The following is a 115,585-nucleotide window of genomic DNA, read 5'->3' as shown; positions in this document are numbered from 1 at the left end:
TTATATATACATATGGTATTTATTTAATTAGGTTTTGTCTTCATTGTTTTATCTAAGTTATAAAATAAGGGAGCAGATGGGTGCTATATGGGGAAGTACCGCATAATATCCTAAGGTAGGATTAGTTATCCCCACTCGCTGGCATATCTCCGTGCAATTAGCTTTAGTGTTATTTTGTAATGGGCTTGGGCTATTGCCCAAGCCTTATATAGTGTGGCTAGGTAATTTAAGGGAGCTTGGATTATTACGTACCTTTTGGCGCAAATGGTTGCTGCTTTGCAGCTTATGGGAGAAAGCGCTAGCCAGCCTGCAGCCCCTTAGGGGCCGAGCCCATAACAAATAATCCAAGCTCTAGGGTCAAGGGTTCGAGTCACATCTGCCGCAACTACGCGGGCACCCCTTTCATAAAGAAGATCCCTAGCTTAAAAAGATAATGTCGCGGGTAAGCCTTGGGGGTAATTGTACCACTATATTAAGGGGGTCCTGGGGGAAGGGGCTATGTGATGGGCTTGGGCTATTGCCTAAGCCTTATATAGTATGGCTAGGTAATCCAAGGGAGCTTAGATTATTACATACCTTTTAGCGCAAATGGTTGCTGCTTTGCAGCTTATGGGAAAAGGCGCTAGCCAGCCTGCAGCCCCTCAGGGGCCGAGCCCATAATATATTTCAACATTTACTTTTATATATTAATTATTATTTAAAAGTACGTTATTTAAATTTATAATAAAAAGTAAATTAATCCTTTTAATTACTTTTTTTAATTTATAAATTTATATTATATTAAGGCCTTATATATTAAAATATTATATATATAAGTAATATATATTTACTTAATATAATAATAATAATATTTTTATTTCTTTATTATAATTTTAATTAATATATAAACTTAAGTTATTATTTTTTTAACTTTTATAATATAAATTATTTATTTAAGCTTTTAATTTAATAATATTTTTAAGAATTTAATAAACTTCTTAAAAAAGAATTTTTTTAAAATAATATTATAAGGTAAGTAAAAAGTTATTATTATTTTATAAGGTATATAAGCTTGCTTTTTCTTATATTAAATATTATTCCCTTTTTTTATATTCATGCTTTATATATTTCTTAAATACTTTTTAAAGTTATATTATTTTATTTAAATATTTTTCTTATAAGTTAATAAATTTATATTATTTATAAACTATTAGCTGGGTTAACATATGTTGGTTGATAGCAGACTGGTTATATTTAAATCGGCTATATAAAAGAAAGGAGGGTTGCGGCCATAGGCTGCAAAACCTCCTTCTGGCTATAAACTATCTAGGGGTGGTCACGTGCGGCAGCACGTAACCCTTGCCTGCCGGTGCTCTAGTGCCAATTGCCCATAGTGCCTATCGCCCATAGTGCCTATCGTGCCCAGTGCTGCTGTCCCCCTATGGCACGTTTATAACCATATAAACCTTATTATTATTATTTTTTAATATTATATAAATATTAATAAAGCATTAAAATATATATAAAAAATAAAATTAAAAAAATAAATAATTTTTAAAATATTTTTAACTTTATTTAAAAAAATTTAAATAATTAATTATTAAAATAAAGTTATAATAACTTTTATATAAAAGAAAATTAAATAAAGTAAGTTATTTATTTAAAATATTTATTTTTTTTATATTATTTAAGAAAATATTATAATATATTTAATATAATTTATTAATAAATAATTTTTTAAAATAAATAATTTTTTTTAATAAAGTTTATAAACTTTTATTAACTTTAATACTTATTTAAAATAAAGGACTTAATAAAAGTTAATATTAATTAATATTAATTATATTAAACTCCTTATTTTTAATTAAGTTTATTAATTTAAAAGTATTAATATAAATATAATATTAATTTAAATTAATTATATTATTAAAAATATAATTTATTATAAATTATAAATATATATATATTAATATTAATTAATAATAATAATATTAAAAAGTTATAATTTATTTAATATTTAATTAATAAAAATATTTTATATTTTTTATAAGTTTTTTTATATAAAAACTTAAAATTCTTTAATAATAAATACTTTTTAAGCTACATTTAAGTTATTTTAACCCTTTAATACTTAATAAATATTATATTAATATTTTATAATATATAAATTTATTTATTTATAAATATAATTAAATATATTATAATTTATATTCTTTTTATTATTTTAATAATAATCTTTATAATTAATATAAAAACTTATTTTAATAAATAAAAATCTTATTTTTAATATAACTTAATTATTTAATACTTTATTAAATACTAAATAATATTTAAAACTTTAAAGATTAAAAAGAAATAAAAAGAAATTATATTAAAGTTTATAAATAAATATTAAGTTAAGAAATAATAAAATTTAACTTTTAAAGTAAAATTTTAATTCTTTTAAATATAAATTTAATAATATAATTAATAAAAACTTAAATAAAAAACTTAAATTTAATAATATAATTAATAAAAGCTTAAATAAAAAATTTAATTTAATTATCATATATATATTTTAAAGATAAATATAATATAATATTTAATAATTAAAAAAAATATAATAATATATTAATAAAAATAATTTTATTATTTTTATAATACTAATTAAATTTCATTAATATATAGCTTTTATAATTATTTAATATTAATATTTAATATATATTTTTTATTTATTATTTAATTTATTTATTAAAATATTAAATTTATTTTAAATTAATTTTATTATTTATTTATTTATTTAAAATAAGTTTAATAATTAAATTTTTTATAAACTTTAACTTTATAACTTTATTTATAAAATAATAAATATTTTAAATAATTTTAAATAATAAAATATAATAATTTATTATATTTATATATTTAATAATTATAATTTATTTTTAATTATTAAGTTAAATTAATTTAACTTTTTTTATTTATTAATATATATAATAATTATTAATATAATAATTATATTTATTATAAAGTTAATTTTATTAAAGTTATATAAATTATTAATTATAATATTATAAGATTAATACATATAAGCATTACATATAACGTGCCCATGCAGTGGGTGCGCTGCAAGCAATATATAAATTTAAAGGTGCAAGGTTTAAATTAGTCTTATTAATAGCAGCTGCCAGCCGGCGGTTACATGCCCTATATATAAACCATTATAGCTAGCTTATAATTAAATAAGGAAAGGCTGCAGCTTTATTATAACTTATTCTTTATATTATAATTAATTTAAATATAATTAGTTTATTATTAATTAATATATATTAACCTAGCTAATATTAATTAATGCTTACTTAATAAGTATAAATAATTAAGTTTTTAAAAGTTATTTATAAGTATTTATAAATAATGAAAACTTATAATACCCTTATAAAAAGTTATTTATAAGCATTTATAAGTATAAAACCCTTATAAAAAAGCTATTTATAAGCATTTATAAGTATAAAAAAATAACTTTTAATCCCTTTAATGAGTATGCTTGAAAATAATATATTAAAAAAGCCCTCCTTATAATACTCTTAAAAGCTTTTTATAAGGTACTCTTAATTGTTAATGCCCTTACTTATAACTATCTTAAGAAGCCCTTGCTTAACACCCTTAAGAAGCCCTTGCTTAGCACCCTTAAGAAGCCCTTGCTTAGCATTTTTAAGAAGCTCTTGCTTAATACCCTTAAGAAGCCCTTGCTTAGCACCCTTAAAAAGCCCTTATTTAGCACCTTTAAGAAGCCCTTACTTAGCACCCTTAAGAAGCCCTTATTTAATACTCTTAAAAAGCCCTTGCTTGGCACCCTTAAGAAGCCCTTGCTTAACATCCTTAAAAAGCCCTTGCTTAGCACTCTTAAGAAGCCCTTATTTGCAATTAATGTTTCTTAAGGTATTTATATAATACTTTTAAGGCTTATAACCTTTTAAAAACCCCTTAAATACTTAATAAAGCATAAAATACTTAAATACTTTAAAGTATTAATAAATAATATTTCTTTTAAGTAATTTATATATTTAATTAATATATTTAATTTAATATTTTAAAATATTAATAAAAGAAGTTATTTTTTTAGCTAGTTTAAAATTATTAAGAGAATTAATTAAGATTTATTATTAATTTAGCTATATAAATAACTTAATTAAATCTTTAAAATATTTACTTTTTAATAAAAGCTAATTTATTTAATTAATAAGTAATAATTATTTTCTTTTTAATAACTTTTTTTTCTTAATAACTTTCTTTTTCTTAATGCTTTTTTTATTAATGCCTTTTAATAAAATCTTAAGCATAAATTGCCTTAAAATTAATATAAGTTAATTTATTAAATAATAATAGCATTTAAATATTATTATTTATAAATAAATAATTTAAGAGCTAATTATTAGCTTATAAGCATAATAAAAAAATATTGTTTTTCCTTTTTTCCTTTTGCTTTATAATTAATTATTTTAAAATTTACCTTAATAATAATAATAAATACTTATTATTAGCTATAAGAAAGCCCTTGCCTCTTAACTATTTAATTTTTCCTTAAAAACCCTTTAAAAGTAATTATTTTTTTTAAGTATTATTTATAAGTATTTATAAATTCTTAAGTTATAATAATAAAGTTATTTATAAAAGCTATAAATATATAATATAAAAACATTATTTATTAATAAGATAACTTAATATTTACGTTAAAACATAAGTTAAAGATATATATCTTTAATATTTATTGCAATAAATTAATAAATAATATTAATAATGCTAATAATTTTAATACTTTTTTTTAATTAATTCCTTTTTAATAGCTTTAAAGATAATTATAGCCTTTTTTATAATTAGTTTATTCTTAATAAGTTACTTTTTATTAACTTTCTTTTTAATTAATTCTTTCTCAACAGCTTTTTCCTTTATAAGGTTATTAAATATATTAATAAAAAACCCCTTTATATTATTTAATTAATTATATTATATATATAAAATATTAAAATTATTAAAACTTTAATAATATTAATAATTATTATTATTACTATAGCTTTAATTCATTCCTTAAGCACTTTAATTAATTTAATAATAAAATGAAAAAAGTTATTAAAGTAATAATTAATTAATTAAAGTATAATATTTAAATACTTTAAAGCTTTAAAGTATTAATAATTAAATAATTTAATTAAGCAATTTAAGCAATTTAAACACTTAAAACATTTAAATATACTTGCACTTAAATATTTATATTTAAATATTTATACTTAAATACTTATACTTAACTTATTAAAGCAATAATTATAAGGTACTTAGCCTTTTATAGCTCTTTAAAGGATAAGATATTTATATTAATTAAGCAATTTAATTAGCTAAGTAATAATTTAAAGGAAAAGCATGATTTTAAAGCATTTATATATATATATATAAAAGATTATTAATATGGGAATAATATATATGGGCATTATATGCAATGTACTTATATAATAAGTGCGTTATAAGCAATGTATAAATTTAAAGGTGCAAGGTTTAGATTAATCTTATTAATAGCAGCTGCCAGCCGGTGCCAGCCAGCTGCCAGCTGGCGGTCACATACCCCGTGCACGGACCACCATAGCTAGCCTATAGCCAAACGGGGGAAGGCTGCAGCTTTACTGCAACTTACCCTTTACATTATAGCCGATTTAAATACAACCAGTTTACTATCAACCAACGTATATTAACCCAGCCAATAAATATTATATTTAATTATTATATTTTAAAGTAACTTAAATTAAGTTTTAATAACTTTTAAATTTTAATAAAAAGCTTTTTAATAATTATAAAGATAATTAAACTTAATTTTTAAATTAAGTTATAAATTTATAAAATATTAAACTTAATATTTATTAATAAGTTTAATATTTTATAATATTAATAATAAGTTAATTATATTTTTTATATTAAAAAGTTATAATAAAAATCCTTAAATATTTAATTTAATAATATATTAAATAAATATTTACTTTTTCATTTAATTGAATTTATATTTATTAATATATAATTCTTTATAAAAGTATTATTAATTTATTTTATAATATAATATAATTATAAAAATATTAAAGATTTATATAATTTTAATTATTTTTAAGGGTTTTATATAATTTTTTTTTAAGGTTTTTAAATTACTTAAATAATTAAAGGAATTTTATTTTTTTTAATAAAAAATATATAATATAATATTAATTTTTTATATAATAAATATTTAAGTAAATAAAATAAAATAAAATTAATATTAAAAATTAAAATATAATTAATATTAAAAAAAATATTTTATATAAACTTTAATAAATTTTAATTATATTATCCTTATAATAATTATTTTAAATTAATTAAATTACTTAAAAATAAAAAATTTAATATAATTAATATTAATTAATATTAACTTTAATTAAATCTTTTTATATTAAATAAATATTAAAATTAATAAAAGTTTATAAACCTTATTAAAAAGATTATTTATTAATAAAACTTATTTATTAATAAATTATATTAATTAAATATAATTAATATATTTAATTAAAATAAAAAGATTATTTTATAATATTTTTATATTTTATTATAAGGTTTATAATACCTTAAATTATTAGCTTTATATTTTTTATAATATAAGTTTTTATTTAACTTATAAATAAAATATTTAATTTTTTTATAAAGTTAATAAAGTATTTTATTAAAATTGCTTTAATTATTTTTCTTATATTATTAAATAATATAATAAGTTTTTAATTCTTTATTTAATATATTTTATTTATTATTTTTCTTAATTTATAAAGAATAATTATAATTTTATAATAAAATTACTTTAAATAATATTATATATTAAAGTTATTTTAAATAAAAATTATTAAAGCCTTTTAAATAAGCAGCTTATAAACCTTTAAAAATCTTATATTAATAAGGTTTTCTTTTAAAGCTTTATTATTCCTTATATAATTAAGGGTTTTCTTTATATTATCTTTTATAACTTTTATATTAAAATTTCTTCTTCCTTTTAACAACCCTTAATATATATCTTAATAATTTACTTTTATTATTACATTTAAAAAAAATTATATTATTAATATTACTACCTTATTATAATATATTTTAATTAATTTCCCATTCCTTACCTTTAATAAAAATATTTTTATTAGCTTTAAAGCAATATAGCTATAAACTTTTACTTACCTCTTTAAAAATCATAAAAAATATTACTTTATTAAAGCTTTTCTTATTATATTATGCTAAGCTTATACCTTTATAAAATTAATTATTTATTGCTTTTAATTAAATATATCTTTAAGTTTTATTTAATATAAATATAACTTTTATGCTTTTCATTTCTGCTTTACTTACCATGCTTTTTATATTACTTTTTATATCTTTATTACTTATTATTAAGCTTGTTATTTTATAGCTTATATAAGTTTTAAGGTTATATTTTCCGCAGCATGACATAAAAATATTATAAATTTATTTTATTTTACTTAATATTATGCATTATTAAAAATTCTTTTTAATTATTAAAAGCGCTTTATTATAAAGTAAAAAAGTTTTTTATTTATTTATTATATAATTATAATATAATAAATTAAATAAAAAGAATATTTAAATATATTATTAATTAATAAGGTTTAAAAAATATTTATAATTATTATATAAATATATATTTAATCTTATAACGTAATTAATTTATGCATTAAGTTATTAATTTATAAAAATATAAAAGATATAAGGTTAACTCTTATTAAATCCTTTAAATTATAATTATATTTCTTTATTAATTATATTTTATATATTCCTTAAAAAAGGCAGCTTTTATTAAAAAGTTAATATAATAATAAATTATTAATTTTATTTAAAGTTATATATTTAATTACCTTAATTATTATATTTATAAAATATTAATTAAATATTTTATATAATTAAAAATATTCTTTTAAAATTATTTTCTTTTTTATTATAACTTAAAATTATAAGTTTAACTTTAAAATTAATACCTTTATATTAAGTAATTTAATAAAGCTTATAAATATAATATATTTTTAAAAATAATTTATAAATATATATTTAAATATTAATAAGAATTAAATAATATAAAATAAATATAATTAAAATATATTTTATATAATTTATTTATAATTTATAAAAAATAATATTTTTTTTATAAATTAAATTAATAATTATAAAAAGTTATAAATATTATAAAGAATTAAAAACATAATTGTAAAAGTATTTATTTCTTAAAAGTAATATAAAAAAAGGAAATAAAAGAAATCTAGCTATTTAAGCACTTTAAAAGGTGGTTGCGAACCAGGGTTAGGGATGTGCGTGCAACAACTTTCGCCGCTGGAGCCGCCACCCCACGCGAACGCCAGAAGCAGATGGCATTTGCCTACGAGCCCTGACGACACGAGACTCTGGATCCTGTCGCATCCTTCATTTCAAAAGCATAAATCCGATGTGGCAGAATTCATGTCTAGGATGGAAATCGAACAGAAAGAAGCTCAAAACTCGAATCAAGAGGGACAAGCCTTTTCATCATTTCGGAAACCTCGAACGTGGCTGTGTCATGACCTATACTATCCGGCGCTTGGGACGAATTTGTTTCCATATAAATTGCGGCTTCCAACCAACCGGCGAATTTTCTCGTGGTTCCTTCGGGCCATCTTGCGGCTCGCTTGCATCGTCGACTTCATTATCCGACATTTACCTGCTAATTCCCTACATACGGTGAAACTTTCGACACAACAAACCCCACGATGGCTCAGCTTTACGCTAAAGGTATTTGTCTGGAGCGCGACTCTTCGATTCTCGTTGATGATGCCTCACTACGCCGTGAACGTACCAAGGCCAAAGTACCTTCGAGTAGCGGCCACAAGAGATGGAGACGTCTTCCAGAGGAGTACGATAACCCGAAGCAAAAGAAGGCTATGGAAAGATTTGCCCAATTCATGATGGATTCTCGGATGACGAATGTGATCTTGCTCTTCGGCGTGTCTAACCATAACCGATTCCTCGATAATAGCAATCGAGACGCTTCGCTGTTTCAAATCGAATCATGTGGAAATCTCGACCCTACAGCAGAAATTTCCGAGACGGTCGGGCGATTTTTTTTGCTCTTCCACAGAACAACCAATCGACTGGAACGTATTGTCCTAATGGCCCAGCATCCGGAGTGCACGACGCCGCCGGGCCAAAGATCCACTACGTATCGCAGAGTCGTAGTCCAGGACTTGCTTCTCAATCTCGCCCTAGCACTCTCATTCACGCCAATCTTGCCCAATGCCTCTTTTTGGGCTGCTTCTATAGAGGAAGCTCGCTGCAAAAATATCTCAGACACTCGTACGGGTTCCATTGTCGCCGCCGCAATGGACAAGATCCAGCAAGATATCCGTAACTTCACCATTACGGAAGCCACAGATCCGGACTGCCCTCAAGTGCTGCGAGAATTTGCTAGCTCCGAATGCTCCGGAATGAGATGGATAGATACTGTCCTGGGGCAGTATGCCGGTGGGCATACCGTCGAGACTGTGGCGGCGCGAGGTTTCGCAAAGCTCAAAGCTGCGCGCAGAAATTACGTCTTGCTAAACCGTCCGAAGGGTTTTCCTTCTCTTAGGGCAGCAGCGGAGGTTGCCATGAAAGTGAATCGCGCCAGAGGGTTTCCAGGTTTGCAGGTTGCGCAGAAGGTTTCCCTCGCAATGCGCCGTGCTGCCGGATTTCCGGGTCTCGAGACTGCACGCAAGATCGCTCTTGAAGTGAACCGTGCGAACGGATTCCCGAATCTCAAGGCCGCACTCGAAGTTAATCGCGCAAGGGAGTTTCAAAATACCAAAGAACCCTTGAAAAAGGCCTGGGAGGCAAGCCGGCTTTCTGGATATAAGGGTTCCAAGGAGGTTTTGAAACGAGCCCGGGAAGTGTGCCGAGAAAGAGGGTATCCTGGTCTCCAGACGGTGGCAAGAAACAAAATCCAGAAGCGATTGAAGCGAGCTGTCGAAGAATTCGACCTTGTCCGTCCAGCCGATGGCCAAGCCGGCAGTCGCGTTGCCCGCAAGTGTGCGCTATGTCTTTCTGATGTCAGAGATGACGAATCGCCACTCTACACACGCGAAGGGCTTTATGTTGTGTTGTCAAAAGAAGATTAAGAATGAAATTTGTGGCTGCTCTCTCAATCCATTAAGGCACAGAGCGTTGGTACCAAAATGTGACGGGGTCAAGACAATCAGGTGGGACACAATTCGTCATCGAGTACGGAAAAAGGATACAACGGCACACTGACATCTTGCACCGAGGATTGCCGGTTGAAGTTTAAATTCGAGAAGTCCTCTTTTGGTTTAAGTTATAGAAATCAAGCTTCATCTTTGGATTTTCCCTTCACCACGCGCATGCTGTCTGTCGAACACTATGATCGTTTCGTGCCACTGAACCCTGCCTTCCTCTGGCCTTCATTCTCGTTGCTGACCTCGCCGCCAGCTTCTGTGTCAGCTAGCCGCCACACCGCAGCACGCTCCCGCTTCCTCTCTAGCAGCTTCTCGAGCCTCTTGGCCGAGTTGAAGACCCCGTTCGTGCCCGCGCCACAGGCCGCGCAGGCCGGGTCTTTTCGATATCGCTTTAGCGCACACGGCTCGCAGAAGTAATGCCCGCATCTGGTGACGATAGGCTCTTTGTAAGACTCCTTGCAGATGATGCAAACAAAGGGTATACTCTCCAAGAAGGCTTCCTCGTCGCTTTCTTGCTCCTCTTCGGCCTTTTTGCCGTCGATGCTTGCGACGACTGTGCCGGATGCCTTCTTTCTTCCCCGGGTGACGTCCTCCCATTCACGATCAAGCTGCCAGCCCTGCTTGTAGTCTTCCCTGCTGTGGAGGAATTTGCAGTTGTCTCCAAAGCCGCAGAAACCGGTTTGTTTGTACTGAAGATAGTCAGCATGCATAATCTTGAAGGTTAGATGATCAAGTACTCACGTCTTTGCAAACGTCTGGGGAGAAATCCGTTATCACCGTGGTGCGGACGTTGGCCGGCCTCTTTTCCGGCCCCACGGCTCTTGCTGAGCGGGCCGCGTCGTTTTTGCTTGCTAAGGGAACAGCGCGATCTGCTGCAAAAGGAGCCGGGAAAAGATCCTGTGAGGATGTCTCTGGCGCGCTAGGCTTCGTTTTCGATCGCTTGACACGCGTTCTTCGCGGCTTGGTGTCGTCTTGGGATGAGGCGCCATCGTCGGAATCGTCGGACGATGTGGGTGATGACGTGAGCGCTCTTTTCCTCAAGCTGGCCTTGCCACTTCTCTTTTTGAACTTGATCGTAGATTCCATGATGCTTGCTAGGATGAGCTGTCGATGGTTTTCGGTGGCGAGAGGAGCCGAGATCTGTTAAAGGCGGCCGCTGACACATGCACTGTGATGCGAGGGAACGGAGCTCACTGCTCACTGGGGCCGGCTGAGTAAAGGATTTGGCCAAGAGCCAGTCACGTGGCTCGATGCCCATGCGGGTCCCACTTTTCTCCGCCCCAAACAAAATCAGAGCATCGACCCGCCACCCACTCAGATCCACCCAAGTTCCCCCCTTTCTGCTTACTACTTTTTAGGAACGAAGCACTACGAAGTAAGGAAGAAAGGATGGTTGGGGTTGCAGCGTGGTGTATGCAGGAGCTTTATGGTATCGGGGGTGTGGGGATGCTTCCCAGCAGTTGCTCATTGCTAGTGCTGAAACTGTTGGGTTTGAGCTATTCGCTTTTAACTTCCCGCGGGCTGCACCTCAGCAGAGGGGGGGGGGGTTCAGTCCAGCATTGCAGGGGCTCCGGCTGGACCGACTGTGCTGTGGGGGTGTGGATGCGTACCAGAGCTGCCTCACTTACAAGCCTCTATATTTGCAGGCCCAACGGAAGTCAAACGGATCACCACCGCTGCCATTCAATTCACGCAGTTACTCTCAACGAACGTGCTATCATCTCTTCTACACGGAAACCTTTCATACAACGAGATTGCATACTAACCACTACACTACGAAAGAAGTTGTCTTTGTCTCGGAGTAGGCCGAGGTAGCTGGTGGGCTGTTGTTGGGAATCGATGCTTAACCTTGATATGTATACCTTCTATTTTTGAACCGACCATCAGCTACCGCCTCAAGTCATTGGGGTTATGTTACATATCTTTCGCATTTTTGCTGCTCGTTCATGTGTTGCTGCTGGCCCGGCTGGTAGGTGAAGGTTTCACTGTTTGTATTCATTTGGTGCGTACTAACTAACCAGATACGAGTAAAACTCAATGGGCTTTCGAAGATGCCGTGTCCGTTTTCTCCGTTTTCATGGTTACTACGGACGTGTACTTTGGTCCGTGGCCGTTTTGGCCATGTCTGAGCTCAACGAGATGCCTGGCGAGATGATAGGCTAATCCGATTTTCACATGACAGCGGGAGGGAGATTGATTAACCGTCAGGTACTACGTCTTCCCTGCCCAGCGGGCGCCTGTCTCGTAACAAGGCCGAGAAGCACTGCCCCCAAGCGCGAGTCTGACAATAGACTTGGGCAAGTCTCTGAAACTGCCACCAATTCCCAATCGCATTCGACACATGTTGCCTAAATTCATAGCTTGGCACCTCCCACCTTTGAAGATCCGTTTCAATGATCTTCATGTTCCCGGAGAACCCAGGCCAAGCTTTTGATCGACGTTTCCGTAACATTGCCTCGCGTTTTACTTCTCTACTTGGTATTTGCTACGAACCGGCCATCTGCATGCGATGCAGCAATCGCAAGCTTCTAAACATGCGCTTCCTCATCCAACTTCATATAAAGGTGAGCTTGGGTTCACCTGATCCAGAGTAAAGTGCATCATCAGACGCTCAGTCCTAATCGTCCCAACTTTGTCATTCCAACCCACACGTGCCGTCCTATCTCGAGACCTCTAGTTCAGCACAAATACACTTCACAGTTCAGCACCATGTACTTCACCAAGATCATCCTTGCTCTCGTCCTCGCGGCTGGCGCCTCTGCAGCGGCAATCACGCCCCGCCAGGACCAAGCTGCCTGTGATCAGGGGCGCGCCGGGGTAGTCAACGGCCTGAAAGAAATCAACACGTCTTCGGCACAGATCCAGGACGCAACGGTGAAGCAGGCAGTGCAGGCCGGCTTGCAGCAATCCGCTGGCGGTGTGCAGCAGATCGGACAGGCCATCAAAGCCGGCCAGGCGCCCCCTGCGGCTGGCCGTGATCAGGTCCAGGCTGGCTTCGAGGCCATGAACGCGGCTATAATTGGTGCTAATGCGTGAGTAAATGACTCCCCCCCCCCCAACGACAGTTGAAATGTCTGAAGAAATTCGTTCAGGGCGGATCCTGCCGTGGCTAGCACCCAGGCATCTCTGAACGCTGCCATCGCCGCTGGAGTTCAGGTTGTCCAAAACTGTGCGGCTTGAAAGCTCGGGTCAATGAGACACTGTAAATAGTTATGTGGTGGCAGAATTTATGATTAGAGCCGATCTAGTCAATCTTTATTCCGTGTCTCGTGATCACATATAAACCGAGCGACTAAGCAGTTGCTCACACGAGACAACCTCTGAGATATTTTGCCCCCTGAGGCTGAAAACTCGACATCTCTATAATGATGTAATAGGATGTCCATTGAGCTTATGATCGCACCTGTAACATGTAAACTGTTTGGGTATGGGTCTGTCTCCTCTTTATTGTAGGCATCCAACTTCAACTCATATTAATCAAGCCTAATTTCACACCATTTTACTGACATGAGGCTTCAAACACCACTATCCGATGCTGTATAGAATGGCAAGCTCATATCTTACAAAAGTGTGGTGTAGATGTTTTCTAGCAATATTAACGGAAGGAATAGGTCGCGGTAAATTCCTAATAACCCGTTAAGATGAACCAGGTTTAGGATACCCTAATGTAACAGCAAGCCGAATCAACGGACACTGTTCCTCTTCCTCATCTCTTGACCGTATCCTCCCCAAACGAGTCACACAGAAAACTTTCTACAACAGTGATGCTTGCACGAGGTGATCAAGAATCAACGACGCCTGCTGTGATGCCGAGGGGTCGGACAGCAGTGACGGTGGTGCCCGCATAGTGAAGCGCATAGGAAGCGGATGGTTCTGCAGGGACATGGTCGTATTTACTGGCTGGGCTTGCGAAATCGTCAGGTGGAATATCCAGACGAAGAGCACTATCTGCATAGTGGTTAAATGGGCGTGTATCTCAGTCAGTTGATATGATTTGTACGACCCGAACAGATGTTACCTCGGCTGAGGTTCACGGTGGTGAACCCTGGCCATTACGCCTTGATCTGCAATAGAAAGTAATGCTGTTCCTACAACGCCACAGGAGAGAGCCCCAGTTGCCCACCATCGCCCGTAACAGCAATTCCCGCCCTTTTGGACCATCAACCCGAAGTCTCAGAAGACAGTGAGGCCCATCACGCCTGTCCGACCAACGCCATTCATCAATCAAAAATAAATAGTAACATACACCATAATTTTCGAGACCACGCCCCGGATGGCCTGCTGCAGTAGTAAGAACAGTAAATGGGATGACTCTAGTCGCCGCCAGTCCTTCTTCAGAACCATCGTCGACCCGGGAATTATTTCAGGCATCAATACCGTCTGGGGCTGTGACTGGATGAGGCACGGGCTTAAGCGGACCGTGGAGCTGTCGGCGCCGCTGAATCGAGGCTTACTCGTCATCCTCATCCCACCTCTGGTTCTCCCTCTTGATGAACTCGGCGATCTCGGGCTGTTTGAAGATGGAGCTGCCGGGCTCGCTCGCCCGCGGCACCTTGCCTAGGTTCTCGCCATCAAAGACGGTGCCAATGCTCTCGATCCATCTCCGCCGGCGTTCCATCAGCGTCTTGGTGAGATCACCGATGCCCGGCCTGGCCACCCCTGAGGCGGCCTGCACAGCGGCGCCCGGCCTTGACTTCTTCTTGGTCTTGCCCATGGTGCGCGTCCGCTTCAGGTATGCTGCCTGCACCTGGCTGTCGAGGTCCTCGAGGATGGTCTGGTACTCCTGATGAGCCATACGCTCACGAACAAGGTCCGAGAGTTTCGCCTTGCGGGCACCGTTGATGAGCATCTGCTCGCGGAGACGGCTCTGCAGGAGCCGCAGCCGGCCAGCGACTTCGTCGTCGTAGGCGCCATCGTAATCAGCCCGGGCATCTTCAGGTTGTGGTTGTTCCGATTCATCTGCGGGCGCGGGCAGAAAGCCAATATGTCGAAGCTCCTGCTTGATGCGCTCGTCAACCTGGTTATAGTCCAGTTTGGGGTGGGTGGCCTTCTTCCAGTGCTCGGAGTTGGATTCGGGCATGTGAGCCGCGGGCGAGAGCTCCCGCTCAGATGGCTGGCCGTTGGGTTGCAAGACGGGCGGGGCCGCGGTATCGACGCTGTCGATGCCATTCATGGACAGGTCCATACTACTGCCGGCCTCGCCGTTGACGCCGTTGGTGATGAGTTTGCCATCTTCACTGGCGACGGCCCGCCGTTCGGGCCTCATGGCCTGCATCAGGCGCGAGAGCAACGGCCCGACTGATAGCTTGTCGGACTCAGCAATATCATCCGTCATGTGCTCGATACTCCCGCGGGGTGCGTTTGGCTGAGGTTTCTCGGGCAGGTCAATGGCCATGTGGTCGTCCTCCTCTGCCCAGATCTGCGTGTAGTGTTTTTTCCCCCGCTTGGGGATCACAAAGGGGGTCACGCGGTCGCCGCGCTCGCGCAGGAATGCGAGGTCTTCCTCGGTGAAAGGCCTGAAGTATGGCTCAACGTAGGTTGAGAATGTGGAGAAGGATATCTGGTTGGTGGGTTTGGCGACACTGTAGTCCTTGTCTGGTGGGACGCCGGCAATCTGATCGGCCAGATCGGTTCTGGGGTAGGTCGCGACAGATGTTGCCTCCCTGATTTCCTCGTCCACCATGTTCTTCCAGTCAACCTTGGTGACCTCGTACACGGTGGGGTCTGGGAAGGTCGAGGGGTCGTCTCCAAACATGTTGCTCTGTGGTATTGCCTTGGGGGGCGGGGCACCCTCGTCGTCAGAGCTGGAATCGGAATCATCAGACGACTCTTGCTCCTTCTTGGCCTTGGCCTTGACCTTCTTCTTGGACTTTTCCTTGTCGTCGACATCCATGGCGCCGCCGCCGGGGGTAGCAGGAGCAACGGGGGACAGGGAAGAGGAGGTGGAGTCGTTGTCGCGTGACAGTTTCCTGGGTTTGTTGGAATCGCGCAGTGGGGATGACCGTTCTGTTACTGGGAGATCAGTGGTGGGTTCAGGTGGCGGGGAACAAAAAGATAAGGCTACGTAGAGCTGCAGGAAAGTGAGGTCAAGTCGACGGCAGACGGGCAAGTGCAATTCAAATCACATGGGTGAGTACAGAGACAAGAACAGGTTACAAGTGAGGAGGTTTGACAGGGCGCACGAATAATGAATTGAGGACGGTGGGCAAAGCGCAAACAAAAACTGCATTCCATGTCTCTGCGTGATACCGAGATAGCAAGCAATGCGAAGGAGCGAGTGAGTACAGGTTGGGGGAAATGCAGTATAGATGGTGGACTGACCCAGGTTGGTATCGTGGGGCGCAAGCGAGTCGGCGGCCTTCCTCTTCTTCTTGTTTGCCTTGTTTGCCTTGTTGGCCTTGCGGGCGCGCTCGTCGTCCTCTGCGGCCTCCCTGCGCAGGCGCTCCTCCTCCCTGGACCGCTCGTCGTCCAGCCTGGCCCTGAGGAGAGGCACGAGCAGCCTCATGCCACGGTCGCAGAAGTTATGACGTCGCTCGAGGGTCTCCTGGAGGCGCTGCAGGCGGGTCATCATGCCATCGAGATTCTTGGACTCGGGCATGCCCGACGAGATGGCATTCTGGTCGACGACATCCTCGTAGGTGAGGTTGCGGAAGGAGTCGTAGTTGAGGTCGAGGTACTCGGTCTGCTTGACGTCAATCGGGGGGAGGGAGGCGGGCGGCGGGACGGAGCTGGGCGTGGTGTTACGGCTCCTCTGGCGGGCGATGGCACCGGCGCCCTTCTTGCCGGTGCCCTTCTGGCTTGATGCAGGAGGCATGGTGGGATGTGGACGGGCAGCCGGGTGCGATGGAGGAGGACGGCGAGAAGGAGGAGGTCATCGAGGCAAGGCGCAGGACGACATAGGCCGCGCCAGAGAGCCAGGGCGGGCCGGAGCCGAGCCGAGTAGCGCGCTGTGATCAAACAGGCGCCACAGGCCCGTCGCAGCACAACACTGTAACAGCACAGCCGCAGCACAGGTGCCTACCTCTACCTACCTAGGTAGGTATTCTTCTCACCCAGATGCTACAGAACACGATAGGAAACAGGCTGACCCTTTCAACGTCCGGCGACCTTGTCCCAAGTGCAACACTACGCGACACGACACGGCAGGAAAGGGAGCCCAACATGTGCCTGTAGGACGGACGCTGATTGGCACCATGACATGACCAATTCTGCAGCACCGTCTACGGTAGATCTTATCCCTCTACCTGTGTGGGCAGGTAGTCCAATATACAAGTAAACTGTTGTTATGTTCATCACGATACTGCATGCTCTGTCTCGTTCTTCCAGTATCACTGTACTCTGACGGGCACATCTCGTCGCTCCCTCCAGCCGCCCGCCTCATCCTCAGCCTCGTGCGCGGTTCATCTCGGTCGTCATTACACATTTCAGGCGTGCTGCCTGACTGCTCATCCCTTGTGCGCAGAGAAGGAAGGGGGAGCTGCCGTGATCGACTGTGACTAACCACCATGTGTCTAGTCCATGTATGCATGCACGTCCTCATTTCTGCTCGGGGCGACGGCGCCAGTGTGGGTATCCTGCTCCGTCCCTCTCAGCCTACGGCTGGTCAAACGTGCCGCGCGAGTCCGGGGCCGCAAGGCGGGACGCTCAAGTGTTGACGATCCTGGGTGAGCAAATGGCTCCAACACATGTGTTGAGAGCTTGAGGCTGATTGGCTGTCGGGGCCACCACACCTTCCCGGACCCTGTTACCTGAGCAGTGCCACGGATGCATGTTCAATTCTTCTTTCCTTCCCGTCGACCACACTCTGACTTCACGCACGCATACACATGCGCACCACGCCACAGAATGTCGTGGTCATCTCATCAACAGCCATGGTCACCTGCGGCAATTAGGTACGTAGCATAGCGGGTAGCTTTCTCAGGTAGGATGTGCCCTCCATTACTTATACTCTGCCCAGGCCACCCCCCACCCGCTCCCCAGGCCCTTCCTCTGGTGGTTGGCCACAGTCCTCTCTTCAACACACCCTTTCTGCTCAACCAGTCCCCTTCCCTGCCTCGCCCCGCGAGCCTGCGATGAGAGAGTACCATGGCTTCTCCTGGTGGTAACATCTTACCCCCAGAGCTGGATAACAAGATCGTCTACGCTGGCATCGCCGGCGTCTTTTGCTTCGCCCTCGGCCTCTCCAGGGTCTTTGCAAGCACACACTCAGAGGGCACCGCGGCCAACGAGACTCCCGGCCTCGTCAGGTCCCTGCTCCTCTTCGCCTATGGTTGTTTCCTCAAGCCCCACGAGGGTGATGGCAAGGGAACCCAACAGGACGCCCTGGAGTCCTTCTACAAGGCTCAGGCGGGCATCTATGACACCACCAGGTCGGCCCTCCTCAAGGGCCGCGAGGACATGCTGGCACTCGTGGCCGCCCAGCTCGAAGCCAGGTCAGCCAAGGACGGGCTGCACAGGCCCAAGAGGGTCTGGGTTGACGTAAGACCTGTCTCCTACTCCTTGTGGAATACCGTGCGCCGTCTGACTGATTGCATTCATCCAGGTGGGTGGAGGCACGGGTTGGAACATCGAGGCGATGGCCTCATTCGTAGACGTGCCCCGGTTCTTCTCCGCCGTCTACCTGGTCGACTTTTCTCCTTCGCTGTGCGAGGTTGCCCGCACGCGGTTTGCCAGGCTTGGCTGGAACAACGTCAAGGTCGTCTGCGAAGACGCGAGAAAGTTCAACCTGGACCGATATGAAAATGATGCGCCTGGCGCTCGGGCTCCCACCCGGGCTCCCAGCAGCTACTTCTCCCAGAAACGCCCCGAGCACGGCGGCGCTGACCTGGTCACAATGTCGTACAGCCTGTCCATGATTGTACGTGATTGACTCCGCTATAACCTTCTCCCCAACGGGCGGCTGGGGGCTCGTGTGGCTGATCCGCAGAACTAGCCGGATTACTACTCCGTCATAGACTCCCTGGCATCACTCCTCTCGCCAGATGGCTTGATGGGGGTGGTTGACTTCTATGTTCAGTCGAAGGTCGACGTCAGCTTCCGGAACTACACCGGAGGCCTGGTCGGTCGCCATGTCAATTTCTTTGGACGCACCTTCTGGCGTGCCTGGTTTGACATCGACAGGGTTGGTCTGGAACCCAGCCGTCGTGACTACCTCGAGTACAGGTTTGGAACAGTGCTCAGTGCCAACGCCCGCAACAACATGCTTGGTGCCATCCCTTATTACGTGTGGCTGGGCTGTCACAAGAAGCCGTTCGCGTCCTCGAGCTTGCCACACGAGATTGTCGAATACGTTGACGCACTTGTGACTGAGTCGCCCTATCTTCTGCCAGCCAACGCCCCCAACGCTCTCACTCGAGCAGTTCAAAGAGCCGCCCCTGAGATCCGCTCCAAGGCTTTCGATGCCGCCGTTGCCAACCTGTCATCAAACCTGCCCCTACCTGCCTTCTTCTACCAGCATCACCACTGGCGCATCTACTACGACGAGAGGCTGAGGAAGCACACCCAGTTCAACGATGAGTATATCTATGCCTTCACCTGGGAAGACTCCCGCGTCGATGCTCGCATCCTCAACCTCGGGTCCGAGGATGTCGTCTTGGCAATCTGCAGCGCAGGCGACAACATCCTATCATATGTGATGCAAAGCCCCGCCCGCGTTCACGCAGTTGACCTGAACCCGACTCAGTGCCATCTCCTCGAGCTCAAGATCGCCTCGTACAGTGCCCTTCTGTACGAGGACTTCTGGAAGCTCTTCGGCGAGGGCAAACATCCGGATTTCCGCCAGCTCCTGATCTCCAAGCTGTCCCCCCACCTATCCAGCCGCGCGTTCCAGTACTGGTTGAGCAACGCGCACATCTTCACCAACAAGCGTGGCCGCGGGCTCTACGACACGGGCGGCTCAAAGCATGCGATCCGCTTGATGCGGTGGATTGCTCGCATCTTTGGCCTCCAGCGCTCCGTCGACGCCGTCCTGAAAGCAAAGACTCTCAACGAGCAGCGGGAAATCTGGCGCAGTAAAATCCGGCCGATCGTGCTATCTACGCTCGTCAACCGACTTGTCGTCAGCCAGGAATCCTTTCTCTGGGCTGCTCTGGGTGTGCCCAAGAACCAGCTCGCCATGATCGAGGCAGATCACGCCTGCCTGTGTCGGGAGCACAAAGGTGCCCAGAACACCCGCTCCCAGGCTGTCTGGAACTACATGGTCAACACGCTAGATCCGATGGTCGAGAACACTCACATAGCCGCTGATAATCCCTACTACCTCGTCTGTCTGGCGGGCCAGTTCAGCCGCAAGTGCCACCCCGAGTACCTCGCCCCACAAGCCCACGCTCGCCTGTCCCGCCCTGGCGCGTTTGATGGCCTCCGCATTCATACAGACGAGATCGACGAGGTTATCGCCCGAATCACACCCGGCACGCTCACGGTTGCGGTGGTCATGGACTCTATGGACTGGTTCGACCCCGACTCTAATGCCGCGACGAGCCAGATCCGCAAGCTCAACCGTGCCTTGAAGATGGGCGGCCGTGTCATGCTGAGAAGCTCTGGCTTGACGCCGTGGTATCTCAAGGAGTTCGAGCGCCAGGGTTTCACCGCAAAATATCACGGCAAGAGAGCACCAGGCGTGTGTATCGATCGTGTCAATATGTATGCCAGTTGCTGGATTCTGACCAAGAGTTTCAACCTCCCACCGCCAACACCAGACTTGGACGGTGCGGTGGGTGCTGAAATGGAGAGCTTGACTATCTGAGCGACAACGATCCGATGATCAGAGCCCATGTCTTATGAGATCTTGAGACGGCCGATGAGCTCGCTGTATTGTGCGTTGTCTTTAGGAGGCATCTGATCCAACATCAGAGCCCACAATAAAGAGGCAAGATCCAACACTTTTGTCTAGAATGTAGTGCATGGTCAGTGGTGCCCCTGAATCTGAGCCAGAAGAATATTAGGCTTCCGATGCTTTCAGACTCACCAAGCAACCTTCGTACACATTATTAGCGTGAAGACGTACCATTGCATTGTTCTATGCACCACCTGAACTACACTCATCATAGCCAACAATTGACATCTGACACCTCACCGGGCAGATGCCATTCATGCACAACAATAGCGATACATTGAAGGTGTTCAGACTGCCCTGTTTCTCAAGTTTTGAGTTGAAGTCGGCAATTCAGCCTCTAGATATTTCCTGGGGTCCGTCCATGCGATAGGTTGGTATGCATCGAGAGCAATAAGGAGCCAGGCAGTTCGTGGGGGGCCTAGCACTTTAGTGTAGTGACGCTGCGCATGGGTCGTGATACTTCCTCGTCCAGCCTAGGTGTGCTATACCTTCGGGCTACTAGGCAAGTGTGTGAGACAGGATCCTTAATGGTCATCTGCGCCGGCCCGTGGGGAAGAGGGTTATTGCTCCCCGTGACCCAAAATTCTGCGGTGTCGTGAGCGAACACTGGACCGGCGAATCGTCAACAGAGAGCCCAGGGCTTTTATCACCCCATCGGGAAAGCATGATTAAGCACACTGGGGCAATCGGCCCGGAAACGAATCACTCTGTAATCTTTTCTATCGGGGGTCAGCCGGCTGGCTCTCACTTGTTAAGTGGCCCTGGGACTTCACGGCCAGCTTCTTTCTCGACCTGCCCGAAATTTATCCATTACAATGAATGCCCCAGCAAGGTTGGCGGAAGCGGGGCCGCTCGCTGTTACTTGGACTAGAGGCATATCGAGTAGTTAGTTCGCCCGATGTTGCGGAAGCTTCAACCATTCATCTGCACCCCAGACGCCAAGCCCCTGCGACCCCGTGGGGCGCGTGCGCGGGGAATCCGCGCCCACGAACTTGTGGGATATCACTGCCCATGTGCTCGGCAATCCTACATGGCAATTTGGGGGGGCGTAATATGGATTCATGATCAGCAAAGGCCCGGAGTTTCCGGAACGTGGAGTGGGTCTGGCCCCCAAAGCGCGTCTGTTCCGGGAAGTGGTCATGACGAAGATATTCTAGAAGGCGGTGTCCATGAGGCTTACTGTTCCAGAAAAGCTGGCAGGAGAGTTTGAGAAGGCGAAGTGGTGCTCTATATAAGAACGCGCCTTCATGGCAACCCAATTTGAACAGTCCTCACTCAACTATTGCGCTCGTCACTATCCGCTCTGTGCCGTCCCTCGCTAAGCACCTCTGGCACAGCACAATGTCTTCCTGGTCCAGACCACTTCTGGTTCTCTCGCTGTTGCTAGCTCCAGCATCGCTCGTGAGGGGAGACGCGTTCGGAGTCACATTACAACTTCCCACCCGTATGCCAGCATGGGCTGAGCCCCTCTCGCCTCACCTGGCCAGTCTTAGCATAGAGATGGATCGTTGGACAGACTGGGCGGGAGCAGAGATTGGGCGTCCTAACGAGTATGTGAACTAGATCCTGCGCAATTTGGGAGAAAGGACAGGGAGCATGCCATTTCTGAGGGTGGGAGGTGAGTCGACTGTTCCAAAATACGCCGCGCCTCACATTTTGTCCTGCGCAGTCTCACGCTCTCAAACCTCGCCCTTCTCTGGCATGACCCAGACGCGCTGCTCATCGTCAATGAAGCCATCGGAAAGGGTAACAACTCGTACGTTGCCGAACTCTCGGCAAGCAACGATACACTCGCAGCGTATGGAATCTGGGAGGGTAACACGCTTCGCCGCGTGGTTGCTTTGAATAGCAACGTCCACCTTGGTGACAGTACGGCATCGTCTTTCAATATAACCTTGAACGAAGAAGGGGCAAAACGAGTGTCTTGGATCAAGCGGCTTGCGGCACCAGCAACAACCGCAAGCTCTGGTGTGTAAGTACCGGTCCCATGGTCTATATGCTCTGCCTTGTGATTGCATGCTGAACGATAGCTAGCACCTGGGCTGGGCAAAGCTTTGAGACGCTTTCAGGGTTGCCGGAGGGCCAAGTGACACTCGAAGAGGTTGACAATGGAATGTTCGAGATCCAACCTTCGACGGCGATTCTTTTGGAATTCGAGTGATCTCATGGACAGGATCCGGTAGCGAACGACGGCCTGCCCAGGAAAGGGGGTGCAGGCCGTGCTGGAGGTTGTTGGGATGGGATTGATCAAGTCATCTTACCACCTTCTTCAGCGATGACTCCCTGGTCGTTTGAGGATGGGGAATTATGCTCCAACACGTGATTTTGGTGAGATGTCCCTGCTTGTGGCATTTGAAATGATGTTTACGGCGCGATGGCAAAATGACAAATCCAATTCGAGATGATTGAGTCACTCACTGAAGTGCCTCGACGCATTACCGACCGTGATGATCTGTCAGAGACTGCAGCCACAAGCTTTGAGCATAAATACCCAGCAACAGGGATGTGTGTGTGTGACGGGGCGAACAAAAGGGAAACACAGAGGCACTTGTGCTCAACTGTCCCTTGGACAAGAATAGAGTCAAACACCGCGGCTGAGCCACAAGATGGCGCGTTGCCACAGTGAAAAGGAACACCCAGCGCGCTTTTCCGCCATTGCTGCCGTCGACGTCCCAGGTTTCGCAGTAAGCAGAATGCCCAGAAGGCACACGAAACGTGAGAAACCTCCAATTAGACCTCAGGAGGTGGAAGACGCAGGTCAAGGTGAAACGCACTGCAAAATCCAAGTCAGCAAACAAATGCCGAAGCTGTCGTGGAACTATAGCATCGTGCGGCCTTCCCATGCGCGGGGGGCTTCGATCAGTCGACGGTTGATGCAACGCAACCACACTACGGCAAGGTGCAATGTGGAATCCCGAAATATCGATGGCGGCGCGTCATTGGATCAAAGGCGATTAAGGCAAGCAGCTGGCTGCATATCCGGAACATAAGGGCCTGCATCCATGCACTGCATATCCATCCTCCATGGTAAGACTGCGGCCTTCAGACATCTGGACCTCGAGCTTGAGCTTGAGCTTCACACCATCTGCAGCCCACCGGCACGGCCTTATGCTTTTCCGTCTGCCTGGGCCGGTGCAGGACAATGGTGTACGGGGTGGCGCCCCAGGCGGTGAGATTGGACAGAGCTGTGGGAAACAGAATCACAAGATGGACTGAGGGAACGGGAGAACAAGGGCGGACGCGGGTACCGGTGCAAGAACCCCACAGCAGTCTCGAAGCAACGCCAACTTGTGCTCACCGTTGCCTTGGGATAAGCCGTTCGGCAATAAACAAGCACGGGTGGCCCTGGGTGCCAAATGTTGAAGCCTAGGGGAGACCAGACCTTGTGGGGTGCTGATCTGATGAAGAAGCTGACGTGAGATTCAGTCGTGGGCAGTTTAATGATCTTGTTGGATGACGGTTATGCCCAGGCGCGTGATGACCTGCTTATTTCCATCCCAGTCCCCACCTCCGATGCGGAGTTTTGAGGTAACCCAAGGTCAGACACAGAGGTCTTGCGTGGCTGTGATACCTGGGGGAAGAGAAGGTCTTGTGTGTCGCCTGCAAAGGCGAGCACAGCAGCTCAGCTGGCGTTTCGGGAGCCAAAGAAGCGCGATGGTGGCGCTGCTCGCGGCTAAGCGGCCACTGAATGACACCTGCGCTTGAATGAGCCCTGTAGGGCCGTGAGGGGACCAACCCAAGAGCCGGCACCGCGGCGATCCTTGTGACCCGAGTCTCTGGGCCCAAGTGTGTGCTGGGCTTCCGAGACACCAGGATTGCGCACCACGCCGCACAGCGATTGGCCGTACACATGCTCTATTAACAGCAGCCACGGGCACTGTCATAGCAGCTGCAGAACGCATGTAGGGTACCACGTCCCCAGGGTCAGCAGCTTCTGCTCAACGACGCAGAGCTCGCAGGAGTCAGGTGTTGTAGAATATCAGCATTCACCCTCCGCAGGTCGAGCGATGCCGGGGTGGAGGGCGGTCAAGAAAACCCCAAGATATCGCTCGCTCCTTGGCGAATCACACTCCTGAGTCTCGAAACAGGCGCGCTTGGAAATGTACTGCATCTGGGGCTTTTCCAAATGAAGCGCTCCCCCGGTGGGACGCCGACCGCGAGATGACGATGCTGCGCTAGCAAGGTAGCCCTCAGCCCTGCCACAGCAGCCAGGGAGGTGCGAGCAAAACAACCTAGCGCACTTACGCATCAGATTTTGGAGCCTCCTGGTTTGTGGCGCCTGTACCAAGCATAGGACATGTCCGTAGAGACCCAAAATAGTCCGCGCTCCTATTCGTCACGTTTCCAGTCTCCTCTCGACCATCAGAGACCGCGGGAAGTGTGGGAAATGTGCTGTGAGCTTCCGCGGCTTGTGCAAATGAGAGAGCGACCATCCATGATTCCTGGTGGTTGACTTGATCCGGCGGGCTGAGCAGCGCGGCCCTTTAAGTTCTGCATCAGCATGCAAGTCGAGGCGTTGGGCATGGTCCACGTGTGTGACGGCATTCGCAGCAAGCGGATGACAGGGGTGGGCCGAGTAGAGGACTACTTATATCAGCTGCTGATGTCTTCCTCGAGGTCGCCATACTCAAATAGAACACACCAGCCAACGTCTGGACGCTTCGATGTGCGATGCCGTCGAACCTCGATCCCTCGTCATTCGGCATGTCTCTTCGAGCGCTGTCGCCCACCGCAAACATGCAAGCACCGAATTCGAGCTCGCTGAAACCACCGGTTTCTGACCCCCCATCCCCATCATCCGACGGCGGGGCAAAGTCGTCGAGAGTATGTTTGAATTGTCGTCGGAAAAAGAAGAAGTGTGACAAGAAGTTGCCGTCGTGTGGTAGATGCACTTAGTAGGTCGGCCCCCCTTCCCCCCCCCCCCGGCGGCGGCGGCGAGGCGAACGAAGCCTTGTATTAGAGCTCACCGGCCCAAAACAGTTCCCTCGAATTTTGTCAACACGAAGACGACGCAGCGGCTTCCCGCCCGACCGAAGCCTCCGCGCAGACTAGCTTCGAGACTTTTGCCAGCCTGAGTGCCCAGGGCGCGTTCTCTCTGAACCCGTTCCTGGGCAGCCAGCTTGGTCCCGCGATTGGCCCGTCCCTCTTTGCCTCGCTGGGCACAACAGAGGACATACATCATTTCGTGTTCCGAAGCGTGACGCAGATGATGGGGGACCAGCTGACGGCCGAAAGCATTGTGCGATACTACTTCGGGACGGTTAACACGTGGTTCACCATCGTCGAGAGGTCCGGGTTCGAGCCGCGGTTCGGGCAAATGTGGACAGAACCATCAGCAGAAACTGGACTGCTGGCATTGTCAATGCTCCTGATCGTCCGGGCACCGGAGGACACGCCGGGGGTGTCGATGCAAAACAGCCTTTACCATTCCATAAAGACACTCTGCGGTCTCGTCGCCGCCAAGGAGCCCATGTCCATACCCCTCCTCCAGGCGAACCTCCTGGTGTGCCTGTACGAACTCTGCCACTTCATGCCACAGCAAGCCTACATGACATTGGGATCATGTGTCACCATCAGCCGCGCATTCGGCTGGCTCAGTGAATCCTTCTGGAGACAAGATCAGTGGATCGTTCGGCCAAGGGTGCTGAAGGCCTATTCTATCATCTGGTGGTCTATGATGTTTTTGGAGAGGTCAGTCTGTCGTTTGGCATCTGCCAAGTAGTTTGGTCCCAGGCTGACACCAAGAAGTGGCATCCAGGCCGAGGAGCTCGGGTTCCCGCGCAGCGTCCCGGTACTTGACTTCCAAGTCCCGTTCCCGGAACACCTCGACCCATTCCTTCCCCTGTCGCAGAACCAGCAGTACGGCGGCTCCACACAGCGGCAAGTGTTCAGGTTCGCGGACGACGGGGATGACAAGATTGACACCATTGTCTTCCCCGAGGCCAAGTCGACCTCGATGCTCCTCCAAGTACTGCAAAGAACATCGGGCCAAGCCGGTATGACGGGGGCCTCCCGCGAGAGTTTGACAAATGCGATGATGGACCATGCCCGTCACATCGGTAAGAGGCTCTGTCGAGAAAGACCGTCTTGAGCCGGGCAATCTGGCTGACGTTGTCCCCAAGTCTCCACACCCTGGAAGGACTCCAGCCGATTTGCCGCTCTGAGTCTCACATATACGTAAGAGTCTGTGTCGGTAACTTGAGGGGCGCTGTGCTGAAGAGATGGTAGCGCGATCCTCAAGCTCAATCACCCGTATGTCGGGATTGCAAGCCCTGGAACCACACACGACGCCATGGACAGAGCCGCGATCCAGACCACACTCCCTGTCATCGAGTCAATCTGCCATAGTGCAAGGCTCATGAGCTCATCGGGCAGCCTGTCGTTCTTGGGTCCTTTGGTGCCCCCAATGGCGTACAGCGTGTTCCTAGGTGCCATGATCCTCATCAGGCTGGGCGATGTAGTCATGCACGACCCGGAGTGGCCAAGCAAGGTCCAGTTGCTTCGAGGCTGCCTCGAAGTATTCGCGAAACGATGGAAGATTGCCGGTGAGTTGACTGATTGAGGAGGCCGAGCAGTCCGGACTGGGGCTGACACACTGGGTGCAGAGAAGCATTTGCAGGCCTTGAACGCGGCTTTCCAAACTCACCTCAACCAGCTGCACCCTCGATGAACACCAGACCGTGGCAGCTGCAGCATAATCTGGTGTTGCAAGACAAATGCACCCGGTGCAGGACAGGCCGTCGACAGGGCTAAGAAAAGCCTGCCTTCAAGTCAAAGGCTGCGATATGGTATGGCGGATGAGGACTCGACCACGGGGAGGCATAGGGCATGGGTGGGCATGGAGCCATCTGGGCGTTGGCAACGCTTGCGGGCAGGCGTGGATTGAGGGGCGGGCCAAGGGGGACAGGTCTGTCGAGGAAATCTCGAAGAGTCCTGGTCTTGCTTTCTTGTTGATTTTTACTTTACTCGTCTTTACATTTCCAAGGTGATAGAGCGATACCCAATAGAAATTTGAACGAATCTGGATGGTTAAGGTCAACGATCAAGGGAGCAGGATGGCAAATGGCACAGGTCTGTTAGCTTCCTCGATCCACTGCAATTGACGCAGTCTGCCACAGCCTCCCGATATTGCCTGGGCTTCTGCTGTCTGGGGCCGTCTCTGTTACGTAAGCTGCTCGTGGACGACGACGACGACGACGACGACGACGACGACGACGACGACGACGACGACGACGACGACATTGCCTCCTCAGTTTCCCAGGCAGGCCAGTCTACTGTCTATGTGGACTAGTCTGCGACCCGAGCACGGCTCGCTATTCCTTGCCATGACTTCTTTTTTGATAATGCTTTGCAGATTGCACCACAACCCCAACCACCGTCTGTTTCACCTACGCTCGAGCCTGGCTCTGTCTACCTATCCACTTCTGTCATGGCCTGAAAACGTCTGAAGCTGCCCACTCGTGGTACTGGTACCCTTGACGATCACTAAACAAGGCACGGCACTATGGAGTCCTATAGCTATACACGCCTCTCCACCACACCAAAGGCTTGGGACCAATTGCAGTAGACAAACCTCTGTAAAGCCTTTGAGATGGTTCAGCCCTAACACCCGTGGGGAAGTCAATACCACAGCCACCTGCTGGCCATGGTACCGAGGCATCTACCCAACGGTAGTCTATTTGGGGCAGCGTGAATCGTCCGAATCGCGCAAGCACACACGGTCGTCCGGGTCACTTGGGCCACCCCGGCCTGCCAGCTCCAGCCCCAAAGTCTGCCAAGAGGGCACAATCGTCATTGCACATCTGGTGATCGGGGCCGGGCCGCATCAAGGGTGGAACGTCTGAACTCAACGTCACGCTGTGGCTCCAGGCCCATTATCACTCACTTCCAAGATTCGGTCCTTTGCCGTCCACACCTGCCCGTCAAACCTGCCAGCCCAAGCCATCGACCTCGTCAAAAGCAAGCCGAGGGGAACAGCCACAACCGGTTCGCCCATACTTGTCCATGTCCGCATCCCGAATGACCTGCCCCGAGTCAGCACAGGGCTTGCCGGCGCCCGTTTGAGCTTCCACTCGCCCACGAGAGAGGAAAGTCGGTGGGAACGGCATCATTGACCCAGCGACGATCACCGGCGGAGAAATCTCTTCTACCGGCCCCAACACGGCATCGGCATCCATGGGTCCTTCCAAGGCTCGGGCAGAGTTGCGTGCAGGCAACAACGCCATTCTGGCCAGCCCGTCCAATGGTCAAGCATAGCATGGTGCGACCAAGGCCAGTTGAAAAGGAAAACTCACCGCTTGTCCGTCTGTTCCGCCCTGTCGCGACGACATTGCCGTGCCCTGGATCCTAGATACCGGTTGTCACGGTCGTCTACTTGTACGCTTCGTAGCAGAGTCGTCCAGCTCAGCAACAGGCATTGCCTAGACTGGGGCCTATCTACCTACCTAGGTAGTAGAGTACATGGTACACGGTACAGTACTATGAACATGCATTGTTGCTGTGCGGTTCGCCGAGGTGTTCCTGAGCCAGGCCGCTAGGGTGCTTGCTCTCGAGGCATAATCCCAGGACGGGCCCGGCTGCTAGGGTGATTATGGAACGCTGGACGGCCTGTCACTTTGCTCTCCTCCTCCGCCCTGCCGCTACCCGGACTAGATAGAACCATGCTCCAGGCCAAGGAACGGCTCGCTACTTGAAGCACGGGACCGTCAGCGCTTGACATATCGCTCGAAGGCTTCGTAGTTGTATCTCGTTGATCATCAGAGGTCTCGGCGACTTGACAGTCCCATCAAGGTCCACGCCCCGGATCGCATCTGTCAGAGAAACGATGCGCTCGCTGGCGGCTGGGCGTGCCCATTCGGCGTTCCGCAAGCACACGGCAGAGCAGCACAGCAGCGCGAGCTACGCACAATCATGGGGATTTGGGGTGACCGATGGCCCTCCATCCAGTCATACTCCGTGAGTGAAGATCTCAACAACATGCCGCGTAGACGAACTTACAGAATTTGCGTATATAGGAGGCCCTCGACTTATTTTTGAGAGCGGCACACGATCTCGGCATGTACATCAAGAGTCTCAAACCGAGGGAGAATCCCATCACGGCGCTGTTGCCCAGCGCCTTCGGTCCTGCCTTTTGCCTAATCCGTTTCGGCGACAATCCGTCCACCAAGGTCCGGCAGATCTCCGGAGATCGTCGGTATCATAGCGGAATGCTCAAGTCGTGCAAGTGGAAAGCTGATCCAGCAATCAGTGCGCAATCATGGCCGTGTTTCAGTCCAGTCTCGATATGAGGCGGCTCGCAGCTTTCGCATCTGCTCCCCCGCTTCACCTGCCTCCTTGCTGTTGCTGTCTGCTGCTCTTGTGCTCTTGCAGAGAGCCCAGGGCTGTCGTACCCGGAGAACTCGAAACGAGTGCAATCATGTCATTGCAGAAGCCTGCATGTGGCCGGCCAGGAGGGCCCTACTGCAGAAACCAGGGCTTGCGTCCCTCTTGACAACCCGCTTCTTGTCCCCACTGCGACCACAGCTCACCGTTTCGACGCCTTCTTTTTTCCCGCTTGCTCGGATTTGCTGTGTCTACAAATGTGCGACTGGTCCTGTTTGTGGCCGTACCTAGCGTCTCCTTGCTACCTGATGCACACACAACACGTCCTCTGGACAACACGCGGCGCCGGCAAGCGCGACTCAGTCGGTGACCCCCTCAAGATATATGTTCTTCACTCCTCTCCACGTTGCACGAGTCCGATGAACCACAGCACTCCCAATGGGCCACTCGGACCCTGTCCTCATCTGACTTGTCTCCCCGCCGGTCGAGGCCGTGATCTCCTTTTAACAGAGGAAGCGCAACAAATGACTGTGCAGGCTGCTGTACACCGATGATGAGTGCCTCGTCTTCATCGCGCAAGTCGCGCAAGGCGATCAGCTCATCACAGGTATTTTACAAAAATGCCGTCTACTTCCCCAACTACAGGCTCTACGGCGGCGATACCCCTGGCTCCTTGAACTACAGCTGTATCAGCACTGTGTATTACTGCTTTGCGAGCATCAGTGCAGATGGTGGCGTCTTCGTGAGTGAAAGCAATCCAATCGCGAGCCGTGGGGAAGAAGACTGACGCCGCGTTACAGCTGAGTGACGAGTATGCTGATGTGCGAGCCCCATGCGATGGAGTGTCAGGAGGGCTGGGATCCCTAATGCATCTCAAGCAGAAGCACCCTCATCTACAGGTTATCCTGTCTATTGGTGGAGGCGGCTCGGGTCAGATGTTCGCAAATATCGCGGCGAGTCCCATACTTCGTGATAACCTCGCCCGTTCTGCCAGAGGGCTGGTGGAGGCTTCCGGCCTGGACGGCCTGGATATCATGTGGCAGGATCCGCAGCAAGGCAGCGGCTTTCTTGCCCTCATCGCAGCGATTCGTCTGTACCTACCCGAAGAGCATTACCTGCTCACCGCGGCACTGCCTTGCTCCAGCTCCGTCCTCGCAAACATCGATGTTCGTCGCGCCGCGGACTATTTGGACCTACTCAACCTCTTCTACGGTGCCTGGGCAAGTATCTCTGGGCACCATGCCCAACTGTACTCCTCGGGCAAAGACAGTGACACCTCCGGCTCAAGTTCGGTATCATATCTCATAGCCCAGGGCTTCCCAGCGAAGAAGATCTTGCTCGGTATACCAGTGTTTGGACGGAGTTTTCTCGGAGTGGCAGGCCCTGGACACAGGTTCAAAGGTGTGGGCGGCAACAATGGCGAGTTTGAGTACAACGAGCTCCCGCGCAAGGGTACCAAGGAGCAGGTAGATAAGAAGGCATGCGCAGCATATTGTGTGGGCGGCGACGGTGGTTTTGTGTCATATGATAACCCTGAAACGGTGAAGCAAAAGGCGGCGTTTTGCCGACAGAAGGGCTTGGGTGCAAGTCTTTGTTCATTCACCCCCTTTCCCGCCTCTGACGGCGCTCCCCCCCCCCCCCAAACGCCCTTCAAAGGCCCGAAAATTAGAAGATAGGCTGACCTTTACACAGGGATTGTTTTACTGGACAGCACCAGCGGACTCCAAGGACGCGGCGCGGAGCCTGGTTGCTGCTGGGTTTCGTGCCCTGCACAGCTCTCGATGAATCGCTCTTCACCTGTGATGGTCAGCAAAATAATAGCTCACGATGCACGGCTCAGCATTCCAGGACGGGAGCAAAACGGCGCACTGCAAAGCGACAGGACACATGTTCGAACTGCAGGCTCGTCGGAGAAGGCCCATCGTTATTCTGTGATGTTGGGCGGACTGGACAATTGGGGCTGTTGTCAGGTTTGGAGCGGTGGCAGATGGGAGGAAGATGGAAATAAAGCGATATCAAGATACCCTACGTACCACAAAATTCCAGAGTAAACTACACGGATAAGACTCGGACGAGGGCGCCGGAGAGAAGACGGGGCACAGCGAGGGTGAGAGGCTCTTGATCGAATCCGACTTTTGACGAGTGAGTGAGTGAGTGCATTTCGGCGGCCCTCAACAGTGCGTACTTGACAGATGTGCTGCCTATATCACACCTACGTCGAGCGGCCAACTCGACCGTAAACTCAGCGCCCAGCAAATGTCTGGCTGCGATTGATGACTCTTGTAGTTGGCTATGCGTCAATGTGACATCTAATGTCTGATGCTGGGAAGAAGTAGAAGAAGAAGAAGCGCTGATTCCTATTCACTGCGACAGTGACGGCGTCCAATCTGTGGTGGACGAGAAACGGCACTCAGTACCGTGCTTCTCAACATGGACAGGGCAATGCAAAGAGCCCAGCAGCGCTCCCCGTGGATGCTTCATGCGATGCATCCACCCTTTTTCGAAAGCCACAAAAGTAAACAGTAGCAGGGGAGCGGAACGAGTGAGCCGATACTGTAGATACAACACGTCTCCAGGGTGCACGCGCAAAAGGGGGGGCTCGGCAGGGAGTTGAACTGGAACGGCGCCCAAGCTGTAGCTGCCCGCGTCGCTCCTGGGGCCCCCCTGCCCACCCCCCTGCCGGGTTACGGAGCTCCAAGAGCTTGTGTCAGTCCGCTCACATGCAACGTCGCCGGACCTGCTGCTTCACCCTGGACACACTACCAACCATGAATATCTTCAACGAGAACAACCTACTCGACCCGTCCTCCCTTGATTCTGGTGAGTTCTTCCACGCCCCACCTGGCAGAGCTTGCAACAGATCGAGCATTCTAGAGCAGGTACCAGCAACTGTGCTAGGTGATACTAACACTGACTTGTCTACAGTCGACTACGACCCGGTAGACCATCTCAACGCCCTTTTCTCCCGGCCTTCAGCCGCCGTCTCCTCGATCGACCGCGTCTCTACCACTCTGCGGTCTCACAAGGATGACCTGTCCTCCTCCATCGGCGCCCTCGAGGCCTCCCAGGCCTGGGGCCCCGACTCGAGCCTCGAGCGCATGCAGTCCGCCCAGGCCGAGCTCGCCAGCCTGTTCCAGCGGATAGAAGGCGTGCGCAGCCGCGCACTACAAACCGAACGTGACATAACCACAATGACCGCCGAGATCAAGCGTATTGACGGCACCAAGCGCAACCTGACCCTCAGCATGACTGCCCTGAAGCGCCTGCAGATGCTGACTACCGCCTACGATCAGCTGCGCGGTCTGGCAAGGACCAGGCAGTACCGCGAGTGTGCCGGCCTCCTTCTGGCCGTCCTCCAGCTCATGAAGCACTTCAACAGCTACCGGAGCATCGAGCAGATCGCCGTGCTAAGCAGGAACGTCGCAGACCTGCAGAGGGAGCTGCTGGAGCAGGTGTGCGAGGATTTCGAGATTGCCTTTGCCAAGGCAGAGATCCCCCAGCGGAAGGGCACGCTCATCGAGGCCTGTATGGTCATGGATGCTCTGGGCGAGAACGCAAAGAGCAGGCTGATCACATGGTACGTCAACACGGAGTTGAGAGAGTATCGCCAGGTGTTCCGCGGCAACGACGAGGCGGGCAATCTGGACAATATCGGCCGGCGGTATGCTTGGTTCAAGCGGATGCTCAAGACACACGAAGACGAGCATGCGGCCATATTCCCGCCACACTGGAGAGTCAACGAAATGTTGGCCATGTCGTTTTGCGATGGCACCAGGGAGGACTTCAAGGGCATCTTGGAGAAGAGCATGCGACGGGCCGACGGTCAAAAAATAGACGTCAACCTGTTGTTGAGCTGTCTGCAGGAAACCATGGATTTTGAACAAGGCCTCGAGAAGCGCTTCTCAAACGAGCTGCCCCGTGCAAGTATCGACACACTGAGCTCGTCAGACGACCGAACGAATAACTTCAACGGCTCCATATCCGTGGCCTTTGAGCCATATCTGAGCTTGTGGGTGGAGTCGCAGGACAAGGCCCTGGCGACCATGGTACCCAAGTACAAGAATGGCCCTCTGATAGACGAAGACGAGGAATTCTCCCCCAACGCCGTCATACCATCGGCCATTGAGCTCTTCCATTTCTACAAGATCACCTTGTCGCAGTGTGCGAAACTGTCTACCGGTGAAAGGCTGTTCGATCTAACTAAGACCCTCGCCAAGTACCTCGAGGAGTATGCACAGCAGGTGCTGCTCGGATTCCTGCAACGGGGCGGGCCCCAAGGCCCACCTGTTCAGGACACCGTGCTGGTTCTCAATACTGCAGACTTCTGGCACCAGAACACCGTACAGCTTGAAGACAACATCAAGAAGCGGGTCGACCCTGAGTTCACGGCCAAGATCGACCTGTCCTCGCAAGCGGACACCTTCCTCGGCGTCGTCAGTGCCGCTATCCAAGCCTTGGTCCACAAGGTAGAGGCTAGTTGTGAGGGGGCGTGGAGGGAGATGAAGAACACCAACTGGAGAGAGATGGAAAGCGTCGGCGACCATAGCTCGTACGTTGGGGAGCTGCTTCAGCATGTGAACGCCAAGACCGAAGAGATTCTGTCCATTGTCGCCAAACAACAATATGCGAGGGCGTTTTGTGACAATCTCGTCGAGCGCCTGGCAACGGCGTATATCAACAACATTGTGCTTTGCCGCCCCATCTCTGAAGGCGGCGCTGAACAGGTAAGATGCATCCACCTTGTGTGTCGCGCTAAGAAGGCAGAGGAAGGACACTGACTGTTGCAGATGCTTCTCGACAAGTATACGCTTGCGAAAAACTTCGAGAAGCTCCTGGGCTACCACAATGCATCGTCATCCCGTGACTCGTACCAGCCTCCAGCCACATACATCAAGCGTGTCAACCAAGTTATGACACGTATAGACCCTTTGCTCAAGACTCTCCAAGTACGGCCCTCGCCGCCTGAGGGCCTCGTTCAGGCCTATCTCATCCACATTGGTGATCGATCAGATACCAATTTCAAGAAAATCCTTGAGCTCAAGGGTGTCCGCAAGCAGGACCAGGCTCACCTTTTGGAACTGTTTTCTCTTCACCGTGACGTCGCGAGAACAGACAAGCAGCTGGTAGAAAGCTCGCCTCTTGTGGGGCCCTTGCTGAATGCCTCCGGACTTGGCAGCACTGGTCTCGGGAGCATCGGAAACTCCGCCCTGAGCGGTGCCGCAGGCCCTGGCGGCCGCTTCGACGCAGCTTCGTTGGGTGAGAAGCTGCTCAGCGCTGCGCGGGACGCATCCGACCGAATCGGGACACCTACCGCCGCTGGAGCCCCTGGTGAGAAGGCAACCATCAATGAGAATCTGAAGAATATTGGGAAGTTCTTCAGGAGGGACATTGGTGTGCGGTTTGGGAAGAGAGACGTCACCCCTACGGGTGGCCACGATGAGTTGCAGAGAGGTTAGTTGGCGTGGTCCCAGGCAGATTTCAATCTCACGCGCATAGAAGCCAGCCGCTCCTAGGCATATGCATGAGATGTGATTTTTGAGGTCTTTGTACAAGATGGCTCGAGGCACTTTGGTCGGCAGACTTGGCCTTGAGTGCTTTGGAGGTTGAACGTTGACAGCCGTGTCTGGTTCTCGACTGCACTTCCTGTGCGCCCTGTCGTCCCGTCAAGTCGTCGATTCTGTCTCTCAACCCAGAATTTTTGCGTGCCACTGTTTCCTGTCAAGCCAACCCTCTGGCCGGCTTAATAAGCAAGGCTGCGTATATACCTTGCTAGCACGTTCCCGCATGCTTCTAGCCGAGCTGCTCCGAATGCACGAGCTTCAGGACCGTTGGGCAAGCAGCGGTAGGCACGTCTGTACTGTGCGCAGGGCGGCTGGCGGAACAAGATCCCGGCCACGTCAAGCGAGAGGCAACCGCCTAACATAGGCTGCTAGACGCGGGAGACGCCAGGGTTGTGCCGATCCACTCCCTCAAACCCACTACTGTCGGCTCAGATGTGAGGACGTGGACTACTGTACAGCAGCAGATCCAGTCTTGCCTTTGGACGATCAGTTGCCGGGCCCCAAGCTGCGCTTGACCGGCATAACGGTGCGCCGGGTATTAATAGCCTCTCAAGAGGCGAAATGGACGTCTGCCTGAGACGGACGAGTATTACAAGGCGCCCACCACGGCCGAAAGAGGAAAAGAGGATTGTTTGTGGTGGGGACCACGCCCAGGTTAAGCGCCGTGCCTTCGCTCATGCCGTGATGCGCCATTGGCCAGCTGCGAATCCCGCTGTCAGGGGCCAAGCTGCCTGGCTGCTGTGTCCGGTGGTGGGAGATGAGGCCAAGACTCGACACAGTCCCCCATTGGACTTCCTCGCCGCCCTTCGCAACGGTCCAGATTGGTGCCAGAGTGCTGCACCTCACGATGGTGCATAGTAATGTGAGATTGGTGGTGTCTCTTGCGCGCCTTGCGCGCCTGCAACTAGTCGTTGCCGCGGCTCTCCCGCCGTTTAGCTTCGTTGGTTACTTGTGGCGGTCCAGAGCGATAAATGTCCAAAAAGTCAGATTCCCACTACCTGCACCCCACCATTTATTCGCCACACCTAATAACCCTACTTACATAATACTTTTATTACAACTCCTTATAACTATTTATAATTAATACTTTATTTTATAATAAATTTATAACTACCCTTATTCTTAATTATATATAATTTAACTTAATTATATCTTTTTATATATTATAATAATTATAAGCTTATAATTATTATTATATTTTCTTAACTTTTAAAAAATTTTACTTAGCTTAATTAATTCCTTATAAATAGCTTTATTATTTAAAATAATTACTTAAATAATCTTAAATATATTATTTAAATTATTAATAAACTTTATATTTATAATTATAATAATATATATATACTTTTTAATAATATTTAAGTAAATAAAAATATATTTCTTAATATTTTATTTTTACTTTTTTTTACTTATTATATTTTATTATTACTTATAATATTTTAACCTTATTTATAATATTTTAATTTTATTTATAATATTTTAACTTTATTTATTATATTTTAACTTTATTTATTATATTTTATTATTATTTATAATATTTTAACTTTTTTTTATTATATTTTATTATTATTTATAATATTTTAACTTTATTTATTATATTTTACTTTTATTTATAATATTTTAGCTTTATTAATTATTAATTATTATTATTTATTATAAAATATTAATATTATTTATAAAAAATTATTTATTTATTTTTAGTTAAGTAATATTAAAAGAATTATATTAATTAATTTAATATTTATAAGCTTAATATTACTTAATAAAATTATTAAATTATATAAGGTTTATTAATATCTTAAGAATATAAAACTTAAAATAAAATATATAAATAATATTAAAAAACGCATTAATAAAGCTTATATAAATTATTATTACTTTAATTAAAGAAGTAAGTATTTCTTTATAATTAATAAGCATTAAATTAAAGTATATTAAAATATAAAGAATTAATAATAATAAAGCTTAAAAAGAATAAATAAATTAAGTATTATAAAATAATAAAGTTATTTTTAAGCTTTAAATAAAAATATATTAATAATATAATAAATAAAGAATTGCATAATTAACTTTAAATTATTAATAAAATGCTTAAAAAGAAAATTAAAAATAAGCTTTTATTTACTTTATATAAAAAAATATTATTATAAAAATATAAAGCTTAAAAAAATAATATAAAAGTTTAAAAAATTAATTATTAGCATTTATAAAAATAAAAATATTAAATAAGTTTTATAATAACTTATATATTTATAAAAGAAGTTTAAGATATTTATAAAAAGAAATAAAATTTATATTAATAAAATAAAATATAAAAACTTAAAAAGATATTAATAATAATAAAAATAAGATAAAGAATTATTAATATAAATATAAGTATAAATATAATATATAATAAATAAAGAAATAATAAATTATAAAGTTATAATATTTAAGTAATAATATTAAAATATAAATATTTAAAAGTAAATATATAAATTTAAATATAAATATAAAACTTTTATTTATAATTTAAATTTTTAAGTTTTAACATCTTTATATATATAATAATACTTATATTTATTTATAAAGCATAATAATATAATTAATTTTTATTTATTTTATTTATTTATTTTATAAATTTTATTTATAAAATTCATTTAAGTTTACTTTATATTATATTAAATATTTAAAAATTATAATTTAATTAATAATAATTATATTAATATTAAATTTATTTAATAATTTTTATTATAAAATATAATATATATATAATATAATTTATTAATAAATAAGTTATATTAATAAGTAAGTTATTTTTATAACTTTTATTAACTTTTATTAATTATAATATTTATTTAATATAAAGAAATTAATTAAATTTAATATTAATTAATATTAATTATATTTAATTTCTTAATTTTAATTAATTTTATTTATTTAAAGATATTATTATAAATATAATATTAATTTAAATTAATTAACTTTTAATAAAAAATATATATTTAATATTAATTAAATTTAAATAAATTTTATAAATAAAGTTTATAAAATAAATAAATAAAGAAATATAATATATTATTTAATAAAATAAATTACTTAATAATATATTTTTTATTAATTTATTAATTTTTATTAACCTTAATATTTATTTAATATAATTAATTTAATAAAATTTAATATTAATTAATATTAATTATTTTAAATTCTTTATTTTTAATTAATTTAATTAATTTAAAAAAATTAATATAAATATAATATAAGTTTAAATTAAATAATTTTTAATAAAAAATAAATACTTAATATTAATTAATATTAATTATATTATTAAAAATATAATTTATTATAAATTAATAAAATAAATTTATTTATATTAATTAATATTAATTAAGTTAAATTTATTATAATATAATTAAAATTTAATTTATTAAATTTTTTTATATATATTTTTTATTATATTTAATATAATATATTATTTAATTAAATAAATTATTTAATTAAATACTTTTAATTAATTTATTAATTTTAATTAATTTTAATATTTAGTTAATATAAAAAATTTAATAAAAGTTAATATTAATTAATATTAATTATTTTAAACTCTTTATTTTTAATTAATTTTATTAATTTAAAAAAATTAATATAAATATAATATAAATTTAAATTAAATAATTTTTAATAAAAAATATAAATATTATATTAAATAATATTAATTATATTATTAAAAATATAATTTATTATATATTATTAAAATAAATATATTTATATTAATTAATATTAATTAACTTAAATTTATTATAATATAATTAAAATTAAATTTATTAAATTTTTCTTTTTTTTTATATATTTTTATATTATATTTAATTTTATTATAATTTTTATAATATTATTTATTTAATTTATTATAAATTATATTTTTAATATTATTATTTATTTTATTAATTAATTACTTTTTTTATTTTTTTTTAATTATTACTTAAAAATCTTTAATATTAAATACTTTTTTAAGTTATATTTAATTCTTTTTAATCCTTTAATACTTTATAAATATTATATTTATATCTTTAAATATATAAATTTAATTCTTTAAAATAATAATTTTATATATTATTATTTATAAATTCTTTAATAATTAATTAATAATTAAAATAATTAATATAAAAAAGCTTTTTTAATATATTAAGATTTTATTTTTAATAAAACTTAATTATTAAATAATTTATTAAATATTAAATAATATTTATAACTTTTATTTTTTAAAAAAAATAAGAAAAAAATTATTTTAATATATATAAGTAAATATTAAATTTAAAAATAATAAAATTTAAATTTTTAAAACATTTTCTAATTTTCTTAAAAATTAATTTAATTATTATATATATATTTTAAAAATAAATATAATATAATATTTAATAATTAAAATAAATAAAATAAATGTAATAATATATTAATAATAATAATATTATTTATTTTATAATAATTTTTAAAATTTATTAATATATAATTTTTATATTTATTAAAAATAAATATTTAATATTTATTTTTTATTTAATATTTTATATATTTTTTAAAATATTAAATTTATTTTAAATTAATTTAATTATTTATTTATTTATTTAAAATAAGCTTAATAATTTAATTTTTTAAAAAACTTAATTTTATAACTTAATTTATAAAATAATAAGCTTTTTAAATAATTATAAATAATAAAATATATTAATTCTTTATATTAATATATTTAATAATTATTATTTATTTTTAATTTTTAAATTATATTAATTTAATTTTTTTATATTTATTAATATATATAATAATTATTAATATAATTAATATATTTATTATAAAATTAATTTTATTAAAATTATATAAATTATTATTTATAATTTTATATTTAATTATTATATTATAAAAAATTTTAAATAAATATTTAATAATTTTTAAATTTTTATAAAATGCTTTTTAATAATTATAAAAATAATTAAATTAAGTTTTTAAATTAAATTATATATTTATAAAATATTAAACTTAATATTTATTAATAAGCTTATTATTATATAATAATAATATAAAATTAATTATATTTTTTATATTAAAAAATTATATTAAAAAACTTTATATATTTTAATTAATAATATATATTAAATAAATATTTATTTCTTAATTAATTTAAATTTATAATTATTAATATATATTTTTCTTATAATAAGATTAATTATTTATTATTTTATTTAATAATATATATAAAAAATAAAAAAGATTTATATAATTTTATATATATTTATAAATTTTTTATAATTTATTTTAAATCTTTTAATTATTTAAAAAATTAAAATAATTTTTTTTTAAATAAATTAATATAATAAATATTAATTTTTAATATATTAAATAATTAAATAAATAAAATAATATAAAATTAATATAAAAAATAAAGATATAATTTATATTAAATATAAACTTATTTATTAAAATTTTAAATTTTTAAATTTATATTATAACTTTATTATTATTTTAAATTAATAAAATTAATTAAAAATAAAAAATTTAAAATATTTAATATTAATTAACATTAATTTTTATTAAATCTTTTATATTAAATAAATATTAAATTTAATTAAATTAATAAATTAATTAAAAGTATTTAATTAAATAATATATTATATTATTATTATTTTAAATTAATAAAATTAATTAAAAATAAATAATTTAAAATAATTAATATTAATTAATATTAATTTTTATTAAATTAATTATATTAAATAAATATTAAAATTAATAAAAATTAATAAATTAATAAAAAATATTTTATTAAATAATTTATTTTATTAAATAATATATTATATTATATATATATATATAAAATTATTTTTTTTTTAATTTATTATATTTTTAAAATATTTCTTTTTATATATATATTTTTTAAAAATATAATATTAATTATTAATTTTTTTTTTTATTTATTATATTTAATTTTATTAAATAATTATAAAAAAATTAAAAATTTATATATAATATAATTAAAAATATATATATTTTTAAATATATTATAATTTAATTTAAAATTATATAAAATATTATATTAATATTAAAACTTAATATTATATTATATAATTATTAATTAATATATTTCTTATTATTTTTTTATATTTTATAAATTTTAAATTTAAACTTTATATAATTTATTTTTATTATTAATATAATAATAAATTTAAATTATAAGTTTAAATATTTATTATTTATAAATAATTTATTTATAAATATAAAAAGCTTTATATATTTAAAATTTAATAATATAAATATTATTTTTTTTTTTTAAATATATATATTTATTTAATAAAAATTATTAATTTAAAAATAAATATATATATATAAATAAATATATATATAAATAATTTATATTAATTAATTATATATTTTTATTTAATAATTTATAATTAAATAAAAATAAATTATAATAATTATTATAATTTATTATTTTATAATAAATTTAAATTTATATTATATATATATATTAATATAAATTATTATTAAATTAATTATTTTATTAAATTAATTACTTTTTTATATTATTAATATAATAATTAAAATTATAATATTATAATAAAAAAAATTAATTAAATTAAATAAATTAAAATTTATAAATAATTTTATATTTTTTTATATATTTATATATTATATTTAATTTTATTATAATTATTATATTATTATTTTTATTTAATTTATTATAAATTAATTTTTTAATAATCTTATTTATTTTATTAATTAATCATTTTTTTTTTTTAATTAATTAATTAACTTTTTATATATTAAATATTTCTTTATTTTATAAATATTTTTTTTTAATTAATTAATATTTAAAAAGTATTAAATTTATTTTTTAAAGAATTTTATTTTTTTTAAATTTAATAAAATTATTATATAAGTTAATAATTATATATTTTTTAAAAATTAATTAATAATAAATAAAATTAATATTAAAAAGCTTTTTTAATAATAAGAAATTTATTTCTTAATTAAAATTAATTAAAAAATTATTTATATTAAATTATATAATATTTAAGAAATTTAAAATATAAATAATATTAAAAAGCTTAATAATATTATTAATATTTAAATTTTAATATTTAATTTAAAAAATATAACTTTTTAATTAAAAGATATTAAATTTACTTTTTAAAAACCCTTTTTAATAATTTTTATTTAAGAATCTTATTACATATAATATAAAAAATAAAAAAGAATTTTATTTTATTAATATATATAATTTAAATTTAATTAAATTAATAAATTTTTATATTATATATTTATTTTAATAAATTAAAATACTTAATATTAAATAATTAAAATATTTAAAATAAATAAAATAAATAAAGAAATATATAAAAAATAATAATATTCTTAAATTTATAATATTATTTAAAATTTATAAAATAATAACTTTTATATTTATTTAAAATTAATAATTAATAAATATTCTTTATATATAATATAATATATTTTTTAAAATATTTAATTTATTTTATAATAATTTAATTAATTATTTATTTATTTAAGCTTATATTAATAGCTTAATTAAATAAAAGATTATTATTAATATATTAATTTATAAAATATATTTTAATTTTAATAATTAAGAATAATAAATTATATTATTTATTTTTATTAATAAATTTAATATTTATTATTTATTATTAATTTTTAAGTTATATTAATATTATTTACTTTTATTAATTTAAATATATAATTATTATTTTAAAAAAACTTATATTTATTATAAAGCTTATTTTATTAAAATTATAAATATTATAATTAATAATTTTATATTTATTATATATATTAAATATAAAATTAAATTATATATTTATTATATTTAAATCTTTATATAAAGTTTTTTTATAATTATATATATAATTAATATATATTTTAAAATATAATTTTAATATAATAAGTTTTATTATTTAATTAATTTTAATATTATTATTATTATAATTATAAAGTAAAAAATTTATTATATTTTTAATATTCTTAAAAATAAATAAATATCTTTATAAATCTTAATTAAATATATATTAAATAAATATTTCTTTTTTTATTTTTATTAATTTTTTATAATTAAAATAAATATTATATTATATAATTTAATTAATTATTTTATTTTAAATAATAAAATAAAGAATATAATATTTTTTAATTATATATTAAATACTTAATTTTAAATTAAATTTAATAACTTAAATAATAAATTAAATATTACTTTCTTTTATTTTATTTATTATAAGATATATTAAGAAAAAATATATAAAAAAAATAAATAAAAGTAATAAGTAAAAAAATAATTAGCTTAATAAAATAATTAGCTTAATAATAATTTATATTATATCCTTTTTATATTTAAATTTATAATTAACTTAATTAATATATTTAATATTAAAATAAACTATTTATAAAACTTTTATTATATAAAACTTTAAACTTAATAATAATAATTATAATTTAATAAATATAATAATAAAGTTTAAATTATTTTAATATTTTAAAATATATTATAATATAATATAAAATATTTAATAAATATATAATTATATAAATTAATTTTTAAGATATAATATATTATATATAAATAAAATTATTATAATTTAAATTATAATATATATATTTTAATATTAATCTTTAGCTTTTCTTATATTAATGTATATATCTTTATACCCTTCCTCTTTTTTCCTTTAATACTAACTTTTAAATATTCCTTAATATTTTTTTTATTTATCTTATTATTTTCTCTTTTTTACATTCCTCCTTATAAAACCATTTTAATTAATATCTTATTTCTTTAATATTTATATTTATTTACTTATCTTACCTTATTTTTAAATACTTAAAATATCTTTAAAAAGTTATTTTTAATATATTATTTAAAATAATTAAAAGCTAATTACTTAACTTTATTAAAAAGGTTTTAACATTATTTAAATTTATATTATTTTTAAAAATAATTATAAATATAATATATTATAATAAACTTTTTATATATATATATTTAAATAAAGTCTTTTATTTTAATATAAATATATATATAATACTTTATAGCTTTGCTATTAAATTTAAATATATTTCTTTTATTAATAACTCTTTAATAAATATATATATGCCTTTTTTATATAAAATAGCTATAAAATATTAAAAAAAACTCTTATTAAAATTTATACAAAACTTAAGCTTTATTATTATAAAACGCTTATATAAAAAGAAAATAAAGCTATAAATACCCTTACCTTTTTTAATAAATAAACTTATTTATTAATCCTTTTTCTTCGCCTTACTTAATATTAACTCTTTATATATCTTTCTTAATAAGCTAATATTTACCTTTCTATATATCTTATATTTAATATATTAAAAGAAAGTTATCTTAATTAAGTAAACCTATATTATTAAGCATTATAAAAATAATAATTAAAATTTATAAATTTTAATTTATATTATATATAAAGTATTAATAAGTATTGCAAGTTAAGAAATTTTAAATTTAAAGTTTATAAGGTAATTAATGCTTATTTAAGAAAAATATAATAGCTTTATATTAAATATAATAATTTTACTATATAAACTATATTAATATAATATATTAAAATAATTAAAATTAAAGGCTTTATATTTATAGCTATTAAATTTAATAAAGATATTAAAACCTTTTTAATTATTATAGCTTATTAATAGCTATTAATAATTAATATTAATAAATATAAAGTAAGGCCGCAATATAATAAAGAGGTAGGAATTATTTAAAATACTTTAAAAATAAATAAAGTTAAATGCAAAGATATTAGCTTAAATAAAAAAAATAAAAAGTTAAATTATAATCTTTAATTTAAATATAAATATTAAAAATAATGCTTATTAATTAAAAAACCCTTAATTATACATACTTTTAATAAGATTTATAAATTTAATATAAGTATTAAAAATTAATAAATTAAATTATAATAAATATAATTAAGTAAAAGAAAATATTACTTTTAATAAGTAAGTTTATATTTAAAGTTATAAATTAAAGTTTTAATATATATATTTAAGCGTAAATTTATATATTTCTTAAAAATTATTAATCTTTTTTCTTAAAATTATTTTACTTAATTAAAATATAAAAGCTTATAAAATTATAATTATTTTATAAATAAATTAATATTATTTTATATTTTTATATCTTAAATTTAATTTAAAATTATATCTTTTATTAAAAAGTAAAATATTTACTTTATTTATTATTAAGATAATTATAAGCATATTTATTTAAAGAAATCTATTATATTATTATAAATACTTAAAGAACTTTATATAATTAATTATATAATTAAGTATAACTTAAATGCATTTTAAAAGCTTTTATATATTATTAAGGTAAATAAAGTTAACTTAAATATATATTTAACCTTAGAAATAAAAAAGTTTTATAATAAAATAATAAAGGATTTTAAAAGATTAATTAAACTTAAGAATATATTTAACTCTTTATTATATAATTATTTCTTTCTTTAATAAAAGCTTAAAGCTTATAAAGTAATATAAGCATTATTAAAGCTAATTAAAATTACTTATATAAATAAAGAATGGCTAAAATTTAAGAAAATAATACGCAAAGCAAATATTAATATTATAAGGATTATTATTAATATAATAATTATTAATATATTAAATGTATTTAATAATATATATATAAAATAAAAATAAAGAAATAAAATAAATAAAGAAATATAATATGAAATAATTAATTATTTATTACTTTTTTATAAATTAATTAGCCTTTCTTTTATAAAAAGCGGCTTTATAAATTTTAAAAAGTAATAAAAGAAAATATATATTTATATTAAAAATAATATAATTATCTTTAATTATAAGTATTTCGCTAAATAAACTTAATATATTAAGAATTCCCTTCTCTTTCTTTATAAGGAAAGGTATTATTATATTATTCTTAATAGCTTCCTTCTTTTTTAAAGCCTTTCCACCTTTTATAAAATCTTTCTTTTTAATTATAACCTTTTTTAATACCTTTTAAATCTTTTATTTCTTAAAAGGTTTAAGTATTATAATAAAGTTCTTTACTTATAATAAATATATATTATTTATAATCTTTATTTTTTTTATTAAACTTATAAAAATTAAAAATATATAAGGTTAATATATAAATATAATAAATATATTTAAATATAAGCTTAAAAATTATTATTTTACTTTTTATATAAAAAACTTTAAAGTATATTAAATATTAAATTATTTATAAATAATATTAATATTTTATAATAAATAATAATAATTAATAATTAATAAAATTAAAATATTATAAATAAAAGTAAGATATAATAAATAAAATTATAATATTATAAATAAAAATAAAATATAATAAATAAAGTTATAATATTATAAATAAAGATAAAATATAATAAATAAAGTTAAAATATTATAAGTAATAATAAAATATAAAAAATAAAGTTAAAATATTATAAATAATAATAAAATATAATAAATAAAGTTAAAATATTATAAATAATAATAAAATATAATAAATAAAATTAAAATATTATAAATAATAATAAAATATAATAAATAAAGAAAAGTTATAATAAATAAAAATAAAATATTAAAGAATATATTTTTATTTATTTAAGTATTATTAAAGAATATATATATATTATTAAAATTATAAATATAAAATTAATTAATAACTTAAATAATAAGTTTTTTTTTATTTTTATAATTTCTTTAAGTATTTTTATTATTTAAAAACATTAAAAAATAACTTTATTTATAAATAAAGATACTTAATTATTAAAAAAATATATTAATAATTATAAGCTTATAATTATTATAAAATATAAAAAGATATAATTAAATTAAATTATATATATTTAAAAATAAAATTAATTAAAAATTTAATTATAAATAGGTAAATAATTATAAAGAGCTGCGATAAAAATAACGCGTAGGTAGGGTTGTTAAGTATGGCGGATAGATGGTAAGGTGCAGGTAGTGGGAATCTAACTTTTTAGACATTCATCGCTCCAAACCCCCGTAGTTACTCCTCTTTCTGTAGGAAAAGGAACCGGAGGCTCTGAGCTGCGGAGCAATATCCACAGCTTGCCGCCATGTTGGCCACCCACAGCTTGCTGCGCCCCTGACGAGCATTTGCTTCCCCACGAGGGATCGATGATAATCCAATAATTCGATCCTACCATCGCGAAACCAGAGCTCCCCCCCCCCCCCCCCCGGCTCTGCTCCCAGAGCCATCACCCTGCCACGCCACCAACATGATGGCTTTCGATTCGGCTCAAAGCGCCGTACAACCAACAGGACAAGGCTCTGCCTCATGCAGCCCGATCGCCTTGCAATAGCAATCGACAGCCATCATTGGCGCGAAGGCTGCGTGCCAAATCTAGCCGGGCTCGCTTGGGCATTTCTGATCCGCAACTTGCGGGTTAGCTGTTGGGGCGGAAAGTCCTAGTCAGCTGTCAATATGTAGTGACGCGGTGTAACCACCTTCCCACGCCACATCCTTCCTGCTCGTCTTTGCTTACCTTCCTCGACCTGCAAGGGACGTCAATCCCTCGCTTTCTCTTCATCACTACGCAGCGTGACAGAGCCTTGACGTCCGCAACACACAATGCCGTTTTGAGGACTCGGCGAAGAGGACCGGTTGTACTGCCATGATGTCGAACGCCGGCCCTTTGACGACCACCTTCACAGCGCCATCAAGCTGTACGACAGCCACAGGCCTCTACCAGATATGGTCAGAAACGGATAGGTACTATTACGAGCAGGGCCCGCTTGGCAGCAGGACAGAGTGCTTTCCCAGTGGCTACGATGCGTCGCCATCTCAGTACTATTCACCAGGTCTATGTCCCAGCGGCTATACGCCTGCCTGCTCCAGCACCGATATAGTCTCAAGCACGGCGACAGAGACAGCTTACACATGTTGCCCCACGGCTGCTGCTTATACATGCGCGGGTACTGTAAATGGCCTCGGCGCGTCTGAAACATATCTAGGATGCACCACGACATTCGAAGGGGATATCGTCATCGCGCAAATCACAGCTATCTCTGAAGGGAGCACAAGCCTGATACAGTCGACGACGGAGAGTTCAGGCGTGGGCATAGGAGCGAACAGCGTAGCAGTGCGGTTCAGGTCGGGGGATTTCAACAGCCATGTTGCCACGACAGTTAGTGCACGACAAGGCGTAGACATGGAGTCATTCAGACATGGGCCACTTGCTAACATGCCTCAATAGACCTTGCCTTCTACTTCTGTGACACTGGCAGCTTCAGACACAGCCACGTTGTCGATCACATTTCCCACCAGCACGTCAGGTTCAGGATCGACCACACACAGGGCCCTTAGCACCAATCAAGCAATCGGGATAGGTGTCGGCTCGGCAGCTGCAGCTTTGATTATCGCCATCTCGGCGTGGCTGTTTCTCTACCTTCGGCGGAGGAAGCAGAGGATAAGAGCGCAGATCGAGACGCCGATCCCACCGCCCGCACCACCACCAAAAGACCGGAGATTCCGGTCGCCACCGCCGAACCTCGACCTCAGTGGCAGTGGCGATGGAAGCATTGCGTCCATGGCCCGGAGCGTGAATGGGAAGATGATACGAGGTCCGTTCGAGCTGCAGTCGGACGGGAAGGAGAAGAAGCACCTGTATGGGATGTTTGGAGAATACTATAACAGCCAGAGCCGTGCTAGCACACCAAAATCCAGCGACCCGCTGCGCTCGACCCCGATGACGCCCTCGTTTTGGTCACCGCCATCGAGCTTTGGGTTCCAACCAGCGGAGTTGGAATCACCGCAGAGGAGTGTGACGTCTGCAGCATCTGGTTATATCCACGGCCGTGCGGAACTCGCGTCTCCCTGAGAGAGTGGGTGTTTTATCGATTGTATCATCACCATATCTGGCTCGAAAATTGCAACAATGTCGGCGGCCCGGAGGGGCGGGCAGGGGTCTTTTTCCGTTTATTATAGGAGGAGCACGGGCTGTTCTGGAGTTTGGGTAAAGGCGGCCTGGGTAGCCTCACATGTTTGAAATGCATCCCACGGAGTCATCGGCGTGCTATTTGGGTCAGGGATCTTTGAGAATGGGCGAGCTTCAAGTGGTGGTTGTATCATGTGGTGCCGGGTTGACTTGGGGAGAGTACCTTTTTGAACCATTTGAAGTGGTCAAAGGGGTGGGCCGTTTCTCCATCCACGGGCCCGCAGTCTTACTTGAGGGCTGGGGAAGTTGTTGCTTGGCTCTACTTTTGCGCATGTTGTGATAAGGAGCCGACACATCAGTCCAGAACCAATACGAGACCCTGTATGTGCAGGAATGAGGCTGCACGTTGATTCCGCCCGACTGAGACCGAAACGAGGCATTCATGCTATGGGGATATGAGGAGAAGTGGCTTAAGGCGGCCTCGTCCAATCGCTGGCTGCAACCCACAGACACAAATGCGCGGGCTAGCAGCGTTGTGGAAGCTCGAGCAGAGAGCATCGGCAGGGCTCGATAGGGAGACGTCCGGCCTGCGTAACATTGGGAAAATGTCTCCCATATGAATGGACCTTCCCCATCTTGAAAGAGGCCCCCCTCAATGGCAGAGCTTGGCTGCGAGCCAAGACTGACCGACAGACCATCTGGCCTGTCGTCTTATCTGGAGTCCACCTGGCACGAAGGGAATCGAGCGGATGACCAGAAGAACGAGGGCGCCGGATGACTTTATTTTGAGCGGGCGCCCATGGGATCACTCCTGTATACCTGCTCCTGGGACATTGAGGATTCTCCTGCTTGGCTATACACAGTGCACCGTCTCTAGTCCAGGCGACATGCATTTCCACTGTGTCTGTGGCCTCCTGTTCGCCGTGGCAGGCGTCGCTACCGCAAGCCCGTTCAGCCATGCTGAGACTTGGGTGACTGCAGACGCTGCTCTGCGCCTGATCAAGGTCTCCGAGTCCGATCCTGGCACTTGGGTCCGTGAAGATGACAAGATCGAGAACTATGTGGCCAAAGGCGTCAATTTTGTCGATGTCACTGATATGAGCGTGGGTGAGCCGAGCTGCGGACGTGGCCACAGCCGTGATTCGGAATGCTTTAGGGGCTGACTTCGCGCCTTTACCTGAGCAGGACCTTGAAGTGGCATCGACACTTTCACGATCCTCTGCGCTCTCAGCCGCGGCGGTCACTTATCCGTCAACGCCGAGCCACCAACCAGACTGAGGCCAATGCTCTGATATCCAAAATCTCGGCGAGCGGCCAAAAGACTTTCCTCCAAACCCTGACCGAGTATGTACTTGCTTCATTCATCCTCGTCATCATCCTCCACATTGAACTGTGTTGTTGCTCATTTGGTACCCCTAATCACCCACACAATGCACCGACACTCACGCGCTTCTTCAGTTTCTACAATCGCTACTACAGGTCAACTTACGGCACTGAGGCCTCCACCTGGCTGTATGACCAAGGTCAGTCTCTCCGAGTGAAGCAAGAGGGGGCGGTCAGGCCTGGCATGTCCGAACCCAGGCGGAGGTATCTTGAGCGTCGCTGAATCCAGACTCTGTGTAGTTGTATCCGCTGCTGCAGCCAACCCGAGCATAAGCGTCACCAAGTTCTCACACTGTTTCAACCAGCCCTCAGTCATCGCAAAGATCCCCGGTTCTTCATCCGACTCTCTGGTCATTGTGGGAGCGCACTTTGACTCCACGGGCGGTAGAAGTACCGCCCGCGGTCCGGGGGCGGACGACAACGGATCTGGGGTGGCCGTCATATTCGAGGCGCTGAGGATCCTCGCCCAGGCGGGCTTCGCGCCCCGAGACACATTAGAATTCCACTTCTATGCTGGCGAGGAGGGCGGGCTTCTGGGCAGTAAGGACATATTCCAGTCTTACAAGACCGCTAACAAGCAGGTTCTGGCTATGATGAATCAGGACATGGCAGGGTGTAGCCCAAGTGGGGCCATTAGTAGTAAGCAGCTTCCGGACACAATTTTTACCCTCTCTGGGAAATCGATTTCCCATCTGTAGCCTATACCTCAAAGGTCTTGTTAGGCTGCAGGTTTCAAAACAAGCCATGGCCATATTGTGGCCTGGTCCTCCCTATATCCAGATGAAACTTCTTCCTCAGTTCTTTGTTGGCTGACTCCTTTTGCTGCAGTGTATACCGACTATGTGGACTCTGGCTTGACTGCATATGTGAGGAGGGTGGCCGAGGGATATACAGGGCTCAAGACGTCGACTGATGCTTGTGGGTATGGCTGCTCGGATCATCACTCGGCTTACTCCAACGGGTTCCGTAAGTCCATGACCCTAGGCCTCAATTTGGTTCCGAGAACGAACGCTTGTCTTACTGATTACGCCTGTGGTCTAGCTGCTGCGTATGCATGTGACGAGGTGCTGTCAACTTCTAGCCACTACATTCACTCGCCTTCAGATGTGAGTCTTTGCGAGGGTCGGAAGTCAGCAGGGCGGTGCTAATGAGAGGCGCGAGGATACTAATCTTTCTTTAGTCGTACAGCACAATAATGTGGGATGCAATCGAGCGCCACACCAAGTTTACAGTTGGGTTCCTCGTCGAGGCCTCGTATCTTTAAGGGTCTGCCTTCCACGGTCAAGTCCAGCTTCGGCCAAGAAGAATCGGACGTATCCAAGCAGATGAGTTCGTGTGACGGCCATACTGAATGCTTGGGTTTTGGTCCTAAGACAACTGGACAATCTCATAGGTTGCAGTTCTTGGATAGTGCGGGAGGGCAAGGACCGCGTGCAAACAGGCTTCCAGCGTTCTCGTTGGTAGTACACTGCTTTCCACCAAAGTATTTTAAGCACCCACTATGATGATCTCCCTGTCATTTTTGGTCCAAATTAAATTCCTATCTCTGTGGACCTTGTATGTTGTTTTCAACTACGCGATCTCTTTTCAGATTCGGTAGAGGGTCTCGGTTGCCAACGTATCAATCAAGTTTATTGATTTCACGATGAAAAATTCGGAAAGCTGCACTAGTCCTGGGTTCTCTCAGTCTGTTCACGATGAAATCATAATAAAGACAAGACTTTCATGATTCCACATGCATTTGGCGACGAAAGGGTGGTCCTCCGTTGGATGCTCTGTACGCACGCCCCAACACAGCGGGATGAGCCACATGGTCTCAGCCTCCTACATACTAGGTGAGTAATTGCATGTTTTTCGTGGCGTGTCATTTGATGATATGAACCCTACCCAAGGTTCCTGTCATCTGGGCCGTGAAAACCACCTCTGTCAGAAACACGTGCTCAGAACTGAAGATGGTTGGAGAGAGTTCCGCGTCACTGGCTGAGCAGCAGTGTTTACAGAAATGTGTGAGGAGCTAACCTCGATGCTGTAAGACAACGACACGTGCTGATGTATTCGAAACTCGGGAAATGGATAAACAGCGAAAGAGGGTTGACAACTCGGAAGAATGCCGGGACAATTCCATGTCATGGTCTAAAGGTCAGCTTAAACAGGCCGACGCACCCGAAAACCATAATTCAAGACGAGCACCTCCATTAAAAATTTAGGCCAGACTGCGACTGCATTGATACAGTTGTATTCGCGCCCAAAGCTCGCAACGAACCGCCGTGAGCCCTGCTAACCATACATTCTACAGCCACTCTATTTCCCGACCAATGCCGCTTTCTCATGCTCGCCAAAGCCTCTTGGTGGCCTCGACCAAGCCAACGTCTGTCGTCTCGAATTCGTACAGTCCTATGCCGGCCAGGATGGTTGCCGCGTTCAGAAGCCAGTGGCTAGCTCTGCGCAAGTTGGCGTATCTCTTCTTGGGAACGTAGTCGATGATGATGGCCTGGACACCCATGTGCGAGTGGACCAGCAGGGTGGTTGCGAGGAGGGCATCCAAGGTGGGATTTAACGAGCCGGCGGCGAAGGGTGCGATTGAGAGCGGCACTAGGGCGGCGGCCATGCCACGCTCAAAGGTCCAGTGGTAGTGGCCGTGAGATGGAGATGGATCAGGGACAGGCGCGGGCTCGTTGACGCTGCCGCGGATGATCTCTACAGAGCACGGTTAGAAGTCAATTTGCGGTGGTGGTGGTGGTGGAGACAGATTGGCGCAGGTAGCGCGAGCAAACATACGGGGCCCAGGAGGCAGCAGATTTCTGCGGCTGCTCGCATGGAAGGCTGTGGCCTGGACGATGCTGAGCTTCGGCGAGGACTGGGTGCTTGGCCTCATCAAGGACTTGGAGAGCATCGACGGGCCAGCCCGGGTCGAAGGTGCCATGGATCGTGAGGCAGCGGCGGTCTGCCGCAGCAGAGCCGGACGAGCGGTAGATGCCATCGTTCTTCAGACTTGTCGGCGCGTCGCAGTCAGTGTTGACGGCAGGATGCAAGGTTGGTCGGGCGTTGCGGTGACGGCGAGGGTCTCGATCGAGGTCGGAGTTTGGAGGATGTCATTACCAAGTTGCCGAGGCGAAGCCGACCTGGTCCTCAGTATTCCGTAAGTACCCAAGTACCTTTTACAATCAGCAGCTCTGCGATTGGTCCAAGGCCAGCTGCCTTTGCTGCGTGCTAGTACCAAGTAGCGGGCATGCGCACTGGCCATGGATCGCACCATGGAACAAGCCACATGTGCTTCAACAGCCCGTACTTGCAGTTCAAGTACCGGCGGTTCCTGAGCAGCAACCCTCTCAACTGACGGTTTGCCGAGCTCTACGGCATTCTTCAGCTACAGCATAGATTCTGCCGAGCAGTGGCTGCTCAAGCATCTAACATCTGCTGTGTTGGCTATCAGATGTATGCTGGGTAGGTAGTATGCACGCATACAAGACCTTTGAGTAAACCCAGACCCATCCCGCTTGCCTGCCGACCCAGCCAGTTCTTGTCGATAAGCCTTCCTTGCGAGAATTTTCTGGAGCAGCGGCGCAGCGGCGCAGCGGCAGCACAACACCACATTGGGCTCCCGAAGACGATTCACACCACTTTGTCAGGGCCGTCTTTTCTCATGGACTAATCAGTCAAACCCGACTCTCCCTTCTGGGAAGAAACCTGCTACATCTTGCTTCTCAAATTTGTAGGCCGCACTGGTCGGTCGGGACCAGTCATGGCTCCGATGCTCCGTTCGCCGACCCTTCTCCCAGCTCAAGCCATGTTGTGCCACAACGGTCGGAGATTGGGTCTGGATCTGGGTCTGGGTCTGATTGCGAGAGTGAAGTCGACTTCAGGTTTGAAGTTAAGACCCTTATCGCCACTACCCTCCCAGAGAAGATGGGTCGGCCAGAAGTTTCTCCAGAAGAAAAAAGATGCCGAGAAGGCCTGGGAAGCCCAGGGAAAGGAGATAAAGGCAGGGACAACGAAGCACCTCTTCGACGAGCTTGAGGACAGGGGGTTTCATAAAAGACATTGTAGGGTAGGTAATCACCGTGTGCCTCTTGTTCGGCCCGGTCTGCACACTGCGCTCAAACCTGTCTAACAAAAACAGCACAAAGGAGCATATACGCGAGACAATGAGGCGAAAACGGATCAGCGCCTACGCGGGAGTGGACCCAACAGCCAGCTCCCTCCATCTTGGTCACCTCTTGCCGTTTATGCCGCTGTTCTGGATGTACATGCATGGATACGGCGCCTTCACCCTCATCGGAGGCTCAACCGCCCGAGTTGGAGATCCCACAGGCAGGACTGAGAGCCGTCCGCAGCTGGCGAGGAAAGACCTCATCCAGAATCTTGCCACTATCCACTACCAACTTGTCACGATCTGGAAGCATGTCGAACAGGCTGCCTCGAGGTTTGGATTCGAGAAGCAGTGGGCTTGGCGCCGTGGTGTCGTCAACAACAACGTCTGGTGGCTCAAGCTGCCGATGATAGACGTGATGAAACGCTTGGGGACCCAGATGAGGATGGGGCCTCTGCTGTCGCGCGACAACGTGAAGAATCGGCTAAACGATGGCTCGGGAATGTCTTTCGCCGAGTTCTGCTATCCAATGATGCAAGCCTGGGACTGGTACGAGCTGCTCAAACAGCATGGTGTCCAGATGCAGGTCGGAGGCTCAGACCAGTATGGCAACATCCTCACAGGCTCCACCTGCGTCAGAGCATGCGTCGAGAACGAACCCGCCGAGGGTGAAAAGCTCCCCAACGGTAAATTTGACCAACCCATTGGATTCACAGTGCCGCTCCTTACCGACTCCTCGGGGGCCAAGTTTGGAAAAAGCGCTGGCAATGCCCTCTGGCTCGACCCTTTCAAGACCACACCTTATGACCTCTACGGCTACTTGGTCAGGCGTCGAGACGACGAAGTGGAAAATCTCCTGAAGCTATTTACGTTCCACCCTCTCAGCAAGATATCGGAGGTGATGAAAGAGCACCAAGCCAACCCACCTAAGCGAGTTGCCCAACATCTCTTGGCCTACGAGGTCATCTGGCTGGTCCACGGACAAAAGGTCGCGACGGAGACCCAGGCACAACATCAGGCTGTTTATGGTGGCAAAGCACCATCGACATCTCCATCAGGCCTGCCTCAGGACCCCTCGCAGTATGTGGCCAATCCTGAACAGACAAATCATAGCAACAGGCCACGGATAAACGTGAAGCTACCCATGCACGTCCTCAGACTTACACTTCCGCGCATCGTCTATGCGGCGGGTCTTGCACAGAGTGTCTCCGATGCCGACAGAAATATCAAGAATGGAGGCATGTATATCGGCGGTTCTCCAGGGCAGAAGGGCCCCACAAACGTGGGCATGAACAACGACCAGCTGCAATTCACTCCCGCCAAGACGTGGGACCTCGAAACCAATATGAGGTTCCTCATTGACGGTCGAGTTCTTCTGTTACGCAAGGGCAAACACAACATCCGCTGCATCGAATTTATAGCCGACAAGATATGGACCAGACTGGGATGGGAGTATCCTGGACAGCCTAATACGGGCAAGTTCCGCAAAGCGATGCAGCGACTTAAAGAGATGGCCAAGCCAAAGGACAAAGATGCTGGAGTCGCCGGGTCTGGGGAAAGCGAAAATGTTGCAGAAGGTAAGCCCCGCCAGACAAAGCCTTCCATCGCTCCACAGGCCTTCATGCCAACTTCACGACACCAGCTGGAGAAACTCGAGCGGACAATGAAGGAGATGTCAAGCGGACGGACAAACGGTCAGATCCGGTCGCAGACGAGCGATGAATATGAGTGGTAGTCCGCTCCGCGAGGATGCGACGCCCGATGCTGTGACGAGCGTTAGCACTGCACGTCTTCAACTTCGCAGCGGAGAAGGACTTGAGCAGCCAGGTGCTTCGGCCGACGTGCATGTGGTAATGTCATGCGCCACTTTGCAATTTGCCGGTATGTACAACATTACAGACTAGACTAGACATCATAGTGCAATATACCCACTCACAACAGTAAGGTCTGCCATTTCCTTTTTCCTACTCAGCGGTACAAGACGGTCAGATCCCCCGTCGGGCCGGGAAAGCTCTTTAGCCTCTCCATTATCTCCCCATCCGTCAGGTTCTGCTCCGTGATGACCTGATCAAAATTGTGGCACCCGTCCATGTATCTCTGCAACGGATCCCCGGCGGCCCGCCCATCCCGCGCCGCCAGAGGCCGACTCTGTCCTGTGGCAAGGGCCGCAAGATACTGCTTAGAGACCACATACTTGTGCACCCTGTATAGCAAGCCCTTGATGACCCCAAACTGGACCAGCCGCCGCACGTCGACGTGGCGCAGGACGTCGAACCCGGCGTCCATGTGCAGCCGCAGCCACTCGCCCACCGTCCGGCCGACACAGAACGTTGTCATGAGCTTGATGAGCTGGTAGTCGGAGACGCGCTGGCCTGAGGACATGATGCAGACATAGTTGGCACACTCGTCCACGATGCCCCCGCCTGCCGCGCCGCCGATCCCGGGCCCACCCGCCGCCGCGGGGCCGTCCGCGCCGCCGGGGCCGCCCACGGTGGTAGAGTCCGCAGTGGTGGTGTAGTACCCGTCGTTGGCGCTCACGTCCGTCACGAAGTCGTGAATGCCCGGCCTCGGCGCGTAACAGGAGCTGAAGAAGAAAATGTCCAGCAGCAGGATGGTATCGTAGTACACAAGGTGGCGAAGGGCGATTTTGGTGAGCTCCAGGCTCACGTCGGCGTTGAAGGAAATGCGGCGGACGTCGCTCACGCCATCAATGTGCGTGATCACTTTCTGCAGCGTCAGGTCCCAGGTTGGGTCGACAACCTCGCTGAACTTCATCTTGGCCACTGGGACGTGCCAGCCCTTGACCTCTGGCGGGGGCCGGTGGTGTGGGAACAGTTTCATGTTGATGGTGTTGGCGTCGTCTTTGCACACTAGGCGTCAGGAGCGCAAACAGTATACTGAGAAGGGGAGGGGGTACATACCCACTGGGATCATACACTCGCCGTAGTTATTCAGATCTTCCTTGATGATCTCCAAGAGGCTCCCAATCGGCCGTCTCCCCGCGTCGTTGCTCCCGCTCTGGTCGCGGCTTAAATACTCGTTCTGCTTCTCCATCTCGGCGAACGTGACTGCAAGCCGCCGCACAACCCTCTCATAGGGGATCTGGTCCACATCGCTCTCCTGCAGCATGCTCGTCTTGGGTCAGAAATGTTCAGAGCCGAGCTCCAGGGGGTGTGTCTTTGTCCTCGCTCTCGTCCAAGAGCTTGTGATTACGAGACAGGACAGGACAGGACAGAGTGAGGGACCGGGGACTGGGCAAGCAGACGTACAACCACAAGGCCAAAGTTGAAGATAAACTCATTACGCTGGTATTTGGGATGGGCAATGGCCACAGGCAGACCTAGCACTGTGTACTTGCCCTCAGGCTCATTGACCGCGACGAAGCGGTTGAAGAAGGCCTTGCGCGGGATGATGTACTCCTGCATCACATCAAAGTCGAACAGACAGGGCTTCCTCTGAGGACCCGCCCCCTCTGGCACGATGCACCCTGGGGGCGACTGGGCAACGATCTTGGTTCCTGATATGCGTCTCAGCCTGAGAAATGTCTCATAATCCATGGGAGTCACTGCATTTACTGACCTTCCTGAGGGAAAAACCGCGCGTAGAAGATGCCCTGGATCATCTTGCCTGCTTGCCCTTGCCCTTGAACATGCTGAGGTCACGCCTGGTCTGATACCTTCATTTTCGTGTCCCTATTCCACAAAGATTGTACTCCGGGAGGTGCCAATAGGGAGGAAAATTGCTCCGTCCAACTTGATCCCGTCAGAAATGAAATAGACGAGTCACGAGTAGCAACATGTGTATCGGCCGACGAACTGCTGGCTAACGACCATGGAAGGTTGAACCGTTCCGACCTGTGTGAGGGGGTGGGTGAGAATCTGGGGTCTGTAGAGAACAGCCTGACGCAGGCAGGCAGTCGTAGGGTTAGACCCTGAGAAGTCCCTGGACGATCGCGGCGGCCTTGAGTCTCCAAAGCTGGCTTGCGAGGAGCAACTTGCCATATCACAACTGGCTGCTTGGATGGCTCAGAGCATACAACTAACTGTATTGGCCGCTACGGTGGTCTCTCTCTGCAGCGAGCCTATTGTAGCGGTCTCGGCACGAAGAAAGTGGACCCTCACTCGCCTTCCTCACTCGCCTTCTCCCTCTCTGCCCCTGTCATCGTCACATCTGCGCTGTCTACATTGCAAGACAAGGTGGAGAGTTTGTAGGCAAGGCTTGGAAACCCGGGGCCCGGATTCTCAACATTTCCGAGGCTCTATGTCCTGATATCATATGCTCGACCACCTGCAATTCAAGACTCCTGAACTCCCACCCCAACCACAACCAGCAATGCTTCGTGGAGACGCACTAGCAACCAAGAACAGACCGACTGAAGTTCCTCCATCGGCCCATGCTTATCCCCCCAGAAGGAAGTTGACCGCGCCCTGCACATTACCACCGCTGCGGCGCAGCGCTGCCACATTCTGATCAAAGTCGTAGAAGCCCATCTCGTTCAGCTGGCTAAGCTGCTCAGCGTAGCGCTCCTCGGGTGGTCGGGTGTCGGCTGGGGCGGCAGGCTCGGCCGCACCGCCCATGAAATTTTGCATCAAATTCTGCATCATCTCAGGTGTCATCCCCAAGGGGTTGGGGTTCGTGGCGCCTCCTTGTGGTGTACCTCTCATCATCTGCATGAAGTTCTGCATCATCTCGGGCGTCATCCCAAAGGGGTTCGCAGCGCCGCCCTGTGGCGCACCGAACAGCCCGGCAAACGGGTTGGGGGGCTGAGAGGGCGAGTTGCCGCCGGTTTGGCCAGGTGGTGCCGAGCCGGTGGCCGCAGAGGCATCCCGCTGCGCAGCGTTGTCGCCGGAAGGCGTCTGAGTAGCACCGGTAGCAGCGCCAGTAGCACCATCAGCCTGGGCACCGGTCTGAGGGGCAGTTGGAGCTGCTGCGCCAAAGGGGTTGAAGAGCGCAGCGAACGGGTTGGCGCCTTGGCCTCCCGCGCCACCAACACCCCCGGCCGCACCCGCACCAGGACCTCCAAACATGCCTGGCATCATGAAAGGGAACTGCGGGGGTTGTGCGTTACTTGCTCCGCCGGCACCAGCGGCGGCAGCATCAGCCGGTGTCGTGTCTGTTGCGCCAGGAGCTGGGAAAGCATCTCCCCCGGCGCCTCCGCCCATGGATCGTCGCATCTGAGCGACTGCTCGTAGCATTTCCGGGTTTGTGAGCATGTTGCGGAAGAAGGGCGACTGGATGATCTCGCGAGCGTTTGGGTTGTCCCGCAGCATGGGGTTGGTCTGAATCATGACGTCGACCAGCTGAGGGTTGTTCAGGGCCTCGTTCATGGCTTGGGCGACGTTGGGGTTGGAGAGCATGTCTGCCATCTGGTCCTCGCTCGGCGGCGCTCCCATCTGCAAGGAGCGAGTGGTCAGCACGGGGTTGTCAAGATTGGCCGGGGCGGGCATAGGGGGGCAGGATCCTTACACCTCCATCGGCGCCAAACATATTGGCGCTGGGCAGATTTGCATGACCGGCAAAGCGGGCTCCGGTCAGGCCGGCCAGGAGGTTGTTGGCAGAGGTGCCGGCTGCCATGTTGCTTGGCACAGCCTGAGGGACGGGGGAGGAGGAGGAGGCGCTCGGGGCCGGGGCAGGATTGCTGGCTGCGCTCTTGACAAGGTGGATGGTGTTGCCTGGCTTGACCTTGTACGAGGCCAAGGTGTCCTCGTTCTTCATAACGCGTCCCGAGTAGATAAGGCGCTGTCGCTCGACGGGGATATTCTCGTACTGCTCGGTGGCAAGCTTGGTCTTGAGCTCGCCGACGGTCGCCGCCTCGGGCATGGTGATCTGGTGGTTCTTGTCGCCCGAGGCCTTGACCTTGAAGGTGATCTGAGCCTCGGCGGAAGTGGAATCCTCCGCCTTGTCGGACATTTTGCCTGAGACGGTGCGTATGGAACCTTGGAAGAATTGGGGGGGGGGGTGAGAAGGGGCGCGGACGGCGTTGCGATCGAAAGGCTGTCGTGACGTCGTGGGCTCCGTGGGCTCGCGGGGTAGCAGTCTGCGAGCAGGTAGAAGTACTGTGTGGATGGGGGTGGCGGCAGAAAGAAACTGAGTATGTGTGGCGGACGAGAAGGATAGGGACCAAAGGTAATTGCAGGTGCGACGAGGTCCGCAGCAAGCCTAGCGAGACTGAATGTACGAAAGATGTGATGAGGTGAGGATGTCAAGGGTGGGAAGTAGGCAAGACATGTGCACCGGAGGGCTGGCAGCAAGACTCCTCAGAGCTGAATGGCTGGCAGCTAGTGGGCGGGCAGACCAGGTCTATGTGCACACGGACTTAGCATCTACCACAGTGCAGGCTTTGGGATACAGTATCTACCTACAGGGTTTCCGTTAAAAGATTACCCATGCCAGTACAACTCCCCATAAAGAATGTAACCAAATCTAACCAATCATAACTTCTAATTTATAATTTTTCAATTAAACCTATACCATTATAACGCATATAAGATATAATGCTATAAAAAAGCTACCTTTTTTCTATATAATTTTACCTTAAAAAGCTAATATTATTATTATAACATATATAAATAAAATAATAAAGTTAGGGGATCCTTTGCTAATGCCATAAAAGTTACAAATTAAGCTTCTTTTTCAGGAAACCCTATACACCTCGCCGGGGTAATAAACGTTATTTTTTAAAGTTATAACCCACTTAACCCACATGTAGTGGAGCGGTCACCCTTTCTAGCAATTTCTATGGTGGAAGGACTTAAGCAAACCACTCCACTTTTAAGAGATAACATTTGCTACCTTAACTTCCATATAATCTAGTGGTTGGATTACGTACCTTAGGTTATGTGGGGCTGGTGGGGCAGTACCTAGGCAAATAACGTTTATTACTCCGGTAGAGGTGTAGGTAGATGCCTAGGTCCTAGGTAGTACCGCACAGTAGACCCAGCAGCCCAAGATAGATGAGACCAGACCCCTGGGACCGAATACCCACATGCCTGGGTATGTAGGCAGGTACCTACCTAGGTAGGTAGGCCAGCGAGGGGGCGGGGCAGAATTCTTCGACATGCAACGGGCTTTCGCAGCAGCGCATTCCAGGGTCGATCTGACCAACCAGCCGCAATCCAATCGGCTGGCCTCCGGCCCGCTGCTTGTTCCGTCGTCGTCCACCATGTTCTATCTACCTATTCGTCTAGAATAGTGCTATTCGTCTAGAATAGTCTCTGTGCTATTCGTCTAGAATAGTCTGTGAATGGGAACTCGGTCGGCGCACCATGGTTCAGAAAAGTTGCAAGCTGATTGGCTTATTCCAAAACCCGAACCCTCATTAATGGGCAGGCGAGGCCGTAGGCCTCGCCGGGGGGGGGGTGAGCCGGAGGCGCGCAGCGCCGTAGGCGAGGGGGGGGCTGCGCAGCAGGGGCCCCCCCAAAAGATTAGCCAGCAGGCCTAGACGAATAGCTCCCAGGGCCCCGATAGGGGCTTTCCACCTGGTTTTACTCCTCCGCCAGTGCCATCTTTTAACCGTGCATGCTGATTGGTCAGAATTCTCACGTTTGATTGGCCCAGACCACGATTATTATGGGGTCTTCCTGAACCTGAACCCTCCCGTAATGGGAGGCGGGGGTGAGCCCCGTCGAGGGGGGGGGGCTGCGAAGCAGGGGCCCCCCCTTCATAGATTACCATATAATCGTGCTGCCTTTACAGACGAATAGCTCCCGAGGGCCCCGTCAGGGGCTTTCCACACGGTATCGTCTTCTTCACAGGTCTGGACCGGCTGGACCAGCCGCTCGAAGCTGAAGAAGCCACGTCTCAGTTCAGTGCGTCGACTTTTTCAATCCCCAATCCCACACACGGCTCAGGTCGACGAGCAAGCGCTCCTTGACTCCGGTACCTTTTCTTTATCTACTCATCTGGCTCTATAGCTACCTACTTATTCAGGCATAGAACACACCGGGATGTAGGTCCGGCAACTCTGAAACATAGTGGCTGTGGTCTTTAATCCTCGAGAGACGATATCGTTTCCCTCGTCGTCTGCGGCCTTGTCCTCCCCGGCTTGTTTGACAGAATCCAGGGCCGCTTGTCCCAGAAGTCATCTTTGATGATGTCTAGGTGCTCAATTACAACCTTGGCCTTGGCACGTTTCTTCTTCTCCTTTTCGGACTGGCTTTTGGATAGCTGGGCCGGCTCGGCAGTGTTGTCTGCTTCCGCGGCAGCATTGTGGCTCCCGGGTTCGGCCAGCTCGTAGTCTCTGAATACTACGCTGCCCTTCTTGTAAATGTCGGGTTCGTTGTTGTAATTGATACCAAACCTTGTGAACAAAAGCTCGTTCTTGTCCCCGGAGACGGTCCCAGCCAGTGCCCTCTCCGCTTGCTGGCTGTCCATACCCCCTCGGAGGATCAGAGCCCAGAAAGTTGTGTTGTAAAGGTTGTTGATGTGGCAGTCGGCTTGACGCCAGCTCATGTAGTCCCGCAGGTTGGACACGGATGGGTAGCATACTGCTCTGCCATCGAAGCTGGGGAGAGGGGGCGACAGCGGCCGTTCGGGGAAGTAATGAGACCAGAGATAGATGTAGTAAGACGTAAAGGTCGATACGATGGTGGTCACCAGCTTGCTTGTGGATGTCAACAGGAGGCTGGCTCACCACCGGTTTTCTCGGCAGGTGCGGGTGCAGGCTCACCTCTCTCGCCGTTCGAATAGCGTGCAGGTCTTGTGAAAGACGAAGCTGTATTCGTCGCTGATGCCGTATGCGACGACCAGGTCTGGCATCTCAGTCACGACCGCCTTCGCAGCATCGTTCATGAGATCCAGAGCCCTCCTGTCATTAGGCTTCTCCCAAGCATACTTGGTGGCAAATCTGCCGTTCGTCAGTCTGCGTGTGGCTCTGCATCGCGTGCGTCTCGGCCAGCTGGTCAGCTTACTTGGTGAACCCACGACCGTCTATCCTCACTACAACCCATGTGTTCGGCAGCAGTTGGTCTGGCTGTTCGAATTGCTTGACATACTCCCATCTATGCGCTGGTGAGTCATGTCTATCACACCCAGGCTTAGACGAGATGAAGCGAACTTTGAGTTTGCCATGTTTTGGCAATTGTGCGTGCACAAGAGCTTTCGCAAGCTGGCGCGGTGTGTACGTGTGCGTTCGGAGAGCCAGTCTCCTTTGTCCGGGGTGTGGCGGTCCGTTGCTAGGTTTGTACAGTATGGACAGGCTCCGCACGAACAAAACAAATCCTGAATATAAATGCTGTACTAGGAGCAGCTCCGGGTTTTTGGGATGAAGCGGGTCCTCACCCGGCACGCGGCAGCTGCATCCCTGCGAGGTCCCCACGCTACCGTGGATCTGGGGCCCGACCCTGCAGGAATCACCTCGTAGCGTCACTCTTGACTTCAAGGTTCTGAACCAAGCAGCCAAGCAGGTCGACCCACCCCAGCTTTCCTCAGCCTTGCAGATCGGGACCGACATCAGTGCACCACAAAAGACAGCCACGTCCAGTGTCTCACGCTCGACATCAGGCTGCGACAACGCTCACTCCTATGCTTGAGCCCTCACATAGGGCATACTGTCTGCCGAGATGAACCTGTTGCTCTCAGACGACTATCTCCTCCAAGACTACCCCGAAAACATCACCAATACGATCCGATCCGGCCATGCGACATGTCTGCGCTTCAATCGCAAAGGCGACTACCTCGCCTCGGGCCGCGTTGATGGCACCGTCGTCATATGGGACCTGGACACTATGGGTGTCGCTCGCAAGCTCCGGGGTCATTCTAAGAGCATTTCTTCCCTGAGTTGGTCTCGGTGTGGGAGGTACCTGCTGTCCGCATGTCAGGGCTGGAAGGCTGTTCTGTGGGATCTCAAGGATGGGAAGCCCCATCGCCAGGTCCGTTTCAAGGCGCCCGTGTACATTGCGGAGCTTCACCCGTGGAACCAGTCAGTACAATCGCCATCCCAGATATTCATATCCAGGCAGCGCTGACCCGCCCCAGTCTTCAATTTGTCGTGTCCCTCTACGAAGAACAACCCCTCCTCGTCGACATATCTGAGCCGGTCGCAAACAAACATGTACTTTCAACAGCTCCGAGGCGTGTCAAGGTCGAAGAGGACGCAGAGAAGAGGGCGCGTCAGAAGAAGGATGACGCGAGGCACATGACCACAGTGACAATCTACACCAAGTCGGGTGACCACATACTGGCCGGCACAAACAAGGGCAACCTCAACATCATCGACGCGCGAACGCACGAGATAATATACACACAGCTCAAGGTGTGCAGCGGTGTGGTCACAACACTCAAGCTTACGCGTTCAGGGCGGGAGCTGCTTGTAAATGGCCAGGACAAGGTCATCAAGACGTTCCACCTTCCTGACCTCTCGGCAGAGGACCTCGACTCCGATACGATCCAATTGCCTATCGAGCACAAGTTCGAGGACGTGGTAAACCGCTGCTCATGGAACCACGTCACCTTCAGCTGCACAGGCGAGTACGTGGTAGCCTCCACTTACAACAACCACGAGCTATACATCTGGGAGCGCGGGCACGGCAGTCTCGTGAGGATGCTGGAGGGGCCGAAAGAAGAGCAGGGCGTCATAGAGTGGCACCCCTCCAAGGCCTTGCTGGCAGCATGTGGGCTAGAGACTGGTCGTATCAACATCTGGAGCGTAACAAGCCCACAGCGCTGGTCAGCCTTGGCACCGGATTTTGTTGAGGTGGAGGAGAATGTCGAGTACATGGAAAGGGAGGACGAGTTCGACATCCACCCCCAGGAGGAGATCAAGAAGCGCAAGCTGGATCAGGAGGACGAGGAGGTTGACGTGATGACCATCGGACTGGCAGGCGTTGGAGACCACCCGGGCGGGTTTGAGATACCGATCCTTTTCAATCTGGGGGACTCGGACAGCGAGGAGGAGTTTGTTGCTGTCTCGACGGGGACTATGAGGAGGAGAAGCCCTGGGGATGGAGCAGACGCGGATGGCGAGGCGACGGGGGCAGAGGAGAAACAGGGCAAAAAGACAGGCAACAGAGGAAGGGCTAGGAAGAGATGACTTGTGTGTTCCATGATATCCCATGAATAATTGCATCCCAGCCTGCATATGTGGTTCATGGAGTACGAGCTGTCATAATGACTCGGCACAGTGAGGTGCCCTGACAACTGTGACTTGCAACGTAGGCCTTCTATTCTACCTTGCAGTGAATGGGGCTGAGTGAAGTAGGCATTCATCAACAAAGGGGGAAGAATGAGATGAGCGGATTTGTCAGTGAAAGATACTTCCATAGCACCTGCTGGCGAATTCACTGCCTGCCAGCCGAGACCATCAGGCCACTGGAGACCCAAGTTCTCTGCGGGTTCTCTGCGAGCACCCTGCCTTTTGCCAGCCCCAACATTGGAGTACCGGGGGACCCACTCTTGTCGCCGCGTATAGTTAGTGCTGTGCACGGGCCCTTCCAGGTCAAGCTCACCGGCTAGATCACTCCTCTCTGGATTTTCCAGAGTCGCCTCGACTGCCTGGCCCTTACCAACCTCATCACAACCTCTTACCAACACGCGTCGGAGCCCACGCATCACCATTCTGCGGCCCTCCCCGTACCTCATCTGTACGAAACTATCGCCACAATTGATTTCGTGCCTTTTTCGAACGACAGCGACAACGGCTGAGGTGGCACGACCGACAAGTCGCTCCTTCGGGGCCTTGGGCGGCCTGGTTTGAGAGCGCGGAGGACAAGCCCCCAACCCATCCATCGAAACATAGTTTGCGCCGACCTTGCTATCGTCACAGGGTTTCACGCAAGCACTGCCTTCCCTCTCGTTTTCCGACTTAGGTCTTCCTGTCTACCAGCGCCCGTCCCGGCGACTCACCTGGTCCTCACCTCGACCGTCGCCCCCCGACCCACGATCCCTAATCAGCCGCATTCACACCATCGCGTCCGATACGCCCCACCCCCTCGGGGTCTCATTCCAAGATGGCAAACCTTTATTTTGCGCACTCTAGTGCGCCCCTCAAGACGATCCAGGAGATACAGTTTGGTGTCATGTCTCCTGAGGAGATCAAGAATATGAGTGTGGCGCACATTCAGTACCCCGAGACCATGGACGAGACCAGAACGAAGCCACGGCAAGAGGGCCTCAACGATCCTCGCCTCGGCTCTGTCGACAGGCAGTTCAAGTGCAAGACCTGCACTGAGAGCATGTCTGAGTGCCCTGGTCACTTCGGCCACATCGAGCTGGCCACGCCTGTCTTCCACCCTGGTTTCCTGAAGAAGACCAAGAAGATCCTTGAGATCGTCTGCCATAGTTGCAGCAAGGTGTTGGCTGATAGGGTTGGTCTAGCTTGACTGTTGTGGACTTGTGAAGGTCTGCTGATTGCTGATTCCACCGACTATAGAGTGACCCCGAATTTGCGGCCGCCGTCTCGACACGAGACCCGAAAGCTCGATTCGCCCGGGTCTGGGAGGTGTGCAAGAAGAAGAAGCGCTGCGAGAACGAGGTCTCCAAGAAGGACGAGGAGTTTGACCCGGAGAACAAGAACAAGCCCCCACCCCCTAACCACGGCGGGTGCGGCAACGCCCAGCCCGCAGTCCGGCAACAGGCACTGCAGCTTCAGCAGCATTTCCAGCACGACAACGAGGAGGGTGGTGGCAAGACCATCGAGAAGAAGCAGTTGCCGCCGAAGATGGTGCATGACATCTTCCGACGAATCTCTGATGCTGATCTCGAGGACATGGGGCTGAACAAGGACTATGCACGTCCTGAATGGCTGATCGTCACAGTACTTCCGGTGCCACCTCCCCCTGTCCGACCATCGATCAGCATGGACGGCACCGGCCAGGGTCTTCGGAACGAGGACGATCTGACCTACAAGCTCGGTGACATTATCCGTGCCAACGGCAACGTCAAGCAGGCGCTGTCCGAGGGCTCCCCAGCGCACATTTTAAACGACTTCGAGCAGCTCTTGCAGTACCACGTCGCCACGTACATGGACAACGACATTGCTGGCACGCCGCGCGCATTGCAGAAGAGTGGCCGACCCGTGAAGGCAATCCGTGCTCGTCTCAAGGGCAAGGAGGGTCGTCTCCGAGGCAATCTGATGGGCAAGCGTGTGGACTTTTCTGCACGCACTGTCATCACGGGTGACGCAAACATCTCTCTGGACCAAGTTGGCGTACCTCGAAGCATCGCGAGAACTCTGACCTACCCGGAGACTGTCACTCCCTATAATATCCACCGTCTGCATCAGCTTGTTGAGAACGGGCCGAACGAGCATCCAGGTGCCAAGTACGTCATTCGCTCCGACGGCACCAGGATCGATCTTCGCCATCACAAACGCGCAAGTCAGATCACTCTGGAGTACGGTTGGAAGGTTGAACGTCATCTCATCGATGGTGACTACATCATCTTCAACCGTCAGCCCTCGCTTCACAAAGAGTCCATGATGGGCCACCGCGTCAAGGTGATGCCCTACTCCACGTTCCGGCTGAATCTTTCCGTCACCTCTCCATACAACGCCGACTTTGATGGCGACGAGATGAACCTTCACGTTCCCCAGACCGAGGAGACTCGTGCTGAGGTTCAGAACCTGTGCTTGGTCCCCCTCAACATCGTCTCGCCGCAACGTAACTCCCCACTGATGGGGATTGTCCAGGACACTTTGGCAGGCGCCTACAAGCTCTGCCGTCGTGATGTGTTTCTCACCAGGGAGGAAGTCATGAATGTTATGCTCTGGGTTGAGGACTGGGATGGTGTCATCCCGACTCCGGCCATACTTCATCCATCTCCCCGTTGGACTGGCAAGCAGATCATCAGCATGGTCATTCCTAAAGAGGTCAGCCTGCAGCAAGGTGGCAGCGAACTCCCCATCGATGACAGTGGAATCAGGATCCACAATGGCGATCTTGTGTACGGTCTACTGACCAAGAAGATTGTGGGTGCTGCGGCTGGCGGCATCATTCACATCACCTACAACGAGCTAGGGCCACACGCAGCAATGGGTTTCCTCAACGCCTGTCAGCGTGTTGTGAACTACTGGCTTTTGCACAACGGCCACAGCATCGGGATCGGTGATACTATCCCTGACAAGGATACTATAATCAAGATCCAGCAGGACATTGACGGCCAGAAGAAGATCGTCGCGGAGATCGTGACCGAGGCCACCGAAAACAAGCTCGAGCCACTTCCCGGAATGAGTATCCGAGAAACTTTTGAGAGCAAGGTATCCAAGGAGTTGAACGCCGCCCGTGACAAGGCTGGTACGACGACGGAGAAGAGTTTGAAGGATTTGAACAACGCTGTGACCATGTCTCGATCCGGCTCCAAGGGTTCTTCCATCAACATCTCCCAAATGACTGCTCTCGTTGGCCAACAGGTCGTCGAGGGAAAGAGAATTCCCTTTGGGTTCAAGTACCGAACGCTGCCTCACTTTACTAAGGACGACTACTCACCCGAGGCCCGTGGCTTCGTCGAGAACTCCTACTTGCGTGGTTTGACGCCCACTGAGTTCTTCTTCCACGCCATGGCTGGTCGTGAGGGTTTGATCGATACCGCTGTCAAGACCGCTGAAACCGGTTATATCCAGCGCCGACTGGTCAAGGCGCTCGAGGATGTCACCGCCAAGTACGATGGCACTGTTCGAAACTCGCTGAATGATATTATACAGTTCATCTACGGCGAAGATGGTCTCGATGGCATGCACATCGAAAAACAGAAGGTCGACTTCCTCACCATCTCCGACAAGGACTTCGAGAAGCGCTACAAACTCGATCTCGTCGAGGACTCCAACACCTTGACCAACGCTCTCGAGTACGGCAGTCATCTTGCGAGCAACATCGAAGAACAGCAGCTGCTCGATGCCGAGTACGAACGCCTCTCGACGGCCCGCCGGGCGGTTCGCCAAATAATGTTGTCACGGGGCAAGGACGAGACTATGATGCAGCTTCCTCTGAACATCATACGGTTGATCGACAGCACAATATCCTTCTTCAAGGTCGACCCCACCAAGCGAAGTGATATGAAGCCTTCGGATGTGATCCCGGCCGTCGATGCGTTCATGAGGCGCATGGTGGTCGTCCCAGGTCAAGATCCGATTTCCAAGGAGGCTGATGAGAGCGCGACGATCCTCTTCAAGGCCCACCTGCGCTCGCGACTGGCCTTCAGGCGTCTCGCAGTGCAGCTTCGGCTTCCTCGCATAGCCTTTGACCACATTCTTGGGGAGCTGGAGAACCGCTGGTCAAGGTCAATGGTCAACCCTGGAGAAATGGTGGGGGTTCTCGCGGCGCAGTCCATCGGAGAGCCAGCTACGCAGATGACACTCAACACATTCCACTTTACTGGTGTTGCCTCCAAGAATGTCACTCTTGGTGTGCCTCGGCTCAAGGAGATTCTTAACGTCGCCAGTGACATCAAGACTCCTTCGATGCAGGTTTTCCTTGAAGGCGACGATTCATCACAGGACGCGGCGAAGACTTTGCGAAGTCTTACTGAGCACACGAACCTGAGGTCGGTCACGGCAATGACTGAGATTTTCTATGACCCGGACGTTCGAGAGACCATTATTCCCGAGGATATGGACATGATTGAGGCGTATTTCCTTCTTGAGGCCCCACAAACCGAGGACCTTGATCGTCAGACTCGCTGGGTGCTTCGAATCACTCTGGACCGGCAGAAGATGCTCGACAAGGAATTGCGGGTTGAGGACGTCGCCCAGCGGCTCAAAGACGAGTATTCCGATGATCTGGCTGTCATCTTCAACGATGACAACGACGACGAGCAAATCATCCGCGTCCGCTCGATCCGTGATAAAGCCGACGCCGACGACGATGATATGGAGGAAGACGTCATGCTCAAGCGACTTGAAACTCATTTGTTGGACAAACTCACCATTCGGGGCGTGCCCGGCATCGAACGGGCATTCATCAACAAGAATGCTCGTCTGATAGAGATGCCGGATGGCTCGCTCAAGGCCAAGCAGGGCGATGCTGACTGCGAGGAATCTTATCTCGACACCACTGGTACGGCACTACGCCAGGTCCTTGCCGTCGAGGGCGTCGACACGAGACGGACCACCACCAACCAGCTGCATCAGATCATTGATGTGTTCGGTATCGAGGCGGCGCGATCTGCTCTGCTGTCTGAGCTGACGAATGTGCTGGCATTTGATGGTTCCTACGTCAACCACCGCCATCTCGCTCTCCTGGTCGACGTCATGACGTACCGCGGCAGCATTGCTGCGGTCACCCGCCACGGCATCAACCGCGCCGACACTGGTGCGCTCATGCGCTGCTCCTTTGAGGAGACGGTCGAGATTCTTCTGGAGGCTGCGGCCACAGGCGAGCTGGACGACTGCCGCGGTATCTCTGAAAACGTGATGCTGGGCCAGTTGGCCCCGATGGGGACAGGCCACTTTGAAGTGCAGCTTGACCCCAAGATGCTGGAGACGGTCATTTCGGACAACTCGCGCATGGGCCTCATGCCCGGCATGACCGTCAAGGGCAGCCCGATGGAAGGCGCGGCGACACCTTACGACACCGGCTCTCCCATGGCAGACACGGGTGGCTTCTTGGGTATCATGTCCCCGGCGCCAGGCAACTTCTCACCCATCATCGGCGCAGGGTCCGAGACACCGGCCGGCTTTGGCACTGAGTATGGTGGTGGGTTCGGCATGGGTGGGGGTGGGTTCTCGGCCACCAGCCCACGTGCCACGAGCCCATTTGCCCCGACGTCGCCGACGTCCCCGTACGGAAACCAGGGCGCGGGATACTCTCCATCATCTCCCATGGGCGCATACTCGCCCAGCTCACCGATGATTGATGCAGGCTCTCGCCTCGGTGGCTCGTCGCCAACCTTCAGCCCTGGCTCGCCATCATACTCGCAGACATCGCCCTTGATGCGGCCCACTAGCCCAGCCAGTCCAAACTACAGCCCGACCTCGCCGAGCTACTCGCCGACATCTCCATCTGCACCAAAGTACTCACCTACGTCACCGGCTGGAAACTACGGGGGCTCGCCGACTTCTCCCTCGTACTCGCCAGCCAGTCCGAACTACAGCCCAAGCTCGCCAAACGTCCACGCCACATCCCCTCGGTACTCCCCCGCGTCTCCGACATGGTCTCCGACATCTCCTGACGCATACTCGCCCACGAGTCCGACCTACCAACGGTCACCCGGGCAGAATGTGTCCCCGACCAGCCCGAGCTATTCACCAACTTCGCCTCAGTACAATGCACCGACGCCTGGACGAGATGCTGGCGGCCAGGACCAATAGTAAGTCGATCAAGGCGGCCATGCTGCCTTATTTGTGGACAGGCCGCGATGCTAACCTGGTCGGCAGCTCACCAACCTCGCCCACCAACGACTAGCCTTGGTGGAATAACAATGGGGAGTGAATGCTGGATGGACGACGGCTTATGTATATGATGGAGCCGGGGCAAACGCGTTCGATGGAAGCTCCGCATAATAGAGGCCCAGGCAGAGCGGTGCAGACGGAAAGCAACCTGGGCGGGGTGGAGAACGAAAGACAAGAGAAATATCGGCGAAAGGTATGCGAAGGAGAGAAAGGAAGAAGTGGTGTGGAAGGGTGGGAAAAAGAAAAGACAAACTAATTGTATCAACACGAAATCAAGTCAGGGTAGGCATGCGTGCATGGCTTTTTCCATGGCCGGGTAGCACGGGCAGCGAGAGGCGCAGGGCATACAGACTGACAGACAACACCAGAACAGGGTGAGGTATCGGCAGTGAGGACATCTGGGGCGCCTTAGAGACACAAACACAGGCACATATAGGCAGGTAGACGGAGGCTTTGCATAGCCTTTGAACATGGATTGACTCATGCAAAACGAAGAGGGGGGAAAAAGAATTTGTCCCCATGGCCTGGTTTGCTGCGGAAGCAAAGTGCTGAGTGCTGTCACAAATCTGACAAGGTGACTTCTGTGTGCCTGGCATGACCAACGGGCCACAGCTCTTGTGGAAGGACAGACCATTGAATTGTTTGGCACCACTGGGACAGGTAGGGTGGCCTGAGAAGATGGCAGGGCGAAGCCTCTTGCAGAGGCAGTTCTACAATGTAAACGCAGCCCCCGACTTTTTCACATGCAGCCAGGCAGCTGAAGAGAAGGGGTCTGTGTGAGTCCTCTGTTCGGCCCTGCCAACCCCCCCCCCCGGTCCCCCCTACAAAAAATCCCCACTTCTCCACCACTCAACCTCCAAAACCTCTCGACCGCCTTTCGCCTATGCACATTAACATCATTGTCACCTCCACCGTATGACCTGTCTCTCGAATCAAGACACGAAATCCCAAGGCACAGCTATCACTCCTCGACTCAGCAACCAGACATGGGCCTGGTTGAGTATTCGGACTCTGAATCCGACAGCGAGTCCCCACGGACCTCGGCGCACCCAACCACCACCGCCGCCGCATCGCAGCCTGCCAAGAAACAGAGCTTCCAGAAGCTCGTCGACAAGTCCAACCCCGGCAAAATCCTCGTCAGCCTCCCGTCCGTGTCCACTACGTCAGACGACGCGGCGACCAGCGAAACGCCAGCGGCAAAGCGGCTCAAGACCAGCGGCGGCAGGTTTGGCGGCTTCAGCTCCTTCCTGCCACCGCCCAAGGCCACAGCTTCCAACCCCCGAGGTGGCAGCATCGGAAAGGCCACCCCAAGGGTCGGTGTGAACTTGAGGACAAGCTCCGAGGCTGCCTTCAGCAGGGATGCAGGTGACGACAGCGGCGATGGAGTCTCGAGGACGGACGGGTCGGGCTCCATCTCAAACTCGCCATCAGCCACCGCCACCGCGCCGGCGCAGCCATCTATACCGCCTGGGCAGAAGTCGGAGGGCGAGGTCAAGCTTGTTGGGAAACCTTTGATGTTCAAGCCACTGTCTGTTGCTAGGAAGCCTGGCAAGAAGCCCGGTGGGGTCAAGGCGGCGGCGGCTTCAACTACGGCGTCGCGCGGCGGCGCGCTGAAGCGGCCTTCGGACACAGGAAGCCCTGGACCACCGTCAAAAGAAGAAACAACGGCGGTCCCGCAAGCCAAGAAGAATAAGAAGAAGATATCGCTGTTTTCCGTAGTAGATGATGCACGCGGTGTGGAACCGATTCCGGAAGATAGCACCTCCTACGAAGCCGAGCCGCGGGGTCATGATCAAAGCACGTTCGACGAAGGAAACGCACTAGATGATGGCGCCAGCCAGCAGCAGTATGCGGGCTACTCACAGCCACCGGCGCGGGAAGCTGGCTACCCAGATCCCACCTCACTCGACTCCATAGCGGACGACCTGAATCTCGGCCCAGCAGCACGGCGGGAACTCTTCGGCCGCGGCGGCGCGCCGAGCAAAACAACAGCAAAGTCCGTCATCAACTTCAACCTGGACCAGGAGTACCGGCACAACGAGGAGCTGCGGCAGTCCGGCGCACTGGACCAACAGCAACACAACCCGCTGCGCGCCATCAAACCAGGCAAGCACAGCCTGCAGCAGCTGGTAAACCAGGTGCAGAGCCAACGGGATGCGCTAGAGGAGAACTTTGCCAAGAACCGGGCGACACAGAAGCAGTCTGGGGCCAAATATGGATTCTAGACGAGATGGCTCTGGCAGCCCGCACTTCAGAGAAAACAATGTCTTGCCCCACCCCCTTCCCCAACGGAGGGCGGAGGGGGGTGGGAGACTCGAAACACAGACGTAGCCGGGAGTCAGGAGGGCGTGCGACAGCCACAGAGAGATGATTGTGAGGCAGCCCAGAATGCTGCTCCTACGTGTCTACTCAATGAGCCAACGCCATCTTCAAGGCAAACGCACACTGTTTTACAGCCGGAAGTGTTCCTCGCCATGCGTTTTTCCTGTGGGCCGAAAAGTTGGTCGGATGCATCTATTAGGGGTACAACTGGGCAGGCTCGAAATCCAGCAGCGGGCCTCCAGTCAAGCAGCTCGACTCGCGACGGCGTCGTTCCCCGACACGTCCATGGGGTTCGGAGGGATAGATCGTGCATGTGAATATCTATATCTATATTCGGACACATGGCAAGCGTCAGTCAAGGTTCGCTTGGCCCTCTGCCAGTCTGCTCTTGTGTGCGTGGGTCCACCCGCGCATAATCCTATCGTCTGCCTGTTACAGTATTCACGCCGTGTCTTGCAGGTACGGAGCATGCCATGGCTATCTACCCAAAGTGAGTCTCTTGGCTGTTTTAATCGGTTGCGTCTGGACGGACGCACGAGGTTCCTTACATGAACGGCCACCCCTAAAAAAAACACTGTGGCGGGACCTGTGGCGGGACCTGTCATGCAAAGACTATTGAAAGGTCAGGCTGCCATGTACGCAGAGGCGACTGCCTCTGGACTGTCTGAAGCATGCAGTCTCGGTGAGACGCCAGGCCCACTCAGGTACGACCGCTTGCTTTCTTGGCCTCATCTTGGCAGCGGCGATGTTTCTAGCTGCTCAGCATCACACACGCATCACAGGAGCAGTGTAACCCAAAAAGCACGTCGGTAGTCTGTGTAATACGGCCGCGGAAGCGAAAACGACGCAGCCAAGACGGGTTTCAAGGCGAGCGGCCAGACAGAGATGGGCGGAATAGCAGCAGGGCATGTGGCAAACAACCATGCAAGCAGCCACCGAGATGGGCTTGGTGTGGTGCAGCGGAGCGGTCCGAGACAGTGATCGTCAGTGCTTCGGGGGCTTGGCATCTGGGCGCTCGACGGCGGGCTTTTGCAAGCTGTGCAGGCCCCCAGGCACGACGACCACCTGGTCCGGGATGCAGCGCCGAGAGATCTTGATTATGCCGGTGCAACGGGGAAGGAGATTTTGTTAGCCCGTGGGGAGGGGGGAGGGGCTCTCTATATTTATTACCATGCACCATGTACGTAATTTACGTATCCGTGCGCCTATCCAAAGGGACGAACGGGGCCTCGAGGGTTTCAAGCGTTTACCAAGCGCCTCACCGCCCCCGGGCCCGCGCCGATCTGATAAGCTTGACTCACGGCAGCTTGCGTGCTTGTATCGACGCCTCTTGTACCTCTGGGGCTCTCGGGCGACGGCTCGACGACGCTGGGGCAAACTCTCGCCGCTGGCCCCCGTCCCCCAGTCCTCGGGTGTGACAGGTGTCTCGCCGGCTGACCCGGCTGACAAGCCACGCGAGCATCGACGTAGGCTACAGAGGACCATTGGGGCGTGGTGGGCCCTGGGCCCTGGCTCTCGCTCTTCACGGGCGCACAAAAGCAAGGGGAGAGGCAGGGGACCTGGTGGAGGGGAGCACAACCGTTACGGCTGACGACCTCGTGCTACCCTGTCCTTGTGCGAGCATCCCAAGGCTCTTGGCCTTGTTTGCCCTCGATGGGACGAAGGCTGACGTTTCCTCCCCGAATGGCTATCATTGGGTATCGGGCAGGGAAGATGCCTCGACCCGGACAGCAAGACGGTGGGGGTGTTGGTTTTGCATTCGCGCATAGTTCACCATGTATACGTCGCGGTTCGAAACACAGGTGGAGGAAACAGCATTGTTATTCTTAGCACAGAGTATCTGCTTGGCAGGTAGTCGTTGACACCTCCTGTTACTGTTGTTTCGATGGGAATTTTCAGACTGCCATGGTTGTTCCAATAAGCCATCCCCCTCAGCAGAGTCTGGTCAATCTCCCCTCCTTAGCCCCGTGAGGAAGCCGACACGACATGCACCACCCCGCCCGCTTGGCCGGATTGACTGCAAATGAGCCTTCGTAGAAAAACGCCGTACTTGACCTAAACACTGCGCTAACAAACAAACAAACAAACAAACAAATAAACCCCAAACCCGAATGAAAAGTGGCCCCGCTGTTTTTCGGAAGTTTGCTGTTTTCTTTCCCTTTTTGCTTTTCAAAAGGTCACAAGGACAAGAGAGCCGCGCGTGAGAGAACAGAGCCCAACCAAGTGACTTGTACGTATGCGGCACGGAGGCGCGCCCAGTCGCCCAAGGCATCAGAGCCATGGGGCAGGCCAGCTGCTGCCTCACTCGACAACGGCGGCGGCGTTGTGCCAGTCATCTTGGTGATCACCCGCATGCTCGCCGTAGTGGACGGGGGCGACCTTGAGGACCCTGTAGCCGGGGGCGGAGCCCTTGCCGTCGCTGCTGAGCGAGGAGCTTCGCCTCTTGTGCCCGTCGCCGTCCTGCTTGGGCTGCTGCGCCTTTGGGAAGGACTCAGAGGTGACGGGCCCCAGGGGCAGGAAGGTCAGGGGCATGGAGCGGCGAGGGTCAGACATTGTGGGTGGTTGGGTGGTTGTAGAAGGGTGACAGGACAAGAAGGCAAGGTCTGATCTGGCGTGGGAGGGGGGTCCGAGTCGAGTCGAGTCGAGCCGAGCCGAGTCGAGCCGAGCCTGGTGGAGGAGGGGAGGACGTGATATAAGATACAGTATCGTTGGCTGCTGGCGGGCCGCTGGCCTGGCTGACCTGGGTGCTGAGGGTTTTCTGGGATGGTGAACAACAAGAGGAGCGAGGGAGGAGGCAGAGACAAAGGAGCTCGAGGGGCCGGCTTTATATCTACAGACGGGGGCAGCGGATCTGCTTGCCCAATGCGCTGGCCCAGCGGGCTGGCGGGGTGTAGGCGGATCAAGGAAGGAGAAGGACGCATGTACGCCGGTGCTGGTGTATGCCCGGGTGGGTGTGTGGGTGCGAGAAGGAGAGGGCGTGCGTCCCCTCGTGCCTGCCCGAGCCTGTTTATCTCTTGTGACACGGACGGGCGGGCACAACAGGCGGGGGATGGAGCGGGAGTGGATGAGGTGTGGGCATCGACGCTGCACGATGCTGCACCTCGCAACCATCAGCCCCCCCCCCCCCTTCTTCTTCTTCTGAATCTTGTCCCTCTCCGCCAAGAGCCCTTGTCCGCCATGCCGCCCAGCAGAAACACCTGCGGGTGGATATGCCCGTAGCTGGGTACTGTGTATGGCCGTTCCAGCGAGGAAATAGTCATGGGATCCGCTCGCCGGTCGCGTCGAGCCCTCCGGGTGCCCTCCGGCGGTTTGTGACCCCTCCTCCCCCGTCGCACCTTTCCCCTCGCAACGTCGCCCGCTCCTCACACCTCGCAACGCACATGTCGTGTCGTGTCGTGTCGTGTCATGTCATGTCCCGTGCAACCCCATCTGTCCTGTCCTGCCCTGCCCTGCCCTGCCCTGCCCTGTCCTGCCATCGGGCCAATCTGGCTCTTGTGCTGCCCGAGCCCACACGTGGGGTCGGGCATTGGTGCTGGGTGAAAGGGAGCACCGCCGTGGGAATATGGGCACATGGGGCCCTCGTCATCCGAGCTCCGAGCGGGGCAAGCGGCCATTGTGCCTATCCCCTATCAGAGGCGCTGCAGGGTTTGCGCCACAGCCGAGGGAAAGCACGCGGTGCTGGGGCCACAAGGGCGACGTGGTGGGATGGGCATGTGTCCGACGTCTGGACAGCCCGGAACAAAGCAGCAGCTAGCAGTGTATATAATCAATCAGTCAGTCAATCAATCAATCAACCACATGTGGAGAAGACGATGCGGCTCCGCGAGAGACCGCTGCAAATACATGCTGGAAATGGCCCGGCCCAGGAACCTGGGGTCGGGTGCCCGGGCCCAGCTGAGCTCGCCATTGGCCCATCTGCCCGCCGCAAGAGGATTTCCCGGGACACGCCCACGCACGTCGACAACAACCCCACGGCGCGCCGCCGCACCGCTCCCGCGCACCGACGGCCACCCTGCCCCCCTTCGGCCCAACGGCAGCTACTGTGGTCTGGCTGACTCCAGCACCAGCCGCGGGTAGGGCTGATGGTGCGGGGCCCGCTCCTGGGGCACACGACGTCCTAGCCGGCCTCGTAGCCGGCCCCTCGTCCGTCCTGTCCCCGAGCGAGTGCTCGCCACGCCTCGCCACGCCTCGCCACGGCTCTCCATGCCGCTTCTCCCTCCAGTCTTGGTCCCTGAGGCCCCCTGCTGGCTAGCATCGTGTCACTTGTCGGCAGCACCCGCCGACACGTGCAGCATCTCGGCCGAGCAGGTTGGCAGCGACGGAACCAGCCGCACAGCTACCTTTCTGATCCTTCCGCTCCGTGCTTGCCTGCCACCACGCAGAGCCTTCTCTCCCCTGCCTTCCCATCTGGCTTGAGCTGCCCAGAATGCTCTTGCCCCCGGTGTGAAGTCGGCAGTGCCAAGGTCCAGGCCGGGCCCTTTTGCGGTAGCAGGTGCTGGCGGTGAACGACGACAGCCGAGTCACCAAGATGCATCTGGATGCGGTTGGGCTGCAACTTGGTTCACACCAGACACCGGGCTCGGTGTGCCTGCAAGACGCAATGTATCGACAAGTACTCCTCAGGTCCCCCCAGGTCAACACCATTGTCCAGGCAGCGGCCCAACGGTGGGAGTCGGCGTTGCCCTCGGAGCTCTGGCCTGGGAGAACCCTCCCGCTCAGCTCTTGTCCTGGGAGAACCCTCCCGCTCAGCTCTTGTCCTGGGCCATGTCTGAGCCTGTGCTCCACAGCGGTCGTGTTGGCGGCCAACCCTGCAGCCTGACAAGTTGCCTGCCGTGATGAGCTGAGTCTGCTTGCAGCTCAAAAGTTTACGGCACGCCCACGGCTCACTGGGAGACAAGATCCTGCCAGATGGGGCTGTGACCTGAAGGGGAAGGCCAGAGCGCATCATCAGCACGCCTCACAGCTGCAGGGTGACCGCGCCGTGGAAGCACCATTGGCAACGGCCGGTCGAAAACCTGCTCCATGGTCGAGGGCGCGCCATCGTGCCATGACGAGGAACCAACATCGGACAGGGCGCAGTAAGTGGAGTGGTCGTTGGGCTGGTTCCTTCCGATATCACGTCACATGGCGCAGGAGCATGAAGGACTCACCCTTCCAGGCAGCTCAGCAGTCGGCTGACAGATGTGATGTGCCTCGGTCTTGACCGTGATGGATGCTCGAAAACCTCATGCAGGGGTGCCATCACGACCGAGCTTGTCTGCAGGTATGGGCTGCAGAATGCGACCATGATGCACATGGCATGATGCACATGGCACGGTGCACTTGGAACAAGTGCAAGCTGGGCACACAAGTTCATCAGCTGTTGGCATTGTTGGACGAGAACAAGAAGTCATCTGCAAGATCGCCATAGAGCCAACACTCTCAATCTGCTCCGGCCTGGACACAACACTATGGACCTGGGCAGGGAGACGCCCTTCTGGTCGAGCAGAATTGAACGATGATACCCAAGGGCGTGCATGGTCTGCTCGGAAGAGTGTACCCGGACACAGGGCCAGCCAACGCCCTTCCTCTTAAGTGAGCGTGATGGGAGACGACTTGGAGGTGATCAAGGATCCCATTCCGGCGTGTATGTAACCCAAGGGAAGTTGGTTCTCAGGGGCGGTGTTATCATGTTCAAGGGAAGGGACGCACAGATCCCAGGTTATACCGATATGGCTGTAGATGACAGGGGCACCACAACGGGCATACATGCAGTCCACTCTCAGGCATCAGATATGGCAAAGCGATCGGATCCTCATTTCAGTATCGTCTAGCTCCGAAGAACGATTCTTGGGCTCCTCCCTTCTCCTCTTAGAGAGTACTTTGGCGGCTGTTCACAATGGCGCTCTCATCGCGGGCTTCCCAAAGTAGCAGGAGCGCCAAAAAATCGGCTAGCAAGGCACGGCGGTCTCAAACCTTGGAGACGCGCGCATCTTGCGCGTGTACCCTGGGCAGCTCTGCTAATGAGCCTGTGGGGCCCGCTCTTGACACCAACGCAGCCGACGATGCCATTGCATGGCTTCACCTTGGGGGAACTTGGCCATCGGGCGCCAAGGTTCATGTTCGTGATTGGTCGGAAAGCGCCATGCTGCGCTTCTGGCACGTTGGTCACAAAGACGGCAGTACTTTGACGCCAGACGCCCATGCTGAGACTGAGGTGACGCACGCGATGGCAGTGTTACATCACAATGGACGATCTGCTGCAGCTACCGGAGATGTGGTTGGTCCGCTCAATGCTACCAAAGCCGCCGTCGCTGGGCTGGAGCTGCAACTCATAACGCGAGGGCAGAATGCATGCGTGCAACCTTCCCAATCGAGTCACTTTGTTGGGTCCCTAGGGTCTGATTGTACTGCCGTGTGTGCTGTACTAGACCCTGGGCCGAACCCATGCGTGAGCAATATCTCTAAAATTCACGGACAGGTGAGCCCGAAAGCGAGTAAGGCTTTTGGGTATAGTCTGAGCGCTTACTTGCTTGTGCCCTTTCGGTTGGGACTGCCACAGCAGTGGCAAGCCAACGGCATGAGCAACACGTCAAGGTCTCGATGAACAATGCGCTGTGATGCCCAGGAGATGAATGGTCAAGACATGAGATCTTGGTCTCAATAGTCGCAATGGCCGTCACCCTTGTCCTTGACTAGGAATGTTCCAGAGGTACTCGTTGGAGCCACGAGTCGAGGTGGCGGAAGGATGACTTTGGACCGAGAACAGGATACGGGGCGCGACTAGCGGGCATTTGCTATATCCGGGCGTGGGCTGCAGAATCGCAGGCCTGATACGGTATATGGTCCATAATGCCATTGACGAGCTTCAGGACCCGGATGACTTCTCAGGTAGCACAAGCGACAGTCACACAGCAACTCAGCCAGGTTCCCCAGGACAAGACGCGAGCGGTGCAGTTGGCAGCTTAAGCCGGCCATCCTGGCCAAGATGAGGCAGACTTCCGTCCCGAGCATGGGAACGAAAAGGATGCTACAGGACGTGCCTAATCGTAGTTGGCTGCAGCCCTGGTTGCCTTTGCGGCGGCATGTGGCTCCCCTGCAGTGCCGGTCCAGCCTTGAAAGGTGTAGATATGCTCTGCTGCACCGCCACACAACGTCCACTTACTGACATACAGTATCGACACCAGGAAGACCAGGCCGGCAGGCAGAGACTGGCAGCAGCGCTAGCAACGGGCCCAGGTGCTTTTCGTGACTAGTCTGGCTTCTCAAGCAACATGTCTGTTTCCACTGCGAGGAACGCGCCCTCGACTCGAAAGGGCGAGACATTGAAACCCCAGAAATCTGCGACGTCTGCGCCGCGGCAGAGAGAGTGGAACTCGATTTTTTTGTGGAGCCGGCCGGTTGTGGATATTTCGCACAAGGAAGGGCGTGAGGTTCTAGTGGGTATACCACGAGCGGGCAGGTCGAATTCCACCATACAACTCAGTTCGAACATGAGAGACACTGTGCCGCAGTTCGAACGGCAGTCGAGACAGCGATCTGGTGCGTGTGGTATCTATCGTACGATGGAGAAGGAAATGCAAGACCGGGGCAAGAAACATGGCTGAAGCGGGGCATGGCGGGCGTGGCAATATCGTGGCCACCTGCTGGTAGGTAGATACACGGCTTGGCTGGGTCGCGGAGGCGCGGATGTGGGGAGACAGTGGGATATGGGGTGTGTTGAGGGTTGTTTGCTGATACGCGAGGACGGAAAGGTTGTGGCTCCAGGGACAAGAAGATGAAGTGCCGGCCCCTGAGTGGAACAAAGAGCACGGCATGGGGACAAGTGAGGAAGGTGGTGAATGAAGTGCGATGTGTGCAATTAGGTGGCCTCGGCGACGTGCAGAGTACACACACCTGTGTCCGGGCCTGGGGCCGCGGGGGGGGAAGGGGGAGGATATCCGCGAGCACAGGGCAGCCTTGCCGAGGAGGAGACGAGATGAGGAGAGTTGGGATGAGCGCGAGATGAGATCAATGGTGTAGACAGTACGTGATGTGCCGAAGTCGTGTGATTTGCATACTGTATCTCGAGAGAGAGAGCCCCGATGCAGCTAGACGGCGTGGGGAAGCTTGCAGGCAAACGGGGTCGCAAGGGAGCACATCTGGGCAAGGAGGCCTGGTCGCCAGCAAGATGAGAAGGAAATGCCAGAGACGCCACGGGGGTGGAGGTGGAGTTGGAGCTGGGCGGACGGTGGACTGCAGCCGGTGGACGGGCCACACGTTCTTGACGGATGCGATGGAACGGATCATGGGCCATGGTCAGGGGAGCCAGCAACAACACTGATCCATCCATCCTGCCCATCCTGCCATCCCGCCGCGACCCGTGATTGCTTTGGCCGTGCCTGCCTGCCTTCCTCCCCGCCTACATGGCACTTTCATACAGCTAGCCAGCCTACCTTGCTACCTGGAAACGGTCCACTGTAGCCGTAGAGCACGGTGCGTGATGGTGCACAGACCTCATGCCTCAAGTCTCCCCGTCCATCTCTCTCGTGTCTGTAGGAAGGGAAGGGCGGGCTCTCACCTGGGCACCTGCAGTCCCTGATCTCGCAAATTACTTGGGCCCATGACAGGCACGTCAGGAAGGAGCAACGGCACAAAACATCGGCGTGGCAGAGGCCAATCATTCCAACCAGACTTAGGTCAGGCACTGGGGTACGGTGTACCTAGGTACCTAGGTATGCAGTAGGATCCGGATTGTGCTGGCCCTGGCAATCAACAGGCAGATTGACCGGTGACTCAACACGAAAACCAAGGGACAAGACACGGTCGACTGCACAGTAGACGCGTCGCGGCCGAGGGGAAACGGGCAATGTGGGATGGACGGAGCTGGAGATGGAGATGAACATGAGCGGCAGACAGAGGCCATCTGAAGAAGGAGCTCAGTCTATTGCGTCCAACATCCCCCCTTTCCTCCCTCTCGTTCCGATATCACTGATCCCACATCACTTGGGAGCTGCTGGCTCGCCTCGGCTGCGCTTGACCTCTGCCCTCGCACGTCGTCTCTGGTCTTGGGCTCGATCTTCATCTTGTTGCGGATGTGGCTCCACTGCTGCCGGTATCGAGGCCCCCAAGGTGTGATGGTTGCCCTCTCTTCCACTTCAATCTCTCTTGTCTTTCCCCATCCGTTTGTTCATCGTCTGCCAGGTGGCCCGGGCTCGGCCAACCCCCCCCCCCAACCCCCCACCGCCCCGGGCTCATGGTCCAGCACGGAGCGAGGACAGTATCATACTGTGCGTGCTGTACTTAGGTTCACGACATGCCTAGGCACAGCGTCCTATTCGACAGGCATCGCCCAGGTAGCTACTTCAGGTAGCTAGTGGTCCTGCCGGGTGTCACCTGGCCGCCAGAGAGGCAGAGGCAAGTTCCCGGCCAGGGCAACGCCCAAGTGCATCCGCGGCAGACTGTAGGGTCCACCCTACCACTCTGCCACTCTGCCACTCTGCCTCATCAATCCGGCGCCCCACAGCCGTTGTGACCGTCCGTGCGTTGGCCTAGCCTTAAGCGCCGTACCGATGCTACAGTACATGCCCAGGTACCTGGGTATCTTGGGACCCTGGCCGGCAGGCGACGTCCTGACCCTGCCCTCCCACTCACCTCTCGATATCGGACCCGATCATGCTGTCTTCTTCCTCATTCCGGCTCCCTACTCTTTGATCCCGACACGGCTTCGTCGAGTGGCAACTAGATCAGACAGCTACTGGGTATCGAGGCACCGTGGAGCGCTCTCTGGACTGTACTGTACTGTACGACCCCAACGTCAACCCCCTGGCACCTGCCACCCTGCCACATTTCCGCGACCTTCCCTGGCGTCACTGTGTCGGACAAAGTCTGTCTTCTCCGGCCGTCCACTTCGCCAGCCAATGCGTTCGTCAACGTGGGGCCGGGCCCGCGCGTTGACAGGCGATGAGCACGACGGCACCATGTCGTGTGTCGTAGGACGAACGGGACAGCGCGGGCCATGACGCCTGCACCATTCCTACAGTAGGTAGGAGGGCAAGGGCAACAGCAGCGCGGGTTTGGAGCACGGGCTGGGAGCACGGGGGCCCTGTGAGAACCCCATCCTGCTACCCGCTGCCCAGGGCAAGGTGTGCACGTCCGTTTGAGGCTCCTCTCCAGACCCAGCGCCCAACGCCCAGCTGTCACCGGTGTTCCGTGGCTAAAGCCTGCCCTGCTGCGCTGCTCCGTGTTCGACCTCATCGCCCGTCCACATATGTTCACACGTCCTCTTACACCGCAGAAAGGTCCTGATGGCCAACAAGTGAGAGCCTTGTTGGCCGCGCTCAACCGTCCCCGAGGCCTGCACCGTACCTTTATCCTGCCCATAGATGTTGGTCTGCAACCAACAAGGGCTTCGACATAGAACCTTCTTCCCCACCAGAGTGAGTGCGAGGTCAACCACCGGGGGGCCAAGGGTGCCGAGCACGAACATACAATACTGCAATGCTAGGTCTGACCAAGTCTAACCAAGAATAGCTGCGAACCTCCAGCCTGCTATCGGTCCTCGGGCCCCAACAAGTCGCTGGCGTTGTCGAGCGCGGCTTTCCTGGCTACCGTGGTTTTGATTGAGCAACGCTGGAATATATGAGCCAGACGATAACCTACCGGCGAGGGCCTGGAGACCTGCAGGACAATATCACACTGATACTAGTAGGCGATAGAGCGGTCGGATTCAGCAGTCGAATCGAGCAGAAACTTGTGACGGCGCTCTCTAGAAATGCTCGCACACCTCTGTCGTTGAGGAAGTTGGCAAACATGCTGTTTTCATCATGAGCACAGCGCCCCACCACCGTCGACATGTGGATTAGACCCGGTGATGATATTGCTGAATGCAGGCCCAGGACTGACATGGCAGTCAGAGGGGCCTTCACCTAGGGCTTAGACTAAGAGCTATCCTGCTGTCGTCGAGGTGGGAGCTGAATGACGCTGCGGATCTTGCACCTCCAGGGCACTCCAGTCACTCGGACGAGTCTGCAGGTGCAGCTTGGAGGGATTTCAAATACTGTAGATGCGGGCCCAGATCTGATCTGCACATTGTTGTTGGTGAGCAGCCTCTCTATGGACCGCAAATGGGTAGAGAAGTACCAAGCCCGCAACACCATCAGCAGCGATGCCGCCCGCAAAGAAGGATCAAGTGAAGTGTTGCCCAACAGCGACGGCCGCGTACTTGTGTTGCTGTGGCCTGTTGTTTTTGTCACGTCGGCTCCGGGGGCCTTTCCTTACAGGCCGGATCCCTGCCGGCGGCCATTGACATTCTTGAGGGCAAGCACATCGGCCACAAGTAGCGGAGCTGGCGGACGACAAATTAAATTGCAAGAACACGGCTTCATGTTGAGCAGTGAAAAGATCCCGTGTTGACGATTCCGTTTAGGAAATTGGCCAGGTCCACTAGTAATGACCCGCCTTCACAACCCCGGCAAATCGATGGACGTGGGTTATTATCTGAGCGACCCAACGCCTCCCCCCCCCAAGCTTACTCTGCACGGCGGCCCGTACAACTCATCTCTTGGTTCGGGTACACCCTTTGGACCGTTAAGTACTGTTCAAGTACTCCGCCGCCCTCTGCCTGTCCATGCCGTTCCCACAACCTCTCCTGAGGGTCTCCAGAAAGTCCATCGCTATGCGGCCACTCTGGTCACTCTTTCAACCGCATGACGTACCAAGCCGGAGACGCTAACAACCAACCGCAAGGAGACAGAGTCACCGGCAGCTGCAACACACAACTCTGCCCTCTGTAGATTGCTTCGGTTGAGCTGCTGAACGGCATGGCATGGACACCAACAGCTCGCCTTCGTCTTCTCCACTTCATCACTGCACACAGACTGACCAGAGGCTCACATTGTACTTCTTTCCATGTTTTGGCAAGCATATAAAGACGCAGGGCAGTTCCTCCTGTTCAGAACTTCAAGTCGAGCACCACCATCACCATCACCCTCACTATCCTCACACCCACCACCAACCTCCTGTACCGCGGCCTTCAAACTTGGAGACCCTCGCAAACGCACATCCGAGCCAGGTTTCCCGGGCTCCTAAAAAGGCACTCGTCTCTCGCACACACCTCACAGGATACAATCTTGCCAGTCTCTGGTTGCCCGCGACCCAGCATACTTCCTACCCCTCGTCAACGCCATACAATTTCTTACGAGACTGGAAGGCCATACCCAGTCACAAGCCATCATGTGCCGCCTTGAACAGCACCATTACGCTTGTGGAAACGTGATCGAGTATCGCTACGCTATTCATACCAAACCTTGCAACAGTAACTGCCCCACATACGACTGCATAATCGAACCGAAGTGGCACACCACCAGGTGCACGGATCGGGGTCACTGTCAATAACGGTCAATCCAGCCAAGGTGATGCCGACATGGAACGTCTGTTGTTTGTGAGTACACACTGAGTCCTCGCCCTGGCGGGTGTCCTGTCCGGGATGGGTCTGACCGATAAGTCGACAGCGGCCATATTTTGGAAGGTTAGATGACACGCGCGGCGAGCAATCGTCCATTTCGTTGTGATTCGGAATTGAGCAGCTCATCTGATATCACGATCCACTCTTGGATGGATATGATAAATCTCTCTGGTTTTTTTTTTCTTTCTTTCTTTCTTCTTCTTTTCTTTTCTCCTTCTTTTCTCCTTCTTTTCTCCTTTCTCACCTTGATGTTTGGGGAATTCTCGGCAGGATGCAGTGATGACGGGACTTTACCTCATTGTCTTTCATTTTCTAACGTACGACATCATGTTGACACCGTCGCTGGAGGTTTCATGATCGAGAGGGCAAGGCGAGGCGGTTATTTCCTGCCATGGCCAACTTTGTAATTGTGGTTGAGAGCTGGTTATGTCCGTGGATACTCTGCTGCAGCTGCATTTTCGCTACTTTAGCGACGGGCATTCTCTGGTTGTACAGAATGTCAGCACGATAGAATACCACCACCTTCCCTCCTCAATCTATCTAGATATCTGCTCAATGCACACCGATTGCTTAACTACACTAGATTCTCATGCAGTGGCGGTGGTATGTGTTTGGTGACTGCCTTGATGAGTCGGCCGTCTGTTCAGTACTGATGCAGTGCTCACTGGCTGCCTGGAACTGCGTTTGGGCATCGTCATAGGTGTAAATTTAAGACTTCTGCTGCCACTCCCAAGTGGCTCAAGGGCCCGAGTGTTGGCCGTGATGACTGGCCAGGTGAGGCTGAATGACCATGTCGGACAGACCTGTCTGCTAGATGATTGGATGGCTGAATGGTTGAACGGCCGATCAGGGGGTGTAAGCTGGGTCGCGCTTAGTGACGAATTAGAATGAAGCGAGGGTTGCTATGTCACGCCCAGGGGGGGTGTGGTGGTGTCTGAACGTTGAACTTCAGACCTCTGCTGCCAACATACAGGCGAACAAGTATACCTACCTCCCCCGTGCAAGCTACCCGGAGACTGTACTGCCTTCCTCCTGAATACCCATCTAGATATCAACCCGGGTAGATACCAACCCAGGCGGCTGTGTGGGTGCAAGTGTGCCCAATATGGATACACATCTGTGCTGGGCACAGGTTTAGGGGTTCGGGGTTAAGCTAGTGGCGATGCGGGTAGGAGTCGGAGTGGGGTTGGTTGCCTTGACCAAGAGCTTGGGATGCCAGCACACGCCGCAGGCAGTGGACTTAGCAATGGCAGGAGGATCGAACGGCACGTCAGAGGTGTAAGAACGAGATGAGAAGAGAAGGCGATGGGCCAACAAGGATGAACACGATCATGCAGACAAGAATGTGAACGGCGCCGCTGTTTCCAGTGCAGTCAGTGCACATTCGTCCATGGTTCCACGGGTCCAGCCGTCGGTTGTCCCATGCACGTGGCCGCATTACTGCGCACCTGCCCGCCTGCCTGCCTGTGACTAAGAGGCCGTGCAAAGGGTCGCCTGTACCTGTGCCTATGTCTGTGCCTGTTGAAGCCTTGGTGGTAGCGTGATGGATCTCGTCAGCGGCCTGCTGTTGGCTGGCTGGAGAGGTTCAAAAAAAAGATTTAAAAAAATAAAAAGGTCAGCTACCTGGGTAGGTAGGTTGGTCTGTCTCTTCGTCTGGCCGTCTGGTCGTGTAAAATCTGCCCTCTGGACCCTACAGGGCTACCAACCCAAGGTGTAGCCTAGGACGTGGCTGTACCAGAACACCAGCACGCTGTGTGTGGCCGACATGTACGTGTGGTTGGTACACATGGATGCAGGGGTGTGAGGGGCAAGGATTCTTATCACACGTGCATGCATGTACTGTACGGACATGCGAGATGTGATAGATACCTAGGTACATGCCTCGGGTACCGCAGCCCCCCTGTCGGCCCCTCCCAGCCCCTGCCGCTTCTCACTGCCATCACCACTGGCCCTGCCATCCTCCGCTCCCAATCCCCCCCTTCCTCAGCCTAAAAAACACAGGTGAGAGGCGCCTGGCTGTGTTTTCCTGCTTTGAGCCTCATGTCTCGTTCTCATACGCTTTTTGCTCCGGACATGAGCCTTGAGAAGGAGTTAGATGGCCCTCCTCGGCCGTCGAAAATGAAGCAATGCAGCTCTCAGTGGCACGCATGATGCGTTCATCATGTGATGACATGCGGCGCAAAATATTCCGTGCCGAAGGATCTAGCGCATGAAGCTTTGGCTGTGTGCGTTGCCAAGGCCAAATGCGGTATGCACAGGCCCTGCAAGAGCCGCATCGCATGCTATCGTATCCCATCGCTGTATGGCTTTGGGCTTTGGGCTTTGGGCTTTGGGCTGTGGGCTGTGGGAGCCAACGTCCATGGAGGGAAAACACCGCTGTCGTCCACAAACCGCACAAGGCGAGATATTTCAACAGCAATAAGCAACGGCGCACCTCAGGTGCGCCGCTCCAACAGATCAAAAGCAGCCTAGGTAACTGGTCCGCACTTCTGTCCTACCTAGGTAGATAGTACCGCCTCATGGCACGCTAGCCAACACTGCGTGGCAGCATCTTGCTTGGACGTTCGGCAACCTGCTCAAGCCCCAGCGAGCAACGTCTCACCACAGCCGTTGCTGTTAGACGCAGCACCTCGTATGCATGCGCTCAACCTTGTGTTGCGTCGCGGACAGGCCACATCGGCTGCCTGATAAGCACTGCCCAACAGACAGGTAGCCACACTGTTCCAAGGCCTTTCGCCGGCTATACTTCGCCCCTCGTCTTTGTGTCATTGTCCACAGGCACACGCGCACACGACAGGCGCTCAAGCAGGTGGCAGGTGGCCTGGTCTGCACAAGGGTGCAGCCCAGCGTGAAAATCGCGGTATAGCGAGGTCTTGCTAATTATTAGCTAGGTTTAGGGAGTTCCTCTCAAACTTAAATACAACCTGCAATACTAATCGCCAACTATCCAGCAGCCCACATCCACAAGCGACGTCAAACGAGCTCCGTGCACACTGATCGTTTCTTAGACAATAGCGATGCTACCTCAACAGGGGGGCAAGCCCCTGCATTTTCCCGGGACACTGTCAGCACTAGAGGATCGTCCTGAAGAGTAATAAAGTTTTGGCCATCATTCACTTCGACCCCACCCACCCGGGCAGGAAGCGCGGTGCGTTACAGCATTGCATTGGCCGCGCAGTGGGTTGGCAGATTGCGTGCCCCGTAGCCCCTGTTCTGGCTGGCTGACGGTCTTGACATTCTGCAGGCGGCGGTAAAGATCGGACGAGGCTCACAATAGACGCTCTGAATGCAACGGTACATGGCCTCTGCGTTGCGAGGTACTTGCAAGGATACATGCAGGTTACAATCAACTTCGTGACCAGGCATCAGGTCGCCAGCTGACTTGAACATCGGGACCCGAGAAGGACCTAAGGATACGTGAGTGCACAGCAGCCACTCGTTCAGTCCGACCTTTACAAAACATCAATCAGCAGCCAGCACATCTCTGCTGGGCAAGTTGCCTACTACCAAGCAGTATTCCGTTTGTTCGATTTGGAACCGCGGCTGCAGTCAGAAACGACCAAATTGCCCAGGACTATCGCCAACCAACACCCTCATCAATCCAGCAAGGGTCGCCATTGGGTCTCTTCGTCCGTGGCGAGCTGCAAGTCTGCCCTGCGTGGTGTTGGGTCGTGGACAAGCGCGGCCCACGGCCGTACCAAGGCGGCCTTTGCTGTTTCTTGAAAGGCAAAGGGGAAGACAAAAGGGAAGACGCTTGTGGATCAAATGGATCATTAGCTCTCCGATGTGTCGACGCATTCTAGCGGCACGGTCAAACACACTCATCAGCAGACGTGGATTTTCTGCGACTATGTGTACATGGTGGCTACCCGGTTGTGCTTAGTCAACAAACATGCTCAGCAGCATGTTGAATAGTTGGTGATCACTATCAACCGTACCATGACCACTCGGCATCCAGTTGCTTGTAGAGGCTGTCTTAATGGGTTACTGGTAAAGCTCCCTCCGGAGGCCTGACAGGATTTGGGCATCCCGGTGCAGTCACTTGATGTGTACTCAACGACGACGATGTGGACAACAGCTTATTACCGACACAAGCCCCAAATCGCATGCAGTCAATGCGGTACATTACAAGAGCGAAGTGTCAAAAATAAAACTTTGATGGGCGGAGTGGATGGCTCCATGTCCCAAGACGGGAACCATTAGAAGTATCTGTGACGGCTTGGATATGCCCGTTGAAGAAATCCCAATACCGGCGGTTCTGGGGTAAATGCTTTTCATTTGGGCTATGATCACCTCCGGAGGGGGGGGGGGGACAGCCTGTCCCTTTTCTTCACCTATGCAGCGTGGCCACCAACAACCACGCCCGCGCCCACCTCTAGGTCCTTGCTCAAAGCACTTCAGCTTGGCCGCCACTAATCTGGCTATCTAGAGGCTCGAGTCCGCACCAGACCGCATATGCTTCAAATTGCCCTGGGCGTGACAGATACAGATGACTCGTGCTCCACACCTTCTTCTTAAAGGCGTGCTGGGAAACCATTTGCTCGCTTGTCTGGGGACGATTCCCGAGATTTCTCCATCCTTCACGTTGCCTTACAGAGTCTCGGCCACCCAATCAAGTTGAGCAAGCACGTATACACTTACAAATACCTCGCAGTGACTCGGAACCTCCAGTGTGTGTGTGTGTAAGGTCACATCGCCACTGAACATATCCTCATCCAAGCTGGAAGATTGATCATACCATCTAGACTGCAGAACAGCGGCCCAGTTCACATGAATCAGGCGTGTGGCAAGCTCTCCCTGTCTGTTGGATACTACAAGACCAGGCAAGCGTGTCTATAGTTTTGCTGTGGTATAGTCCCGAGCATTGCGAGAACAAGTGCTTCCCGATTTTGCCTCTCCTCTGTCAGTGTCCCAATTCTCTCTAGAAGCATTTTCAGGAGACAAGCTGTTGCACCATGGACCTAGTCCAACGGGGGAATCGAGAATCTTTTTAGGGTTTGATAGACTTGATTGCATGTCCAAGCAAACACCATCTTGTAATTGTGAATAATCAGCAATATGTCTCGAGTGGTCTCCGTTTGCACACGCACATAGTAAGACTTCAATCATGGAGTTCATCAACTGACTTCTCTCCATCCTTATATGAGGCTACTGAGGGTATTCAAAACTGGCTTGAAGGGTTGAAGCACCAACTGACTCAATAGTGCAATAGGAAAGGTCGAAATTCTGACGAGGATCCTGTGCCACCTCATCGAGACAACTTAGATTTGAATGTAACTTTGCCATACAAAGGTTTGCTCAAGCTTTACGGTTTGATTTTGTCGCAGTTTAATCATAGTACAGCACGTCAGGAGTTTCAGGAGTTTCAAGTCATACAAATATCTAAAATGTACACGAACATATCGTTGACTGATTGTTTATAATTAGTCGGCCCATTCAGGTCACTTTCCTTCCTCAACAGCTGAGAAACTTAAAGGTCATTCTATAAACTTACGCCTGCCAGGGGGGAGGGGGGTTTCTGACTGGGTTACGCAATGCACTTATATTTTAATATTTAATTAAAGGTTTCGTAATTTTAATAAATTGCTAATAAAAAGCTATTATAATACTCTTAAAAAGAAATTATATTAAAGCTTTAAATTATATTTATATTAACTTTATATTAATATTAACTTTATATTAATATTAACTTTATATTAATATTAACTTTATATTAATATTAACTTTATATTATAATAAGCTTAAGCTGGTGTGCTTAAGCCTTATATAATGTGGCTAGGTAATTTAAGGGAGCTTGGATTATTACATACCTTTTGGCTTAAATAGTTATAAGGTTATTAGTAAAACTAGCTTATAGCGAAAGGCACTAGCCAGCCTGCAGCCTTATTAAGGGCCAGCTTATAATATATATTAATATTAACTTTATATTATATAAGATTATTATAAATTTATATTAAATTTTTTAATTTAAACTTTATAAATTATAATTATAAGCATGCCATAAAAGCATAGCAACACTAGGCACAACAAGCATTATAAGCCATTAGCACTAGAGTATCGGCAGGCAAAGGTCACATGCGGCAGCACGTGACCACCCCTAGATAGTTTATAGCCATAGGAAGGTTTTATAATTTATGGCTGCAATCCTTCTTCTTTTTATATAATTAATTTAAATATAATTAATTTATTATTAATTAATATATATTAACTTAATTAATATTAATTAATAATTACTTATAAGTAATTATAAATAATAAAATAAGCAAGCAATAAACTTATATTATTATTAATTAAGCAATAATTATTAATAATGAAAATTACTTTAATTAAATTATAATATTTATATTAAATAATTTAATATTAATATTATAAAGATAAGTAATTATTAATAATAAAACCTTACTTAATTAAATATTAATAATTATATTATAATTAAAATTAATAAAGAAAAATAAATAATATTTTAACTTTTATATTATAAAGATTTAATTTATTAATTAATAAATCTTTAATAATATTTTAAATTTATTAATTATATAATACATTTTATTATGTAATTAATATTAAAAATATTTATAATTGCTTTACTTTAATATAAATAATATTTTATATTTACTTAAGTTAATAAATATTCTTTTATTATATAATTAATACTTTCTTTTTATATTTTAAAATAACTTTAATATATTTCTTTAAACATTTTTTTACCTTTTATATATAAATTACTTAAATATTTTAATAACTTAACAAAATAATTAAATTTAATAATAATATTAAGGAAATACCTTTAAATATTAATAATATTTTTATATAAAAACTTTAATTATTTTTTAACTTTAATAAAAAGTTTTAAAGTTAATAAATTAATTTTAATTATTAAAATAAATTAATAATAAAAGTAAATAATATAATTAATTAAATAAATATTTCTATTTTTAAATTTATAAAAAAATAATAAAATATTAAAATATAAATAATAATTTACTTTAATATTTTATAAAAGATTTACTTTTTAAGATATAATAATATTTTAAAAGTTAATTATTATTTAAAACTTTAAGAAATTGCTTTAAGAAAAAAAAGTTAATATTAAAGAAAGTATTAATAAGCAATATATTAATTTAAAAGTATTATTTATATATAATAAGTATTTTTTATAATAAAAAAAGGAATTATATAAAGTAAATAATATATATAAACTTTTTAAGTTTTATATTTAATAACTTTAATTTTAAAAGTTAAAAATAATAAATACTTAAGAAATATTTATTATTTAAGAAATTTAAAATATTTTAGCTTTTAATATAGTTTTATTATTTATAACTTTTACTTTTTTTAAAAAAAATTTAAAATAATTACTTCTTTTTATTAAAAGTAATAAAGAATTTTAAAAATTATAATTTTCTTATTTTTAATTATTTATAAAATTAAAGTAAAACTTTATTTAATTAAGTTTCTTATAATAAGTATTATAATTATTATTTTATAAAAAAGAAATCCTTAATTAATTAAATATAAGGGTTTTTTTAAGATATTAAGAAATATTATTTTAATAAAAATTAAGTTTATTAAAACACTTAAAGATTTTATAATTTAAGGGATAATTTATAAGCATTTCCTTAAAAAAGTTAATAAAGACTTTATATTTAATATTATTACTTATTATAATATTAAAATCTTTATAATTATATAATTTATATTAAGATTCATTATTTTAAAAAGTAAAGAATAATTTATTTAATATTAATAATAATATATAATTTAATAAAATATAAGATAAAAATAAAAATTAAGGTAATAAATTATATAATTTATTAAATAATAAAATAAGGATTTTCTTTAATATTTATTAAATAATAAATATTAAACTTAAATAATTTTATATAATATTTTTCTTAATTTTAAAAGATTATATTAAAATTTATTATATTTATTATATTAATATAAGTTTTTTTATTTATAATATATATTTAAAGCTTAAAGTTTAATTTAATATAAAGGTTAATTATTAATAATATTTTTATAATTAAATCTTAATTATATTTAATAAGATATATATTAATTTAAAGAATATTAATAAATATTTTTAAAAAACTTTTTTTTATATTATTTAATAAATTATAATTATATTAATAAATATTTAATATATTTTATTAAGGGAATAATTTCTTATAAATAATAATTATATATATATATATAAGTATATTAAAACTTTAATATATATTTTTTAATTTTAAGTATTTATATAAAGTATTATTTTTAAGATTAAGATTTTTTCTTAAATTTAATTTTTAATATAATATTAATTAATATTATAATAAAGGTAATTAAAGTATTAATAATAAGGGAAATAAAATGTATTATATTAATTATTAATATTAAAATAATAAGTTATTAAATTATAAAAAATATAATTAAAAAAGCTTTAATTATAATAATTAATAAAATACTTTAAGAAATAAAAAGTATTATATTTATAATAAAGTTAATTATTAATTTTTAAATTACCTTTTAATAAAATATTAATAATATTATAATTAATATTTTATATAAGTAAAATATTAATAATATTATAATTAATATTTTATATAAGTAGAATACTTTAATTATAAAGCTATTAATATTAATTATATTATATTTTTTATAAAATATAAAAAACTTAATATAAAAATTATTTTTAATAAAAATAAGAATGATTATTAAGATAATATAATATATTATTAAATTATTATAAATAATGCTTTTTTTATAATTTCTTTTTAAAAAATATTACTTTAAAAAGAATATTATTAATAAAGATAAAAATAAAAATATTTACTTTTACTTTTTAATTTATATTAATTAATAAATATACTTATATATAATTTTAAAACATTATTTTTAATATAAGTATTATAATTTTCTTAATAATAAAATATAAATAATATCTTGCCCTTTAATATAAAATTTTTTTAATTTAGCTTAATACCTTATAAATAAAAAAATATTTATTAAATTTAATAAAAGCTTATAAGCTTTATCTTTAAAAATAATAATAATAAGAATTATAATTAATATAATTACCTTTTATATTATAAAAAAATATATTTTCTTTTTATTTTATATAAGAAATATAAATAAGTTATATATTTATTTATAAAATATAATAAATAAATTAATTTAATAATAATTAAATAGCTTTAAAAGATATTTTTAATTATTTAAAAATAAGGATATTTATAATATTTTTTATATATCTTTATTATATTTTTTATAAAAAGGAATTATATTAATTATATTAATATTTTAAATATTTATTAATTAAATATCTTAATTATTAATTAAAAAATATTAAATATAATATGAAAATAAAGATTTTAAAAATTATTATAAAGTTTTATTATTATTATTAATTTTATAATTTTACTTTATAAATATTTAAGTTTATTTTAAAAAATAATTATAACTTTAATTATAAAATTATTATTAATATTATATATTTTTTAAAAATAAGTTTATTTTTTATATTATTAATTTAATAATAATATTTTAAATAGCTTAATTTCTTAAGTTATTTTTAATTAAAAATATATAAAAAGTATTTTATAAATATTAAATTAATATTTATTTTAACCCTTTTAATTAAATCTTTTATAATATTAATATAAGTTTTATATTTATTAAGTTTTAAAAGATAATATAAATAATAAAATTTATTTATAAATAAGTTTTAATAAAAGTTTATTAATTTATTAATAAAGTTAAATATTATTTTTTTAATAAATATTTAATATTTTATATATTAAATTAATTATTATTTATATAAAAAAAGCTATTTTTTTAAATAATAATAAAAGCTATTAATAATATTTATAATTTTTAAAAAATTATACTTATATTATTTATTTTTAATATTTATTTATACTTTATAAAAAACTTAGCTTTTACTTTTTTAATATAAAAGTAAGTTAAAGCTATTAAAATAATAATAAAGTTTTTAAGGAAAATAAATATTAAATAATAAATAAATATAATTTTTAATATTTATAATAAACTTAATATTATAAAAACTTTTAATTTATTATTATAAAATAATATAAAAGTATAATAAAAAAGATAAATAATAAAGCTTATATAAACTTTTTATTATTAATAATTATAACTTTATATTAAGTTTTTTTAATAATTTAATAATTTTTTAATTTATAATAATATAATTATATTATTATAAGGAAATAAAAAAAATTATAATTTAAATTTTATAATTAAATAATAATTTATAATATATTATATATTTTGAGCTAAATTATTTAAATATATACCTAAATTTTTTAAAATTAAAGTAATAAAGATAACTTTTAAAAATAAAAAATAAGCTAAAGACTTTTATTAAAATATTTTTAATATAAATATTTATTATTTAAATATTCTTTAATTAAATATTTATTATATTATATAAAAAAATTAATTATAAATTTATATTAAAGCTTTAATAAAATAATATAATTATTATATTAAAAACAAGCTACTTAAATAAATAGGGGATAGGTTTTGCTAAACCCTTTTAAGGATAACTTAAGGAAAAGCTTTAATATAATAAAAAGGGAAGATAGAAATAAAAGGGAGCTAAAGAAAGAAAAAAGGTAAATATTTTTAAAATTTCTTAAAAATAAGAAAAGCTTAATTAAAATACTAAATATATAAGAAAAAAAAGAATTAATTTCTTAAAAAAATATTTAAAATAAGCATAAAAGCTAGCTTTTTATAGCTAGCTAAAATTTAATGCAATATTATATCTTATATATTTCCCTGCCCTTATTAATATACCCTTTTTTAAATACTTTATAATAAATATTATAAAAATTATTAAAATAAAACCTTATTACCTTTAATTAAACCTTTAAATCTTAAAATTTACCTTATTATAATCTTAATTATTATTATTATCTTTAATTCTTTGCTTATTTATCTTATTATAGCTTTTACTCTTTTATAAAAACTTTAAATGCTTTCAAAACCTACTTAATAATATATTTATTAATTATATTCTTTTAGCTATTAAAGTTTAATTTAATAATTAATATTAATATAATTATTAAAGATTTAAATATCTTTGTAAAATAAAAAGCAAATTTATTTTTTCTTTTAATTATTATATTAAGCATAATACTTTAGCTTTATTAACTTTTACTCTTACTTTTTATAAAGCTTTTATTTCCGCTTTTACTTTTTATAAAGCTTTTACTTTTAATATTTATACTTTATATTTAATTACTTAGCTAGCTTACTTATAAGCCTTTTAAATTATTTTTAAATAAACTTTATTATTACTTTTTTTACTTAAAGTTAGCTAATATACTTTAAGTTTTATTTATATTTATTATTAAAAAAGGTAAATAAAAAAAATTCTTATATATATTAAGATAAGCATTCTTTATTAATTTTAAAATATTTTATAATATAATATTTAAGTTATAAGCTTATTTAATTAAAGTTTAGCTTAATAGGTTTTAAATTATATAAAAGTTTATACTTTGCTATATATTAAATATTTAAAATTAAGTTATTAAATTAATTTACATTAAAAGTATTATTTTCCTTATATTTTTCTTATAATTAATAGCAATCTTAATATATTATAATTTAAATAGCTATTATTAAATAATATCCCTTTATAATAAAAGCTTATTTCTTGCTTTAATTACTTTTATATTATTAATCTTAATAAAGGGAATTAATATAAATATTTAAATAGCTTTATTAATTTCATTAAGCTTTAATTAAATAATAAATATTTAAATAATAATGCTAATAATAGCTTTAAGCATCTTAAGATATATAATTTTAATAAAAAAAGCCTAATGCAGTCGCGAAATCTTCCGCTGCGCCAAAAGGGAGAGGGACCCACTGGTTGCCCAGGGGGCTCTTTTACAGGCTTATTAGGGGCATAATAAGCCTACCACGCTAGGCTTTAGGGGCATACTGCATCAAAGCCTTAGCTTAATTCCATACCTCTTAATTATTCTTTCTTTAATTTTCCTTAAAGTAGTTTTTAATAAACTTAATAATATATTATTTATAAAATATTTTATTAATTTATTTTAATTTTAATATAAACTTCTTGCTAAATTCTTATATTTTATTTTTTAAAATAACTATTAAATATTTATAAATAAATGCTTTAACATCCTTATTTATCTTGCTATTCTTATTTTTTAATGCAAAATTATTTTATAATAAGCAATAATTATTAATTTTATTAAAAATTATTATTATTTAATAATTAAATATATAAATAAGCATAATAATAAATTTATAATTCTTTATTAATTTATATTATTAATATTTTATAAATAGGATATAATTATAATATAAAGGTTCTTTAAATAAAAATATAATATTTTAAAAGTTAAAAGGCTATTAAGTTATAAAAACTATAATATGCTAAGTTTTTAATTCTTTATATTTATAAAGCATTCCTTTTATATTAAAGAAATTAAGGGTAAAAAAAACCTAATATTATTTTATTAAATTTATTAACTTAACTAATTTTCTTAACTTAAAATAAAGATTAATACTTAAAAAATATTTTTATATTATCTTTATAAACTTATTATTAAATATTATTTATTTTATATTAAGAAATACTAATTAATTAAGAGTTTAAGTTTATTAAATATTATTTAAGCAAACCTTATTTATAATAATTTTTATTTTAAAAAAATCTTTAAAAAAGTTAATACTTACTTTTTAAGTAAAATTTTATTAATTTTATATATTTATAATATTTAAAAACTATAATGCTTTGCTAAATAAGTTTTTAAAGTTATTAAAATAAAAAAGTTTTATAATTATTAATGCTAAATTATTCTTTTTTAAATTAATAAGCATAATTATTAAAATTAAGGCATTAAGATTTTAAAATATCTTATAATATAAAGGTAATTAAAACTACTTTTTTACTTTATCTTTTTAATTAAAAAATATCTTAACTTTTAATTATAAGGAAAAAAAGTAAAAAAAAAAAATAATAAAGTAAAAAGTAAGTAATAAAAGTTAAATAATAAAAAGGGAAGGTATAATAATAAAAAAGCCTTGCATTTTTAAAAATTACTATATAAGTAATTAAAGTAAAGAAGGTTAAAAATAAAAAAAAGATATAATTAATATTTAATTATAACTTAAGGTAGCTTTTATAAATAATTATTACCCATCCTTAAATAAAAATTAAGTAAAAAAAAAGATTAATATATTAAAAATATACTTTTATTAAAATAACTAAGTAATAGCTAACCTTTAATATTTAATTAATAATTATATAAAGATAAAAAGAAAAAAAAGAAAGAAAAAGGTAAAAAGAAGGCTTAGCTATAAATAAATAAGTATAGCAATATATATAAGCTTAAAGCAGCAAAAGTTAATAACTTATTACCCTTAAGTTAAATAATTATATTAATTAAAAAAAAGGAGTAATAAAAAGGCTTATAAATTATTATTAAAAGCTATTAATTTATTATTTTGGTAATAATTAAAATAAAAAAGGTATATAATTTTTTATTTTTCTTAAATAATAGTTAATTATAAAGTACTTCTCTTTTAATTTCTTTATAATAAAAAGATAAATAATTTCTTTATAAATAAAGAATTAAAAATAAGTAATTCCTTTTAAGTAATAAACTAATTTTAATTAAAAATAAAGTAATAAATTACTTCTTTTAATAATAAAATGGCTTATTATTAATATTACTTACCTTTTCTTATTATAATAACTTTATATATATAAATTTCCTTTCCTCTTTTAAATTCCTTTTTTTTCTTTCCTTTTCTTAATATTTTTTCAATTTTAATAAGCCTTTAAGTTAAGTTAAAATTAAAATAAAATATTATAATCTTTTTATCCTTAAATATCTTTTTATAATAATATCTTTATTAATAAACCCTCCTTAATTAAAGTTAAAAAGTTTAATATAAAAGGATTTCCCTTTTCCTTCTTAAGCTATTTATTATAACTTATAAGCTAAGTAAATCTTAATTAAGGGTATTTATACCTTTTTTAAGCTAAAAAGCATTTTTAATAAAAATTAATTTATTAAAATTATTCTTTATAATGCTTTTATAAAAAATATTTATATATATAAGATTATTAATATTAAATAAAATTAATATTTTACTTAGCAATTTATTAATTTTATCTTTAAAAAGGTAATTAAGGAATTATTTAATAAATTTCTTAATAAGCTATAAAAAAAGTAATTTTTAAAAAATATTAAAAATTTAATTAAAAGTTATATAAATATTATTATTATTAAAAAAAGTAATAAAGCTTTTTATAAAAAATATATAATAATAATATATAATTACTTTAATTATTATTATTAAGTAACTTTACTTATAACCTTTTATAGCTATTAAAATGCTTTTCCTTATAAATATTGCTTAAAATATATAAATTATAACTTTTCCTTAATTATAAATAAAAATATTTTTATTATAATTCCCTTTTTTAATTACTACTTTTTATATAATTTTTATAATAATACTTATATTAATTATATTTATTATATTAAGAAATTTAATTATACTTTTAATAAATATAATAATATAAAAAAAGTATAAAAAGTAATAATAGTTAAGTAAGTAAAATTTAAGGGTATATTTAACTTAATAATTATTATTAATAAAATAATATAGCTTAAAAAAATAATTAGCTTTAATATTATTTAAGGTTAATAATTATAACCTTATAATATAAAATTCTTATTATATTAATTATAAAAATAAGCTTTTAGCAAGATATAAATATTAATTAAAATAAAAGGAAAAAGAAAAAAAGTAATTTAAGTTATTAAAAAGAAAAAGAAAGTTTTTAATTTTAATAAGAAAATAATAAATAAGTATATAATAAATTTTATAATATATTTTTTAAAAATATAATATTTTTTATTTAAACTTAAGGCTAAATTTAATTAAATAAATAAATATATATAAATATAAATTTATATTATAATAAATAATATATATATATATATATAAGAAAAAAAATAACCCCCTCCCCTTAAATAAATACTTAAGCTAAATTTTAAAAGTATTACTAAGCTAGTTATATTAAGAATATTAAGAGTTATTTAATTAAAGCAAAAGAATATTAATAAATTATAAAGGCTTATTTCCTAAGTTTCTTTATTTTATATATAAGCATATTATAAATTTAATATCTTAAATATTAAAGTTTAAAGAATTTAATAAATTTAAGTTTATAAATAATTAATATACTTAAGTAATAAATAAAAATATATTTAATTAATCTTAATAATAATTAAAGTTAAAGTTATTTAAAATAGGGTTAAATAAAATAAAATCCATTAAAATATTTAAAAAAAGGTTATTATTATTTATAATACTTAAAAAGTTAATTTTTTAAAATAAATAAGGTTTAAATTTTTATATCTTAAAATAATTAATAAATCTTTTTAACCATTTTAATAAAAATATACTTAAAAGATAAATATTATTAAATATTTAAAGTTTATAAATATTATTATAATAAATCTTATAAATAATAAAAAAATTAAATTAATAATAAGTTAATTTTTAAAATAAAAAATAATTAACCTTTCTTTATTTATTAATAAGCAAAATTAAGTTATTCTTTTTTAAGGAAATAAATTAAGGAAAATTATAATATATATCTTATTATATAGCTTTCTTCTTATAATTAAAGATTAATTTAATTATTATCTTTATATTTTATAAAAAATTAAAAAGTAATTAAAGCTAGGAATTAAAAGTATTTTAAGTAAATATATTTAAAGTTTAAGATTAAATATATTATATAAAAATAATAATTTTAATTAAAATAATTAATTTAAAGTTATAAAAAAGATAAAAAGAACTTTTTTTATAAAACTTCTTAAATAAAGTTTAATTAATAAAAAAAGCATAAAATAAAATTTATATTTAACCTTTAATGCCTTTATTAAGCATTTTCTTAATAATAATTATAATAATAAAATAGCTATATTTAATAATATTATTAATATAAAAATTATATATTAAGATTATAATCTTCTTAATTTTAATTATTAAGAAATATTAAATAAATTAACTTATATTTTCTTATTCCTTATTTATTATTATCTTTATTAAAAGCCTTTATTTAAAAAGAAATTTTTAAATAAAGAACTTTTTAATACTTTTTAAGTTAGCTACTTTAAAAAGTATAACTTTAACTTATCTTATTAAGTTATATTATTCTTTAATTAACTTATTATATTCTTAATTAAAAGATAAATATTAAATATTAATATAAATTTTAATAAATAATTAATTTAATATAATTAAAATAATTCTATTATTATAAATTTAAATATTTTACTTATTATAATAAAAATAATTAATAATAATCTTTTTAATAATATATAGCTTAAATTTAAAAATAAATAATATTTCTATTATAATACTTAAAAAAAGCATAATAATTTTTAATAATTTCTTATCTTTAATTAAAGTTATTTATAACTTATTATTATAATAAATCCTTTTTAAATTATTTTTAAAAAGTTTTTTTATAAATAAAAAAATAATAAACCTTTTTATAAAAGAATAATTATTATTATAATATTAAGTTTTTAAAATAAGTTTTATAATAAAGATATTAAGCAATTTTAAGTAATTCCTTTAATTAAAAATAATTATTAAGTAATAATAATTCTTAATTAAATAATTAAAGTTAAGATAATTAATTAAGAAAAGCATTATATTAATTTTTAATATTTTCTTTAAATTTATAATTTACTTTATTAAATGATTTTAATAGCTTTTTAAAAAGTATATTTATAATAATATTTTTAAAGCTTTTAATATAATAAATAATAAAATTATATATTTTAATTATTATTAGCTACCTTATAATATAAATACTTAATATATTTAAAGTAAATTCCTTAAGTTATTAAATTAAAATATTTAAATTTATTTTTAAAATAAAATAAATATTATAAATATAAAAGCATAAGCACTTAATTATATATAAAATAGCTTTATATTCTTACTTTATTATATTATATAACTTTTTAGCCTTTATTTAAGTATTACTCTTATATTAAATTAAATATTATATTTTATCTTTAATTTATATAAAATATATATTTTATTCCTTAAAACTTATATTTATTATAAAAATAATCTTATTATTAAAATAATTAATATTAATAAAATATAGCTTTAAAATAATTATAACTTTAAAAATATTTATAGCTTTTTAATAATTTAAGGTTTATTAATAAGATATATCTTTTTTTAAAAAGTTAAATAATAACTTAATAATAATTTTATAAAAAGGCATTTATTTTTTATAAAAATTCATTAAGCTTAAAAAGAATTTAAACTTAATTATATTTTTATAAATAATTTACTTATTAATTTTAATAATCTTCTTATTTAATAAAAATTAATTAAATATTTTATAAATATAGCTAATAATATTAACTTATTACTTATATTATTTTAATTTAATAATATTAATTATTTTTTTTAATTAACTTAAAATTATAAAAAATATTATTAAAATTTTTAATATATTTAATTATATATTTTTAAATTTTTAATAAAGTAAATATTTTTTTATTATTATAGCTTATTTTTAAGCCCTTAATTATAATATTATTAAAAAAGGGTTTATATATTATAAAAATTAAGTTATAAAAAATTTAAATTATATATTATATAAATTAAATAATAAAATTTATAACTTTTATAAGTAAATTATATTATTAAAATAATTTAATTAAAGTAAAAAAGATTATAATATTTTAGCTTTTTTTATTTAGCTTAATTTAATTATATCTTAAAAAAAGTTAAAAAAAAATAATATTTTATATATTATAAACTTTTTAGCAAACTTATTTATTAATATTAAAATAAAGGTATTTTTAATTATAACTTTATTAGCTTTTAAAATATTATTAATAAGTTAATAATTAAAGTTTTTTTTATAAGAAATTATTAATTCTTATAAATAATATAAAATTCCTTAATAACTTTATTAACTTATTAATCCTTAAGTATTTTAATAATTATTTAAATAAACTATAATAATATTATATTAATATTAATTTAAATAATATAAAATTAATTTTATATTAAAGATTTTTCTTAATTAAGGAGTAAATAAATAAATATTTCTTTTTTTTATTTTAAAAAAAAGTTATAATTTTTTTATAAAAAAGCATTTCATTAATTAAGTATTAATCTTAATTCTTTATTAATTAAAAAGAATTTAAGTTAAATTTAAGTATTATATTTATTTTTATAATTCTTATTTATAATTAATTTTATTTCTTTTTTATAAGTAAGTTTTTAATTAATTATACTTTTAAAAATAATATTATTAAAAAAATAATTATTTATAAAATAAATTTTAATGCTTATTTATTTATAAAGAGTTTTAATTAAAAGTTAAATAATTTTATTAATTAATTTAGCAATAATTAAAATAAAATTTTTTTTATTAACTTATTTTTTAATATATATAATTCTTTTTTTATAAATAAGTATTATAAATATAAATTAATATTTATTAACTTTTTTTTTAACTTAATAAATTTTTTAAACTTTAACTTAAAATTTTTTTATAAATATAAAAATTAAACTTTTTATATTTTTATTTAAAAAAATGCTTAAAACCTTTTTATTTTCTTTTATAAAATATTAAAATAAATTAATATAATTAATATATTAATTAATATTAAGCTTTAATTAAAGTTTAAAAAAAATAAAGAAATGCTTTTAAAAGTTAATAAATATTTTTAAAAAACTTAAGCTTTTTTAAATAAAACTATTTTAAAAAGCTTTTAATTTTTTTTATCTTAAATTATGTATTTTTTTAATTATTTAAATATTAAGTTTATATTTAAAAAAAAGAATATTTTTAAAATAATATAATATAAAGTATTAAAAGCTTTATTATTAATAATAAAAAATATAGCTTTAATTTTATTTAAATTAATATAAACTTATTTTTTTATAACTTTAATTAAAAATAAAAAATCCTTATTATATATTATTAAGTTTATATTATTAAATAAAGTATATAATGATTTATTATATTTATAATATAATAAAGGTAAGAAATTTATTTTAACTTTAATATTTAAAAAAGTAAGTTATAAAAAATAATTATTTATTTTTATATAAAGTATTAAATAAATTAAATTAAAATATTTTTAATTAACTATATTTATAATAAATATAGCAATAAAGTTAACTTAATATTAAATAATTTATAATAAATTAATTAAAGTATTAGTCTTAATATTATTTATTAAAAAAGTAATTATATTAATTTTAAAAAATAAATCTTTAATATAATTTTTAAAATATATTAATTTAAAAACTATTTTTAATAAAATATATATTTTAAATTATATTATTAATAAGTACTTAATTAAAATTAAATTAATATTATTAAGCATTAAAATATTTATAATATTTATTTTAATAATTATAATTAAAATTATTTAAGCTACTTTTTCTTTAAATAATAAGAATTATTAAATATATTTTTTTAATTTTAAGTTTATTATATTATTTAAGCTTATTTTTATTATAAAAAACTTAGCATTTTTTTTTAAATTTAATTTTAATTAATAAATAAGTTTTTCTTTTTCCTTATTTTCTTTTTATTCTTTAATTATAATTTATTATTAATAATTTAAAATTAATTATTTTTTACTTTTTTAAAATTTTTAAATTAAGCTTAATTAACTTTTATAATTTTTATAACTTTATTTTTATTTTTAATATTTTTAATTATATATTTTTTTTTAATTATAATAATATTTATTTAAGAAAGTTTATTATTACTTAAAATTATAAGTTTTTTTTTAATATAAATTATATAATTTATAAAATTTATAAATATTAAAATTAAGCTAACTTTTTTTTAATTATTAAGCTTTTAAATTACTTTTAAGATTGTTAATAAAGCTTTTTCTTTAAATAAAGAATTTATTTTAATAAATTTATAATATTTAATTATATAAAATAAATTAAACCTTTTTTTTTTAAATAAAAACTTTAATTAATTATAAATATATTATTTTAAATTATAATTACTTTAATTATAATATAATTAAATATAAATAAAATTTAAATACTTTAAAAGATTAACTTAAGTATTTTTAAATAAATTAAAGAATATTAATAATTTCTTTAGCTTTAAAGTTATTAATAAGCTATTTATAAAAAGCTATTTAAGCTTATTATATTAATATATATTATAATTTTAAAAAGTATAATTATAATAAATTTAAGATAACTTATTTATTTTAAAGAAAAGCATTAAAATTATAACTTATACTTTATTATTATTAAGATTGCTTTAATTAAATCTTATTAAAAATTATTAAATAAAATTTATAACTTTAAATTTAATTATTTTAAAATTACTTTATTATTTATTATAAAAGAAAGCTTTAATATTTTATTAAAATAATTTAAATTTATTTTTAAACTTAATTAAATTAAGCTTTAATTTTATAAATTTTTTAATAAATTTATTTATATTTTATAAATTTTAATTATATTTTTTAATAATATTAATATAATTAAATTTAAATAAAAGTTATTAAGCTTATAAGTTTTTATTTTAAAGGTAATTTAAAAAATTAAAATTATTTTAGCTTTTTTAAAGGAAATTTAACCTTTTTATATTAAATAAATTTAATTAAAATTATTTTATATAAATAAATACTTATCTTACTTAAAATACTTAAGCTTTTAATTAATAACTTTTAATAAAGTATATTTAAAGTTTAATTAAAAAATATTCCTTATTAACTTATAAATAATTCCTTTTTTTATTAGCTACTTTTTTAAATATAATAAAAATACTTTATAAAAAAATTAAATTATAATAAAAAAGATATTATTTATATTATTAAGTTTTTAATTATATTTTATAATTTTTTCTTTTTATGCTTTTAAATTATTATAAGGATTATTATAAATAATATCTTTAATAATTATAATTAAATTTATATAATAAATTTAATTATTAAACTTATAAAAAGTAAAAAGCTTTTTTTTTAATCTTTTTAAATATATTATTTAATAATAATGTTTTTAATTATTTTTATTAAATTTAAAATAATATAGCATTATTTAAGTAATTTTAAAATTTAATTATTTAAGTAAGAAAATTAATAAGTAATAATTTTAAAATTATTTAAAACCTTAATAATATTAATTTTATTAAACTTTAAGATATTTAAATTATAAATTATAAATAAAGCTATTTATAATAAAATTATTATATTAATAAATAATAAAACTTTTAAAATATTAATTTAAGTTCTTAACTTATTGCTAATAATAAATTATAAGTTTAATTAAAGTAAAATTAATACTTTAATTAATAATAAGTAAAATTAAATCTTTCTTTTTTCTTAATAAGTTTCTTAAAATTCCTTTTTTAATTTTAAGTAAAAAAAAATAAATAATTTTTAAGGTTTAAGAATACTTTTAAAATAAAAGTAAACTTAAAAAAACTTTAAGCTTAAAAATATAATATATATATTATAATAATTTTTATTAAAATAATAATAATATAAAATAACTTAAAAATAATAATATTTTTAATTAAAATAATTACTTTTAAGAAATTTATTTTTAATTTTATTATAAAATATTTAAATTAAAGCTTAAAAAATAAAAATATTAATAAATATAATAAATAAAATAAACTTAATAAAAGGATATTTTATTAAGAAATAAATATTATAAAATTATAATAAAGAAAGTTTCTTAAATTTATATTTAATACCTTACTTATTAATATTATATTAAACCCTTAGTAAATTAAATTTAAATTTAATTAAAGCTTAAATAAAGTTATACTTTAAGTTTAAGCCTTTTATATAATTTAATTAATATAAAAATATATAATATAATGCTATTTATTAAACTTATAAATAAGTAAAATAAGTACTTTAATTTTATATTATAGCTTTTTTACTTTAAACTTAAAGTTATAATAATAATAATAAATATTAATTAAGAGTTTAAAGCATTTTTAATTAATATTAAATAATATTTATAAAGTTTAAATTTATTATTTTAATTTTAAGTTTATATTATTATTATATTTAAATATAATTTTTTATAAAAAACTTAAAATAACTTTAAAGCTTAATAATATATAAATATAAAATTAAGGTTGTTGGCTGGGTTAACGTACGTTGATTAATAATAAACTGGTTGTATTTAAATCGGCTATATAGAAGGAAGGAGGGTTGCGGCCGTAGGCTGCAGAACCTCCCTCTGGCTATAAACTATCTGGGGGTGGTTACGTGCTGCCGCACGTGACCATTGCCTGCCGGTGCTCTAGTGCTAATTGCCCATAGTGCTTATCGCCCATAGTGCTGCTGTCCCCCTATAGCACGTCCATAATTACAAAGGTAGTATTTTATTTAAATATTAAAAGCATAAAAGGTATTTTAAAATTAAGAAATAATCTTAAAATACTTATAATATTATTATAAGTTTAATTATACTTAATTCTTTTTTATAATAAGATAAAAATAAATATAAGCTTTAATTAAAGCTTTAAGTTAAAATATAAATAATTTAGCAATATTTAATATAAAAATAAAAAAGGAAATAAAATTAATAAATAATTAGCTTATAGCTAACTTTTTATTCTTTTTATTATTAATTAAAATATATAAAACTAAAATTATATTTAAGTTAAATTATTAATAAAAATAAGCTACTTAAATAAATAAGGAATAAATTTTGCTAAACCCTCTTAAGAATAACTTAAGGAAAAGCTTTAATATAATAAAAAAAAGATAAAAATAAAAGAAAGCTAAAGAAAGGAAAAAGGTAAATATTTTTAAAATTTCTTAAAAATAAAAAAAGCTTAATTAAAGCATTAAATATATAAGAAAAGAGAAGAGTTAATTTCTTAAAAGAATGTTTAAAATAAGCATAAAAGCTAGCTTTTTATAGCTAGTTAAAATTTAACGCGGTATCATTTCTTACGTATTTCCCTGCCCCCGTTAATAATATTTAAAGATTTACTTAAAGAATTTAATTATAAGGAAGTATTAAACTTAATTAAATATAATATCTTTAAGTTTATATCTTATAATAAAAAGATATATAATAATATATAGCTTTTTAAATTTTAAATAATATATAAAATTAAAGATAAAATTAAAAAGTTTTTTATATTTTATAATAATTAATTATAATAATAATAATAATTTTTTTATTTAACTTTTTATTATTTAATAATTAAGTTAATAACTTTTAATTATATTAATATTATTTCTTTTTTTAATAAAAAATATATATTAAGCTTTAAAATATTATTTAAGCTTATTTATAATTAAAGTTAAAGCTTAAATATATAATATTTATAAAATTATTATTAAAGATTTATAATAAATATCCTTTTAATATAATTATATGTATTATTAAATCTTTATATAATATATTATTAGTTTAATATATATTAATAAATATATATATATATATATTATTATAAGAAATTAAGCATAATTATATTTACTTATAATTTATGCTTTTTTATTTTAAATAATAATATAAATAACTTTAATATTATAATTATATAAATAAATAATACTTTCTTTATTATTATTTTAATATTTTTAATAATAAAAAAAGAAAAAATTAAAGAAGTAAATATTTAATATAAGTTAAAAATAATACTTATTATTAAAATAATACTTAACTTTAATAATATAAAGATTATTATTATAAAAAATAATATTATTAATATATATTAAAAAGATTAAAATATAAAAATTACTTTTATTAAGATTATCTTTTTAATTAAAAATAATAATATATTAAGTAATAAACTTATAATATTTATTTAACTTTAATTTATTAATTAAAAGCTATATTTAATTTATTTATAGTTATTTAAATTAATAATTTAAATAAGGAAAATTATATTAAGCTTAATAAAAAGCTTTAATAATAAATTAATTATTTTAAATATAATATATAATATATATTATTTAACTTAATTATAATTAAATTATTTATTTTTATTAATAAGTTTTTTATAAATAATTAAAATTTTGGCTCTTAAATTAATTTTATAATTATTTTTATTAATAAAATTTAAAATAAAAGCTTTATAAAATTAAATATTTATAATAATATTATTTATTAATTTTTTATTAAATATAAAAAAGTTATTAAAAGTATTTTAACTTTTAAAATTTATAATATAATTTATAAATTTAATATATATTAGCTGGGTTACGTATTATAATATAATGTTTAGTTAATATAATGGTTAATTATTATTAATTATAAAAGGAAGGAAGGTAAAAAGCTTAATTATGCTAGCTATTTTATATATAGCGTTAAGGTTATTGCTTGCTAAGTATTTTAATAAGCTAAAGCTACTTAATTTTAAATAATCCTTTATATAAATAATACTTATTATTCTTATATTAATAATTTTTATTTTATAAATATATATTACTTTTAAAAAGTATAAAAAAAGGAAGGTATTAAATTAAATTAAACTTAAGGTTAAAAAGTAATTAATTAATTATATATATAAGTTAAATTATAAGTATATTATTATTTTACTACGTTATATTATTATAAAAGGCAAGTATATAAAAAGGCTTGGGTTATTATTAAGGGATTAAAGGTTAGTTAATTTATTAAAGTATATAATTAATAAGCAAAGGTTAATTAAGTATATATATATATTAAAATATTTTAATTATATAAAGTTAAAAAGCTTAAAAGGTTATAATTATTATATAAACATTTTATTTATAATATATTTTATAAATTTATGCTTTTATTGCTTATAATGCTTAAGTTAAATAAGAATTAAATTAAACTCCTAAATTGTTAATATAATTATTTAATCTTTAAATAATTAAAATTTCTTAATTTAGCTTAGCTTAAGCTTTACTATATTTAATGCTATATATTAAATAAGGAATTAAAAAATATAATTAAAAGATAAATTATTAAAATAAAAGTTAAATAAATAAGGTTAATAAGTTATAAGGATTAATAAATAAAGTATTTAAATAAAGAAAAAAGTAGGGTATAAAATAAAGATTATTAATTAAATTAATAAATAATAATACTTTTAATTTTAATATATAAGTATTAAACTATAAAATTTAATTAAGGATGCTTATTAAATATAAGCTAATAACTTAAGTATTTATAAGATAATAATAACCCTTATTATTTAAACCCTTAATATATAAGCATTATTATAAAAATCTTAAATATAAGGTTTGCTCTTAAAAGGGATGTAATTTAAAGTTAATTAATTATATTATATTATAAGGTAATTTATAAGTAATTAATAAATATAAGCTAAACTTTTATACTTTTATTAAGCATTTCCTTTAATTAAAAAAGTTATTTTATTATCCCTTATTAAAAACCTTTAATAATCTTTTATTTTTATAATTATATAATATATATACTTAAGTTAATTGCATTAATATTAATATAATAACTTTATAATATATAATATAATAATAATATTTAAAATTATATTAATATAATTTATTAATAAGTTATTAAACTATACTTTAATAATTTAAATTTAAGCCTTAATATATTATAATTTTCTTATCTTTTTATTATATTTAAATAATTACCTTATCTTCTTAATTATAATTTATATAGCCTTATACCTTAATTATAATATTATTTATATTTATAAAGCATTAAAAAGTGCTATTAAGGGTATTTTTTATAAAGATATTAGCTAAATTATAATTTTTAATAATTTAATAGATTTTAAAAATCTTATGCTTTTTATGTAATTATTAAAGAATTATAATATTAATTATAAAATACTTTTTTTATATTATGCTAAGCTTAATTAAGCACTTATATAAAAAGTATAAATTAATGCATATTATAAAAAGAATTATTGCAATATTTAAATATATAGTAATTTAATGTAAAGTAGCTATTAATATTATAATTATATTAAAGCCATTAATTATATTATAAATCTTTAAAGTTAAAATGCTTTAAGTTACTTTTTAATACTTTATTAAAAATTAATAAATAATATTATCTTTAATATTTTATTAAAAAACTTATTAAGTTTATATTTTATTTATAAGTATAATAATAAAGCTAATTTATAAGCTAAGGTTTTTATTATTAATAAATAAGTTATTAATAAAGATTATTAATTTAGCTTAAGATAAATTTAAGGGTATATATTAAAGTTTATACTTTAAGTTATTAGCTTATTATTATAATTAATAATTTAGCTTATTATAATTCTTATAAAAAGGCTTTTAAATTTAAGCTATTATTAATAAGTTAAATGCTACCTTAAGTTAATAAATAAAAATAAAGTATGCTTTTTATATATATTGCTTTATATATTATTAAGTATAATTATTAACTTTATTATTAATAAGTATAATTTTCTTACCTTAATTCTTTTAATAAAAATATAAAGTATCTTTATTAAAAATGCTTATTATTATATTATTAAAAATAAATAACTTATTTATAATAAGTATATTTTTTAACTTATATTAAATATTTATCTTTTTAATTTTTAATTTTTTTAACTTTAAAAATATTAAAATATTAAGAGATAATATATTATTAGTTTATATAGTAATAATAATAAAAATATTCTTTCCTTAATTTATAATTAAGAAGTATAAGTTATATATTAAGATAATTATACTTAAATTATTATAATAAAACTTATAATAAGTTGCTTATTAATATATATTAAATATAATAATATTATATAATAATTTAATAATTTATATAATAATTTTAAAAGAGTATTTATCTTAAATCTTAAGGGGTAAATAATATAAAATAAGTTATTTAAGCTTAAACTTTAATTAAAAATATGCTTAAATAATATCTTAAAGCTTTAATTAAAAACTTTATATTAAAAAGAATAAAGCTAAAGTAATTAAAAGCCTTTAATTAGCTCTTTAAATAATTAAAAATTATATAAGGATATTATGCTTATTTTTATTATTATATTTAGCAATAATAAGCTATACTTTTTTATATAGCTTTTTAATCTTATCCTTAATTTTATAAATAATGCATAACTTAAAAAGCTAAATACCTTTATATATTTTAAAATTAAAGCATTTAAAGTAAAAAATATTATTATTAATTAATTTTATAATTTCCTTATAATTAAACTGCTTAAATAGGTTACTTAAGGTATTAATTATGTTATTATATTAAAGCTTTAAAAAAAGATTATAATTCTTAATTTCTTATTAAATAAAATATATTTTCTTTAGCTTATTTTTTAATCCTTTAAACTATTTATATTATTAAGGTTATGGTAATTTTAATATTGCTAGGATTAAGTTTAATTTAAATTAAATAAGCTTATTAAAAGCATTATTTAAAATAAAAACTAGTTAAATATTATCTTTATTATTTTTATTTTAATAATATAGCTAAATTAATATTAATTAAAAGATTATTAAGTTATTTAAAAGGTTTAATATAAGGTTATATTTATTAATATTAAGTAATTTATATAATCCTTGCTAATTATGCTTTTTTTGCTATACTTATATATTACTTTATAATAAAAGACTTAATACTTTTATAATATTTAAGCTATTATAAGTATTTAAAGCTATATTAACTTATTATTTAATATAAACTTTATATAACTCTTTTATAATTTTTTAAATAGCTATTATTTTTTTAAAAGTTAAAGGAGTTAATATAAAGTTTTTTATAAGTTTTAAATATATATTAAAAATAAGAAGTATTAAAATAATATTATTAAGGCTAATTATATTATTTATTGCCTTAATAGCTATTTATAAAATAGCTTTCTTAATATAAATTCTTAAAAGTTTAATATAAAGAATATTAAAAGCTTATTAAAGTAAAGCATAATACTTTTTAACCTTATTAATAAATTAATATACCCTTATTAATACTTATTTATAAGTAATATTTATAATTTATATAATATTTTAAAATTTTATTAAGATAAAGTTAATTTTAATATTATAAATAATATAATTTAAAAGTTTTAAATAAGTATTTATTTAATATTATTAAATAATCTTTTATATATTTTTTATAAAAAGAAAGATAAGAAAATACTTAATTTAAAAAGAAATTATTAAATTAATAATTTATAAA

The 115,585-nt window shown here is 39.7% G+C and overlaps 23 protein-coding genes across 23 annotated transcripts; 15 read left to right on the top strand and 8 right to left on the bottom strand.

Annotated features, from left to right (window-relative positions):
• Nucleotides 1–8,756: 8,756 nt before the first annotated feature.
• Nucleotides 8,757–10,139, top strand: INS49_002109 (uncharacterized protein; the record flags this gene model as incomplete). Its single annotated transcript, XM_043162924.1, has 1 exon — nt 8,757–10,139. One exon carries the CDS (start codon nt 8,757–8,759, stop codon nt 10,137–10,139), a length of 1,383 nt encoding a protein of 460 aa, XP_043031430.1.
• Nucleotides 10,140–10,396: 257 nt separating this feature from the next.
• INS49_002108 (uncharacterized protein) lies at nt 10,397–11,300 on the bottom strand (the record flags this gene model as incomplete). The annotated part of the gene is made up of 2 exons (XM_043162923.1): nt 10,397–10,903; nt 10,956–11,300. 2 exons carry the CDS (start codon nt 11,298–11,300, stop codon nt 10,397–10,399), a joined length of 852 nt encoding a protein of 283 aa, XP_043031429.1.
• Nucleotides 11,301–12,923: 1,623 nt separating this feature from the next.
• INS49_002107 (uncharacterized protein) lies at nt 12,924–13,394 on the top strand (the record flags this gene model as incomplete). Its single annotated transcript, XM_043162922.1, has 2 exons — nt 12,924–13,246; nt 13,307–13,394. 2 exons carry the CDS (start codon nt 12,924–12,926, stop codon nt 13,392–13,394), a joined length of 411 nt encoding a protein of 136 aa, XP_043031428.1.
• A 1,270-nt stretch (nt 13,395–14,664) lies between these two features.
• Nucleotides 14,665–17,028, bottom strand: INS49_002106 (uncharacterized protein; the record flags this gene model as incomplete). Its single annotated transcript, XM_043162921.1, has 2 exons — nt 14,665–16,220; nt 16,536–17,028. 2 exons carry the CDS (start codon nt 17,026–17,028, stop codon nt 14,665–14,667), a joined length of 2,049 nt encoding a protein of 682 aa, XP_043031427.1.
• Nucleotides 17,029–18,299: 1,271 nt separating this feature from the next.
• INS49_002105 (uncharacterized protein) lies at nt 18,300–20,958 on the top strand (the record flags this gene model as incomplete). The annotated part of the gene is made up of 3 exons (XM_043162920.1): nt 18,300–18,692; nt 18,757–19,071; nt 19,147–20,958. 3 exons carry the CDS (start codon nt 18,300–18,302, stop codon nt 20,956–20,958), a joined length of 2,520 nt encoding a protein of 839 aa, XP_043031426.1.
• Nucleotides 20,959–22,389: 1,431 nt separating this feature from the next.
• INS49_002104 (uncharacterized protein) lies at nt 22,390–23,209 on the top strand (the record flags this gene model as incomplete). Its single annotated transcript, XM_043162919.1, has 3 exons — nt 22,390–22,598; nt 22,718–23,020; nt 23,083–23,209. 3 exons carry the CDS (start codon nt 22,390–22,392, stop codon nt 23,207–23,209), a joined length of 639 nt encoding a protein of 212 aa, XP_043031425.1.
• A 2,510-nt stretch (nt 23,210–25,719) lies between these two features.
• Nucleotides 25,720–27,718, top strand: INS49_002103 (uncharacterized protein; the record flags this gene model as incomplete). Its single annotated transcript, XM_043162918.1, has 6 exons — nt 25,720–25,872; nt 26,009–26,739; nt 26,797–27,107; nt 27,171–27,225; nt 27,277–27,593; nt 27,654–27,718. 6 exons carry the CDS (start codon nt 25,720–25,722, stop codon nt 27,716–27,718), a joined length of 1,632 nt encoding a protein of 543 aa, XP_043031424.1.
• Nucleotides 27,719–28,103: 385 nt separating this feature from the next.
• On the top strand, nt 28,104–28,339 carry INS49_002102 (uncharacterized protein; the record flags this gene model as incomplete). The annotated part of the gene is made up of 2 exons (XM_043162917.1): nt 28,104–28,119; nt 28,167–28,339. 2 exons carry the CDS (start codon nt 28,104–28,106, stop codon nt 28,337–28,339), a joined length of 189 nt encoding a protein of 62 aa, XP_043031423.1.
• Nucleotides 28,340–30,919: 2,580 nt separating this feature from the next.
• On the top strand, nt 30,920–32,154 carry INS49_002101 (uncharacterized protein; the record flags this gene model as incomplete). The annotated part of the gene is made up of 3 exons (XM_043162916.1): nt 30,920–31,111; nt 31,170–31,910; nt 32,062–32,154. 3 exons carry the CDS (start codon nt 30,920–30,922, stop codon nt 32,152–32,154), a joined length of 1,026 nt encoding a protein of 341 aa, XP_043031422.1.
• A 983-nt stretch (nt 32,155–33,137) lies between these two features.
• INS49_002100 (uncharacterized protein) lies at nt 33,138–38,721 on the top strand (the record flags this gene model as incomplete). The annotated part of the gene is made up of 5 exons (XM_043162915.1): nt 33,138–33,189; nt 33,295–35,093; nt 35,157–35,820; nt 36,303–36,364; nt 38,719–38,721. 5 exons carry the CDS (start codon nt 33,138–33,140, stop codon nt 38,719–38,721), a joined length of 2,580 nt encoding a protein of 859 aa, XP_043031421.1.
• A 9,889-nt stretch (nt 38,722–48,610) lies between these two features.
• Nucleotides 48,611–49,813, top strand: INS49_002099 (uncharacterized protein; the record flags this gene model as incomplete). Its single annotated transcript, XM_043162914.1, has 2 exons — nt 48,611–49,120; nt 49,190–49,813. 2 exons carry the CDS (start codon nt 48,611–48,613, stop codon nt 49,811–49,813), a joined length of 1,134 nt encoding a protein of 377 aa, XP_043031420.1.
• A 944-nt stretch (nt 49,814–50,757) lies between these two features.
• On the top strand, nt 50,758–52,517 carry INS49_002098 (uncharacterized protein; the record flags this gene model as incomplete). The annotated part of the gene is made up of 5 exons (XM_043162913.1): nt 50,758–50,977; nt 51,494–51,868; nt 52,082–52,219; nt 52,295–52,359; nt 52,434–52,517. 5 exons carry the CDS (start codon nt 50,758–50,760, stop codon nt 52,515–52,517), a joined length of 882 nt encoding a protein of 293 aa, XP_043031419.1.
• A 1,062-nt stretch (nt 52,518–53,579) lies between these two features.
• INS49_002097 (uncharacterized protein) lies at nt 53,580–54,233 on the bottom strand (the record flags this gene model as incomplete). Its single annotated transcript, XM_043162912.1, has 2 exons — nt 53,580–53,950; nt 54,032–54,233. 2 exons carry the CDS (start codon nt 54,231–54,233, stop codon nt 53,580–53,582), a joined length of 573 nt encoding a protein of 190 aa, XP_043031418.1.
• A 1,165-nt stretch (nt 54,234–55,398) lies between these two features.
• Nucleotides 55,399–57,078, top strand: INS49_002096 (uncharacterized protein; the record flags this gene model as incomplete). Its single annotated transcript, XM_043162911.1, has 1 exon — nt 55,399–57,078. The coding sequence occupies one exon, from the start codon at nt 55,399–55,401 to the stop codon at nt 57,076–57,078; it is 1,680 nt and encodes a 559-aa protein (XP_043031417.1).
• A 233-nt stretch (nt 57,079–57,311) lies between these two features.
• Nucleotides 57,312–58,965, bottom strand: INS49_002095 (uncharacterized protein; the record flags this gene model as incomplete). Its single annotated transcript, XM_043162910.1, has 4 exons — nt 57,312–58,204; nt 58,265–58,463; nt 58,613–58,860; nt 58,923–58,965. 4 exons carry the CDS (start codon nt 58,963–58,965, stop codon nt 57,312–57,314), a joined length of 1,383 nt encoding a protein of 460 aa, XP_043031416.1.
• A 775-nt stretch (nt 58,966–59,740) lies between these two features.
• Nucleotides 59,741–61,253, bottom strand: INS49_002094 (uncharacterized protein; the record flags this gene model as incomplete). Its single annotated transcript, XM_043162909.1, has 2 exons — nt 59,741–60,736; nt 60,810–61,253. The coding sequence occupies 2 exons, from the start codon at nt 61,251–61,253 to the stop codon at nt 59,741–59,743; spliced, it is 1,440 nt and encodes a 479-aa protein (XP_043031415.1).
• Nucleotides 61,254–63,329: 2,076 nt separating this feature from the next.
• On the bottom strand, nt 63,330–64,412 carry INS49_002093 (uncharacterized protein; the record flags this gene model as incomplete). Its single annotated transcript, XM_043162908.1, has 4 exons — nt 63,330–63,945; nt 64,012–64,188; nt 64,253–64,342; nt 64,399–64,412. The coding sequence occupies 4 exons, from the start codon at nt 64,410–64,412 to the stop codon at nt 63,330–63,332; spliced, it is 897 nt and encodes a 298-aa protein (XP_043031414.1).
• Nucleotides 64,413–64,903: 491 nt separating this feature from the next.
• INS49_002092 (uncharacterized protein) lies at nt 64,904–66,372 on the top strand (the record flags this gene model as incomplete). Its single annotated transcript, XM_043162907.1, has 2 exons — nt 64,904–65,262; nt 65,319–66,372. The coding sequence occupies 2 exons, from the start codon at nt 64,904–64,906 to the stop codon at nt 66,370–66,372; spliced, it is 1,413 nt and encodes a 470-aa protein (XP_043031413.1).
• A 916-nt stretch (nt 66,373–67,288) lies between these two features.
• INS49_002091 (DNA-directed RNA polymerase II subunit RPB1) lies at nt 67,289–72,676 on the top strand (the record flags this gene model as incomplete). Its single annotated transcript, XM_043162906.1, has 3 exons — nt 67,289–67,645; nt 67,711–72,581; nt 72,649–72,676. The coding sequence occupies 3 exons, from the start codon at nt 67,289–67,291 to the stop codon at nt 72,674–72,676; spliced, it is 5,256 nt and encodes a 1,751-aa protein (XP_043031412.1).
• A 973-nt stretch (nt 72,677–73,649) lies between these two features.
• Nucleotides 73,650–74,888, top strand: INS49_002090 (uncharacterized protein; the record flags this gene model as incomplete). Its single annotated transcript, XM_043162905.1, has 1 exon — nt 73,650–74,888. One exon carries the CDS (start codon nt 73,650–73,652, stop codon nt 74,886–74,888), a length of 1,239 nt encoding a protein of 412 aa, XP_043031411.1.
• Nucleotides 74,889–75,969: 1,081 nt separating this feature from the next.
• On the bottom strand, nt 75,970–77,538 carry INS49_002089 (uncharacterized protein; the record flags this gene model as incomplete). Its single annotated transcript, XM_043162904.1, has 2 exons — nt 75,970–76,077; nt 77,296–77,538. The coding sequence occupies 2 exons, from the start codon at nt 77,536–77,538 to the stop codon at nt 75,970–75,972; spliced, it is 351 nt and encodes a 116-aa protein (XP_043031410.1).
• An 8,520-nt stretch (nt 77,539–86,058) lies between these two features.
• On the top strand, nt 86,059–86,285 carry INS49_002088 (uncharacterized protein; the record flags this gene model as incomplete). The annotated part of the gene is made up of 2 exons (XM_043162903.1): nt 86,059–86,163; nt 86,226–86,285. 2 exons carry the CDS (start codon nt 86,059–86,061, stop codon nt 86,283–86,285), a joined length of 165 nt encoding a protein of 54 aa, XP_043031409.1.
• Nucleotides 86,286–91,005: 4,720 nt separating this feature from the next.
• On the bottom strand, nt 91,006–91,315 carry INS49_002087 (uncharacterized protein; the record flags this gene model as incomplete). Its single annotated transcript, XM_043162902.1, has 2 exons — nt 91,006–91,162; nt 91,302–91,315. The coding sequence occupies 2 exons, from the start codon at nt 91,313–91,315 to the stop codon at nt 91,006–91,008; spliced, it is 171 nt and encodes a 56-aa protein (XP_043031408.1).
• Between the last annotated feature and the right edge of the window lie 24,270 nt (nt 91,316–115,585).

Source organism: Diaporthe citri (assembly GCF_014595645.1).
Source record: "Diaporthe citri strain NFHF-8-4 chromosome Unknown scaffold_1, whole genome shotgun sequence".
In the NCBI taxonomy this organism is placed as follows: Eukaryota; Fungi; Ascomycota; class Sordariomycetes; order Diaporthales; family Diaporthaceae; genus Diaporthe; species Diaporthe citri.
The sequence above is the reverse complement of the archived record's forward strand: the minus strand, read 5'-3'. Positions and strand labels throughout refer to the sequence as shown.